We start from the raw sequence: 144,179 nt of genomic DNA, 5'->3' as shown, positions 1-144,179 counted from the left end.
AGGAGCAATAGCACAGCAGATAGGGCATTTGCCTTGCACGCAGCCGACCCAGGTTTGATTCCCCTGTCCCTCTCAGAGAGCCTGGCAAGCTACTGAAAATATCCCACCTCCATGGCAGAGCCTGCAGGCTACCCGTGGCATATTTGATATGCCAAAAGCAGTAACAAGTCTCACAATGACATTACTGGTACCCACTTGAGCAAATCGATGAACAACGGGACGATAGTGCTATAGTGCTACAGTATATAATATGTATTATACACATGCAAAGCTGGAGCCTTGAATTACATATATACAATGCAGGGCTCCATCTTTCAGTATCATCTGGTTGAATTTTTATCTCTACTAAACTGTGAGCAATTCAAGGGAAGGCTTATGCTTTTCTCTCCCCTTCAAGCCCTCTTTTCTTATTTCCCTTGTTCTCTTCTAGATATCTAATATTTAATACAGTTCTTATTAAGAAGTTCCCACTCATCAAATGAACAAAACTTAAAACAACCTTTGGGAAATTACAGTTCATGGACAAGGTGCTTCCCTGACTTTCTGTTGAAAATACTTTCCACTTCTGCTGATGCAGCAGGAGCTGAGGTGTGGGTGTGGAGTGTCAGGTCACTTTAAATCTCTGCCCTAGCCTATCAGAATAGATAATGTGATAGCAGATAGTAGGATCTCTCTCTCTCTCTGTCTCTGACTCTCTGTCTCTGTCTCTCTGTCTCTCTCTCTTCTCTCGCCTCTCCCAGGATCAGGTAGGGCATTGCATCCAGGCACAAAACAGTACAGGCAGACAACAAATCCATTTCTATGTATCCAGGGAAGAAAGAGTTTAGACATGGACACATTAAGAAAACAAGAGATGGAAAGTTCTAATATGAGGGAAGAAAATCAAGAGGGAATGCAGCAGATGCCAGCAACAAATTCTACCAACCTTAAAATGTTTCCCATAGGCAAATATTTGCTTACTTCAGCTATGGACAGACAAATAGAAACCAAGAGCAAGAGTACCACCCAGTGCTCTATCTGACTCCGGTTTCTCAGTGGAAATACAGCAGATGATTTTCTTTCTCTCCTTCCTCCCAAGTCTTACTCAGAACTTTTGAGGCCAGTCACTGCCAGGAACACAGTCTTAGGATCCCTAAGACAGTCTTTAGCTTAGGGTCTCCCTCCAACACCCTACCATGAGGCCTGTAATCCCGTCTGTAACCCCATTCCCACTTCTCTCCTTTCTGGTTACTTCATTCTGATCCTGACCCTCATTTTCTAGAATTCTGCAGTGCCATTCTCTGGGTCTGAGTTTATTCATTTGTATAAATTGTGCTGACCTCTCTGACTCTCTCTGATCTTCCTGAACCCAAGAATAAACTAAAGTGCTGCACTGTAGCACTGTAGCACTGTCATCCTGCTAATCATCAATTTACTTGAGTGGGTACCAGTAGCATCTCCATTTGTCCCAGCCCTGAGATTTTAGCATTGTAAACTTTGTGCTCTCTAAAGTGCTAAGGTTATTAAATACACAGACTCCTGCACTCTCCCCTGAAAGACTGATCCAACGGATTCTGGAGGAATATCACACTATGCTTTATTATTTATTTATATGTGAACTGGAGCAATAGCACAGCGGATAGGGCATTTGCCTGGCATGCTGCTGACCCGGGTTCAATTTCTTTTTCCCTCTTGGAGAGCCTGGCAAGCTACCGAGAGTATTCCACCCACATGACAGAGCCTGGCAAGCTCTCCGTGGCATATTCTATATGCCAAAAACAGTAATAGCAAGTCTCACAATGGAGATGTTACTGGTGCCCGCTAGAGCAAATCGATGAATGACTGGATGATAGTGCTACAGACAGTGCTACAGTGCATGTTCATTTATTCAAGTTATAAGGAATACATTTTACAGTTAAAATAAATTTAAGAAAACCTGGATTAGACTGTGGAGATAGCACAAAGTATTGGAGGACATCCCTTATACACAGAGGCCCTGAGTTCAGTTCCTGCTATGGCTTGAGCCCATTCCCCAGCACAGTCAGCTGTATGCTTAGTGGCTCTAAGCATTATCTTGGTGGCTCCTCCTCAGGAAAATGCTATACTCAATTACTGAATTCCTTTGTTGGGTTTCATTGAATAGCCTATTCTAATTGTTTTCATTTTTAATATATGCTTTAATGCATTAGCTTTGAAAGAGTCATATCATACATGCTAAGGACTTCATCTTGCAGGCAGTGTAAAGCCATTACAGAAAAGGTATAATGATTGTAGTTGAGATGTAAAACCTCTCCATCAATGTGACGAGTAGTCTCAAGTAGCAAGAACAACATGGTTTTCATAGCCCAAAATACCCTCACTCCCATTGATGACAATGGCCCATGCAACGTGACTTCAAAACCCACGGAACTGATTTGCTATCAATCACTTAACTTTAACTGAAGTTTATTAACATAGGTGTCAAAGTTTGCATACCTCTTGAAGTGAGGTGAAGGATCAGGACCAAAACAATAAACATTAAGGATGGAGAAAAGGGGAAGGACACAGGAATGAGTGATAGAGAAGATCAAAATTTAGTGGTAAAAGTATGAGCATAGACGCCATTTCTCTACTTTGAAAACTTTTAAAGCTATGGAGTACAAGTGACTTCTACATGTTCTTAGCAACCCCTTAGTGCACCTCAAATACCTTTTCTTTCCATCATTTTGTCTCATTCTCTGGCCTCAGGAATTTTTTCCTCACACCTGGGAATCCTTTGATTCATGCATAGACTTTTTGAACTTTTGTAGTTTTGCATATTTACAGTACAATGAAAATAACACAGAGATTTCACCAAGACTTTCTATCATCTAACTGATATATTATCATTATAGATCAGTATTGTAAGGTGTGTGTGTGTGTGTGTGTGTGTGAAAGAGAGAGGAGAGAGAGAGAAAGATTATATAATCTAGTTCTGGTGGGCATTCTGCTAAATATTTCTTAATTTATCTTGATTTATGCCCTAGGCATTCCTTCACAAATATATTTTTTGCTTTGTTTTACAAAATATGCTCCAATCTTTGTACCACACTAGACTTACTTATGGGCCTCAAGTGAGCTCAAATGTGATCATCCTTCTGAGTCTCCTATAGATCTACTCACTTTTTCTTGTCATCTTCATAGCTGCAGACCTATTAGAGCATACACACAACTATGCTTACTGTTAACCTGGACAGAGGTCTTTACTGGGAGATAATGGTTTACATCTTATATCCATATTTTTCTTAAGCTTAACTCTCTCCAGTTCCTAACTGAGCTGTAATTGTTTTTGTTACACTATGAAGCTATACTGTAATGATCTTATTTCACTTATGCCAAACTTGTTTAGCTCCAACTATGTCCACAGATTTTTTTTAAAAAAATTATTTTATTGAATCTTATTTTATTGACTTAAAAGCAAGCTCACAGAAGAGAGCAACGCAGAGAGTCTCTTGCCCGGATGCCTTGCTATCTTCCTCGGGGCCTCTCGGAGGGGATGGGCTCCAGTGTCCCTCCCTGCCCCAGCAGAGCTCCCGGCGGCTGAAGACCTCTGGAACCTAGCCACAGCCTTGCTCAAGACCTCTCTCCACACGTTCGGACAAGACTCACGCATGAAGGTACCGGCAGAGGAAACAGGTGTGTGTAACCCCATCAACAGCCAACATCCAGAGACTTAAAAGCAAGCTCCCAGAAGCGATATCTTATGACCTACTTCTTCCTCTGGGAGAAACTAGCAAGCTACTGAAAGTTTCCGGCTCACATGGGAGAGCCTCACAAGCTTCCCATGGTGTATTCATATGCCAAAGCCAGTAACAAACTGGATCTCATTCCCCTGAGCCTGAAAGAGCCTCCAATGCAGCATCGTTGGGAAGGTCAAGTAGAGAGAGGTTTCTAAAATCTCAGGGATAGGACAAATGGAGAGGTTACTGAGACTGCTCGAGAAATTCTACGATCAATGGGAATTTTGTGATTTTATTGAATCACCATGAAAAAAGTTACAAAGCTTTTAGGTTTGAGTCTCAGTCATTTAATGATCAAACCCCCATCCCTTCACCAGTGCACATGTTCCACCACCAAGAACCCCAATATAACCCCCTCCCTCACCCTCCACCCACCTGAGTGGCTAATGATCTTCACTTTATTCTCTCTATACTTTTAGTACTTTCAATATTTCAACAGAGAACTCACTGTTATTATTTGGAATTTTCCCTCAACAATCAAAACCTGCTGAAAAGGCATCATTTGATAATTTGTTTTCCATTGCTGAGAACGAAGATTATATGAGCTCGCGCAGCCGGGACAGTGGCTGCCCGATTTTGGATTTCTGATATTTTAGCTCAGTTCACAGTCTGGATGCATTGCTAGAAGAAGCCTCTGGGTGCCAAAATGGGTTAGTAGACCTCCCGGATCATAGTCCTTAAGGAGCAGAGGGGCCGTTTTGTGCGTGGCTGCTCAGGATCTCATCTCTATGCCCACAGCTTTTAAAACAGCATGAAAACATATATTAAAGGTTGGCTTTCCTTTCCTTTCCTTTCCTTTCCTTTCCTTTCCTTTCCTTTCCTTTCCTTTCCTTTCCTTTCCTTTCCTTTCCTTTCCTTTCCTTTCCTTTCCTTTCCTTTTATAATTAAACTTTCTTCTTTTTATTCTTTTTACTGATTTATTTTATTTTTATATGATTTACAATAGTTTTGATATTGATTTTTTAGGCATAGAATACTACTTATATCAGATCCACCACCAAAGTAAAGTCCCAATATGTCTCCAATATTGTTACTTAATTTCCTGTTACCTGAAAGTCCTACCCCAACGCAAATCACTCTCTTCAACTCAGAAGATAGGTTCTGTTGGAGAAATTTTAGTATTTGTTTTGATCGGCTATTGTCTATTCCCATAATTTGTGTTTTTTATACTCCACTTATGAAATCTAGTATTTGTCCTTCTTCCAACTCAGTTCCCTTAACATTACACCCTCTAGTTCCATGTAAGTTGGATATCATGCAAGATTACATCTTTTCTGGTAGCTGAGTAGTATTCCTTTGTACATATATACCATAATTTCTTTATTTACTTACCTGAAATTGGGAACTTGGATTGTTTCCAGATATTGGGTATTGTAGATAGCATTTTAATGAATATAGGTGTTTATATATTTTTTGAATTGATGTTTTATGTTCTTGAAATAAATGCCAAATAGTAGAATCACCGAATCGTATGGTAGTTCTACTTTTAATTTCTTGAGATATCACCATACTATTTACCATAGAGGCTAAACCAGATAACAATTTCCACCATCAGTGTACCACTCTGCATACCTACTTACTTTGTTATAAACTCTATGTCCAAACTCTCCATCTGATGGTTTACAAACTCTATTCCATTTGTATGATATTCTGCCTTTATTCCAAGACCATATAGTTTTAATTACTGTGCATTATTGTATATTTTAAGTCAAGGAATACAATGTCTTCCATCTTCTTTTTGTCACAATTTTTTGCTCTTCACAGAGTTTTGTGGTTCCAAAATTTCTAGCAGTTGGAACTGCAGAGGTGATACAGCAGGTAGGATGCTTGCTTTGCATACATTCCAGATCCAATCCCTAGAACCTTATAAGGTTCCCAATGCCTTGCCAGAAGTAATACATAAATAAAAAGGTAAAGTGAAAACCACTATACCTGGTGAATGTCGATACAAATAACTTCAACCTTCTTCCCCACCATCCAGGTGATATTAATCTCCCGACTGACTTCTTTATGCCAGAGTTAGATTCCCCTCCCTTCTGGCTAGGTTCAGCAAATTCCATACCTGACTTCAACCATATTAATGGGACCAGAACCACAACTCCTGAAGCAACAGTTCTACTCACTAAGTTTCACATTGCTCCTATTTATACTTCCTGTCACTGGGTAATGACAGGACAGAATGGAAAAGAACAGCCTATAGCCTAACCTTTCAATTTCCCAGGAGGGCTGTTTACAAAGATTCATCCTCAGCATATCAAGAACATTGCAAACTCAGTGGCAAAACACATAAAGGTCGCCAAGTTCGATCAGCAAAATCAATAGCATGGAAGGCTCAGCAAATCCCAACCCGTTTCGTAAATCTTAAATGAATGGGTTTAGTGACAGGAGGGTGAGAATGATTAATGAACTCAAAGAAATGCTTACAAAGTCAGCAAAGCACAAGACATGAGAAGAATACAATAAAAAATGAAATGTATGGGGGGCCGGAGTGATAGTATAGAGAGTAGAGCATTTTCCTTGCATAATGTTGTTCCAGGTTCAATCCCTGGCATTCCATATGGTCGCCCAAGCCAGCCAGGAGTGATCCCAATTGTAGATCCAGGAATAATCCCTGAGCACAGGCAGATGTGGCCCAAAAAGAAAAATAAAAAGAAAGTAGGGAAGGAAGGAAGGAAGGAAGGAAGGAAGGAAGGAAGGAAGGAAGGAAGGAAGGAAGGAAGGAAGGAAGGAAGGAAGGAAGGAAGGAAGGAAGGAAGGAAGAAGAAAAGAAAGGAAGGGGAAGGGAAGGGAAAGTATGATTGGTGACAAAATCAATAGAAGTTCTGACAACAGAAAACAGCAGCTGAGGAAGATATGTAGGAGTTCCACGATGAGATGGAGGAAAACTCTAGAAAATAACAGAATATGGGATCAGTTTTTAAAGAAATGAACAGTACACCAGAGAACCATGGGATGAGCTCAAAAAGAATATCCATTAGAGCCTACAATAAAACAGGAATGTAAATTTGATTAAGAACAAATAGTTAAATAAATAATCCATAAGAATTTTTGTATTTGAAGAATACAGGCAACCAAATGCAAGAGGCCCAAAAGATTCTATCGAAAATAGACTCAAATAGGAAAACCCCAAGACACAGTGTCAGAATGACAAAAAATAAAGACAGAGACAGAATGCTGAAAGCAGCAAGATCAAAAAAGAATTTACATACAATGGAAAACCCATGAGATTCACAGCAGATCTATGAGCCAGAAGAGAATGGAGAGATAGAGTACAAAAATTCAATGAAATGAACATGTCACCAAGAATATTCTTGCTTTGCTAGGTTATCATTCATAATTGAAGAGAGTATACAGAGCTTCACAGACAGTCAACAGCTAGGGAATTCATGACCTTGAAACCAGTTTTTTAAAAGTGCTAATGGAGTTTCTTTGAACAAACAGCGCAGTCTTCCCAGGGGCATGGCTTCTGAAGTAGTGGGCTTGGCCTCGGCTGGGGGCTGTGGCATTTCTTTTCCCCATTCCCGGCAATCTGGTGTCACATCTTAATATTCATCGCCTAATTCCATGAGAAACATCCTAGCTATCTCAAACACAATAGGCCAATAGTCCACTACTCTATTCTGATTTCTACAAAATACTGGAGAACACAAGAAGCTGTACAAGCCCAACATAAAAGATCACATCCTCTGAAAGCTTCACTAGATGCCTCACACAAGGCAGAGAGGAACACCTGAGAGGAAGGACATATTTTAGAAGGGGGAAAATGGCGACCACCATCAACCAAGCTCATCCAGAATCTTTTCTAGCAACAAGTGATAGTGAACGGGAAGGTCACAACTCCATACAACCACAACAATATGAAGAAACAGCGCAAATCCCCAACATGAGGAGAGGATGATGAAAAGAGTCCAGAAGCCTCAATAGGCGTTACCCACAAACATGAGCTCTCCAACAAAGAATTCAGAGATGAAATGCTGAAGATGTTCAATAAACTCAAAGAAATGATGGAACAGGCATTCACTAAATTTTAAAAAAAGAAATGATAACTATGAATAAGAACAACATGCTGAAAATTGGTAAGGCAATAAATATGATATCTCAATATCTATATTGCAAACTATTATGCCCAACTGCCGCCACACTCCAGGCCACTTTCTGGATGCTCAGGCTGAGCCTCACACATGAGTGAAGTCCCACAGAACCAGGTAATATGGAACTTTGTGACCTTGGACTCTAGGCTCAACGGGACCCAGGAACAGAGATCCTCTGCCTCCTTCCACCAATCTCCGATGACCCAGGGATCACACCGATAAGATTTACCCTGCCCATGCCAGATAAATTCCTCATTGGCTGACCTTGACTACTGAACTGCTTCCATGCTCCAAGATGCTTTCCAGGCACATCATAAACACGTTCTACCCATTTTCCATCATTACCGCACCATATTTGATGGGGTTCAAATATTGTGTGAACCATTGTAACACCTATAATGGTGATCAGAGGCCACCGTAAAAGCCTCCATTCCACTCAGAGAGCCTAGCAAGCTACGGAGAGTATCTCGCCCACATTGCAGAGCCTGGCAAGCTAACCGGGGTGTATTCAATATGCCAAAAAAAGAACAACAATGGGCCTCATTCCCCTGACCCTGGAAGACCCCCCAATATGGCAGCTGTTAAGAAGGACAAACAAGGAGAGGCTGATAAAATCTCAGGGCCGAGCTAGGCTGCCAAAACAAAGAAGGACTAAAATGACTGTTTGCACTTTTAACACACATATGCTGGCATCTGAAGCATCCATCGAGGACCTGATGGTGCAAGTGCGAAAGATCAAGTACGACGCCATTGGATTGACCAAGACGAGAAGGCATCAAACACATCACAGCATTTTCGACACTGGAGAAGAACTTTTCCTCAGAACATGCGACAGTAGAAGCATCGGTGATATCAGTGTCCTTGTCAACCCAAACTTGTCCATGAGCATTGATTTGTTCAAATGCCTAACAACCGGAATCAGACGCTTACATTTGAATCAATGTGGCTCACTGTCGGTAGTTTCTATCTTCATTGCCTACACACCAACATCCAACTACAACTAAGAAGAAATTGAGAAGTACTACATGGAGCTGGAGAAGTTCTATAAAGAAGACCACACCTTCTACAAGGTCCTTGTCAGTGATTTTAATGCTAAGATAGGACCAAGAAGGTCACTCGAAGATCTCCACATCAGAACCCACAGCCTAGAATGGAACAAACAGGGTGAGAGACTGTCTGAGTTCATCATGTTGAACAAGACCATCCATGATAACTCGCAGGTCCAGAAGGCTGAATCTAAATGCTGGACATCGGAGTCTCCCGGTGGATAGTTCCACTCCCGGTGGATAGTTCCACAATGAAACTGACCACATCATATGAAACCAATGGTTTTGCCTGACCAATGTTGCTGTTCTCCCAAAAATCCAAACGGGATCAGACGACCATCTCTTTCATGTGAAATTCTACTTCATGGAGTGGAAAGTGCTGCAAAGTTTAAGAAGAGAACTCGCAGAACAACCACCAACTGGGAACTCTTTGGCACTATTGCAGCAATATGGAAGATGCCATCATTGACAACATTGACAAGGAATACGATCAACTGGTTCAGCACCTCCATGACTGTGTGAGGAATGCAGAGAAAGAGAAAGCAACAAAAAGTCGTCTGTCTTCAGAAACTCTCAAGAAGCTCATTCACCAACATGGTCTGGCGTGAGCCTCAGGCAATCACAAGCTAACGTCTGAGCTCACAAAGCCATGCAGAGAGGTGATAAAGGAAGACTTCAAAGAAAGAAGAACAGCAGTGTTGGCCAATGCAGAAGAAGCCGGGAAAAGTATTCGCAACACCTGCCTGTCCTTCGCCAACTATAAGACCAAGATGACTGCCCTCCGATGTCCTGATGGCTCTATTACATCTTCCAGAAGGGCAATAGAAAAGGTTATCCACAGATTCTACTCAGATCTCTTTGATAGCCACATCCACCTGCCCACATACCAAATTCTGCAAGATGGATATGTCGTTCCCAGAGTTCTCCCTTCCAAAACCCTACATACCATTTCATCAGTAAAGAAGCGTACATCACCTGGTCCAGACCAGTACTCATCAATACACTGGCTCGGCTCTTCACAAGCTACCTGTCTGAATGCAAGGTTACGTCCCAATGGGAAACCAGCAGGACCATCCTGTTGTACAAGAAGGGAGACATCCACGACATCGGCAACTATCTGCTTGTTGTTCATCTTCTACAAGTTATTCACTCGAGTCATCCTGAATAGGATTGGCAGAACCCTAGAAGAAGGACAACGATGTGAGTAAGCCAGGTTCTTAAAAGGATTCAGCATGCTTGACCATATCCACATGGTGACCAAGCTCACTGAGGTTTTCCGAGAATTCAAGATGCCACTCTGTCTAAGGTGCATTGATTTAAAGAAGGCCTTCGATTCTGTTGAGACTGAAGCAGTCATCAAAACCCTAGCCAAACAGGGTGGTCAAACTCAGTACATCAAGATCCTCTATGAGCTGTATTTCGGATTCACCATTAGGATCTCACCGTTCTACAAAGAAGTGATCATCGACGTAAAGAGCGGGGTTCGGCAGGGTGACACCATTTCAGTGAAACTCTTCAGTGCCACCCTCAAAAACATCATGCAATGACTGGAATGGAAAGGAATGGGAGTGAAGATAGACAGCTGGCAACTATACCACCTCCACTTCACTGATTACGTCATTCTAATAACACCAAATATCAGCCGAGTGGCACAAATGCTGGCCAACTACTACCGTGAGTGTGGAAAGGTCAGACTGCAGTTGAATCTCATGAAGACAAGGTTCATGAAAAATGGACTGGCTCCTGATGTTCCATTTGCTCTCAATGGAACAAACATCTTCGAATGCAGCAGCTATATGTACCTAGATCAAGAACTCAACATGTAAAACGACCTGGCACCTGAACTGCACAGGAGGAAGAGAGCAGCATGGACCACGTTCAAGAGCGTTGAAGAAGTGATTAAGAGGACAAAGAACCTCTGGCTCCAGGCACATCTTTTCAACTCCACTGTCTTCCTACACTAACATATACCTCAGAGACCTGGACATACAAAAACAGCATGAGAACGCTATTTGGGTATCCCATAGAGAAATCAAAAGAGCTATGCTTGGAGAATCACATTACAGTCAAGTAAGAGAAGGAATCCGGAGTTCCGACCTCCATCAACAATCAAGAATCAGGGACGCTGTCTCGTTTGCCAAGGCATTGAAAATCAGATGGCCCAGTCACGTAATGCAATTTAGAGACCACTGGACTAGAGCTGTTACTGACTGGATTCCACGGGAAGTCAAAAGACTGCGTGGCTGCCCACCTACAAGATAGTCAAACTTCTTCATCAAAACTCTGAATGAATGGTTTGAGGCTCCTCATGTTCCTGGAGAAAGCAGACACCATTGGGCTACACTAGTACATGACAGGGATGGATGGAGATGTTACTGTTACCTGCTCAAACGAATCAATGTACAATGGGATGACAAGTGATATGGGTGATTATGCCCAAAAGGGAGAGTATGAGAGAGAGAGAAAGACAGAGAGAGAAAGAGAAGGAAAGTGCCTGCCATAGAGACAGGTTAGTGGAAGAGTGGTTGGGAGGAATGTTGGAACATTGGTGTTGGAAAATATAAACTGGTAGAGGGCTGGGTGTTGGAACATTGTATGACTGAAATCCTACCGTGAACAATTCTTGTAACTCTGTTTCTCACGGTGATTCAATAATTTTTTTAATGAAGTGGGGGCAGGGAGATGGTTTATAGAGATAGCACATATATTTTGCATGGTGAAAGCCTAGGTTCCATTCCCAGAACCACGTGGTACCTGAAAATAAATGGGCACAATTTAGAACATGATGCTGAGGTAGCCCCCTGAGCATCACAAAGACCCCAAAACCAAGCAGTAAACACCCCCCAAGTTTAATATTCAACAGAGTACTCAAAACACACTTCCTTAAATACTATTACTGTTGCACTGTTGACATAGGCACAAAGTCACCTGTTCAAGTCTTGCTTTAATGTGAAATATAACACATGTATTTAAAAAATTATTTTTTTATTAATTCACTTTGAGATACAGTAACACAAATTTCATGTTTGAACTTCAATCGTACAGTCATCCAACACCCTTCCCTTCACCAGTGTATATTTTCCACCACAAAAATCCCCAGTATCCAACCCTCACCCCATTTCATACCACCCCCTGCTTGTGTGGCAGACAATTTGCAAGGTAGTCATTCTCTACTTTAGTTACCTTTGATGTTTCTAGACTAGTCCTACCTCCCCTCATATCTGCAGAAAATACAATTGCTAAACAATGTGTTTTGTGTTGCTTGTTATGGACATAGTATAATGTCTCTCGGCCACAAAAGCAGCTACACACTTTAGGAATTCTAATATTTTAATAATTTGGGTCTGAAGAAATTGCTGCCACAGGTTGCTCGTGTCTGAGATTCCTGTGTGTTTCTGGATTATGGCCATGTGAGAGCTGGTGCTTTTTGCTGGCTTCTAGAAAATGGCAACCGCAGGAGCTCTTAGAGGGTAGGCGGTGGGACGGCACCTGCTCCCGTCTAGAGCAGCTCAGCAGAGAAGGCCTATTGCAAAGTCCCGAGCTATCTCTGCTACAAGTTGCTCGGGTTCGAGATTTCTGTGTGTGTCTCTGGATCATGGCCACATGGGAGCTTAAATGGACGGAGCGCGGATGTGGCATCATCTCTAAGTCCCATGGGGGAAGGGGAAGGCTGGAGCACCCCTCCCCTGTCCCACGAGACCTGGGATTTACCGTCACCACGGCTCATACCTGATGCTTCTTGCTGGCTTCTAGAAAATGGCAACTGCTGGAGCTCTTAGAAGGCAGGTAGTGGGACAGCACCTGCCCCCATCTGGAGCAACAGAGCAGAGAAGGCTTATTGCAAAATCCTGGGCCATCTCTGCCACAAATTGCTCGGGTCCGAGATTTCTAAGTGTGTTCCTAAAACATGCTTTAAAAGTTATTTTTCACTAGAGTGATAGCACAGGCAAGAGATTTGATTTGTAAAAGCTTACCTGCGTTTGATCTCCAGTACTACATATGCTAACCTGAGCACCAACAAGATGACCCTGAGCACAGAGCCAGGAGTAAGCCCTAAGCTCCGCCTCTGTGACCTAAAACCCACAGAGAAGAAAAAAATGACAAAAAGTTATTCTCTCATAGTATTACCACACAAAAGAGAACTTTATGAGTAAACTCTAGCCCTTACTCACCTCTTGAACTTGTGGAATTTTTATAATTGCAAATATAAATGTCTATTTCTTCATGGTCAGATAAAAAGGAATCCAGAATTTTTTTGTATTCTTTTATTTATTTATTTATTTATTTTTTATTGAATCACCATGTGGAAAGTTACAAAACTTTCAGGCTTAAGTCTCAGTTACACAATGCTCAAACACCCATCCCTACACCAGTGCACATATTCCACCACCAAGAACCACAGTAAACCTTCCCCACCACCCCCCGCTCCCTCAACCCCCCCACCCGCCTGTGTAGCTGATAACTTTCTATTTATTTTCTCTTTACTTTGATTACATTCAATATTTCAACAAAAAACACACTATTATTGTTTGGAATTTCCCCTACAAAGTCAGACCTGCTGGAAAGGAAGCATTTGATAATTTGTTTTCCATTGCTGAGAATAAAGGGACATGAGGTCATGTGGCTACAATAGCAGCCGCGAGGTTTTGGATTTCTGTATTTTAGTGTTTTAGTAACTAAATCCAGAGAAATTTCTGCCAGAAGTTGCATCATTGCTAGCTCCTACCTCTCTGCTACATATTCCACATATGAGTGCAATCTTTCTATGTCTGTCTCTTTCCTTCTGACTCATTTCACTCAACATGATACTTCCCATGTTGATCCACTTATATGCAAATTTCATGACTTCATTCCATTGTGTAGATGTAACAGAGTTTCATTGACCAGTCATCTGTTTTTGGGCACTCCGTTTTTTTTTAGATTGTGGCTATTGTAAACAATGCTGCGATGAACATAGAAATGCAAATGTCATTTCTACTATACCTTTTTGTCTTTCCCGGATATATTCCAAGGAGTGGTATTTCTGGGTCAAATTAAAGCTCAATTTCTAATTTTTTGAGAATCGTCCATACTGTTTTCCAAAAGGACTGAAGAAGTCGGCATTCCCACCAGCAGTGAAGAAGAGTCCCTTTCTCCCCACATCCATGCCAACACTGTTTGATTTCGTTTTTTTGGATGTGGGCCAGTCTCAGTGGTGTGAGATGATATCTCATTGCTGTTTTGATCTGCATCTCCCTGATGACTAGTGATGTTGAGCATTTTTCATATGCCTCTCAGCCATTCGGATTTCTTCTTTGGGAAAGTTTCTGTTCATTTCATCACCCCATTTTTTGATCGGGTTGACAGTTTTCTTCTTGTGGAGTTCAACCAGTGCCTTGTATATCCTTGTTATCAACCCTTTATCATATGGGTATAGGATAAATATCCTTTCCCATTCTGTAGGCTGCCTTTGTACTTTGGTCACTGTATCTTTTGAGGTGCAGAAGCTTCTTAGTTTAAGGTAGTCCCATTTATTTATCTCTGATTTCACTTGCTTGGCCAGTGGAGTGTCAGCTTTGAAGGTACCACTGGCTTTAATGTTGTAGAGGGTTTTGCCGACCTTGTCTTCAATGTACCTTGGGGATTCTGGTCTTATGTTGAGGTCTTTAATCCATTTTGATCTGACTTTTGTACATGGTGTTAGATGGAGGTCTAAGCACATTTTTTGCATGTAGCTATCCAGTTTTGTCAGCACAATTTGTTAAACATGCTTTTCTTGCTCAACTTCACATTTCTTGCTCCTTTATTAAAGATTAGATGATCAAATATTTGGGGTGGTGTGTAGGAATATTCAACCCTGTTCTGGTCTGCAGCTCTGCCTTTGTTCCAGTATCATACTGTTTTAATTATTACCACTTTGTAGTAGAGTTTGAAGTTGGGGAGGTTGATTCCTCCCATTTTCTTTTTCCCAAGAACTGATTTAGCTTTTGTGGGTGCTTATTGTTCCATATGAATTTCAGGAGTGTTTGCTCCATTTCTTTGAAGAATGTCAAGGGTATCTTTATAGGGATCACATTGAATTTGTATAGTGCTTTAGGGAGTATTGCCATTTTGACAATATTAATTCTTCCAATCCATGAGAAGGGGATATCTTTCCATTTACTCATGTCCTCTTTTATTTCCTGTAGTAGCGTTTTGTAGTTTTCATTATACAAATCCTTTACCTCCTTAGTTAAGTTGATTCTGAGGTATTTGATCATTTGAGGTACGATTGTGAATGGGATAGCTTTTATCATGTCGCTTTCTTCTCTCTCATTATTTGCATATAGGAAAGCCATGGACTTCTGGGTGTTGATTTTAAAGCCTGAAACTTTACTATACAAGTCTATAGTTTCTAAGAGTTTCTTGGTAGAGGTCTTAGGGTTCTCTAAATATAGTATCATATCGTCTGCAAATAGTGAGAGTTTGATTTCTTCCTTTCATATCTGAATGCCCTTAATACCTTTTTATTGACTAACCGCTATTGCAAGTACTACCAGTACTATATTGAACAGGAGTGGAGAAAGTGTGCATCCTTTTCTCCTCCCTGATCTCAGAGGAAAGGCACTTAGTTTTTCCCCATTCAGGATGATGGTGCCATAGGCTTGTGGTAGATGCCTCTAACTATATTGAGGAAAGCCCCTCCTATACACATTTTGGTGAGAGTTTTCATCATAAATGGGTGCTGAATCTTGTCAAAAGCTTTCTCTGCATCTATTGATATGATTATATGGTTTTTATCTTTTCTTTTGTTGATATGATGGATTATGTCGATTGATTTCCGAACGTTAAACCATCCTTGCATCCCCGGGATGAATCCCACTTGGTCGTGGTGTATGATCTTTTTGATGAGTTGTTGAATTCTATTTGCTAATATTTTGTTGAGAATCTTTGCATCCGTGTTCATCAGGGATCTTGGCCTCTAGTTATCTTTTTTTTGTGGTGTCTTTGTTTCCTTTTGGTATTAGGGATATATGAGCCTCGTAGAAACTGTTTGGGAGGGTTTCTATCTTTTCAATGTCCTGGAAATGCTTGAGAAGAACTGGCAACAGGTCCTCTATAAATGTTTGGAAGAATTTGCTAGTGAATCCATCTGGACCTGGGCTTTTGTTTTTGGGAAGACTTTTGATTACAGTTTCCATTTCCTTGATATTAATAGGACTGTTCAGATATTCCTGGTCTTCTTGGGTCAGCCTTGGGAGATTATAGGAATCCAGGAATTTATCCATTTCTTCTAGGTTCTCTTGTTTTGTGGCAAACAGCTTTTCAAAGTAGCCTCTGATAATCTTTTGAATTTCTTTGGTTTCTGTTGTGATGTTCCCCTTTTCATTTATGTTTCTATTTATAAGGGTTCTCTCTCTCACTTTCTTTGTGAGTCTTGGTAATGGTTTATCAATCTTGTTTACTTTCTCGAAGAACCAGCTCTTGGTTTCATTGATCTTTTGGATTGTCTTTCGGTTTTCCATGTCGTTGATTTCTGCCCTAAGTTTTATTATCTCTTTTCTTCTGCCTGGTTTTGTTGACCTCCTTTTGTTGGTCCTTTTCTAAAATCTTAAGCTGTGAAGTCAAGTTATTTATGTGGGCCCTTTCTTCCTTCCTGAGGGATGCTTGAAGAGCTATAAATTTTCCCCTTAACACGGCTTTAGCTGTGTCCCACAGGTTCTGGTAGCTCGTGTCTTCTTTCTCACATTCTTCCAGGTATCTTTTGATTTCTTCCTTGATTTCCTTACAATAATCACTCTTGTTCAACATCGAGTTGTTTAATTTCCAGGTGTTTGATTTGGTTTTCTGCGTCTGTGCGTGATTAACTTCTATTCAGTGCATCATGGTCTGAAAAGATAGCTGATACAATGTCTAGCTTCCTGATTCTGTTGAGGTATGTTGTGTGGCCCAGCATATGGTCTATTCTGGAAAATGTTCTATGTGCACTGGAAAAGAATGTTTATTTCCTTTTGGGGGGATATAAAGCCCTGTATAGATCTATCAGACTTATCTCTTCTATTTCTTCCTTCAAAGCCAGTATTTTCTTGGTGGGTTTTAATCATCTTGATCTGTCCACGGGTATAGGGCAGTGTTGAAGTCTCCAATTACTATTGTGTTGCTTGACATGTCCTTCTTAAAGTCTGTTAGCAGTTGTAGGAATTTGGCTGGTCCCTCATTGGGTGCGTACATGTTTAGTAGTGTGATTTCTTTCTGCTGTACATATCTCTTAATTAATAAAAAATGGCCTTCTCTATCCTTTCTAATCTTTTTCAACCTGAAATCTTTGTTGTCAAATACTAGTACGGCCAGCCCAGCTTTTTTGAGAGTGTTGTTTGCTTGCAGGATTGTTTTTCATCCCTTGACTTTGAGTCTGTGTTTGTTCTGGTTATTCAGATGTGTTTCTTGCAGGCAGCAAAATGTTGGGTTCATTCTCTGAATCCATTTTGCCACTCTGTGTCTCTTAATTGGTGCTTTTAGACCTTTGACATTAAGAGAGATTATTGTTATGGGATTTTGCGCCATCTTTTTGTAAGGGTTTGCTGTGCTTGTAGGGGTTCTTCTTGTCTTATAATAGCCCCTTTAGTCCTTCTTTTAGGTTTGGTTTAGAGTCTATGAAGGTCCTGAGCTGTTGTTTATCCCCAAAATAGTGTATGATTCTTTCTAGTTTGAATGAGAGTTTAGCCAGATAAAGTATTCTTGATGAAATGTTCATTTCATTGAGTCTTTTCACTATATCCCACCATTTCTTCGGGCTTGGAGGGTTTCCTCTGATAGGTCTGTTGTGAATTTAAGGGGTGCTCCTTCATATGCAATTTCTTTCTTTGACCTTGCTGCTTGCAGTATAGTGTCTCTATCTATGAAGTCCATCATTGTAACTAAATGTCTTGGGGTTTTTCTGTTAGGGTCTCTTTTAGCTGGCACCCTTTGGGCACCTTTAATCTGGATGTCTGCATTCTCCAGCTCTGGGAACTTTTCAGCAATGATTTGTTTGACTGTGGCTTTTTCATTGGTGTTGGTTCTCTGTCCTTCTGGTACTCCAATGATTCTAATGTTTGTCCTCTTGAAATCATCCCCTAGGACTCTTAGCCTCCCTAGAGTTATTTTGAGATCTCTTCCCATTGTTTGTTGTTGCCTGTAGACTTCTTGCAGCTCATCTTCAAGCTCACTGATTCTATCTTCCGCTGCAGTCATTCTATTGTTAAGGGCAGCCAGAGAGTTTTTTATTTCATCTACAGAGTCCTTCATTTCTTGTTGTAGGTTTTTTTTTATTTCTGCTCTTGTTTCTTTTTGTATTTTCTCGGCTGTCTGTTGTACTGCTTTTTTCATGTCCTCCTTTAAGTTGTCAATCTTTCCACTGAGTTCATTGAACATCTTGAGGATTTCAACTCTGAATTCTTTATCAGAGAGCTGAAGTTTGCAGGAAACGCCTATTGAGGTTTCTGTATTCCTTCCATCGTCCTCCCCTTGTGGTGGAGTTTTGTGCTGTTTCTTCATGTTGTTGTGGTGGTATGGAAGAGGGACCTTGAAGATCAGTATCCCTGTTCTCTGTTGTTGCGAAAAAGGATTGTGGATAGGCTCGGTCAATGGTGCTTGCCTTTTTATTTTCCCCTTCTAGAACATGGCCTCTCACTCAGATATTCCTTTAATCCTTATGTGAAGTCTTGTGTTTTATTGTCCTACTGTTGATGGATGGCTAGGATGCTACTCTTAGACATGACATAGGTAACGAAGGCTGAAATAAAACAATATATTGATGGGTTTTAGGAGAATAACTGCACCCGCGTTAGCATCCTCCAGCCTGAAAAGTGGTCACACCCACTTTTGCTTAGGCCATGCCCCGTTCCCCACAATAGAGCACATCTGTTCCGGAAGAGAGAATGGCTGCGGTGCTTGGGGGCAGCGTGCCAGTCCCTAGGGTGGCAGCCTGGTGTGGGGGAGAGACGGATGGGGTGCTTGGGTTCTGAGGAGCAGGTTCAGGAAACCAGAATTTTAAGAAATGAAAATAACTCTGGAAATTTATTTTAGCTTTTTAAATAATCTGGATTTTATTCTATGTTTAATTTTATTGAATCACCATGTGGAAAGTTAGATAGTTCTCAGGCTTATTTCTCAGTTATACAATATTAAACACCCATCCCTTCACCAGTGCCCATATTCCACCACCAAAATCCCCAGTATACCTCCCACCCTCGCCCCCTCACCCCCACCTGCATAACTGATGAATTTCACTTCATTTTTTCTTTACCTTGATTACATTCCATATTTCAACACAAAACTCACTATTGTTGTTGGAGTTTCCCCCCAAGAAAGACAGCCCTACTACCAAGGAAGCATTTAATAATTAGTTTTCCATTGCTTAGAATGAAGAGATATGAAGTCCCACTGTTCCAAGTACATAACTCTTTTTTTTCTTTTTTTTTCTTTTCCCCCTTCCTGAGCCTCATAGTATGGTGGATGCCACGCCACGCCGTGTTTTTCCCCGAAAATGGGAAACAACCGGGAAAGAGGGATATTTCCTCTTCTCGGCCGGCTTGGGGCTATGTCTTAGTTCACAGTCTAGAGAAATGGCTGCTACTTGATTACCATCAATATTTCACCAAAAAGTCACTGTTACTGTTTGGAGTTTCCCCCCAAAGTCAGACCTGCTAAAAAAGAACCGTTTCACATTGCTGACAATTAAGAGATATTAAGTTCTGAGGCTGCGCGGTTTTGGATTTCTGCATAAAGTCCAGGGAAAATTCTGTCAGAAATTGCATAGCCCAGCTCACAGTTCCAATGCATTGCTGTAAGAAGCCGCTCTGGGTGCCAAAATGAGTTAGCAGACCTCTGGAATCAAAGTCTTTAGGAGCAGAAGGGCTAAATTATCTAGATTTTAAATAAAACAAAATTCCTGGAATATCCAGTTCCCAAAATAATGCTTGACCATAATATCAAATACGTAAAACCACACAGTTTGGAATGATCCTAAATTATCTTATAGTAACTTAATGGCTATAACTTGTAATAATAATCTTCTCATTAAGTTTATATTCTTAACAATTTTAATAAAAATCATTTGAGATGATGATCTAGACCTGAAATATTTATATTGAAAATATCTTCAGATATATGTCACTGTCACTGTAACTGTCATCTCGTTGCTCATCGATTTGTTCGAGCAGGCACCAGTAACGTCTCTCATTGAGAGACCTATTGTTACTGTTTTTGGCATATCCAATACACGGGGGTAGCTTGCCAGGCTCTGGCACGCGGGCTCGATACTCTTGGTAGCTTGCATGGCTCTCCGATATGGGCGGAGGAATCGAACTCGGGTTGGCCGCATTAAAGGCGAACACCCAACAGCAGTGCTATTGCTCCAGCTCAGATATATGTGGATTTTAAAAATGTTGACACTCATATTTCTATAGAAAAACAGTTATATGCAGATAACATATCAAATGTTAACAGACCCATAAAGCTCAAGAGCATTATAGTACCCAGAGCTGCACTGTAGCACTGTCGTCCCATTGTTCATTGATTTGCTCGAGCAGGCACCAGTAACGTCTCCACTATGAGACTTGTTACTGTTTTTTGGCATATCAAATACGCCACGGGTAGCTTGCCAGAACTAGTGAAACTAAAAGTTCACGTTGTTTTAGTTGTATAACAGACTTTTAAATTTTTCATAGCAGAAATTTGAGTTCCTCCAACTTGGAAGCAGATGGTGTCCTAGCTCTGTCTCCATATTCATCAACCCCTAATGAATCTATTAATTGAATATGTAAGTTTGGCTAATTAGATGTAAGACATTTCTTCAAGTTTAAAAGGTAATAATAAAAAATTTAAATTACAACACCAAACCAAGCATTTAAGAGTTGATAAATGTGAACTGGAAAGTGCACAGTCCCAGTATAAATTATTAAATTGTCTCTGTTAATTTAGGGGAAATACATTATCAAAAAGGTCAATCCATTTGAGGCTTGATGTGTTTTTCAAATAGTAAATTAAAAATAGAAATCAAAGAGCACTTCTAAGTGAGAATTCTGAAATCCACTTTCCAATCCAGACAGTAGCGATTCAGTAGACTCAGATTTACTCCATAGAGTTAAACAGCAGTTCTCAAAGTAGACTGTGCCTTACACAAAAAATTATGTTAAAAATATTAGTGTTTCTGGGATTGGAAAGATATCTCAAAGCATATGTTTTTTATGTGGGATAACTGCATCTGATCATGGCACCTAATGATCCCCAGGACACGAAGTAAGAAGCACCCCCCAGCAATGCTGTGTGTGGGCCCCAAGCCAACATGTGTTTTAGTGACTAGGGGCATCTATGTAAAAACAAATTTAGACAACCAATCATATTTTTGAAAGCTCCTCCATGTGATTATAATTGAAATATGTGTAGAAAACCACTGATTTCTTCCATAATTGTCTGATCCTCCCTCTAAGCAGATGAAATTACAACATTCATTGATAGCAGAAATGTGAGTCAGAAACAAGAGTGCTATGGCTCCGTGCCCAAAGCCCTTTCCTTCCTAAGTAGGATGAGAAGCTATCATTCTTCTCCCATTCTCTTTTCCTTCGATAGCAAAGGATGAGAACATTTAACTTGGATTAGAGATGTGGGATAGGTTCCAAATATTTGCTTTAGGGAATTTCAATTTTTTATTGTATGTATTTTTATTTTGAATTAAAAAATAAGATCTTACATTATCATCCCATTAATTATCTCTGAATTAGAAGATGTCAAAGGATTTGTGTTGGAAAGTATTTCGTGGGAGTGTGCAGCTGGGGTCAATCCCAGGGCCTCACGTGTGTAATTTTTTTTTCTCAGAGGGGGGTACTCCCACACAGTGCTTAGGAGGCTTGGGGACTGTTCCTGATTGTTGACGACCTGGGTCAACCCTAGTCCAATCCCTGGTACCCCTGGGTTTTCCAAGCACTGTAACCTCACAGTAGATTGTCAGCCCAGTTGGCTAAGCATCACCAGGAAAGGCTTTCCACCCCCCCGGAGCACTTCTTGGGAGCACCCCCTGCCCATCCAAAGAAAAATTGTACCTTTGGTCTCCTTCTGACCACTCATTTTTACTCTTAGTCTACTTCTTATTCCTTCCTTTCTCAAATACTTCTTGGATGATTCCCTGACAGTTACTCTCATTCTACACACTTGCTTTCCTCCATAGAACAATCTCTGTCAGTGCTTGAGTCGGGATGCATAATCATCAAGTCTTTATTATTTTCCCCTCTTTAATTTCTTATTTTAAAATTTTTTGTTTAGGGGCTGGAACGATAGCACAGCGGGTAGGGCATTTGCCTTGCACGGAGTCGACCCAGATTCAATTCCCAGCATCCCATATGGTCCCCCGAGCACCACCAGGAGTAATTTCTGAGTGCATGAGCCAGGAGTGATCCCTGTGCATTGCTGAGTGTGACCCAAAAAGCAAAAAAAAAATATATTTCTTTAACCAAAGCTATTTGATAGGAGGATGAAAAAGTTCCGGTTTAGCAAAAGCAGTTTTTTTTAAAAAAAAAATCCAGATACTATGAAAGGAGAATAAGTTTGCCTGGAGAGACTCCCTCCTCTGCAGTAGGTTCTGGATAACCCAATTAGTCTGTGCTCTAGCTGGGCAAGTCTTCCATTTTTTCCTTTTCACAGAATGAACTGTATGTTAGAGAATATGGAGATGGCATTCCCTTCTGTTATCAAGACATCTAAAATGTTCTCCATTTTACCTCTTTATTAGTTCATTTTAGCATGTAAAAGAGGATAGCAATGATTGTTTCATTGAACTGAGTTTTTTAGTAAACATGAATATGAATAACTTTTCCAAGAACGTAGAACCCATGTGAGCTTATGTTCACAGATTCTTTGAGGAAGATTCTTTGGGGAAATTGCTCTAGAAGAGCAGGAGACTTAGGGGAAAAGCTGCTACTTAAGAATGAGAGACTCGTAGGGCCAGAGAGATAGTATAGAGGGGAGACCCTTGCATATGACCAACCCAGGTCAGATTCCCCAGCATTCCATATGGTCCCCAAGCACCTGCAATAGTAATTCCTGAGTGCAGAGCCTGGAGTAACCCCTGAGTATTGCCAGGTATGATCCAAAACCCAATAATAATGATAATGATAATAATAATAATAATAAAAGAATGAGAGGATCTTAAAATTAGCAGCTCTTAAGAGATATGTGTAGATGTGAATAATTTTTAAAGTACAAAGAAGAATACAAATCAATGAGTATAAAAACACAAAATTGATCTTAAGTACATAAGCAAAAAAGAGAGAGAGAAAGAGAGCGCTTTCCTATCAGTAATTCTTCCTCACTCCCCACATTTAAAATAGTAGCTTTTGATCTCTCTCCCCCACACCACACACGACATTATTGGTAATATTTCATGCTCAGAAGTGCTGTGTTGTATGAGTGAAATTTTATTGGTATAAGTACTTAATTTTCTATTTTTTTCTTTGTTTCTTTGGAAGTGAGGGTTCTCTTCCTCACTAAGAACTCTGAGGGTTCTCTCAGGGCTTACTCCTAACTCTGTACTGAGAAACCACTCATGGCAAGGCTCGGGGATGCATGTGGTGCAGGGACCAAACCAGGGTTAGGCACCTGGAAAGCAAGCGCTTTGCCCTCTGTGCTATCTGGCACCAGTACTTGATTGTCTCAGTAAACTTGTCTAATGAAAAGTATTCCTCTTTCAAAAGTCAAAGGTCTATTGTTGAAAGGTCTGTCTTCTAAGATATAGTACAGAATTTTTGTTTCTCCTGGGATATTTTTCCCTCCCAACAAATTCAGATAGTAACAGCTCTAAATATCTAGAGAAAACACATGGAATCCAAGCCAGTGCTTTTAAATTGGCGATATTTTCTTGCACTTACATACCATCAACTGCAGAGGGAGCCGATGTCTCTTTCTCAGTTGACCAGAAAAAGCTGCAGTGCTAGAATTTTAACTTATTCCAAGGCCCACGGAGTTTGAGTATTGATAAACTACTGAGTTCATCAGCATCTAGTTTTAAGGCTCTAAAACATATCTTAGTGGAACTGGGTTTTACAACAAAGATGGAACTAGCTTCCACCCTTAAAATAGACCTCTCTTGAGGTCACCCAAAATTGGAAAACATACTTTAAAAAGAAGCATTTATTTGTTGATTTTGTGTATCAACAGATAAATTTTGGAGGCTTAGCCAGCTAAGAATCTATTCTCTGCGACTATAAATATTCCCTTTCATAAAATATAGTAACCAGAGACTACTATCTGGTCATCAGGAGCTTACATGTTGAGAATTTTTATCATTAATAAATGCTACAATCTCAACCTCTTCTGGATGTTGGAAAGAAAAGGGATAATCAATGAACATTTATATTCCAGATAAAAAGTTAAAGTTCACCTTAAAAAATAAAAGGTAACTTATTTTACAGACATTTCTTAATGGATATATAAAAAATATGCTCTTTATTGGCTTTAGTTAATAAATAAAAGCTGTCTCTCTATAAATATACCTTACATGAAGCCTTTATGCTAGAGTTTTCAGAAAACATTTCAAACAAAGTAGCTAAGCACATCCCGGGTGAGATGAATGAGATCATTAGGAAACACATAACTGAAATAAACCCTGAGCTCATTTCTGCATACAACCCAAGAGCCCTGATTTTTAAAAATATTTCAAACAATGTGTCCCTTTCAAATCATTAAACTTAGGCATTTAGGGAACTAATTCAATTAACCCAGAAGAGGAAGACGCTATAATGTGTGATTTATTTTGCAGATAAATTAAAATGCCAGTGTATCTGTTCGAAAAGGTAGGCCTGTCATCATGGTTAGTAATGGAAATAGGAAGGCAATTAAGCAAGGCCACCTGAGGCTGAAGCAGCCCTGAACACAGCCGACACTTCAAGTTCCAGCTGGACGTGCCATTATTGTCAAAACCCGAAATGTTCCTTGGTTGGGGGAAAATCTTTGTGCACCAGTTTCCCTCACTGATTTCTGAAGTGCGTCTCTCAATTGAACTAAAACTGTGATCCCTCCACATTAAATACGAACAAACAAAAACTGAAGCCTAAATTGCTATGGTTTCATACCTCAAAGTCAAACTGCATAGAAAGCATTAGAATAACAGATTTGCATTTTGTTATTTAGGTGAGAAAATATGAGGCAAGAAATTATTTTTCTCCTCTCCAGCTCTAGAATATTGGCTCCATTAGGCCAAATAAATAGTTTTCACAAGGAAATAAATAGGCCGTGAAGTAGCTCAAATTCCCCTGTGCAAAGAACATTTAAATAAGATGTATCCTAAACAATAAATTATTACAGATGGGGGAGGATGTGCAAAGGAAATGTTATAATGGTGAGAAAAAATGTTTCTTAAACAAACAAAGGAAAAGACAAATTCAAAATACTAGAAATCTGGAGGGAGTTTTGGTGAAGATCGATGCCTTAAACACTGTGAAATCCATGAAGGAAATAAAAATATGCTAAAATATATGCATGAGAGTACAATTAACTGTTTTATAAATCCCAGTACCTTAATAAAATTTTTTGAAAGAAATTTGAAAAATATATGTACTGAAACAAAATGATCAAAGAAAGAGAAGGGGAAAGGATAACAATGCTTATAAAGATGGGTTTAAGGCAGTCTTACAAAAGGAATAGCAGAAAAAGTCCTGAGAACATAAATCAAGAAGATGAATTCACCTTTAAAATTTTTGTCAAATCTTGTTCCAATTTTGAATTAAAAACCTGATACCAAAAGTGAAATATCTGAATAATGAAAATAGTCTTGAATCTTTGTAAAAAATCTTTGTAAAAAGCATCATAAAAATGGAGTGACAGAGTTTACCAGTCAAAATAATTACTTATTTAAATAACCATGGTATAAAGGTTTGATCTACAAATCAAGCCTTACCACAGTAATATAGTCAATGACACTTTAAAGTTTTTGAAAAATAAAACTATTGGCTATAGTCATGAGTTGAAGAATTTTTATTTCAGAAATGAGTATATGAAGAAAAATTCTTAGAAATTAATGTCCGGCTAAGTTTACAGTCAAGGATGAGGGCAAATGAAAGAAAGCGTGAGACTAGGAAAGGAAACTAATCTTAATCAGAGAGTAGGACAGTTAGTTGCACTTAAAGTGGGGCTAGTCATCAGTGCCATGGGGAGTGTCTTGTCTTTTGCTAAATCAATGAAAATTCTCATTAAATAGTTACTATGTACTCTGAACAGTCCTAGGAATAGAGGAAGGCACATGAGAATTTGAAGGGACAGTCCCTGGGCTTATCAATTAACTGTGTAGTTGGAGAGTGAAATTTTAAGCCAAAGGAGCCACGAGGGAACCATTCAGACTGGTCTGCTATCTGTCATTGCACCAGACCTTTGGAGGTATATGAGAAGAAGACAGGAGGTCCTTGTCTACCTTGAGAAGAAAGAAAGCTCTTCACATGTTCTACCTCACCAGGTAACAAACTACCCAGAACTCCATCATTCATGAATCCTGTTTCATGAATTACCTGGAAAGGAGTTCTGAGCCGTGACAATGGAACTGGCATTTAGCAAGCAAGAGGTGAGTTAAGGATAAAAAGTCATGAATATGGCTCAGCAGAAGAGCATTTGCCCTGCAGGTGTGACCCTGGACTCAGGCAGGGTCTGGTGCTGTAGTAATAACAAGCCTAAGGAGAAGAAGGAAGAGGAGATTATTTCTGGGTTACGTCTTTTAAAAAAGAAAGAGGTTGTTTTTTTGACTGGAGCAATAATAGCACAGTGGGTAGGCAGTTGCCTTATACCCAGCCAACCCAGGATTTATCTCAGACAACTCATATGGTCCCCCAAGGCCACCAGGACTGGTCTCTGAACACAGAGCCAGGAGTAAGCTCTGAGCACAGCGCTGGGTATGACACAAAATTAAATAGTAAAATTTAATTTAAAAGAGGGTGAATAATTCTCACTGTTTGGAAATAGCCTAAATGTTGTCTAGTTTGTGGTGGTCTTTCCTAGGAATACTAATTTGTCAGATCAATTTCAGCAGATTTTGCTATTTTCTACCCCAGACTCTTGAGTGGCTTCTTGGTATCTTGGGAATCAGGAGACTGACAGCTTTGAGTCAACTACGACTTCGCCACCTCATCCACACCAAGGGCCCAGCACTGCTGTCTCTGCTTTGGGACTCCTCATCCCTCCCTGCCTCCCTGCTCAGGCCTGGCCTCTCCTGCAGGCCCAACTCAAATGTCAGCTCCTCCAAGAAGCTGAGTTCTGAGGATGCCCATTGGATGTGGGGAAGTTTTTCTTGTGATTTCCCTCCAGTGCCTCGGAGTCAGTAGTTCGGCTTCAGGCAGGAGAGAATTTCAAGCTTATTGAGGGTAAACGCCATTACCCCTTGAAAATTCAGTGTGCTTGGAGAGTTGCTTAACATGTTTCAAGACTTGAGGATCTTCACTGCTACTTTCTCTTCTCTCCTTAGCAACCTCCAAGAACTTAAATTTTCATTCTTCAGTTCCATCTCTAGCACCACCCCAAACCTTAAGGAACATTTTTCTCACAAACACCAGCTGTTTTATTTAAGGCAGAGTTCTTGACCATAGCGCTCACCCCACCCCGCTCCCCATGCCCTGAAACACTTAAACTAAGGTGCAAAGGTACTCAGTGAAAAAAATTCCTCCAGGAACCCCTAAGTAAACATTTGATGGCTAGAGGGATCACTTGGGGTGGGAGATGTGTGCTAAAAGTTGACTATGGACCAAACATGATGACCTCTTAGTACCTATATTGCAAACCATTACACCCAAAAGGAAAGAGTAAGAGGGAATGTGCCTGCCACAGAGGTGGGAGTGGGGGGTGAGGGGCAGGAGGCAAACTAGGAACATTGGTAGTGGAGAATGGGCACTGGTGTAGGGATGGGTGCTCGATCATTATATGACTGAAACTCAATCATGAAAGTCTGTAAGTCTGTAACTGTATCTCACGGTGATTCAATGAACAATTATTTCCTTCAGGTAAATGTGGAGAGAGCCTTTGGGGACTGCGAGATGGAAGTGACTTCCCTAGACCTCATTTTGAATAAAGTATTCTAGCTTATTTTGACTATTGCTTAAGCATCCAGGAATTGAGCAAGGTAGAAAGAAAGAAAGAAAGAAAGAAAGAAAGAAAGAAAGAAAGAAAGAAAGAAAGAAAGAAAGAAAGAAAGAAAGAAAGAAAAGAAAGAAAGAAAGAAAGAAAGAAAGAAAGAAAGAAAGAAAGAAAGAAAGAAAGAAAGAAAGAAAGAAAGAAAGAAAGAAAGAAAGAAAGAAAGAAAGAAAGAAAGAAGAAAGAAAGGAAGGGGGCATTAAGGACTTTGAAATCGCACTGGAGATGAGAATCGGCAGGTTGCTGCCACTCTCTCTAAGGTGAGGCGAAAACGGGTCGACAGGGGTCTTTATGTGAGTCCCCAGATTCAGCCTGCCCATTCCAAAGCCCAGTCTGGGACGGGTTTCCAGGTTGTGATGTGTTTGCTAACCCGGAGAATCCCCACTGGTAAAGTGGTGGAGTTGGCGCTACAGAAACGCTTCGCTTAGGAGGTTCGGATGGGAGCGGCGGGGGTGGAGGTGTCAGAGCGGAAGCAGTGAGTTAGGAGTCCAGGATAGCTGTGAGCACTGTAGCACAGAAAGGTGCAGCCAGCGTGTCTCCGTGCGCTTGGGGGGTGCGGGACAAAGGCATGGGGAGACAAAGAGGAGAAGGGGGCACAGGCGCGCCTCTCCAGAGGGGAGCGCGGGACCAGCGCAGGACGCACGACGCGCTCCGGGCCGGCAGGGGGCAGCAGTGAGCGGGAGAAGCCTGGTGAGGTCCCCGCGCGGTGACCGGCTCGCCCGGAGCCTCCCCTTCCAGCGTGGGGCGAGGTTCGCGCACGCCTCCCCGCGGGTCCCCAAGCCCTGGAGAACGCCGCGCACCGCCGGCTCCGCTCCGAGGAGTAGGGTGCGTGCAGGGGTGGGGTAGGGGCGACAGGGGGCGAGCCCGCGAATGAACAGAGGGCGCCCCGGAGAGCGAAGGGGCGCGGGCTCCGCGGGGACGGGGCGGCCGGGGGGTTCTCCGCGTGCGCTCCCGTGTCGTCGCGCCTCCCGTGCGCCCCTGCCCACACCCGCCGCGGCGTCACCGGGCACGGGGCGCACCCCCGACGTCCGCGCGGCAGGATGGCGGGGGGTGGGGGGAGGGACCCGGTGGACCCGCGCGCGCCGCCGCCTGGGTTCTGGCTCGCGCCGTCGAGTCCGGGGCGTGGGCCCGCGGCGGGCGCCCTTGACCACGGGCCGTATGCAAATGCCTGGGGAGGGGGCGCCCGGCGGCCCGGGAGGGGACTGCCCCGCGCCGCCGCCCGCACGTCCAATGAGAAGCGCCCCCGCTTGACACCTGCCTATATACAGGGGAGCGCCCCCGGCCGCGCACCGCGAGCTCCGCCCGCACCGCCCGCGGGCCCCCGCCACCCGCCACCATGACTTCCAGTAAGATCGAGATGCCCGGCGCGGTGAAGGCCGACCCCGCCGCGCTCATGGCGTCCCTGCACCTCCTGCCGTCGCCCACCCCCAACCTGGAAATCAAGTACACCAAGGTAAGCCCGGCCAACGCCCGGCGCCGGGGGCGCGCTCCGAGCGCAGTCGGCGAGGGGGCGGCGGGCCCGCGTCCGTCCTCGGGGGTCGCGTCCGCCGCCCGCTCGGCCCGGCCAACGGCCGCGTCTCCCGGCGCGCCCCGCCGCGCTCCGGAGCCCCGCGGCTGCTGCGCCGCCGTCCGGCGGGCGCTCGAGCGCGGCCCCGCGGCTCAGGGGCCACCGCCAGGGGCCCGGCCGCCCGGCCCGGGAGCGCGGCGGGGCGGCGGGGCGCGGGGCTGTGGGCGCGGCGGGCGAGCGGCTCTGCTCGGCGGGGCGCGGGCCGGTGGGCGGTGGGCGGCGGGCGGCGGGCGGCGGGCGGCGGGCGAGCGGCTCTGCTCGGCGGAGTCCGCCAGAATCCCGCGGACCTGGCGGCTCGCCGTGCGCTCGAGCCACACGCAGCCTTCGAACCCCGGAGGCCGCGGCGGTTTGCCTGGTCGCGTCTTTGTAAAGGCGTGCAAAAACGAAGCGTTCGCATTTGAAACGCGAGATTTTTCTCTTTTCCTTTTTGCAACGAACTCGGACGGTTCGGGTCAGGGGCGAGCAGTGACTTTTGGTCGTTGCATCGTATGAAGATGAAACAGGCGTTCGCTGCCCGGTAGAAACGGAATTTGCTCTCTACCAAGGCGACCAAAAAGAGCGGAGCAGCTACACAGGTGGTGGTGGGGGGGTGATCAGATTATAGAGCCTTCCGGAGGTGGGCTGAGAGACAGAGGGGCTGGAAATCACCTTGCTGAGAGTCTGCGGCTCAGTTCCCTGGTTAGATTTTCTATTTCTGTCAGATGATTTCTATTTCAAGTGTTCCCCCCCAACCCCCCATAGTGCAAAACCGCGGACCCGGGAGACGGTTCAACTTGTCTTCTTCCGTCGTGGTTTATTACAAGATAAGCTCAATTTTTCTCCAGATTGTTTAGTTCTGGCTAAATTAGAGGGTGGCTTAATTTTTTTTTTAATCTTCTGTTTGCTGGAGTTTTGTTGTTGTTATTTTCTTTTAAGAAAGGAAATAGCCATCGTCTGAATACCCGGTTTTACTTGCATTGAGTTTTAGGATACACATCAGGGGCGACTCCTGTTTTGAATGTGTTTGGATAAACTTGATGTACCTGTTCGCTTTTTTAGGTGGTGTGACCAATTTTTGAAAGCCGTTTAAATGAGAAGTCGTTAATACTTACTGCCTTTAAAAAAGCATTGTTTGCATAACAAAAGTGCCAATGTTTGGCACACCTCGTGGCTGGGGACCTGCAGGAAAAGCATGCAGGCACACGTTTTGTTTAAGCGGGTCCCTAACTTCTTTGGGAGTTCTTTAAGGGTCTTAAAAATGGGGCGCAGAGGGGATAGAACCCTCAGATTCGAAAGGGGTTGGCTTTAGTCTATTGAGTGGACTTTCTTACAGTCCTTGAAAAAGACATTTACGATATGCTGTGAGTATCCTGGGATTTAATTTGGAAGCTCTTGCAGTTTTTTCCCCCCTCTAGCTAACTCTGCGCTCTTTCTTTTCTCTTGTTCCCGCCCCCCCCCCCAAGTAGGAAAGACAACTGATTTATAGCTAATTGAAACCTTTAATGTGGAGTCTTTTAGTCCAGGAGAGACTTTTATCCAGTATCCACTTTCCCACTTATTACAAAGGAAAGCAGTCAGGAATGAAATAATGATTGTAACTTGATTCTTTAATTTGTGGGGAGGAGGCATCTTATTTGGGACTTGACAAACAACCCTCATAAACACTTGAGTAATACTAATCAAAAGGCAGCTCTTTTCACGGAATCTTGTAAAATCAGGTATCTGTGAACATTCCCTCCAGCTGGCCTCTTCCAGCTCCTTCGTGTGACTTCAGAAATTTCTGAGACAAGCTTCTGCGGCAAGTGTTTTTTTTCCTTTTTAGCACTGAGAGCAGAAGCTGCTCTTTTGGTAGCTGAGTGGAATGGGTAATGATATTTCGTTTAAAAGGAAAATACAGCAGAGAGATATCTTTTGAAACCATTTTGAAACCATTTCTCCGAAGCAAGGGAAGTGAGCAATGTTAAGCAGAAGGAAAAGTAGAATAAATCATTAGTCTTTTAGAACAGTGATACACATTTAATAGGGATTTATTGAAAGTCAGTGTCTAAAGAATTATGCTAAAGGAGGGCTTGCTGAAAAACTCAGGGGAAACCAGTGCAATTTTTATGCTAGAAAATGGTGTTAGACAGAGGACGATCCTTTATTAGGAGTTTTTTTGGTTTTCCTAAATGGTTGATGTTTTTAGCAATGTTATTACAGGTACAATTGTTTGATATGGTTTAGGGAGCAAGAGTAAAAACACCGCTTATGTGTAACTGATCAGAATATGATAATTTCCCGTAGAACCATGCACTGGTGAGCTTACAAGTTTTCTTAATTTCTCTCACTGCTACTATTTCTTCTCAAAGTGTTTTGCTTTTTTTAATAAAGGGAGTATAGGGAAAGATCATCAGAAATAAAATGGAATTGTCTTTGTTAATGCCCAAATTGGAGTTTAATCTCCAAAGATACCACAACAGTGAAAACTAGTGCTTTTTGTAATGGTTTGAGAGCAGTTATGTTTAGTTTTAAAAATAATCCTATCTTCTAGAAGTTCCAATGCCCATTTTAATCAAATGATCAATTGCAGTACTATCTTTGGAGTATGTCTTATTTGTATTTACCCAAATAAGCAAGATGGGCATCTACTTTAAAAAAATTATCTTTGTTACGGAATATGTGTTTCAAAAGGTTGCATTAGCCAAGAAAGATACCAACATGAAATCCCTTTGAGACTGAGAGAATGTCTACTCTCTTTGCTGGTACCCTAAGAAGAATGCTTTACACAGGGTTCAGGTGGCTTTTAGCTCTGACTTTTTGAATTAAATGATTTTATGACTTATGACTTTGTGACTCAGATTTTCGAGTTGTTTCTGTTTGGTCATTTTGATGTTTGGAAGTTTTGTATAGCTAAATATATTAGAAGCGGATGTCCATTGTTGAATCAAGGCAAGCTTTTAACTAAGTAGCCCTAACTGCAGGAGGTATTTTCCAGATTCCCAGAAGGTATTTGAAAACTTCTTCTGTCTCTCTTCTCTATTGCCCTACCTTCTCTATTGTCTTCTCATTCTCTATTGTCTTTTCTTCTCATTCCACTAGTTTCTTCTCCTTCCCCCAGCGCTCTCTATCTCTCTCTCTGTCTCTCTCTCAATCTCTCTCTCCCTTTCTCTTTCTTTCTCTCTCTCTCTCTCTCACACACACACAGATGTTTCTCTGTTGATCACTTTCCCCATGAGTTTATATGCCCATAATTTAACAGAAGCATAAAGGGTTGTGGTTTCTTCCAGCATCTTTTACTGTGGGGAGTTAAAATACAGAAGGGATGCTTAGTAGAGTACTGACCTACTAGAAACTAGAAGAGAAAAGACAAGAAGGATTCAGCTAAATTTTTGTGCTTATGTACATTAGATACCAACTGTTTATTCATTTATTTACTAGCCTTCATTGAACATGGACTGATTTTGGTTGATTTCATTTCTGTTTAGAGGATGTTTAAGTGATCCTATTCCTTAACAGTGCTTTGCATATTACAAGCTGGGATGTAGAAGCATCTGCTTTATGGGAGTTTAGAGTCTTAGAAGAAAGGTTGGTGCCAAAACTTGGTTGTCAGCATGGTGGTAATTTGATCAAGTTTATAACATAAACAGTCATACTTAGCTTACCATGCCACTTACACTTTCCTAAAAGGCTGACTAATGATTCATATAACATATTCATACCTTATCTCTCATTTGATCCTCGCAAATCCTTTTGAAGGAGAGAGGGTAGAAATAAGTAAGAATAATTGTAAAAGAAGATCCTGGCCTTGAGTTAAAAAAAATTATAGCTTTGTTCTCATCTTGTGCTTTGTTGTCCCAGACATACACTTCTTTGAGAAACAGAGAAATATACAGACATACAGAATTGAAATCTTCATTTTTAAATTTATTTTTATTTTTTAAAAAATCTTTTATTTTTTGTATTGCTTCTCTTGTGAGAATGGAGATAATACAAACCAGTCCATATCTTTCAAGAAGTATGGCTCTTGAATCTTTGACTTTATATCAGTGCTATGATGTTTCTGGGGATATTGTTTATTTGTTTAAAGAACTGGGTGAGATTTTTGCCTCTTAGTAATTGTTTCTTAGAAGATGGCATGGGTCGATAAGCTTCCACATTTTCATGTCTTGACTAAAAAGCATGTCTTGAGTACAAGTAGTTCATGAAATTGTTACTAAAGGACCACTGGTTTTTTAAAAATAAAGATTTACAATTATACTGAGTTTTGACATTCTTATTATCTTCATTTGACTCAGGGAAGCTAATCAACCTCATGGTAGGCTTGAATAAGTTCTTGATCCTGGGTTCCTGTCTGATTTCTTCTGGTTCCTGGCCATGTGGCCATACAGAATAACCTTTTGCCAAGAGATGCCTGTCCTGACATAGATGGACTGCACTCATTTGTGGAGATAAAATAACATCACATGAGGCTGACAACCAAGGACAGTAGGTACAAGGGCCAGGTGGATTACTCCATAGCTGGAAGACTGCTTCATGAGCAGAGGGGAGAAAGCAGATGGAATAGAGAAGGGATCACTAAGAAAATGATGGCTGGATGAACCAGTTGGGATGGGAGATGCATGCCAAAAGTAGATAATGGACCAAACATGATGACCTCTCAGTGTCTGTGTTGCAAGCTATAATGCCCCAAAGTAGAGAGAATGGGGAATATTGTCTGTCTTAGAGGCAGTTGGAGGGTGGGAAAGGGGGTGTATACCTGGGATATTGGTGGTGGGGAATGTGCACTGGTGGAGGGATGGGTGTTTGATCATTGTGAGATTGTAACCCAAACATGAAAGCTTGTAACTATCTCATGGTGATTAAATAAAAAAAATGCCTGTCCTTTCTGTCTATAAAATGGAGAGTGATAGCTTTTATTTTTGTAGATAGAAAACTCTGAAGGAGCCTCTTTTGTGGGGTCCAACTTCCTTATAAGCGGGTGACATCATTCTCTGTTGCATCAGAGAAGCACAATGATCAGGCCATGACTAAAACAAATCTGAAATACCAACAAGCAGACTTCTTTATTAATGCTAAGGCAGTAGTGAAATCGAAGTCCTGATTGACACTCTCTGCTACTTTTAGTTAATTCTGGTGACAATTTGCAGGGTCAGAAAACCATGGTCTGTCTGATTTTGTAATAAAGTTGTTAGGACACAGCTACACCCTTTCAGTGATCTATTGTCCCCGGCTGATGTTGGGATATGAGGGTGGAGGTGAGCCCTTGTAACAGACCATATATTCTGCATTTTAGAAAAAGTTTATGAGCCCTCGACTTAGAAAAAGAAAAGACTCCAAGTTAAGAACAGAACTTTTCCAAACACTTGTCAGAGCGATAGTTAGACTGCCAGCTACAATCGTGATTCTGGAGGAGAAGCAAGAGGAATATGAGGATGGGGCCACTTCCTCTCACGGGGCTACTTCGCCAGGTGTCAATTTCTGTATTAGCCGAAACTGAGATAATAGGTACATTATGAGATGGAGGCATTGTATGAAAGTGGAATATATTGTATGTAAGTGGAAAATGATGCTAATTAGTTTGTAGTGTGATGATTACACTTGTAATTTCAACTTAATGAAGGCCCATTTTCATAAAGATAATAATTGTATGATCAATGAAGTTTTGTGTAACAGGCCACTGTTTATAATTACACAGAATACTTTTCCCTGTCACTTTGAATTGTATTTGTGCAGAATTAGCCTTGGGATTCTTGGTGGAGAGGATTCTTATCAAGGTCTTGTCTTAACTAAAAAGCAACTAAATTAATTTCCCTGCTTATAATTTAATAATAGTCATACAAGCTATTTTCTACTTAAAATCAACATTAATATGTCTCATGCAGTTGAGTGGATCCCAGGTTCTTTTATTTGAAGTAGTTCAGACAATATTGCCATTTATAAGTCAGACAATATATGAAGATATTCTCACATGGTAGATACTTTTTGGATATATAAATATGTCTTAGTTTGTATAATTTCAAACTGAGAAGATTTTCACTGGTTCTCAATGCCCATTTTAATCTGAGAATTTCATCTCCCAAGGAGGAAAAAGCCTCATACAGTGACTGATTTTGGAAAGTCCTTCTATCAATTCTTTAATTTTTTTAGCCAATGAGATAGACCCTTTCACATAATCCAGACATTTTTGATTTTTGCTTTGTTTTGGGGCCACACCCAATTGTTCTCGGGACTTACTCCTGGCTCTGTACTCCTGGATCCTGGTGGGACTTGGGATAATATTGTGTGCTGAGGATCAAACCCAGATCAACTCAAGGCAAGCACCTTACCTACTGTGTTATTGCTCAGACCCAGCAAAGCCAGTCATTTTCCCTCAAATACCAAACATAATACCCATAGAAGTAAGTGACTGCCTTAATGTCATTTTGGTTATGATTTGTGATTTTGTTTTTGTTTGGGAGTCATACTCAGTGGTGCTCAAGTCACTCCCAATGGTGCAGGGGGCAGGGGCATGCAATGAGATTGAACAGAGGTCAGCCCCATGCAAAACAAGTGCTTTAACCTCTGCGCTATCTTCCTGGCCTTAGTCAGATTTTACTTGCCTTTCAAACCTACCTTTGAACTCTATTTCATGTTACCTTTCTGATATATGAGATTGTTCTGTTAATTTATTGGTATTTTGGTATAATACTTTGGTATTTCTTATTTGTCTGCTTTTTAAATGTACTTGTGTTTGAATTGTTTCCTGTAAAAATCTTAGCTCTTCTTAGTTTATATGTGGAAAGTCTTTGCTGTTTCACATGATTTGAAAATGCTTTCTAACTTTAAAATTTTCCAGTTGGAACCTTAGAATGCTTCCACCATCTACCTAGACTTTTCCTAGCCTCTTAGCAGAACTTCCTGGGGCCAAATGGACTTACCTCTGGAAATTTAGTTAAAAGATTAGAATGCCTGCGAGTGAATGCTAATTCTTGTTTTCCTTTTTCGGTGGTGGTGGGGGAGCACCAAGCAGTAGTCAGAGGTCTAGGGCCCGCTGATGGCAACTCTTGGCCCAAGTCAGCTTGGGCCAGGTGATGTGGTATTGCTCTGATCCAGTGAGATAAGGGGACAACCCCAAGGCCTGGATCAGCCTGGCCACACCTAGTGGCACTTCAGAGAGGTAAAGAGGGCATGGAACACTGGGTATTGGACTCAGGGCCTTGGCACACATGGGCATGTGCTACAGCCTTTTCTGCACATCCCCTGCCCCTTACTCTGATCATTATCATTGTAGGAAGCTTTCCTTTACTTCTAGTCAAGCTGTGACCTCCAAAAGTACTGTGGTATTTTCTTCCATCACACTGTGACCTTCAGAGAAAGAGTAGGAATTGCTTCATCCCTAGATCTCTAGAAAGATCGAAAACCTTTGGTACAATTGAAACTGGAAATACCAGTGTGTTATCTGAAAAGAATTTAGATCTTGGATACCAAAAGCTTTCCTAATCTGATTATACAATATAAAGAAAACTTAAAAATAAAGGATGATATTTTAGACAGTTTCTTATACATTATTTTTATTATTTTATCCCAAGTCTTCTGATTTTAAGCTCAGTGACGTGGAGGGCTTTGGCAGGTAATTTCTAGGGAGTTCTTAACACTTAAACTTTTAAGTAATAAAATGCTCAAAATTGATTCTTCTAATAGATTTGGAATCCAGATTTAGTAAACCTACAGACAAAACTAACCAGCCAAAATAACCTATTTCCTTCCTTCCCCAGTCCCTACCGCCAGCACATGCATCAGAACTGCATGCTGGGGCCTATGTAATGAGGGATGGAGGAAAGAGGGGTGTGGAGTAGAAACATAGAATGGGTATATAATCCAGGACTGGACTGGAAAGGTGGGAAATAGTCAATGAAGACTTTGGCTAGGAACACAAAGTTATGAAATGACTATACATCTATAGAGGGTAACTTAAACTCTTACTGTGTTTTATCAGAAAACTGGACTTCTTTCCCAAATCCTCTTGGGAGACAATCAGAAATCAGTGTGAGACAGTTTAGTTAGTTTTTTAGCAGGCCCCAGTCCAGCCAGCAGTAGGTCAGCAGTAAGCACATGCCATGCATTTCTTGAGATCTGGGTCTGATCCTTGGTACTTAAAAAAAAATGAACCCCCCCCCCAAAAAAACCCAAATGAACAAACATGAAAACAGGGCTGGAGAGGTAGTACTGGAGTTATGACACTTGCTTTTATGTGGCTGTAGTGGCCGTGACCCTGGTTCAAATCCCTGGCACTAAACATGATTCCCAGGGCACCACCAGGGGTCACTCCTGAGCACAGAGCCAAAGATAGTCCTGAGCCCTGCCAAGTGCTCATGGTCTCAAATCTTACTGTCTACTTCATCCCCTGCAGAAATCCAACAAAATCCCAAAATTTGTGAGTTCTATAAATTTTGTCTCATACTTATATTTAATACTTTGATCACCAGTATACTAATGTAATTTAATTTTCACAGGAAAAGTTTTCTGCATTAACTGGGGTTCTTTTAAAATGTTTAATGTCAGATATTTATCATTTTCTTGTCTATTATTTGAGGTATTTGAGGGTTTCTTGCATATAAAGCATAGTTACTCACAAAAAGAAGCACAGATGTGGGCCTGCCTTGGAGAGAAGAGGCTGGGAGGGATTCTCTTTTGGGAGTGGGGTGAGGTCAGGCCTCCAGTTGATTCTGGTGCATATGGAAGACAGACTCAGTAAGTGAGGTGATTATGTCACTTAAAGCAGCAGGAGAATCTGCCAAATTCAATGAACCAACAGCATGTCCTCTTTATTGGACTTGCATGTAGGAAATGACCTGTTTTGATCACAGAGAAGAATATGAACTTTTCTATAATAAACTTGTTAACTGTTGTGTTCTTAACATTTTACAGTAACACGAATCACGAAATCCCATTGTTCGTTGAATTTTCGAGCGGTCTCAGTAACCTCTCCATTCGTCCTATCCCTGAGATTTTAGAAGCCTCTCTGTACTTGGCCTTCCTAACGATGCCGCATTGGAGGCTCTTTCAGGGTCAAGGGAATGAGATCCAGCTTGTTACTGGCTTTGGCATATGGATACATCATGGGAAGCTTGCGAGGCTCTCTCATGTCGGCAGGAAACTTTCAGTAGCTTGCTAGTTTCTCCCAGAGGGAGAAGTAGGCTATAAGATAACATGCAGCCGCTTCACGGTCACGCACTTATGGGAGCTTGCTTTTAAGTCTCTGGATGTTGGCCGTTGATGGGATTACACACACCTGGGTTCCTCTGCTGGTACCTTCCTGCATGAGCCTTATCTGAACGTGTGGAGAGGGGCCTTGAGCATGGCTGTGGCTAGGTTCTGGTGGTCTTCGGCCGCCAGGAGCTCTGCTCGGGGCGGGGAGGGAAGCTGGAGCCCCGGGGAAGACAGCCAGGCGTGTGGGCAAGAGACTCTCTTTGTAAAAACATTTTACAAAGTTGCTTTTAATTATTTCATAAAATTATTGAAGTGCCCTTTTCCTGCTCTTCCATGGAATGGCTCCCATTTCTCTCCATCTTTCCCACAAGATTCTGTATCTGTATATCAATGAAGTCATAAACAACAACTCTACTGCATTGCATGCTGAGTCTTTTCACATAAATGAGCCATTGTATATTTGCAGATATACTTCCATATTTTCCCTCAAATTTTATTTCGGCGCTGTGGTTTGACATACTATTAATGACAATGTTTTGTGTATACAACATTCCAACACCACACTGTCCATTCTCATGTCCTGACTCTGTCCACTAGTATCCCAAGGCCTCTCACATCCATCCCCACCCTACCTTGCTCAGTTTGTTGGACCAGTTTTCAGGTTCTGTTGCGATTGGCCATTTGTTATTTCCTACTGTGCTTCTTTAACCCCACATATGAGCGCTCACTCTGTATTTGACCTTCTCCTCTCCCTACCTTAAGTCAGCATAATACACTCTAGTTCCATCTACATTGCAGCCAACTGAATGACTTAATATTTTTCCTATACCAGCATGGTATTCTATTGTTTGTGGGCACCATAGTTTCTTTATCCTGTCATCTGTTCTTGGACTTTTTTTTTCAGAATTTGGTTACTGTGAATAGTGCTGCAATGAACACAGGAGCACAAATGTCTTTTCTAAGTAATATTATTGGAGATCTTGGGCTAGATGCCAAGAAGTGGAATTGTTGGATCATATGGTCACCCAGTTAGGTTTTGTGAAATATCTTTCTCAAAAGAAGACTTCTGTGTCTTTCGCCAAAGTTGAACCACTCGACATTCCCACCATCAGTAGATTAGGGTCTCTTTCCCCCACATCTATGCAAACACTGGTTCTGTTAAAATATGTGCCAGTTCTTATTTGGGTTAGGTGACATCTCATTGCTTTGATTTGCATTTCCCTGATAAGTTATGCAGAACATTTTTTGTATACCTATTAACCAGATATCTTGAATGTCTTTTTTCAGGAAGTGTCTTTTCATCTCTTCCTCATTTTTTGATGGTTTATTTATTTGGATTTGTTGTTGTTTAGCTTTTTATTTATCATGTATGTTAACCCTTTGTTGAATGAGTGGTGGACAAAAAAATTTCCCTAGTCTGTGAAGTGTCTACTCTGGTCATCATGTTTTTCTTGGTACAGAGCAGCTTAATTTGTTGTGGTCCAATTTGTTTATTTTTTTATATAGCATTTTCAAGTTTCATCTATGTAGCTGGGTATAATTATTTTCAGTAATTGTATAGTATTCTATCCAATGCTTATAGGCTTATACTATTTACCTACTATAATAATGTTTCATTAACAATACTGAAACATCTCCTTAGAATTCCTAGGATTAGCGTATATTTAGTGTACATGCTTCATTGCGATATAAATGTATACATACATATGTATATATATATATATATGCCTTTTCTCTAAATAAATCATTTAATGCTATCAGTTTAGAGGTTTTAAAGTATTCCTTAGACCCAGGTTTAAACATAAAACTAGCATGCATTTTGTCAATATTTTAACTGTGTTTTAAACTCAAGTTGGTATTATAAATTAGCCTTTATGCTTGGATTTCATAAATTATTTAATTCATGCATTCGTGCCTATATTTATAAAACAAAATCTGAAGAAGACTAAAATTCTCTCATTTAAAGCTGTATTCAGAGGTTGGAGAATTGTGCAAGTCGGTACAGCATTTGGCTTGCAAATGACTGACCCTAGCTTGGTCCCAGGCACTGCACTTGGTCTCCTGAACATCTCTAGGAGTGACTTTTGAGCACAGAACTAGGAGTAATCCCTAAACAATGCCAGATATGGCCCCCCAAAACAAAACCAAATCAATAACAACAATAAAAAGAATTTAATGCAAAGGCCATAGAGATCCTCAACTGTCTGGTGATCTGCTTTGCATGCAGAAGGCCCTGAGTTTTTCTCCAGCATCCTGTGTTCCACCAAACCCTGCCAGGAACAGGCCCAGCACTCAGCATTGCCAGGGCTGCTCCTAAAACAGCAACATAATTGATTGCATCATACTCTCTCTGCATTATATTTTTGGAATACCTAGCAGAATTGACCATAAAATTTTTTTAAGTCACACCTGTTTTTTCTGAATACCCATATTACTTAATTGCACTAAACTTAAATGGGACATTTTTTTCCTTCTGTTATATTTTTCTGCATAACTTCTGTGGTAGTATTTCTAAAGTACCTAGCTTACTGTTTAATTATGTAACTGCTTGCAAAATGCTTGTTAAATGAATACTTGTTACAGTTGATTTTTGTAAATAGTTACAAATAGCTGCACCTTTTATCATAAATGCAACAGCTTTCAGATGACTACATCTTTCACATATGACTACATTTCATAAGTGGTCATACTGCGTTGTAAATATTATATTGATATTTGCATTTTACAAATGAGAATATCAAGCACAGTCAGCTTACTGATTCTACTGATTCTCCCAATAGTAAGTGGCAGTTCTGGGACTCAAATACATCCCTTCCATTTTTGCTCATAACAAGTCCAAGCATAATAATAACAGCATAGATAATAAAATGGAAACTGTTACCTAGAAGTCCACTGAGAGTTTCACAAAATAATTCCAATCCATGACTTAGTTCTTTGGGCATTGTCTACATTTACCTGAAGCCTGTGTCAGCTAGCAAAGATGAGAGTACACATTCCAACAGAAAAAAAAGTGGAGAAGGAATGATTAGTGTTTAGGTATAATCACCTTGGGAGCTTGTGATTCTTTAAGCTATGGTATGGAACTGTTTTTCTTTTTTTTCCTGCCGATTGGACATTAACCCCATGCCCTTTAATTGTTATGGGCATCCTTATTCATTCAAAAGTGAGGATTATAAACTTTTGAAAGTATTTCATATTTTTAATGCTTTCTTTAAGCCCCATAGGCCAGAGTTTTGTGTAACATAATCATAAACACTGTGGGAGAGAACATTGGCTGGGAAGAATTGATTGTTTGCATATCTCATATTTCTTTCTTTTACAGGCAATCATTTCTCACTAAAATTGAACAATTACCTGGTTTGTCTATTGCATGAAACTTCAGTGGGGGTTGTAAAACAAAAAAAAAGAATATTCCTCAGAAATTTATGCATCCTCCAAACAAATAGAATTTTGATGTTAGAATATGGTCGCTGGTATGCAGTGACGTTTTATCATAAATAATTGAAACATCCTATCTGTGGCCAGGGAGATTAATCAAAGGGCTGAAGGACATGTTTTGCATGTGGGAGCCCTGGGTTGGATTCCTGTTGCTGTATGGTCCCCGAACATGAAGCAGAGCCAAGAGTAGTCCCAGAGTACTGCTGGGTATGACTCGAATTTTCACAAAATCATGCCCCCATGCCTTTAAAACACAACGGACAGATTGTCACCTTAAATTTTGTTTAGTTGGTTTTTTTGGCCATACCCAACTGTGCTCAGGGCAAATTATAGTTCTGTGCTCAGGGGTCACTCTTGGCAGGGCTTGGGGAACTATATGTCATGAAGGAAATAGATCTCAGATTGGTTAATATGTACAAAACGAGTGCCCTACCCGCTGTATTGTCTGTCTTTGCCTTTAAACAGTACACATTTCTCTGTCCTTCACTCAGCGTTTCCCTCTTCTCCTTTCTTTGTCTCTTTTAAAATTATTTTTGCTTTTGCTGTTTAGTGCTTCTCTCTTAGATGTCAGATTCTTGGGTTCACTGCTACATGTATTGAATTTCCACTTGAGGCATTTCTGACTCTGATGATTCTGATGATGAGACTCTCGGGAATGACTGTTCCAATAAGTATCCTCGATGCCTGGGGCCACTCCACCTCTCGGCCACAGATCTAGTTCACTCTTGCCATAAATTGATCATTTTAAATCTCAACTGTCTCTTCACTTCTTTGCTTTCATGACTGTTTGTCTCAGGAGTGGCCCTTGATGGCCCTTTCCCCTGTTTTATACTGTTCCTAAAATGGTTCGCTGTGCCTGGTTAGTCCAGCTGTTTTGGCCAACTCTTCCATCTGTTAGCCGAAGAAATGATCCTATAATAACTACATTTGACTTCTGTGAGCCCTCCTGAGAATTAATAATTAGTTAATGGATTAAATTGGCAACATATACTATTCCAGATAACAGCCTGGGTTGCATTAAGTTAACCTCTACAAATGAGTATTTATTGGTGTACTCGGGAAGCACTACATGTATTGTCTTTAATTACTTCTCCGTGCTTCTGTGGGCTGATAGATATTTGTACTGAGTGAAAAAATTCTCAGATTGAGTCTGGGTGGTAGTTCTAGCCGTTTAGTGATGTGTGTCATTGTGCTCAGCACATTGAGCATAAATCCTGTCTTGTAAACAGCAGGGAGACTAATGAGGTTTGCCCACATTCTGGTATCATTACCAGGAATTCCAGCAGAGAAAAAGAGAGGCTTAGCAAAGAGTACACAAAACAGAGAGTTTGGAAATTCTTTTTGGTCTAATTACCAGAGGGGTTATTGCTTAACGTTAAGTATAGACATATATACACAAATATGGGTATATAAACTGCATTTATCTAAGGAAAATCTATTTTGTTTTTAATGAACATTGGCAAAGCCACCAACTTAGCTCTTCAGAGAGCTAAGTAAGGGCTCATACATGAGCCTCTAATTGTGTGTGGTATAAAGGGAATAGTTGTTGAAAAAATGCAGCTGTTAAAATTACAGCACATATTTTGCTTTCTCAGAAAACTCATCTCAGCCAACTGAAATTTTCATTCAGCCTTAGTCTTACAACTTTGGAGTGATTATTCTGTTATTTTTATAGTTACAAATGACTTCTAAACACACCAAATCATTTGAAAGAAACTTTACAAATACTGGTTTCTTAGATTTATATCAGATTTATACTTTTATTTTTACTGTTAAATAAAACATGTTATGTGACCATGTCACCCCAGGAAGTCCAAATATTGTCCTAAATGCCTAAACTAGTTTTCTTCCTGGACTTGAATTTTCATGAAAACTTACATCAGGGGTGCTTTTCTACCTTTGGGTTTGAATGAAAGAATAAATAAATTTATGTGGAAAATGATTTATTTCCATTTTCAGAGTTATCAGTAGGCACACAGTCGCTCCAGGGTAAAGTGTTCTGGAATTACCAGGCTTCTTCTTTGAAAGAAAGTGCCTGTTCTCCACTTCTCTCCTCCATCTCCCTTTCAGAATGGGAAAGTCCCCTCCTCCCGCCTCCACTCCCACTCACTCACCCCTTCCTTTGAAGGAGAACCCCGAAGGGTGCCTTGTGGGCAGTGTGCGAAGCCTCAACTAGGCCTCGGGAGACTCTCTGGTCCAGCTCTTTCACTTTCTGCTCACTTAGCGCTCCGGATACGTTACCAGCATGTATTCACTTCAGTATTCATTGAATTACTGAATGAACAAACCATCCTTGGGGAATATGGAAATGCTTTGTAATACTGGATCTGTTACTTAAATTACCTGGACATCAGTGTTACTATTTATACATTTACTGAAATAAAATGATGATTTACTAACCTACCTATTTATAAATTCACTCTCCAACTAGTTTAAGGGACTGGATTTGATTTATTATACCACCCTGACTCTTTGGAATTCTCCTTTAATTTCTAGGGCCCAGAATCAGGGATTTTGAAGATCACAGATGGAAAATATCAAACTTGTTTGTGTATCTTAATTCCAGTCTTTCATAGACTCCAAAATTGCACTTAAACAATGTTGTTTAAAAGTTTCAAAAGGATGTCCCTATAATTATTTACCTAATATTTATTTACCTAATATAGTCCTTATACCTTATACCTTATAGTTTCAAAAGCCTGTCTTTATAGTTAGCTACTCAAGTATCCCATAAGAATCTGGGATTCTAAAATATGAGCATTTATCATTGTTATAAAGATTCCCTGGAAGTGAGATGCTTTTGTGTTTGCCAAAGACTTGCAGTATTAAAAATTAGACCAATGACTTCCAAAAGAATTTACTCTGTTAAATCACAGGGAAATTGGTTATAGACCTTGGTCATTGTGGTAGAAAGAAAATGTTCCTTGGCATTTTCCCTTCAAACTATCTCAGCAGTTTGTCAGCCCAAGTGCGTGAAAGCATGGTGGCTCGGGTAAACTCTGTGGAGAGGGAACTTGTCAGAAGCTTAAGGCTTTTCACTCGAGTCTAATAGAGACTTAGCACTTTGCAGGTCAGTGCCACTGCTATTTGTCTCTGACCTACGAGATCTGGAGTTCTTCACATCAAAACCACATCTTGCTGAGCAGAGATCAAACGTAGGAAGGTGCGGGTTCTGCCAGTGATTTATCATGGCAGGGAGAGTGACCAGGCCATATGGGCCACTGCAAATGAAGTTGACATTCTGGCAGTTTCTCAGAGAGGGCTCTCATGTACTTAGAGTTAGTTTTTCTTGTAGAGGAATTCCGGGTCAAGTGGCAGCTTTCAGTGGCATTTCTTAGCAAGACCTACCTCCAACATGAGGTTTATATCAAAATGTAGTCCTTGGAAGATTTTTAAAGACTTTATTTAAACCACAACTGGTGACTTCTGAACCAAATGCTTACAGGTTAATTGGAGCTTTTCATATGATGCATCTTTCCTTCTTTTGTCAGAGACATGCTTATTTAACAGAGAGAGAGGGAAAGTACTATGAGATCTACAATTGCTCAAGCTTTCTAAATGTTAGATGTGATTTTAAGTGATGAAATTGACTCTATTAGCTTAGCCTGACTATGTTTACTAACTACATCACTTCATTTTATTAACTTAGGGGGTTCAGGAATGAAGTACTACACCACAATCACCACCACCAACAACGTTGAATCCGGTTCCTGGAGTAGGAGGGGGCATTGCATATACCTTGGTACATATTTTAAACAACTGATATTAGAGAGAGAATACAGTCATTTTAATTACAAAATACTTATGGTTTAAAAATATTCAATAAATTTGAAAGGCAAAAATACTTTAATTAAAAATGACTTTTAAAACATATCAACACATATATGAAAATGATCATGCAACATAAAGTTCAGTTTGTTTATTGCCTACTTGTCACAAAGAAATATTTAATCTCTGGAGATATCATTAATTTATTGGTTTAAAGATCTGCAATCCCTCTTTGTACCAGAATATTTGCTTTGTAACAAAAGATTATATTAGCAATTAAATGTTGTAGTTCATGACTTAACTTCTAATTCAGGTGCGGATAATTGTTTTTCCTTTAATGTTTCATTATTTCTTAATGAGAAAAATGACCAGAAATGAAATGGGTTTTAGTGGCTAGCCCATTTAATTTTGTAATCAAAATGCATTTGGTTTTCTGAAATTATTGGTTTATCTGATATCTAATCCTGGAATTATTGTTCTGACTAATGAAGTACTTAAATTCTGCAGGAACAAGTTTGAATACAGTAATAAAATGAAATGAAATTTCTCCTAGTTTTTACTGAGCAAACTTGGAACTTGTACAGCATCCATGAAAATCTGATATGTTGCCAGATAAAATAGAAAGCTGAAAAGTTATTTTTAGGTGAATAAATACATGTAAAGTATAAGTATGTCCCACAATTTGCCAGTTTTTTAGACTAAAATTACTTAGACTAAAATTTTATCCATTGCTTTCTGAAATTCATACTTAATAATAAATAAATAAAGTCATCCTGTATTTTTCTTTGCTAAGACGAGCTGTACTAAATCATAGTTCACATGCCTTGTAATTTTTATGTGATCACCAGATAAACACCATTTTAATGTAAAATTAGTGGGCAATAAAATTAAAGATCAAAGGAATCCTTTAAAACTGCTACCTTCATATAATGAAGAGGAGTATAGTAGACCTTAACAACAAAATAAACCCCTAGTAGTACTAATAAGTAAATAGGATAACTGGACCCATTGTAAAGACAGCTTAATCTCCTAAATGAATTGCTCCAACCTTTTAATTCAGAATCATACAAACAAAAACACTGAGATAAGCTGGGTGCTTTTTCAAATGGGGAACCCCATGGCTTTGAAAATAAACACTTCAGCGACTGCTCCCCCCCCCCCAACACCCAGACCCACACTCTCTAACGTTCTGATGTCCTCTATTTGCAAATGAACAGGCTGAATTCTGAGACAGAAGACTAATTAAATCTAGGGAAGATAGGCAAAGGAGCATTTGTTTCCAAGCAGAGGACAAAAGAAATCATGTTACATTCCACTTTCTCAAGAGGACAGGGAGGGCTTTAAAGTTCTTACCCTGAGTGTCCTTTTAAAGCACATTTCCCACCCCACCCCACAGCGCAGACCCTCTCAGGCATCTTAAGGATGTTTGAACCAAATCAGAAAAGGGTCGCAATCTGGAATTCTGGCAGACATGTTGGATGACCTTCACTGTATTTTCCTTCTTCCCCCTTCCTCTAAATCTCTGAGTCTATGACCATTTGGTAAAGGAGTCTTCGTTACTGGCAATAGAGAGAATTAATGAGCAAATTAACAGATTCAAGGAATTACTTTGTAAGAGCACTGATACAAGGTCCTCAGTTGTTGATGGTTAGCATCAAAATAAATAATAAATTTGAATGCACTCTGCTAGACTCACAGTCATCCTTTACAAATACTGGATGAATTGATTTTACTATCTTTACAGATGACAAAATTGCATCATGGAACGTTTCAGTAACAGAGTTAAAGTCACACTATCTAGTCATCTTTCACCACCAGTGCAAGAGTTTGGATCAAAACGCCCTAATCTGTTTTACAGGTCTCTGGGTTCCCCCCAAAGAAACCCTTAACCTGCATGACTCAAGCAGCCTCATTCTTTTGAGGCCAGTCTTTCCTAATCTCCCTGTTCCTCTCAGGATTTTTTCCCATCCAGCCTTGTCTGCAGAAGGCTGCCTGTACTCAGCTCCCCTCCGGGAAACATGCCTGATGACCCTTTGTCTTTCTTGTCTCCTCAGTGTCCTTTCACTTTCAGAAATAGACCTGGGAGTTTGAAGATCTGAGAGGTTGGGGATCTTTGCTACCTAATGCTAAAGTTCTACGATTGTCACTTACAACCTTAACAAAATTTGTGCAACATGAGTGTAAAGTGTTGGGTATGTGGCATTTACTTGGAAATGTTCTGTTAGAGTCATCTTAGATTAAAATTTTAAAACTTGTAAATAGACTGTTTGTCCTTGAGAATCTTCCTTCTATAGAAGGAAGCAAGTGATGGATCTTTGGATGCTTCCATGGTGAAACATTCAAAAAAAGTGCGGAGATTTCACAAAGAATCTAAAGCAACTTTCTTTCTCTCTCTCTCTCTTTATCTATATGCATGGATCCTGATAATATTTAACTGTCATGCTGATAAATCAAGCAGTACTGGGGCATCTTGGAAAGAATATATTAACATGTTACCTCTCTAAATAGAATCTATATTTTTTAAAAGTCATGCCCAATGATGAATTAGTAGACGAATGAAGTATCGCATATGCATAATGGGATACTACTCAAACTGTAAGATGAAATCTTGTACAATTTGGAGGGTGTATTATTAGGCAAAATAAGTCAGAGGGATAAGGATGATTCCTAATTTCTATCACTCATATATGTGTATAAAGAAACACAGCAAGGAACTGGGCAAAGTGAGATCAAACTGCTAAAACCCTGACAGCAGAGCTGGGGTAAGCAAGTAGGGAAGGGGTGAGGAGGGCCCTAGAGAAGGGATAGGTGGCCAGAACGGACCTAAAAGGTGAGAGTTTGGAATGTGTTGGGGGTGGTGGAGGTGGAGTACCTTTTTTATGTCAAAAGCATAAATGTCAACACTATTGAAAAGAATGCTATCACAGCAATAAAAAAAATAAACTTGTATAAACCAGCCCAGTCACCTTGAGTTGATTTTCAACTCAAAACACCCAAAATACCCACCTTTGTGATCTGTGTGGTAGTGACAACCAGATACTTCATATATAAGGCCATCTCTCTTGGACACTATGAGTTTTTATTCCTTTTAGTTTTAAAATGGAGTATTTCAGTCTGGTTTGTTGTGTTGCTTTTTACTCCTGGCTCATGCACTCAGGAATTACTCCTGGAGGTGCTCAGGGGACCATATGGGATGCTGGGAATCGAACCTGGGTCGGCCGCGTGCAAGGCAAACGCCCTACCCGCTGTGCTCCCCAGGAGAATTTCAGTTTGTCATTTACCATTCTACTCCAGTTGCACTACTGCAGTAGAATGTTCCTGTAATCATTCTTTTTGCAAGGAAGGATGGGTGTGTGTGTGGGGGGGGGGGTTGGGCCACACCCAGCAGTGCTCAGGGACTACTAGTGGCTCTGTGCTCTAGTGTGTGCTCAGGAGTGACTCTTGGAGGGGCTCAGGGGACCATCTGTGGCATTTGAACTAGTGTTGGTCACGTGTTATGCAACTCCTTAACCCCCTACTAAGTCTCTGATCCCCCATCCTGAGAAGCCTGAGAAGAATTCTTAAAGCATTGTATTGGATGAGAATAAAATTTCTGACATGGGGAAATACATAATTCCTGCCCAGGTACTCAGATTCTAGGATATTATGAAACATTGGTGGAAAGACAGGGCTTTTACTGTTTATTCTTTTAAATGACTATGTGGAGTTTCTCTAATAGAGTGATCTTATGCATTTTTGTTTTATTCTCTTAGCTGGGAAAAGTAACTGCCAAACAGCTGTGACCATTTTATAAAGTCTTTGGCATTTGATGCGCTCCCCCCACCTATTTTTTTTATTCACCCTGAATGCCTTAGAGTCTACAGGGAAGGGAACATTTGAGAAAAGGAATCACAGTGACTCAGTGAAGTTGTAACCAGCTCCTAAATCACTTGATATTGGCTTTTCCCATTTTCCTCTGCTCATCCCAAACCAGACCTTTGGAGGAAAATCATTAGGGATTGGTTTCAAACTTCTCTTCCTCAAATAGAGCCCATGGTTATAGAGCACCAAAATTGTACTTTACAAAATGTAGGAAAATTTCTTATACTCTGTTTTGTTCAAATATCCCACATATCACTCTATAGTTTCCTTTCTCTCTGTTTTTCTGGCAAAGTTTCTGCTTTTGCATTTGGAGAGACTGCTAGTGAAGTCCCAGGACCTCAGTTCTAAGCAGAATCACAGTAGGAATATAAATTACCACTGTTTCCCTGACAGTTTTCTTTCAAGCAAGGAAATGGAAAATCGTTTTGTTGTCGTCTTTGGTGATTGTGCTGAAGATAAAGGGGACTCGAACACACAGTTCCTTATGCTGAATAATTCGTACAAGACTAAATTAAGATTGGCAACGATTGTTCAGAGTCCCTGGTCAGTCATCAAATCTGCTTTTTAAAGACACATCAGCAAAATTTGAGAAAATTGATTATGAACACGGGCTAGGAGTCAGAATCTGTGGATTCTAGTCCCTGCTTGGTGAATAAATAGTGGAATCTGTGGAGTCATTGGACTTCTCTGGACGAGTTTAACTGTAGAATCCTTCTATTTGTCTGTGTTGTATTGAAGCCCCTTCTGGTCTATGACTCTATTTATTCCTAACAAAATGGACTCTAATTTATTTAGACCAAGAAATAGATAAGTATTCATTAGTGGGGTTTAAAAGAGGAGTGCTCTAATACGATGAGGTAAAGTATAAACTTGGAATACTACATAGTTCACCTAGTTAGAAACTAAGAAACTAAAACCAGTTGGTGTTTTGTTTGTTCATTTGATTTTTGTTTTTAGGGGAAATAAGAAGGTTTTCAGTTGCTGGTGACTTTGTATAGCTTCTAATATGTGGACAGTGGCACTGAAATTTGAAATGTACTATCATTTAAAAATGATAGTACAATGTGTAATACCACCTAGGTTTGGTCCCCAGCACCACATATGGCCTCCTGAGCCTTCCAGGAATCCCTGAGTGCAGAGTCAAGAGTAATCCCTGAACACCACTGGGTGTGGCCCCAACCCTGACACTCCCTCTCCCCCAGAAAACAATAAAAAATAAATTATTGTAAGACTGTCACTGCCACTGTCATCCCGTTGCTCATCGATTTGTTTGAGCGGGCAGCAGTAACGTCTCTCATTGAGAGACTTATTGTTACTACTTTTTTGCATATTCAATACGCATGGGTAGCTTGCCAGGCTCTGATGCGTGGGCTCAATACTCTCAGTAGCTTGCTGGGCTCTCTGAGAGGAATTGAACTCGGGTCGGCCGTGTGAAGGGCCCAAATTCCGCCTAAATCTCAGTTTTTCGAATGATATTTTTCTAGCACATTAGTTGGAATTGAAGTTCTAGAGCTAGATGGAAAAGTATATGGTCACATTTTGAATCTAGAGAATGGACTCTGCCGTGGACACAAATAAATATTATTTGAACAGTTATGAGAGGCTAACAGACACTTGGAGAAGCAGCAAGACAACCTATTGTTGCAGTATCTGATAAAATTTCCTACTGAGCGCCCACTAGTGGCCAAGTGTCACTTATACCCAGTACCTCAAATGTGGAGTATTGGCACTCATAAAGAATTGAAAAACAATATCCATACCAAAGTTGATTTGGATAATAGTAAATTTAATTTTCTATGACTTCTTCCATCAAATTGGTATTTAACTTTTCAGGTTCTCTGTTGAAAAGTATTAAAAATTTCAACTTGGGGAGGGGGCAGAGAGATAGTATAACAGTACCACAGGTACTTGCCTTGCTTGTGGTTGACCCGGGTTTGATCCCTGGCATCTTGTATGGTCTCCCGAGCCGACTAGGAGTGATTCCTGTGTGCAGAGCCAGGAATAACTCACGAGCATTGTACTGTGTGCACCTTCTCCTCTGACCAACCCAACCCAACCCAAACCAAAGTTCAACTGGAAAGTGTCATGGCCATTGATTGTGTCTGTCATGGGTTTGGCCAGATTTGTACCTCCGTGCTGTATTTGTATCTCAGCCCGCCTTTGGTCACACAGTTTGGTACTCTAGAGACAAAGAAACCAATGGAGGGCTGGGGGAGCTGGATGATGTGCCGATCTTTAGTGCAGAACCAAAATTAGACTCCAAGCACCTCATCACCTCCTCCTTTTTCTGCAGAAGAATGAACTACTGTTAAAGCTTAACGAATGGGCTGTAAAATAGCTACACTACACAGACCTTAGTGGTCAGTTGAGGAGACTGTTTCTTTCTTGCCATCTGGGTTGCGGGTCCCTTTGAACTTCTTTCATTCTAAAGGCTTTTATAGCAGTCCTTTAGATAAACAGATCATTCCATTGTCTTGGTGGTTACAATAGCTTTCCAGAAACTGAGTTCCAAAGGAATACTGGTTGTTTTAATCTCAGTTCAGATAGAAAATGTAGAAAGCTGATAATATCCGTGCGATGGCATTCAGTGTAAGTGGAGAGCTAGCTTCTCTGCCTTGATGAGAATGGTTCTAATATTCTAACATTTACACTTGAAATTCACAACATACATTGTTTCACTTTCTGTTGGAAGAAGGTACTTGCTTATTGTGTCATATGATTACTGGACATATATAATTTTTGTTTTATTAGATGTAACTAATAAAACATCTAATAGCCTAGTTCTCCCTCTTGGAGAACCTGACAAGCTACTGAGAGTCTGTTGCCCGCTTCGGAGAGCCTGGCAAGTTCCCCATGGAGTACTCATATCCCAAATACAGTAACAGGTATATACATACCTCTTGGAGAGCCTTACAAGCTACTGAGAGTATCCTGCCCGCACGGCAGAGCCTGGCAAGCTACCCGTGGCGTATTCAATATGCCCAAAACAGTAACGATAGGTCTCATTCTCCTGCCTCCAATCCTAGGGAAAGATGAGTAAGGAGAGGCTGCTAAAATCTTAGGACTGAGTGTAATAGAGACGTTACTGGTCCCCCATCGAGTAAATCAACGAACAACGGGATGACAGTGACACAGTGATACAGATACTATTCAACTGTCCTTCCTCCCAGATCCTGGAGATGGAAAATCAAAGATGAAATTAATGAGTTAGTATTTGTCTTTATGGAGTAAACAGTCAGTTGGGGAATAGAGTATAAGTATTGGGTGACACTTTGATATTTAGGCAGAAAATCTGCAGAGGACCAGAAGTTAGCTTTGTCTAATAAGATATGAGAAGACTTTGTCAAGAGGTTATACTTGAATGAGGTTTCAAGGATGACTAAAATTACAGAGAAGGGAGGAAAGGCCAGCATATTAAAATATTTTAATTCATAAAGGTTTGTAGCATATATAAAATTTGGTGTAACTTTAGTATAGCACCTAGGAAAACCTAGGGGGGAACTTAGGTCCACAATTTTTGGTAGTGCTCAGGACTTATTCCTAGCTTTGCACTCAAGGTTAACTCCTGGCAAGGCTCAGGAGACCATATGGGGTTCCAGAGATAGAATCCAGTCAGCTGCATGCAAGGGAAGCACCCTACCTGCTGCACTCTCTCTCTAGCTCCTAGATTTAAAAGTATTCTCCTTAGTTTATGAATACTGTAAGACACTGGTATATGTAAGACATCTCATTTTCTTCACAGACATCCACTCCAATTGGCATTTAGATTTGGGCATGCCATTTGGACATGGAAAAGATGGCGTTAATGTTTTTTGCCATACAGTTGTTTGCTAATCCACGCTGACTTAATAATTGATGAGGAATGGCTAGAAGGGAAACTAGAAAGATTGTTGGGACCACATTGTGAAGGGGCCTGCCTTCTGGAAAGAAACATATTTAATGAATTCATCTCTGAGCACTGTTAGTGGCATCCTGAAGAACCTGTGGCATAAAACAAGTCACACCTAGGGTGCGCATCTGCCTCTTCAAAACAGTCTGTAGCAGTGGAAATGGACTGGGCAGGCTTTAAGTTCCAATTCTATTACATTCCTCAACTTGAGCAAGTTCTGTTACACCTATGAGCTTCAACTTCTTCATCTGTAAAATGGGGATAAAAGAAGTACCTGTCTCATTTGAGAATCTTTAGGAATAAATGCATTAACATACATAGTACCTGGTGTGGTGCCTGGGATGTAAGCAAAGACTCAGATGTTAATTTATTATTTTCTTTTTGCTTGTTTGTTTGGGGGCCACATCCAGAGGTGCTCAGGAGTTATTCCTGACTCTGAATTCAATAGTTACTCCCAGTAGTGCTCTGGGGACTGTGTGGATGCTAGGGATTGAACCTGGTTTGGTGTATGCATGCAAATACCCTACCCACTCTATTTTGTCTCTGGCCCCGTTGTTTTCATGATTTTGTTTTCAGTTCTGACTTTGTAGGAAATGTCCCAATTCTTTGCTTCCTATGGCCTGATTGCACCTAAATCTTTAAGGTTATAGTTGAGGAGAGCAGAGAAGCAAAAACTAGTAACATTTAGAGAAATGGATAGTTGAAGTTCCAATTACCAAGATTTAGCATCTGAAGATCTAGGTTCAAATCCCCACTCCCTGCCTTGTAAGTTATTTGTAGCATAAACAGACTTGCAACATGAACTTTAGCTTATTTTTCTGGATGGAAAAAACCCTCCTTTATCTCTATTTGTTATATGGATTAAATGAAATAGTGAAGATATTCAGCCTGTGATGGACTTCTAATAATGATAATAATCTGAATTGTTGAAACATATGTCATCAGTGGTCTTTGAGTTAAAACCAACTCACCAGGGGCTCTCATAAGCATTCATGAGCTTGTTGCCTCTGCATAGAGACCAGTAGCTCTATTAGCACAACTTTTGGGAGAAGAGTTTGCTGATTTGGCGATCCTGGCTCTTCAGATGTGGGTTCAGAGAGCCAATACATTCTTTGACAAAAATCAGCCCTACCCACAGAAGGGTCTTCTCAGGCAGGTGTGGTTGGTTTTTTTGTGGATTTCTCTGAGGCGCATCGATGACCTCATTAGCAGTTTATAAGATTGAGATATAAAATACATTATACTTGGAATCTGTTCATTGCTGATCTTTAATAAAAACTTTCAAATGTTACCCACCACACCATGTCATTAGGGCTATTAGTGTGTAGAGCATTCCTCCCCAACAATGCCCATGGTGCTGAACACGTATTTCAAAGCATTTGTATTTGATTCATACTTACTTATCTATCTTACAGTGCCAAATATAGCACCTAATACCTAATAAGCACATAGTCAATGGTGGTGATTAGAAGAATTAATGACTTTAAGGGAGATAGAATAAGTGCCAACTTCTCTGTCCATTACGTATATTTGTGTATGTATGTATGTATATGTATATATATATGCTCACATATATGTTTATACACACATATATCTTTCTCCTTTTCTTCCCTTTCTTTTCAGTGATTACTTTTCCTTAAAAACTAGAAGAGTAATTTTTTCCCTAGCCTTTATTTGCCTTCTAAAAGAAGTGACATTTTTAAAATTTTCTTTCCACAAAAATGGGAGATGACATACATTCACTGTAAAGAAATGGCTTTAGAAACTTACGGAAAGACTCTAGTGGTTAATCAGTTACATTTGATTTAATACATATATGTTTAATGCTAAATTACATTGTAAAACTCAGGCTGATTTATGGTCTCAGTCCACCTTAATTAGCATCGATTCTGGGGATAGTAAATGGGAATGGCCCTCACAATTGAGGGTGAAGATGAGCTCTCTGGGTGTTGTCCAATTTGTAACATGATTTACATGGAAGTGCGCCCTCCTCTTCCTGGGGTTATCTCTTTTTCATCTGGTGTTTAGGACGGGTTATATATAATCCATAGATAGGAGCATTTGCTGTCAAATACTTTTGCTGATTTAGGGTGAGGCCACAAAATGGTCACTACTAGTAAAGAAGGAGAAAAAAACCTGATCTGAAGCTTTGGGGTGATTCCATGCTTTTGGTATGCGTCATCACTTGTCTAGTCTGTGGCATTTTTACGAAGTGGTCATAATGAAAGTCAGATTAAATGCACAGGATATATACATTTAATCAACAGCCTCCGAGGTCTGTGAATGCAAATTTATTGCAAAAGAATCCAAGGGGTGGGGGAACAAATGTCTGCTGAATGGTACTACCTGACACGAGGCACCAAAACCTTTCCAGAGTGAGTGATTTAAGTGTAAGGTTTGGCTTGTAAAGCTGCCAGCTGCTTGGTTTCAAAACTTGAAACATTTCCAAAACATTGGATGAAGCACTTTATATGTGCACTAGAGTAAATACTCTGGTTTTACTGCCAATTTAAATGTGCTCAGTTTACAGTAATGAGCTTGTATAGGCATTACCTTGTTTATAGAAAGTGGAACAGGAAGAAATGAACATTAACCATTACCAGTAGCGATTTCCATAGCCTTCGACCACAACACTAATGGCAAGTACAGTTTCTTCCAATCTGGGAATATGTCACAACTGACATTGGTGTGTATTTGGCTTTAATGCCACATTGCTTCGACAGAGTAACAAAGACTGTAATTCAAAGTGACGCTCTCAAGGCTGCTCAGACCACTTGGCTGTTTCTTATTATTTTTCTTAAAACAGATGTCAACAGCATTCTCAGATATGGGAATCATGGAACAGTAGTGATTACACAGAATTGAGTTTGTTTTAGCCAATTCTTTTTTCTACAAGCAACGCAGTCATAAGAATCATTTATTTTCTCTTGAAGAATGATTTGCATGTTTTCTGATGCTGTGCACAGAAGCGATGGCTTAGTCTTCCGAGCTGGGATGATTCACCCAGGAGCCCCTTGAGCCCTTTTGGCACTGCTGGGATCATGAACCAGAGACAGGCAGACGTACTTAGTTTGAAAGACATAATTTACCCAGACTTGAGAAGAAGGATAATATAGAAATATGAGGAGACATAGTGTTTAGAAGAGACAAGGTGCTTGTTTAAAACTGGTTCAAGGAGATAAGAAAGGATCGTGAGAGGGAAGTGAGGGTGTTAATTGGAAGGGACCATGGAAGAGAGTATTTTAAGAAGCATATACTAATGAACACAGCTGTGTTTAGGCTAGCTTTATTATTTTTTTAAACACAAAATAGCCTACTGATTTTAGGGACTCCTAGTCTTTAGTTCTGTGTTTTGTTTCCTTGAATGGCTTCTGAGAACACTTTTGGCCTAAGGACATGTAATTGAATATTAGGGTTATGCTGCTCAAAGAATGCTACACTTCCCCTGTAGTATAATTCCTTCTTCACTTTGTGGAATAGTAGGAAAAGACAGAAATGGACCCAATGAAAGCACAGCACATCTTTGTAAAGAAAAGTGTTCTGCATATGCATTTGGCTAATATAATAGTTATCATCAATTAATAGTTAATAAGTAAGACAGGCTTACCTGGGCTCTGTGCTAAGGGATCACTCCTGGCATTGCTCAGAGAACCATATGTGGTGCTCGAGGTTGGCTGCATGCAACAAAAGAGCCTTAACCTATGCACCATCTCTCCAGCACTTTAAGTTATTTTTATTCCCCTAGGCTACATATGTTTTCTTGCTAGACACATGTTAAGACTTTTAATAACAAGATATTTTCATGGTGAATAAAATATAGAAATATGGCTATTCAGCATAACTTGTTTAAAAGATTGCATACCTGAACTTTTTCAAGTGAGATGGATTCTACCTCTGTTCATTTGCTTTGTCACACCCACTCGGTCCCCTAAACCTCCTTCCGTCCTCGCTTACCTTCTCATGGTTTCTAAAGCATACAACCTGCAAAGCTTATTATTCTGTCTTGTCTTGCTTAACAAGAGGTGTGCCAATAACCAAAAGCATTAGCATTTGTGGTGCTGGAAGAGTTATGAGAGCCTGTGAATGCAAATTTATCACAATCACACATTTAAAAATTAGCATTTTCTTGTGCTTTTTTTTTTCTAGATCCACCCCATTTTTGTTTATTAGTAGTCATATGGAATCTCTATTGCTAATTATGCCATATCATAAATGATTTTACACAGAATTATAAAACTATAAATTAGCAAAACTGTGACAAATAAATCAATATTAAAAACAGATCACTCTTGGGGCTGGAGTGATAGTACAGCAGGTTAGGCTTTTGCCTTCCATGGGGCCGACCCTGTTTTGATCCCCAGCATCCCATATGATCCCCTGACCAACACCAGAAGTAATTTCTGAGTGCAGAGCCAAGATCAGCTTAACTAAAGAAGTAAAGGACCTCTACAAAGAAAACTATATAACTCTACTCCATGAAATAAAAGAGGACATGAGGAAATGGAAACATATCCCCTGCTCATGGATAGGGAGAATAAACATTGTCAAAATGGCAATACTCCCAAAAGCATTATACAGATTTTCTTGTGCTTTTTAATAATAATTTATATCTTTTAAAATCTCTTCCTTTCCTCTACAGTGTCTTTGCAGTCCTTTTAATCACTGCTTTCTCAATGTAATTAATTATAATATTTTTCTATGACTTTATTTATAGGGCCTCTTAAGTCGTGCTCAGGAGGCTCCAGGGATCCTACAGGCAATTCTTGGCCAACCAAACAGGTGGCTCAATTTAGGGGCTCAGAGAAGCAATGCTGGAGATGACCTGGGCCAATGCAGTGATGCTGGGAGCTTCTGGGTCTGTACCTAGTGAGGCTGTAGGGTCCCAGTGGTGCTTGGAGTCAGGCTGCCCCGCTGTCTCTCAGCCTCTGTAGCTAGCTTTATGAGATTTAGTCCTGTGGACCCTGGCTTTATGGATTTTTGTGACTGATTGGCGTGGCTTGTGGGGAAGTAAACTCTGAAGAGTCTGGTACTGAGAATCCAGAGGCTGCTTATCCACTGGAACTGCTGGCAAGGCTTGAGGACTTTGGGGATGGAAGGGGAGAAAATAAACTTAGATTTTCTCCTTTTCTGTTGCACATCTTGAATCAGGATACCAGATACTTTTCAGAGAGAAGCTAAATTTAAGAGAGAAAGCTTGCATCATTTTATTAGGGATAGAATTTCTTTCTTCTGCCTTATCTGTTCTCCACCCCAGGTCATACTCCCTCATTATTCCTTGTTTCCCTGAAGTGTGTTCTCCTAAGATGTCAGCCCACACGGATATCTCCCTTCTCTGAGATGAACTCCTTCAATGCTTATCACTTCCATTCATCTTAGTACTAAAGCACAGGGCATCTTCTGTTATTTGACTCCTGGAAGTAACCTTGTTTTCAGAATATGATAAAAAGTTCCAGGTCAGCAGTGTATGTCTTCTGGATTTTCACATGTTCCTACAAACAACTCTGCATTTAGAATAAAATGTTAATAAATATTTTGCATTCTTTCTGCAAAATACAATTTCTACTTACTGTCTTTCCCGTTAACTCCAAGTCTTATTACTGTCTTGCTTTGCAGATGAACAGAGAGTATTTGCCTCAGTTTTATAAAAGTGGCTGCATCACAACTAATGGCCATAACTCTTACTTGTATTACTTTTAAAAAGATTAATACTTAAAATTTTATATAATTAGTGGTTACTGCCTAAACTTGCTATTGAGAATTTTTACTTCTAGCTCTAAAGTAAAGTATGTATTCTAAAAACTCTTTCTGTTAAAGTGAAACTAAATCCTAGCTGAATTAATGTGTGCTTTTAAATGTATAAAGTTAAATTGAGTTTTTAAGTTTTTTTAGCTATATATGTATCTTGTATCCAAAAACTGTGCTAAATTTATACTGATAATGGAATTTGTAGATTAATTACGTAGTCCTGCACACACATATCATCTCAGAATAAAGACAATTATTACAACTTTATTTTCAACCTCTTCAAATGTTTTCCATTTCTTTTTCTTGCTTTATTGCATGGTCTGTCAAGTATTTTCAGAATATTATAGAAATTCTGAGAGAGAAGTCCTTACCCTGGTATTTAAAAATAGCTAAATGCATAAAAGACCAATGATCTGAAAATGAATCAGGTAAAGAAAAATGTAAAAGCTTGATTTTCTTTCTTCTTATTTTTTTTAATTAAACAGTTTTTATTTGGAAGTTTTGAAGGGAAGGAGGGAGAGAAAGTGAGAAAGAGTGGAGAAAAACATTCTCAAGAAAGACTCTGGGCTTCCACAAGAGCAGAGAGAGCCCCTACACATCTCCCAACATTAGACATGAACACATGAAAGTCCACATTTCAAGAGGGGAGATGCAGGAGACAGGTGCTCAGCCACAGGGGCACAAGCAGCTCATTGGTCAGGCAGCCTATGCGCCCAAAGCTTGGTTTTATTTTGAAGCAAATGCCAACACCAGTTCTAGGAATAGTAAAGTCATCCCTCCCAGAGAGGCAAAACACACATTCTTCTTATGGAATATTGACCAAGATAGATGATACATTCTGCACTAGCTAACGTACTCTTAGAAATTATAAGATAATACAAAAATATAATTTATATCACAACAGAATAAAAGAAAAGCTGAAAAATTCCAAGTATTTAGATATTTAAAAGAAAATTTCTAAATAACAAATGGGTAACAAATATACTAAAACTTTTATTTAACTTACAGATTTTTGGATTAAAAAATGAAATCTGTTGCATATCACTTAAAGATATACATAAAAATAAACTGTTGAAAGAAAAAAGGATAGGGGGAAATGTCATAAAAATAACTCTAGCTAGGTAGCTTCTACTAACATGAAAGCAAACTAAACTTTGACACACAAGTTTAATTAATAGCAAAGGGTCACTATTTTCATTTGGTCAGAAATATTAAGACTTACTATATTCACTATTAAAATAGCTTGGCAACTACAACCACAAACTGCTCCCGACACCATGTCATCCCATCAACTTACAAGATCCAGAGACTATAAAAAAGCTCCCGGAAGTGCGAGACCTCTTATAGCCTCGTTCTCCCTCTCAGAGAACCTGGCAAGGTCCCGAGAGCATCCTGCCCACACCACAGAGCCTGGCAAGCTCTCTGTAGCATATTTGATATGCCAAATACAGTAACAATGATGGGTCCCATTCCCCTTACCCTGAAAGAGCTTCCAATGTGGCACCGCTGGGAAGAACGAGTAAAGAGAGGCTGCTAAAATCTCAAGGCTAGGACAAATGGAGATGTTACTGGCACCCACTTGAGCAAATAGATGATCAATGGGATGACAGTGATACAGTGATTCAGATACATAAAAATGATGGATATATTGAGATATAATGTACATATTGAGATTATGTACCATCAAAGTGGGATATTTCAACACAGTTTTCTCCTTTGGTGCATAAGTAGATAAGAAGTAGCAAAGATCAATATGATCTGAAGTGTGTTTCACAAGATTAATATAAAAAATACTATGTAGCAACCAGTATCCTGTACCCAATAATTAGTCCATCTGGGGAGACGTGAAAGAGAAAGAGAGAGAGTGAATGAGAGAGATGAAGAGAGAGAAATCAGGAATAAATACATTTAAAATTCAAGTGGTTATTACCTTTGATAACAAAGTGGATCAAAGAGGAGGAGGGGATGAGGGGAAAGAGCAAGTACTTTCTGTGATAATAATAACCTGCTTGTGCTTGACTCGTGCTTAGGATGTGCATTTCTTTTCCATATATTCTTTTATATGCATTAAATATTATATAATAAAAGAACATTTTTATTGTTTGGATACTTTATTTTTGGGAGTTCAGAGCTCATTTTCCTATGGGAGGTGTTTTATTTCTCATATTATCAGGAAAGGTGTTAGACAGTGTCTCATGTTCTTTCCAAGCAGACATTCCATTCTAACTGACATGACCTAAAGGGCCTACCATCCCCAGTGTCTTTCAGTACCATCAACAGCACACCAAGTGCCAGTGGCCAGTTGCCCACAGCCACGGAGGGAAAGGCCTGTGAGCCACTTTATCTGGGGTCTGGAACCGTCAGGGACTGCCTTCCTTGTGCCACCTATTTGTTTTGCCTGTGATTAGTGCATTAGACTTACATAATGTTACAGTCATTATTTCTGTATTTTTCAAATAAAGAAACTGAATCAAGTAGCTTATCTAGGGTTGGATTCTTTTCTTCTTTTAAAATAATCTTGAGTAGAAAAGACCACATCTTTCCATTCACCATACTCTGAAAATGAGCAAAATGAAAAGTAAAATTTTCTGAGGTCTAATATCAAGTAATTTGGTTGAAATATTAAATTTAAAATTAAGCAGACACTATCAACCATAGCTTTAAGGCAGAGATTAAACTATTTTTCACAAAATCACATTTAAGGATGAAATTTTATGGCCAGGAAGATGTTGAGTCTTCATTCTTTCACCTAATAAATTTGCTTTGGGCAGTTACCGCAAAAAGGTAAGCACCAATGCATGATAATAATTTCTAAACATTCATTTTTTAATTTTGTAAACCCTGATATTCAAAAAGTGTGTTGCTAAAGTCAGATAAAAAATTTTCATTATGCACTTCAGCAAGATTTTCTGAGAATTTAAAGATATGACTCATATAATTTTTTTAAACTAGGAAACAATGTTGTTATTAAATGCCTTTACTCAGATTACAGCAGTAGTCCCAAAAACATTTTTTTTCTGGTCTGGGAGCCAATGGATGGTTAAAAGAAATATTTATTTTTATGTCTTATTAGTCCTTTGCTTTGGAAGTATTTTAGTATTTATCTTTCATGATTTTGGCAGTTGAAAGAAATACAAAATATATACTATTTATTTTGTAGGATGTGTTCTAATTTGGATTTGTTTGATACTTTCTCTTGACTAAATTCAGATTATAGCTTTTGAGTAAAAATAGTGCAGAAGTGATCTTGTCCTCTCCATGGACCGTATAAGGAACACATGACTTTAATTTTTTCCCTTTCTGCTGATGTTAACTTTACTCACTTGATTGAGATGCTGTATGCCAAGTTTCTTCAACATAAAGTCATTATTTTCCCTTTGTAATTAATAAATGCCTTGAGGGAAGATAATTTAAGACTGCACAAACATTTTATTTTTCTTTATACTTTTGCCCACTGGTTTTATCATCCATTGATAATTTTTGCCTAAAGCAATTTTATATAACTGGGGTTTGGGAAATGACATTATTTAATTATACCCTTACTTCACATCTGCTAATTGAAATTCCTTGAGGAAGAGCTTTTCCTTGTTCCTCATTTATTTATTCATTTAAAAAATGTACATTATTGTGGATATCTGGATCTTTTTTTTATTTCACCAATAATTATCCATTAATACATTGTGTTATTGTTGAAATGACCCCAGTATTGGTCCTTGGGAGCTCCTGTATGTTGGCTCCTGTTTCCTTTTGACATGTCCCCACAGTCTTGAGTTTATGCTTTCTTTCTGACACCCCAGTCTCCCAGGGTCATCTCTTACCTGCTAGACCTTGGAATGACTCATTTTTCCAAAGAATGCTGGTCAGAGAAGAATATTTTTGCTAGTTTCCCAAACTTGAAATTGCCTATATAAGTGAAAATACCTCTTGGGAGGTATTTTTACCCTGTGTACGCAGAAAAGTTTATGACATACATCTTTGAAATGTCTGAAGGTTGACATCAGAAAGACTGGCTGCAGTGCGAGTTATAAAGCAGATGGGACTTATGTTCTAACTATTAGATGCCAGTTGGTATAGCCTCTCTGGAAAATGGTGTAGAGATTCATGACCATTGAGAAATAGAAACACCATATACCCCAGAAGTACCACAGTTAAGCATTTCCCTGAAGAAAATGAAAGCACCAGTCCAGAAAGATGTGCATCCCTATGTGCTTCACAGCAGTTATCACGACATCCCGGGCGTGCTAACAGCCTATGTGCCCTTTGATGAATGGTGAGGCAGACACATACTTGGCTGTGGGGCTATGTTCCCAAAACTCATATCACACTATAAACCAGTGGTAAATCGATAGTTTTAAGATAAATACAAACAAAAGGCCTGTTGGTCATTAATTAATGTTTTAAGATATTTAATGACTGGCAAAGTCTAATAATTCCTGGTATAAAAGAACTCCATACTCTTCCTTAGCACCTCTGCCTGTGGCCTGCTCTGAGCACCACTAGGGGTGGCCCCTGTAAGAACAGCAAAATTCAGAAAAAACAAGAATTCAGTAAGAATATTAAGTATTTTAACATTGGATGTACCAGGAAAATAATTCATTATGTATACAATATTGCATACAATATTGTTTGAATAGACGATATTAAAAATATAGGTGTTTTGTGGACATTTTATAGAATTAATAAAAATGATAACAACAAAATTAAAATGTAGATGTAGCACACCATTTTTTTTTCCTGTTCTACTAATTTGGGTTCTCTGGGTACTTGTATTAGGCAGTGACCTTCATCACATATAATATCAGCAATCATGTAGGAAACTGGATTATATTCAAGTCATCAATGCTGAGTCTGGATTTTAAATACAACCCTAATAGTTATTGTTTATCATTTTTTCTGGTTCTTTGAGTGTTTGCATCAACACAATGAATACTTTTGAAAGTTTGAAGGCTCATACTTTTGTAGAAAGTAGTCAATGTCTTGTTTTATACTTAAATTTCCATTTTTTGTTTTGAGTGTAAACTAAATTGATCAATTTACTGACCCTTATTTCTACATATTTGTGCTTTCAGGCACATTTGTATATATATATATGTACCTTAAAATTTGTCTAGTTGGGGCCAGAGTGATAGTACAGCAGGTAGGGCATTTGCCTTGCACGTGGCCAACCTGGGTTCAATTCCTGCATCCCATATGGTCCCCGGAGCACTGCCAGGAGTAACCCCTAAGCATTGCTGAGCCTAACCCAAAAAAGAAAAAATAGACTTTGTCTAGTCATGAATCATAATAAATAAACTTTTACACACAAATATCACAAAAAACATACAAATAGTTTGTATGTACACTCAGTGCAGCATGATGGTCCAGGGTCTTGTCATGCAATCGTAAATGATTGTTTTATTTTTGTTTTGAATGACAGGGTTAAAATATAAATACTTATTGTTTTGTAAATATATTTGTTAGCTTTATAAATTGAGTTTGAGAAAATTGATTCATCTTAAACTTAGAGTCCGAGATTTTGCTTATAGTTTATTTTTCCATCAAATAGTATTTCTGCTCTTTGGCTTCATCTTTTGACTCATATGACAACTATAAAATGTCTTTACTTGTTGATTTTTTTCTTTTTGGCCACACTTGGCAGTGATTAGGGCTTACTCCTGGTTCCTTGCTCAGATATGACTCCAAGTGGGGCTCAGGCCATGTACAGTTCTGAGGTCAGCTGAGGTTGGCTGCTCTCAAGGCAGGTGCCCTATCCACTGTACTGTTGCTCTGCCCCCAAAACTTTGAATTCTTAAGTACCCAGTGAAAGCTAAAAGTAATATGACAAAGATTGTGTCTCCAGATTTTTTCTTAGGGCATTTAAGAGATGATGCATTATTTTGGACCACACATAATAAAATTGAAGGATGATGAAATAATGATGGTTGATAAAGACATACATATATAATCATGTATATCATGTGTGTGTGTTCATTTCTAGTCAGTTAAATATTTTCATTTTCTTATTGTACTTTGTAGAAAAAATACTAGAACTATTTGATGAATCACTGTATCACTGTAGTACTGTCATCCCATTGTTTACGGATTTGCTCAAGCGGGCACCCAGTAACTTCTCCATTGTGAGACTTGTTGTTACTGTTTTTGGTGCATCAAATACGCCATGGGTAGCTTGCCAGGCTCTGCCGTGCAGGTGAGATACTCTTGGTAGCTTGCCGGGCTCTCTGAGAGGGGCAGAGGAATCAAACCTGGGTCAGCTGCATGCTAGGCAGACACCCTACCCGCTGTGCTGTTGCTCCAGCGATATTTAATGAATAATGGAAATAATTAGTTGAGTGATAGTGAAATAATTTCTAGGATGATGAAATAGCAAAGCGTCTCAAGATGGAGGAAAAGGTATACTAAGATCTTAAAAGGTATCAGTGGACTGAGATGATAATAGTAAGATAATGAGCTTTGTCCTTGTTAAAAATAACTAAGTTCAGGGACCAGAGAAATTGTGCAACAAGTGATGTGCTTGCTTTGCATGAAACTGACCCGAGTTTAATCCATAGCACCATATATGGTCCACTGATCTATGCCAGGAATGATCCATGAGCATAGAGCCAGGAGTAAGCCAGGAGCATAATAAAAAGTGGCAAAGCTAATAATAAAGGCCATGGGATATTAATTCTTACAAGTAGAAATGCCCAACAAAGATATTTGTGAGTTCAAATTGATTTATGTTCTAACTGCAAAGGAGTTTATGTCAGGGCTAGAGAGATTGCTGAATAGGATGAGTGCATGCTTTGTATAAAATAGGCCTAGGTTTGATCCATGACACTATCTGAGAACCGCAACCACCTCTGAGAGTAATCCTCAATATCTCCACACCCACCACCCACCACCTACCCAAAGTTAGTCTAGTTCAGGCCCGGGAATATATCTCAGTGACAGAGCTTGCCTTGCATGTATGAGGCTCTGGGTTTTACCCCTGGAACTTCTTCCCCTTCAAGGAAAGTTTAAGTAGATAACAAATAAAAGGAAAAAGGAATTTGGTATGGTCTCCCTTTTTTTCGGGGTCTGGACACACAGCAATGCTCAGGGCTTATCTCCTGGCTCTGTGCTCAAGGCAAGGCCTTACCCCCTGTACTATCCCTGCAAACCCAAGATCCCTTTTATAATTAAACCTGATAATATTTTAGAAATGCATCCTTTTTTTAAAAAAAATGTATTCTTTTATTGAATCACCATGTGGAAAGTTACAAATCTTTCAGGTTTAAGTCCCAGTTATGCAATGCTCGAACACCCATCCCTTCACCAGTGCACATATTCCATCACCAAGAATCACAGTATAACTCCTCCCCACCCACCCACCTCCCCAGCCCCCCACCCCACCTTGTAACTGATAAATTTCACTTTACTTTCACTTTACTTTGATTACATTCAATATTTCAACAAAAAAAACCCTCACTATTATTATTTGGAGTTTCTCCCCACTAAAGTCAGACCTGCTGAAAAGGAAGCATTTGATAATTTGTTTTCCATTGCTGAGAATGAAGAGATATGAATTCAAACGGCCAACTAGCAGCCGCATGGTTTTGGATTTCTGTATTTTAGTATTTTACTAATTAAGTCCAGAGAAATATCTGCCAGAAATTGCATCATTGCAAGCTTGTACCTCTCAGCTACTTTATATTCCACATATGAGTGAAATCATTCTATGTCTTTCTCTTTCTTTCTGACTCATTTCACTTAACATGACACTCTCCATGTTGATTCACTTACATGCAAATTTCATGACTTCATGTTTTCTGACAGCTACATAGTATTCCATTGTGTAGATGTACCAGAGCTTCTTTAACCAGTCATCTGTTTTTGGGCACTCTGGATTTTTCCAGATTCTGGCTATTGTAAACAGTGCGGCAATGAACATAGAAATGCAGATGTCATTTCGACTAATACCTTTTTTCTCTCCGGGATATTTTCCCAGGAGTGGTATTGCTGGGTCAAATGGAAGCTCAATTTCTAATTTTTTGAGAATCATCCATATTATTTTCCAAAAGGGCTGAACCAGTTGGCATTCCCACCAGCAGTGAAGGAGAGTCCCTTTCTCCCCACATCCACACCAATAGTGGTTGCTTTTGTTTTTTGGGATGTGGGTCAATCTCTGTGGTGTGAGATGATATCTCATTGTTGTTTTGATCTGCATCTCCCTGATGATTAATATTATTGAACATTTTCTCATGTGCCTCTCAGCCATTTGAATATCTTCTTTGGAAAGTTTCTGTTCACTTCCCTCCCCATTTTTTGATAGGGTTGGCAGTTTTCTTTTTGTGGAGTTCAACCAGTGCTTTGTATATCCTTGTTATCAACCCTTTATCAGATGGGTACTGTGTAAATATCCTTTTCCATTCTGTAGATTGTCTTTGTATTTTGGTCACTGTTTCTTTTGAGGTGCAGAAGCTTCTTAGTTTGAGGTAGTCCCATTTATTTATCTATATTTTAACTTGCTTGGACAGTGGCATGTCCACTTTGAAGATACCTTTGGCTTCAATGTCGTGAAGGGTTTTGTCAACCTTGTCTTCAATGTACCTTAGGGATTCTGGTCTGATGTTGAGGTCTTTAATCCATATTGATCTGACTATTGTACATGGTGATAGGTAGAATTCTAAGCCTATTTTTTTGCATGTAGCTGTACAGTTTTGCCAGCGCAGTTTGTTAAACTTGCTTTACCACTTGCTTGTACCACTTCACATTTCTTGCTCCCTCATCAAAGATTAGATGATCATATATTTGGGGGTTTGTGTCAGAGTATTTTACCCTGTTCCATTGGTCTGCAGCTCTGCTTTTGTTCCAGTACCATGCTGTTTTAATTACTGCCACTTTGTAGTAGAGTTGGAAGTTGGAGAGGTTGATTCCTCCCATTTTCTTTTTCCCAAGAATTGCTTTAGCTATTCATGGGTGCTTATTGTTCCATATGAATTTCAAGAGTGTTTGCTCCATTTCTTTGAATAATATCAAGGGTATCCCTATAGGGATCGCATTGAATTTGTACAATGCTTTGGGGAGTATTGCCATTTGACAATATTAATACTTCCAATCCATGAGCAGGGAATATCTTTCCATTTCCTCGTGTCCTCTTTTATTTCCAGAAGTAACGTTTTGTAGTTTTCATTATACAAGCCCATTACCTCCTTAGTTAAACTGATTCCGAGGTACTTGATTTTTTGAGGCACAATTGTTAACGGGATTGCTTTTATCATGTCGCTTTCTTCTCTCTCATTATTTGCATATAGGAAAGCCATGGACTTTTGGGTATTGATTTTATAGCCTGCAACTTTACTATACAAGTCTATTGTTTATAGGAGTTTCTTGGCAGAGGTTTTAGGGTTCTCTAAGTATAGTATCATATCATCTGCGAATAGTGAGAGCTTGAGTTCTTCCTTTCCTACCTGAATGCCCTTAATATCTTTTTCTTGCCTAATCACTATTGCAAGTACTTCCAGTACTATATTGAACAGAAGTGGAGAGAGTGTACATCCTTGTCTCGTCCCTGTTCTCAGAGGGAAGGCTCTTAGTTTTTCCCCATTGAGGATGATGCTTGCCGTAGGCTTGTGGTAGATGGCTTTGACTATATTGAGGAAGGTCCCTTTTATATCCATTTTGGCGAGAGTTTTCATAATAAACGGGTGCTGGATCTTTTCAAATGCTTTCTCTCCATCTATTGATATGATTATATGATTTTTATCTTTTCTTTTGTTGATATGATGGATTATGTTGATTGATTTCCAGATGTTAAACCATCCTTGAATCTCTGGAATGAATCCCACTTGGTTGTGGTGTATGATCTTTTTGATGAGTTGTTGAATTCTATTTGCTAATATTTTGTTGAGAATCTTCACATCTGTGTTCATCAGGGATATTGGCCTGTAGTTTTTATTTTTTGTGGTGTCTTTGTTTGCTTTTGGTATTAGGGAGATATGAGCCTCATAGAAACTGTTTGGGAGGGTTTCTATTTTTTCAATTTCCTGGAAAAGCTTGCGAAGAACTGGCAACAGGTCCTCTTTAAATGTTGGGAAGGATTCGCTCGTGAATCCGTCTGGACCTGGGCTTTTGTTTTTGGGAAGACTTTTGATTACAGTTTCCATTTCCTTGATATTAATAGGACTGTTCAGATATTCCTGGTCTTCTTGGGTCAGCCTTGGGAGATTATAGGAATCCAGGAATTTATCCATTTCTTCTAGGTTCTCTTCTTTCGTGGCATATAGATTTTCAAAGTAGTCTCTGATGATCTTTTGAATTTCTTTGGTTTCTGTTGTGATGTCCCCCTTTTCATTTCTGATTCTGTTTATAAGTCTTCTCTCTCTCTTTTTTGTGAGTCATGCTAATGGTTTATCAATCTTGTTTACTTTCTCAAAGAACCAGCTCTTGGTTTCATGATCTTTCGGATTGTCTTTTGGTTTTCCATGTTGTTGATTTCTGCCCTAAGTTTTATTATCTCTTCTGCCTGGTTTGGACTCCTTTTGTTGGTCCTTTTTTAAAATCTTAAGCTGTGAAGTCAAGTTATTTATGTGGGCCCTTTCTTCCTTCCTGAGGAATGCTTGCAGAGCTATAAATTTTCCCCTTAACACGGCTTTAGCTGTGTCCCACAGTTTCTGGTAGCTCGTGTATTCATTCTCATTTTTTTCCAGGTACCTTTTGATTTCTTCCTTGATTTCCTTCCTGACCCATTCATTGTTCAACATCGAGCCTTTTAATTTCCAGGTGTTTGATTTGGTTTTCTGTGTCTGCGTGTGATTAACTTCTATCTTCAGTGCATCATGGTCTGAAAAGATAGCTGGTACAATGTCTATCTTCCTGATTCTGTTGAGGATTCTGATTATGTTGTGTTGCCCAGCACATGGTCTATTCTGGAAAATGTTCCATGTGCACTGGAAAAGAATGTGTATTCCTTTTTTTGGGATATAAAGCCTTGTATAGATCTATTAGCCCTCTCTCTTCTATTTCTTCCTTCAAAGCCAGTATTTCCTTGGTGAGTTTTAATCTTTTTGATCTGTCCAGAGGTGAAAGGGTAGTGTTGAAGTCTCCAATTACTATTGTGTTGCTCACAGTGTCCTTCTTAAAATCTGTTAGCAGCTGTTGTAGGTATTTAGCTGATCCCACACTGGGTGCGTGCACTTTTAGGAGTGTGATTTCTTTCTGCTGTACATATCCCTTGATTAATAAAACATGGCCTTAACTATCCCTTCTAATCCTTTTCAAGCTGAGTTCCATGTTTTCTGATACTAGTAAATCCACCCCAGCTTTTTTGAGGGAGTTGTTTGCTTGCAGGATTGTTTTCCATCCTTTGACTTTGAGTCTGTGTTTGTTATGGCTATTCAGATGTGTTTCTTGCAGGCAGCAGAATGTTGGTCTCAGTCTCTGAATCCATTTTGCCAGTCTGTGTCTCTTAATTGGTGAATTAAGACCATTGACATTGAAAGAGATTATTGTCATGGGGTTTTGTGCCATCTTTCTTTAAGGGTTTGTTGTGCTTGTAGGGGTTTTTCTTGTCTTACAGTAGCACCTTTAGTCCTTCTTTTAGGTTTGGCTTAGAGTCTATGAAGTTCCTGAGTTTTTGTTTATCCACAAAATAGTGTATCGTTCCTTCGAGTTTGAATGAGAGTTTGGCCGGATAAAGTATTCTTGGTGAAGCATTCATTTCATTGAGTTTTTTCACTACATCCCACCACTGCCTTCGGGCTTGAAGGGTTTCCTCTGATAGGTCTGCTGTGAATCTAAGGGGTGCTCCTCTGTCTGTGATTTCCTTCTTCGACCTTGCTGCTTGCATTATTGTGTCTCTATCCATTACATCCATCATCCTAACTATGATGTGTCTTGGAGTTTTTCTGTTAGGGTCTGTTTTAGCTGGCACTCTCTGGCACCTTGAATCTGGATGTCTACATACTCCAGCTCTGGAAAATTTTCAGCAATGATTTTTTTTGGCTGTGGCTTTTTCATTGCGGGTGGTTCCCTGTCCTTCTCGTATTCCGATGATTATAATGTTCCTCTTGAAATCATCCCCTAGGACTCTGTTTCTCCCTAGAGCTATTTTGAGGTCTCTCTCCATTGATTGTTGTTGCCTGTAAGCTGCCTGCAGCTTATCTTTAAGCTCACTGATTCTGTTTTCTGCTCTGGTCATTCTATTGTTGAGGGCACCCACTGAGTTTTTTAATTCATCTATCGAATCCTTTATTTGTGACATTTCCTTTTGTAGGTTTTTTATTTCTGCTCCCATTTCTTCCCATAATTTCTCGGCTGTTTGTTTTATCGTTTCTGTCAGGTCATCCGTTAATTTCTCAATCTTTCCATTGAGTTCATTGAACAGCTTCAGGATTTCACCTCTGAATTCTTTTTCGGAGAGCTCAAGTTTGTAGGTAACGTCTATTGAGGCATCTGGACTCCTTTCATCATCCTCTCCTTTTGGCGGGGATTTGCGCTGTTTATTCATATTGTTGTGGTGGTATGGAAGAGGGACCTTCTTGGAATTAGCTAGCAACCTATTTGCGAACTATTTTTGGGACAGCTAAGATGATACTCGGGGAAATAGGTGATGAACACAGAGATATACCAAATAATTGCTTGGTATTTTGAAAATATATGTGGCCATGTGAATGGCCACCGACTCAGGAGGAGGCCCCGCCCACTTTTGTTGAGGCCCAGCTCACTTGTTGAGGCCCCACCCACTACCGCAATGTGGCAGGGTGACCGCAGGAGGGAGCCAACCGGTGTGGGGCGCTGGGCGGTGGTGAGGGGCTAGATAGGTGGTGCTCAGGCAGGGTGGGAGTCAGGGTCCAAAAGGAGTTGGCTCAGGGGGGGAGGGGGGTGCAAGGGCAGAGGAGATGGGGCCTGTTTCAGTCCAATAACCTGCAAGAGGGAGCCTAGAATTGCATCCTTAATAAAAGTTTCTTTTACTGGCTTTTAAGTTTATATGTTTTCATTGTCAGGCCATCAATTTTATAAAGTATCCTCTTGTATTCTTGTTCTCCGAGTAAAATATCAATTCAAACTATCATTTTTAAAAGCTTTAAATGATGTCTGTATTTCATCCCCTCTTACCTCACTAATCTGAAAAACTGATGAGTCATTTCTTTCTTTCTTTCTTTCTTTCTTTCTTTCTTTCTTTCTTTCTTTCTTTCTTTCTTTCTTTCTTTCTTTCTTTCTTTCTTTCTTTCTTTTTTTTTGCATTTTGAGTCATACCTGGTGATGCACAGAGGTTACTCCTGGCTCATGCACTCAGGAATTACTCCTGACAGTGCTCAGAGGACCATATGGGATGCTGGGACTCGAACCTGGATCGGCTGCATGCAAGGCAAAAATGCCCTACCCACTATGCTAGTGCTCCAGCCCTGATGAGTCATTTCTTAAATTATTTCCTTAAACCTCTTTTTAGTTTGAATGGTCTTTATTTCCTATATAAGGAAAAAAAGGTTCTGGAGACCAATTTAAAAATTCTTAGTGAGACCATTTTAGAAATTCTCCCTTTGGCCTGTAGTCCAGAAGGGATGGAATCTGTATGTAGATTTATATGTACAAGTTGTTGGATTCCTATCTAGACAGCTTGGTCAGCATCATTGCTCAGTTCAGTTTCAGACCACTTGCTTGATTGGAGGTTTAATCCCACACCTTGAGCTTTCCACATGAAGTCACTATGACCCTGCCAGAGCAAGAAGGATCTAGGTTTGATTGATAACTGATTAAATGATATCTTGACCCATCATTTAATCTAATAAATATCTACTAGGGCTTGAACCATCAATAAATCTATTGCCAGCCCCAGTGTATGGAATATATGTCTGTGGTACTCACTCTCCTTCCGTCCTTCCAGGACTCTGATTGGCTGTCAGGTTCATTAAAGATATTGAGTTATATTTAATCTTTGGGTGGCATTGAGACGAAAGATACCATTGAGGAAATTCCTGAATGGGGTGAACCTACAATTTATACTTTTTTGTTTTGTTTTTTTCTGGGGCCTCACCCAGCAGTGCTCAAGACTTATTCCTGTCTCTACATTCAGGGATAACTCCTGGCAGGGTTCAGGGGACCTTATGGGGTCCCGGGGATCAAATCCAGGTCACTAGCATACAAAGCAAGTACCCTACTATTGTCTGTTCCCAAGAATTCATACTAGTTAAGTGTTTCATTCAGTTCTTCCAGTTCTATGTTTCCAATACCCAGGGGCAAAGAGAACAAACCTGTAGTAGCATCTCAGTCTTGGCCGTTTCCTATTACCAATAACATTCTGTTGTCTCCTACATTAGATTTTTATTAACAACGAGTGGCAAAACTCAGAGAGTGGGAGAGTATTCCCTGTCTATAATCCAGCCACTGGAGAAGAGGTGTGTGAAGTACAAGAAGCAGACAAGGTAAGTCAACAAGCTTCCCCAGGCAAAGAACAGCCCTCAGACATCCATGCTCTCCAGCCACCCCCACTGACATTCTCTCATGAAAGTCAATGTTTTCCCTTGCCTTGGAATGTTCTGGCTCTGCAGTTGCCCTCTTTGTCACTCACAGGCAGATATCGACAAAGCAGTTCAGGCAGCCCGCCTGGCTTTCTCCCTTGGCTCTGTATGGAGAAGGATGGATGCTTCAGAGAGAGGCTGTCTGCTGGATAAGCTCGCAGACTTGGTGGAGCGAGACAGGGCAGTTCTGGCAGTAAGTAGCCTGAGCAAAACTGTGGAGTCCTGACCTCCCACTCCCCACTCTCCAGAAATGGAGACTCCTTTAGTGTTTCTGGATGTGTCTGCACTAAACTAGAAGTGTGTGTGGGGGGTGTGGGTGTGAGAAAGAGAGAGGGGGGAGGGAGGGAGGGAGGGAGGGAGAGGGAGAGAGAGATGGAGAGGGAGTGGCAGTGGGAGAGGGAGAAAGAGAGTTGTATTATACATAAGAAACAAGAAATGTTTTAAGAATATGATGATCAAGCAGGGAAAGGTGAGCACAGGTCTCCTCTGACTGAATTCTGTAGAAAAGCCATAACTTCTCAGGCTTGGGATGGACCCTCTGTGAACAAAAATAGAACCCAAACAGCCACAAAGCAGGAGAAGTACAATGGCACAATTAGAAAGCTCATACCATTTTTAAATTTTTAAGCAATCAAGTAGGATGAGATGTTTTCATCTCCCCAGGGCTTGCTCTTCTTGAGAAGACATCAGGAGTACAGGCCATGACAAGGATATCTTTCAAGTATCTGCTGACTCCCCTGTCACTTCCTAGAGTCAGTAGAAAGGACTGGAGAGAAGATAATGGGCTTCCCCTCTACTAGTGATTTTGTTGCCGGGACTGCTATTTTTATTATTTTTTAAGAGTAGAGGGTTCCCAGAACGCCCTGAGGTCCCAAGACCAGTGATTCTTGGCCAACTGAGTCAGCAGCTCAAGGAAAAGGCCATATGTGTTGCTTTTTGGTCCTGTGGTACCAGGAATAGGGAGACCATCTTGGATATATATACATATATATATATCACTGTATCACTGTCATCTTGTTGTTTGTTGATTTACTTGAGCAGTTGCTATTGGTAACATGTTGCTAATAGTAACATCTCTATTACACTCAGCCCTGAGTATAATATATATATATATATACATATATATATATATATACACACACACACACACGTACTAGTTTTTTGAAAATTTTAATCATTAAGAATGTTTATACCCCAGGAATCTCCACCATGATGGCCCACAGTTGATGCGTTAATAGGTTAATAGGCGGGGCATTCTTGTTCCGTTAGGCATTCAAGTCCTGAACCTCCTGATCTCCGAAGCTGTCTGTGGAAAAACAGCTCACTGTTGCACTTGCTTTGGAAGATGGAAGTCTTTGTGCTTCTCCGCACTCTCACTTCAGTCACATCTCTGCTCCCACCAGCTTTCTCTGAGAACCATTCCTTGTGTGGAGACAGGCCCAATCATGTGTGGAGATGGTTTCATACCCTAACTACATACCAGTATATACTAGCTATTTGGCTTAAAAATATTTATTTTGTATGTGCGCACATATTTTCAATATTTTATTGTTTATTTTTAGTGAACAAACAATTTTTGTTGAAAGAAATTTAGTGTGTGTGTGAGAAAAAGAGAGAGAGACATGTTCAAGTGAACATTAGCTTCTGAGGGGTTAAAGATCAAAAAGTCTGTATTTCTCAAACTTATTTGAGCTTCAGCATTATGTTTAATCTATCAATTTTGTATGGAAAAATTCTGTAATACACTTTGGGGGATGCTGGTCTATCTTCTTCCTTCCTTTCTTTCTTTCTTTCTTTCTTTCTTTCTTTCTTTCTTTCTTTCTTCCTTTATTTAATTGATTTTTTTGTGGTCTATCTTCTTATCTCTTCCCTAGTTTATTATTTCTTTTGAGGGTAACAGTTTTATTTTACTCTTTTTTGTAGTTTAAACACAATACTTTGCATATAAATGGTCAGTGGAGCTACAGGTTGTCAATAAGTATCTGAATTAAATATATTGTATAAGATATGAATATATTTTTTAACATACATAAGCATATACACAGAATACATATTTTTCCAGCAATAGATTAGTTGTAAGTCTCTGCTGGATGACTAGTTCTTGTCTGCAGTTATATTTTTATTGCCGAATTCAAACAAAATTCAAATTTGGTGACATGCCTCACTTTCATCAAATTCCCTTTCTCATCAAATATTTATAGTGATATTTCTATCTTGAAACATCCTTGTAACTATCTCACGGTGATTCAATAAAATTTAAAAAATAAAAAAAATTTAAAAATTAAAAAAAAATCCTTAAGTTTGAGGCTACTGGATTTTTCCCCCTTTTTAAAATTTATTTTCTTTTTGATATACATATATTTTTTTAAATAAGAATTTTATTTTATTGAATCACCATGTGGAAAATTACAATGATGTCAGGCTTAAGTCTCAGTTATACAATGCTGAAACAACCATCCCTTCACCAGTGCCCATATCCCACCACCAAAAAAAAAAAAAAACCCACACAGTACACCTCCCATCCCGCCCCCCCCCCCGACCTTGTAACTGATAAGTTTCACTTTACTTTCTGTTTACTTTGGTTACATTCAATATTTCAACACAAACCTCACTATTATTGTTAGGAGCCACTAGAGTCAGACCTGTTGTGAAGAGAAATGAGGTTTTGGATTCCTGTACTTTAGCAACTAAGTCCAGGGAGAATTCTTCCAGATATTGGATCATTGCAAGCTTGTAAACCCCATCTGTGGGCGTCATAATATGTCAGTCACCATGCCCTTCATCCCCGGAAAGGAAGAGGCGAGAGAGAGAGAAAAATACCTTTCCCCTCCTGGGTGGACACAGGGCTGCGGCTTAGTTCTCAGGCTGGAGACATTCTGCGAGGAGCTGCCCATGCCGAAAGTAGTTTTGCTGGGTCTGGATTCACGCTCGTGCAGCTGCAGAGGCCGCACGTGTGTGCGGCCTCCGGGATCACATCTCGGCAGAGTTGTGATCCCGGAGGGGCCGGTGCCACCCACCGAGGCTACTGGATTTTAGGAAGAGATAGCCTTTGGGTTATAGGGAGAGCCTGACCAGAACTTGGGAGTTAATGAAGCACCTAGTAAACACAATTGAAAATTAACCTAGGGCTGGGAACTCTCTACTCTATGTGATTGGTGTCAGCAGAGGTATATTGAAGACCCAGATTCTGGTTTCTGACTTTTTCGCACAGTGCCCTGTAGATCTTATTGTCTGTTAACTGCCTGGGGAAGCTAATGATCCTGGAATAACATTTTAACAAGTGCTGGCAAATAATTTGACTCTCAGTGGATAAAATTGAGACAATATTAAGTAATGTCATATTTTAAAATAAGTTCCAAAGTAGTCACACTGTAAATCATTGTATTTTCATGTCCCCAAATAGACGATATTTCAATTTTACCTTTGTCAGCACTCAAGTAATTTTCACACAACTGTGTGTTGTAAAATGTTCTCACAGAGAAGGAGAGATTACAGACACATGTTTTTGTAATTTCATTTGTTACATTTATAACATTATACATTTAATGTTTCACAAGCCAACTTCTCATTTCAGTATGTTTGTAATTCTTTTTGTTACAGACTCAGGAACAAGATGTCAAAATTGTGTTTGTAATTAAAACTACATAATATCTCTATTTTTGTTAAATGGACCAAAATTTCTACTTTTAATAGATAATGGCTGTTAACATAAATATTTACTAAAAAAATAACGCAGCCTTCAAGTTGTTAAAGTATGAGCTTCCCTGGAGGAGTTCTTGTTTATGTGATGCACTAATAAATAAACTCTGTGCCCTGTAGATATTTCATTTCTCAGCAGTGGTCTTGGCAGCTGGAAGAAGTTATATTCTCACAGTTGCATGAAGCCCGTGGCCCCTGCTTCTCTTCACTGGTTGCTGGTTTTAGGCTCAAGAAAATCCCTAAACATCTCTGATCATTAATTAAACAGAAGCTCGTTTGACAAGCTAAATATTTCTTTTATCAGTTGGAGAGATGTTGTGTTTACATATTTGGATATTGGTTACTGGAAGCACAGAGGTTCAAAAGCATGAACATGGATATTCATTAGGGTTTTTATCCAGAAAATAAACAAGCAGTGCAACCCCCCCCCATTTTTATTGGGAAATCAGTTGACTATTCATTTTATGCTTTGTTGTGTTATAGCTTTTAATTTCTTCTGCAGAAACCATATAGTGTGTCATTAGAAAGCTTTTTTCTTGTTTTTTCCCCCCTACAGACCATGGAATCACTAAATGGTGGAAAACCATTTCTGCAAGCTTTTTATGTGGATTTACAGGGGGTCATCAAAACGCTGCGGTATTATGCAGGCTGGGCAGATAAAATCCACGGAATGACCATTCCTGTAGGTATGTGCTACTTGAGTCTGTTGGAACACACATTCACCACCACAAGCACCAGAGAAGCCAGCACCAGAGGGAAAATCCGGGCATACTCCAACAGGGTGTGGACAGTCCATTCTGTAAGTGCAGGTTAAGCCATTCACAGCAGCACCTCAGTTAGATGAGGGCAGGTGTGTGTGCGTGTGTCAGTGGTTAAGTGTGTCTGCTGTCTGAGCTGAGGTACGGGAAAGGTCTGTGAAGGAGGGTTGTCAGGGAAAACTGAGTAAATTAAGACTTGGTCCTTGGCCCTTGAGGCATATATTTTACTCCATCTAGAAGGATGAGTAAATTCTGTGGAAATACTCTGAAATGTTTGTGGAAATACACTGGAAAGTTTGTCTTCTCATGGTGAGATTATGAATGAATATTTCATCAATCTTATGTTTACTTTTTTAAAAAATTCTCTTTTTATTACATTTTCTGTATTGCTCAGGAATTAGTATGCCTGTGAAAAAAACAATCATTCTGACACTTCTTTGGCCCCCAAGGTCCAGGTTTGGGTACAAAACTAGCAACACGAAAGAAAGGCCTCCAAAGGGGAGTTCAAAGGAGGCATTCAGTGCGGTTCGTGTCCAAGCTTAATCCCCCAAAGAGGGGAGGCTCCAAGATAATTTAGTGGGTGGAGGCATCTGAAGGGAGCATGGTGACAGAGAGCGGGGCTCCCGAATTCTGTCTGCAGCAACCTCGGGGAAGCCACTGTGAATGACATTCTTGTTCACAGAGGAGGAAGCTGTGACGTAGAGAAGAGGAGTGATTTCCCTAGGTTCCACAGAGACTCTGCCAAGAGCTACCTGTGTGGAAAGTGAGAAAGAGGCTGTGCCAGCATGGCACAGACTGAAGACGAGATGAGCAGACCCAGGATGCTGAGCAGGGAGGTGACAGAGGCACAGAAAGAGCATGTTTATGAAGGTTCCTGGACGCTATCATTCTGGCTACTGTAAAGCAGTGTTTTTGCTTCCAGTCCCTTTCCAGCCGAGTTTCCTTTCTGTGCCACCGCCCTCCCCCCAGTCTTCCGTCTGTCAGCTGACACACCACATGTGTGTCCCCATTGGAGCAGTTTTCACCTCTGACCCTCTTTGGAATGTTCTGGGTACCCACTGGGAGCCATGTGGTCCTCACATGAGAAAAGCTGATCTAAAGGTCTTCCTAGTTGATGAGTCTGGAGTTGCTCTAAGAGGAGGGTGGCTTGACTCCTAATACACAAGAGTAAGGCAGTGCTTCTCCCCTACCACTGGCATCTTCATGCAGTTTCTGAGTATATGTAAGTTGGGCCTGAGATTCTGGTTTCCTAAACATCCATCATTAGATTCTCCTGGACCTGGACTGCTGCAGGGAATTTAGAAACCAGCATGAGGCAGAAGGGCATTGTGTTGCCTTGTGTCAGCAGGGGCCTCGGGACACTACAGCAGAATTGAGACTTCAGATGGGTATTTTTGAAGGCACATTCATGAGTGACGGTGACTGTGCAGTGTTGGTCTTTAGACCACTAGTTTTTTTAAAAAAAATTTATTAGAGAATCACTGTGATGTACAGTTAAACTTATGAACTTTCATGTTTGAATTTCACTCATACAGTGATCTTTTACCCATCCCTCCACCAGTGCCCATTCACCTCCACCAATGATCCCAGTATCCCCTTCACCACCCCCACCCCACCCCCCACCACCTCACCCTGCCTCTGGCAAGGCATTCCCTTTTGTTCTCTCCTTTTGGGTATTGTAGTTTGCAATAGAGGTATTGAGTGGTCTTCATATAGAACACTAGTTTTTAATTATCGTTGCATATCTCTATCATCCTGAGTTGTCCTTTGTAAAGCAGAGTTAGATGACAGACAAAATTGCCCGCAGGGATTGCCAGAGTCTTAGTTTAGTCCTGACTTTAAAGCGTGTCACAGGCCTGATGGCCTTCAGCACTTGCTACATCTGGGAATGGCCTAAGTGAGTCATTTTTGGCGAAAGCATTCCTGTTAGAGGACCTGAGAATGAAACCTTATGTTGAAACAGCACACATGTAAAGTTGTTTTTTGAGGGCTGGGTGCTGGGGGTGAGTTGGCATGTCCAAAGGGAAACAAACACGATAAAATGTCTGTTGTTGGTTTTTTTTCCTCCAATATTCTTTGTTTATTGAAGCAACAAGTAAGGGTGAGGAATGTGACTTAATGGTAGAACAGATGTCTGGTATTGTGTGAGACTTTAAATTTGATTGGGAAGGAAGGGAAGGGGAAGGGGGAAGGATGGAGAGATAGGGAGGAAATGGGAGGAGAAGGTGGAAGGGGAACAGGAAATGAAGGGAAGGGACTAGTGGGAGCTGAAAGAAGGAAGTAAGGAGAGGAAGGATGATTCAGACTTTAAGCTTCATCTTTTTTTCCATCTGATGCTCCTTGGAGATCCTGAGGATATTGACAGAAAAATTAGAAACATGGGAATTTCACAGTGATTTCTCCCACCTCTATTTATAAACTGGTATCAGTCTGTGAGAGAAAAGAAGTGAAGAATTCTCTTTAAGTGCTAGATCATTTTTTTGTTGTTATTTCCCAAATATGTCTGACTTAAAGTCATTTAGAAAAATGGCCGGGTGAGGGATTCTGTGGGATGAGGTCTAGACGTAGAACTTCTAGGGGCCAGTGAATTTGGGATAGAAGAGCTTTCACTATGGTGCTCGGGTCAGGAATGATGAATGACTGCAGAGGTGAGTTGGTAGCTCCCTCTCTGCTCCAGTTGTAAGCACATTTAGACTTACCTGTAGGATGCTTAGAAATCACCCTGACCTTGTTGACTTCTTAGTGAGTCTGTAGAAAAACAGGGGTGGGGAAGGGAGGACAGAGAAAGGATAGGAAAAGGAAGGGGGTCCGTTATTATTAATTTTGTTTTATTTTCTTTCAATCTAGTTTTATTTATTTTACTAATAACTTTACAGTTTCACATCAGCATATTTTTTGGCCTCTGCCCTTTTGCCAATGAAACCTGTAAGATACTGTTAGCCTATAATTATGAGACCTTTATTAAATTACATGCATATCCCTGGGAAACATTCTGATTTTTTATTTGAAATGATGCCATGAAGAAATAATATACCTTACACCTGTATAGCATTTGATAGTGTCAGATGTTCCTCCATGTACAGGATCTGTGTGATTCTGTGTGTGATCCTGTGATACAGGTTGGATTTAAAAGATATTGAACCCATTTTATAGGTAAGAAACTGAGTCAGGGGAGGCTTGATCAGATCACGTGGCCAGTAAGTGGCATTTTGTCTCCTTCTGCCTGACTCTTTGTTAGGCAGAGATGAAATTTATATGGGTTGGTGTAGGATAACATTGGGTTTGTCCTTTCAGCCTTGCCGCAGGGAACTTAGTTTACCTTAAAGCAATGTCTTTTCTGTATAGACACAGGAAGACAGTTAATATTATGCTTTGTAATTTGGGAATTGATTGACTCCAATAATATTTACTCCTGGGCATCTGCTTTCTTGACTCAAGTTGCCCTTAGTTCCTAGTACCCCAAAAGCAGGGTCCCGATGAGGGACGGAATGGACCCAGGGCAAGCTGTGAGCTACCCTGGCATCGAAATGGGCCAGGCCAAAGCACCACAATACTCAACTATAAGTTGAGAGCATAGTCATAGACAAATGCTGTCATGATCCAAAAGTAACGACGAGACTAGGACCCTGATGGGGTTAGGAAGACTAACCTGACCTGAGGACTGTGGTCTAGAAAATACAGTGAGATGTCCTCAGGAAGAACCAAACTTTAAGTTTGATATATCTCTTACTATACTCATACAGAATGACATTGCTAGAAATATTAGAAGTAAATTTACAATAACTATTTAAATGGATTACTAGCTGAGGAAAGAAGAAAGTGACACACCCTGGATGGGATCCCGCCCTTGAGCGGATCTTCTGGTAGTCTGGAGGAATCTCCTTAGATGAGATTTTGTTAATCTCCTGGAGGAGTGGCTTTACCCCTCTTTGTTGATTGGTTAATGTTCAACCCACCTTTGTGTCACCACCCTATGTGATTGCTATATAAACTAAGACTGTAGGAGAAGAAGAGAGAAGACACAAAAGCGAGAGAGAAGACACAAAAGCAAGAGAGAAGACATAGAAGCAGAGACAGAGAGAGGTCAGAAGAGACCAGAGGAGAGGCTACAGAGATAGAGAGAGATAGAAGAGAGCACAGTGGCATACACAGAAGCAGAGCACAAGGAGGAGCCATCCCGATCTGGTCCACAGCGGCTCCAGAGCACCAAACGTGAGCACAGAGAGAGAGACAGAGAGAGAGATAGACAGACAGACAGAGACAGAGACAGAGACAGAGACAGAGACAGAGACAGAGAGCGCTGCCCCAAGAGCCCACGAACAACACATCATCAAACATCACACCTTCCGCGCGTGTGCATTTGTAATTTTTTACAGGTTGGAAGAGGAAGAGGCCGCTCACCCTGGTAAGTTTTTTCTTTTAACCTTCTGCAGATTTATTTGATTACTATATTGAATTGGTTCCCATTATTCATACTAGTTGTATTTGTAAAGTGTGACTGCAAATGCAGAACTATTGCTCTTCAGTAGTACTTAGGTTCAGGTGAGTTTCCAGGCCCACAAATTCTGTCCACTGGTTAAAAATCTGACCTTGTCTTCTGCATTTCTTCTGAAGACCCCTTACTGTGGACACAATCAAGAATCACTGAAGGTGCTGAAAATCTTGCTTTTGGGCCGACAGGTACAACTTGGGAAATTATCAAACATTTTTAAGCAGTCTCAAAAAAAAATTGGGTCAATTCTCAAACACGGAAATTGAGAATGATTGAGTCGACTCTCCAGAGGCTGATCTTCCCAGGGGAGTGCTTCCATGTTTCTGAATTTCAAATGTAAACTTCATATTGTAGGTCTCACTACCTCTGCACATGAAGCAGATGGCTTTCAGAAGTATCAGGGACTTCTGTCTGATGAGCCATGAAATTAATCTGAATGTGTTTTTAAAAAAATTTAAATATAATGCTACTTTGCTACACTGAACCATATGTGGGTCATCCATCATACTTAGTATCTCTGACAGATAAAGACTAAAAGAACTGGGAAAGTCTCTTTCACTCTTTACTATTCAGGAAAACCAGACAATATCTCGTATTATGGGAAAGGCTTTTAATGTACCTCCACTGCTAGGTACCTACTTGAGTTTCTCAGTAATTTACTTGTTCCTTCTTCTGTCAGTTCATTTATAGGACATACTTGGTTGGGGGTATTAATTATATTCTAGCTCATGGGCTAAGCCCTGGAAAGCCAAGATAATAAAGTAAGATGTTCTCATAATAGTAAGGAAAGCAAAAACTAGATAATTACCTATAGCATGTATTAGTTAGATACAGAACCTTGCTTGCTGTAACTCCAAGGCAGATTATCTCACCCAGTGTTAAGATAAAGCGGCTTAGAGAAGGAGGTCAGAAGCACACAACTTTCCTGAGTAGAGTTAAATAAAGACGGGGCTAGAATTATCATAGGCAATGGCACTAGCACATTAATTTATGATGGGATGAAAGTGCAGTGCAGAAGTGCAGTGCATCTGAACATATAGCCACATATAAAAGGTAGTGAACTTTGGGCCAAAGTAAGCCAAAATACACATTTTATTTTATAGCATTGAAATACTTTTACTTTTAGTTAATGAATGCCTTGATCAAAATTGTAGTTGTAAAGAATAATTTGATTATATTATGGATAATTAGAACAAGTGTTTGCTTCTTGTTTGATTTTGGGGTGCCACCCTCAGTGGTGCTCAGGGCTTATTCTGCACTCAGGGATCACTCCTGGTTACAGCTTGGGGGACAATATGGGGTGTCAGGAATCAAACCCAGATTGGTCACACGCAAGACAAGCCCCCTACCCATGATACTATCAGTCTGGTCCTAAATATAGTTATTTCCTCTTCCTCTCTCTACTTGGTATTTGATAAGAGGGGGAAAAAGAAAAATATCATGATTTTTTTCAGAAAAGTCCTACCCATGTCATACATAGCTATTTTTACACTTAACCCCATTCCACTTTTACTTGATCATTGAAAGTATACGTTTAAAATTCACAGAGGCAACAACTTAGATTTAAAACACTTTGCCTTGAGTCAGTTTAATCCAGTATGCTGCTGTTATGAAGGGTAATGTCTGTTGTTCATCACCCTGAGTGTGAGGAACTCTTTGTTATGTCCACCTCAAAGGAACCTAGAGTAGTTAAAGAGACCTGAATTGGAAGTTACAGAGAGTGTATCATTTACTTCCTGGATAACTTTCAAGTTAAGACTGAAAAGACCTTAAAAAATTCCTAACACCAGTCGCTTTATTAGACCAGGAACTGAGGTTCAGAAAAATTAGCAGATACACAGTGGAGTGAGTTAGGTGATCAGCATGACAGACTCAGTCTATGTGATCTGGTTTCTGAACAGCTACCAGCAGATTCCTGGGAAGAATATAATTGGCACTGTATTCTAACACAGTCTTGGTGTTTGTATCAATGTAGGGTTTCTCATTTGTTCGACAAGGTCTGCTTGGTGTCAGAATACATGGGGATCTGCTGGGGACTGTAACGGAAATATTCATTCTAGTAAATATAACTTTTTAATACTGGAGTTATTAAAAGTGTTCTTTGATCTTCAAAAGGTGATTCTGATTATGTATGTACACAGATTAGAGATTGGAATATGACCTTCTACTCATTTTGTATGCTATTAGTCAACTTCTTTATTGTTGAGATACATAAGATTTGCTGTCATTATTGCAATACTAAGTATTATGTATTATGATTTTAAGCTACTACGGTTTAAATTTATAGATTTTTCTTCCATTTTGAGCACTTTTCATAATTTTCTTATGTTATTTTTTTTTGGTTTTTTTTTTTTTTGCTTTTTGGGTCACACCCAGCGATGCTCAGGGGTTACTCCTGGCTTTGCACTCAGGAATTACCCCCTGGAGGTGCTTGGGGGACCATATGGGATGCCGGGGATCGAACCCGGGTCGGCCGCGTGCAAGGCAAACGCCCTACCCGCTGTGCTATCGCTCCGGCCCCAATTTTCTTATGTTATTGACTACATTTATTTATTACTCACCTCTAGGGGTAATATTCTAGAAATTATTCAATACATGTATATATGTATTCAGGAATTTTTGATCCATAGTTTGAGAAAATACAGAGATTACAAGGTATTTAATTATAAAATTTTGATAATTCTCATGGGTTGTGCACACTCAAGATTAAAAACACAAGGATCAGAAAAAAGTAAAGCAGGGAAAGTGCTTGCCTTGCAGAAAACTAAGTGGGTTCAATCCCCAGCACCCCATAGCATTTCCTGAGCCTCACAGGAGTGATCCCTGAGTAGAGAGCCAGGGTGAAACCCTGAGAACTTTCAGGTATGACCCCAAAAGCAAAACATAAAATAAAATTATATATAAAATTTGGCTCTGGTTGTCTGAAGCTCGTTTTAAGAATGATGTTATTTTTAGTGTCTTTATTATTACTCTGGCCCTTAGTTCCAATGAGAGGTATCTGGAATAATTTTCTCTTCCCTGGATGGAAATAATGACTGAGCACAAGATAGCATGCTCCTTTTATGTTTCTGCCACTTGGTATTCTTTGGGGAAGAGTTCAAGAACCAAATACCCTTCATTCCTCTGTGTGCTACTTAGAAGGACTATAGGCATCAGCATGTGGCTCAGTGAAAACGCAAATGTTTTACAAGCACAGCACTTGGGTTTGATCTATACTAAGGGGAAAAAGAATCCTGTAGGGACAGAACATTTCAGATCCCTATATTTGCATTATCTTAACATCAAAGCTGTGAACAATTTCTCCAAGAATATTTTCATTTTCTGTAATACACTTTCTTTTGGGGTACCTGTTAAAAGTTCAATTCTTCAAGAGGGCAGCCTGTTAAGATATTTCACCTACATTTTTCTTCTTGCTGTTGTTTCTTCATTAACTTTCAAATTCTGTCAGTAATACAGCCAAATTCTGCAGCACTTCTTATGTAACAAGGGAAGATGCTTTGTGAATTGCCACATTGTGAATGTGAAGTGACTTGTGAGTTTTCTTCCAGCAGTTCCAGTTTCCCGCACATGTAACTGAAACAAACACCTGTGTTTCTCTCCAACTCATCTTCCCCACTTGTTTTCTCAGCCCATTTGCACCCCATGTTAATATTAGATTCTGATTAGCCTGTGATTCCATCACCTTAGTCAAGTTACAGAATTTATTTAGGGAGGATTTCCTTGAAAAAGGGACCCTCTGGTCTCTTTTTAAATTAAAAAATTAAATATTATTATTTTGGGGGGTTTTGAGGGCCACATCCAGGGATGTTCAGCGGCTCCTCCTGACAGTGATCAGGAGTGGTTCCCGGTGGTGCTTGGGAGACCATATAGGGTGTCAGGGATTCAAACAAGGGTTGTTGGGAAGCAAAGCCAGTGCCTTCACCCCTGTACTGTCTCTAATCCTTACTCTTAATCATTGTTATTACTGTTTGTGAAAAACCTGCACAGAAATCAAAGTATGACATTACATCCGTATCGTAGAGGGGAACAAATGTAATGTTGAAAGGTATTGGTATTTATACCAAAAGCCTACTCAAAGATTTTTAAGTTGAAGTAGAGTGGTAACATGCATGCCGAAAGTAGATAATGGACCAAACATGATGACCTCTCAGTGTCTGTGTTGCAAGCTATAATGCCCAAAAGTAGAGAGAGAGTATGGGGAATATTGTCTGCCATGGAGGTAGAGGGAGGGTGGGAAAGGGGGGGTATACCTGGGATATTGGTGGTGGGGAATGTGCACTGGTGGAGGCATGGTGTTTGATCATTGTGAGATTGTAACCCAAACATGAAAACTTGTAACTATCTCATGGTGATTCAATAAAATTTTAAAAAAAAGAAAGAAAAGATAAAATGAAAAAAAAGTAGAAAGAGAGTATGGGGAATATTGTCTGCCTTGGAGGCAGGGGGAGGGTGGGAAAGGGGGGGGCGTATACCGGGGATATTGGCGGTGGGGAATGTGCACTGGTAGAGGAATGGGTGTTTGATAATTGTGTGATTGTGACCCAAACATGAAAGCTTGTAACTATCTCATGGTGATTCAATAAAATTAAAAAAAATTTAAATAATGCACTGTTGTTTAAATTACCTATTAAGACTCTTTGAATTGTCTGTATACAAAGCTAAAATAATTTCATTTAATCTTTTTAATATTTGCATAATGACCAGAAGTTTGGAAAAGCTGGTAAATGATGTAAATCCAAAGTAAATAAAAAGAAAATGGCTGATAAACATAAAAATATTTGTTTCCAATACAGCATTAAACATACATCAAACAATTCCTTACCTGTAAAGTTGATTAAGTACAAAAACTTGAAAACTTGTAGTGAGAAAGGCTAGGAAAATTTGAAAACTTTAGTGATAAATGTTAGGAAAATACAATCATGTTGTTATTGGAATGATAAATTTTGTGACCTTTCTGAAGGATGATTTGGCAGTACTTTCCAAAACTTGAAATGTGTGTACTCTTTAACCGAGAAATTCCACAAGTATACCAAGGTAGAGCCTTTGTTACAAGACTCTTTGCAGCATTTTTGCAGCATTTTTTAGCAGACTAAACAGAAAGCAATCAGTGTCTTTTAGGAGTGTATGGTAATCTATTAAGCCATTAGAATAACATAAAATTATTTTAAGGGCCAGAGAGAAATAACGGTGGTTAGGGTGATTGCCGTGCTGACCCAGGTTTGATCCCTGGAGTCCCACGTGGTCCACAGACTCCTGTCAGGAGTGACCTCTGAGTGTAGAGTCAGGAGTAAGCCCTGAGAACAGCTGGGTGTGGCTCAACAACCCATCCCCATCACTTAAACTGTGTCACTTTATATGAAACTTTTTAAAATTGGGTAAAAAAATAATATATAAGAATATGGACAATATTAAATTTTTCTTTTCTTTTTTTTTAAAAAAAAGAGGAATGGAGGAATGAAAGATCTGCTTCTACGTACTTGTGCAAACAGCTTCTTAGATGCTTGTTGAAATAGATTCCTGCTCATTCTGGGAAGATGGACCAGAGCACAGAGATCCAGAGGGTATGGGGGTGGGGAAGAGAGAGAAGAGAAGAGAGAACATTTTTATACCTATACCTAAAAGTAATGTTCTTAATGGGCTTCAACAGAGAGTCTCCACTTTGTTTATGGGCTGACTTTAAAAACATAAATAATTAGTGAGGCCACCAAGTGGGTGGAAATAAAAACTTTACCCATTTTCAGAAATGAGAAGTCATGTGCTTGAACAGAGCTATCATTTAATCATTTCAATTGGCTATTTGAAACAATTCAAGCAAATTTAATGCCATTTTCCTAAAGAAGAATTTGCTTTGAACTCTGTGGATAATTATTCCAAGTACCTATCACTTCCATAGAGAGAACACAATGATCAAATCACTCCATCTATTATTTCTAGTTTGGGGCATCATCTTTGAACTGGACGTGCCTATGGTCCACTAGTAATCTGGAAGTGTATTTTGATACCTGGATTGAGTCCTGCAATAGCTATTTCCTCTGCTTCCCATTTTTGCCAGTTTCCTGGCCTTTAAATTTGACCAAATATGGGATGGAGTCCAGCGAGTGGGGCATTTGCCTTGCATGCGATCAACCTGGGTTTAATCCCTGGCATCCTCTGAGCACCACCAGGAGCAATTCCTGAGTGCAAAGCCAGGAGTAAGCCATAAGCATCACCGGAGGTGACCCAAAAAGCCAAAAATAAGTAAAATAAAATTGACCAAATAACATTTTACTTTGTTTCCTTTTAATAATTCAGAAAAATTGAGGTAACTTAATTTCTGTGTCAAATTAGAAATTAATTAAAAATAATTTAATTAATATGGGGTTCATAAAAGTATTGTTTCATATTTAATATCAACTTGAATACTATTAACCCTTGGCAATTTTTAGTGCTCTCGACTGAGGACTTCTTCAGCTCTCCTATCCTGGCCTCGGTCATCTCTCAGGATTTCTAGAATTTATCCCATACTAGAGATACCTACTCTGCTTTGTCACACTTTCCTACAGACTTACAGTGTGGTGGTGACTGAATCATGATTGTCAACTCTCTCTCTCTCTCTCTCTCTCTCTCTCTCTCTCTCTCACTCATACACACTTTCTCTTTTTAATGCCTCCAAAGTGCTCCCTCTGCATTATATTTTTTTTGTCCCAACTACTCTAAACTCTCTGGGAGTGACAATGCTCATTTCTTTCAGATGGAGACTATTTTACCTTCACAAGACACGAACCCATTGGAGTATGTGGACAGATCATCCCAGTGAGTGTCTCCCGCATGTCTCAGATTTATTTTCATTTGAACCAGTTCTCTTAAGGATACGTAAAACATGGACCTCCGTAATGTGTGTTTTCCATTACTGGGGAGAAAAAGAACCCAATCTTGTGTTGTTGACATATCTTCAACAGCCTCCCTGCAAATGCTTATTTGAACAGGTTAATAGGGTTTCAGCTCCGTTACTAGGAGTTGAGCTCTCAAGTCATGGAATTCTCATGATTAAAATAAGCAAAGACAAGCCCAGCGTATTAATAACCTGCCCTTGGTTATGGATGTCCATTCTACTTATGGAAAATGAATGCTTTGTTATATTTGCTTATTTATTTTTTAGAGCTATGATTTACCATCTTTCAGGATACATTGTTTTATATGGTCTTTTAATCTTATTCTTTACCACTGTTTCCTTTCACACAAATCTCGATAGAAGACTGCAGAAGACACAGCAGTACAATTAACGTCACAGTCATAATTGAAACCATGCCGTGCTGTTGTGTTTTGTAAAGAGAAATAGATGTAGTGCTCAGTGTTTGGATTGGAACATTAAACATTCCCTCTCTCTCTCCCCTCTCCCTCTTCTCCCTCCTATCTTCCTCTCTCTTTCCCTCCCCTAATAGTTCTAGCTAATCATTCTGGCAGGAATTTCAGGGGAGATTCTAATTAAACACTGTATAGACAAGAAGCATTTTCTTTTCAAAATAAGAGAGAATTAAATTCAAGATAATTTGACCTTGGAACCCAAAGATTTTTGAAAGGTGTTACTGGTGCCCGCTGAAGCAAATTGAACAATGGGATAACAGTGCTACAGTGCTACAGTTAATATTTAATGATTTACAAATTCTGAATCACTGTAAAATGCATTAAAGGAGGAAAGCATAACGCATGAAGTTTGACTTAAGTTCTTGTATTGCTAAACCACCCAGTGAAATCCCACTTGGATTTGAGCTGGGAGGCAGGTCTGGTACTTTAATTGCAGACTTCAAACCTGTTCTTCTTGGTCTTCTCCAGTTTGAAGCTGTGGCATTCACTGACAGGACAAGAGCCACTTGTCAGCCGACTCCAGCTGAATTACTGTGTTTCAAGATTTATATACTGTAGATGGAATTAAAACATCACTGTAGACTCCCAAGTTTATAAACAACTAAGGGGAAAAGAAATTGGGTGTTTGGTGAAGGCAAGACACTTGTATATTTTTGCAAGCTTGCCAGGGCCAGTGAGAATCTTTCAAGGATGGCAGCTGAGATGCTTCAGGCAGAAACAGTGTGGTCAGGGGCTACAGCCAGGGAACCAGGATTTCTGTTTTCTTTCTTAATGAAATTATTGATGACACCTGATAGGACCGTGACTCATGTCTTTGCTTATAGCAATACAAACAATATCTTTTCAAAATCTGCTTAAACCATTTCAGGCCTCAAATTTATATATTCATGTATATATTCCATTTCCTCTTGGTTTATTTTGGAGTGGAAAAAGAGAAACTAAAATTTGTATAGGCTGATCAATAAAGACACTTTGATTTTAGCGATCCTGTGCATTTTGTAACCATACATATGTATGTATGCAACTATATGTATGTGCATTACAAAATGAGTATATATTTGTAAAATAAAGGTGCGTCTATGAAATGTATTGGCTTACGTATAATTTGGCTGGAATTTTCTCTTCTAATTCTTCTACAATGAAGAGTTCCATACCAGTATAGAAATTCAGGTGTAAAATTGCCTAATGCCAGAAAAAGTTTTTATACTTACGAACTTACTGGAACAAAAGTCTAATTTTAAAAACATGTAACAACACTGAAATGCTAAACCAAAACAAGGAAAAAGCAGACTCCCTTTCACGAGATTTCTTTGTGAGGCTAGTTGGAATACAGTAATTTGCTAAACACAGAGAAAAGGGAAGGTTTCACAACCAGTCCCATTCTATTCTTAATGGAATGATTTAAAAAGTCTAAATATCTCTATTGTGTAACAGATTAGATTTATGTTGAGGACTAGTCTGCGAAATCTGAGAAGTCACAGCTTGAAAACAAAGTCATGTAGGAATATTTTTCCATCTATCAATCCTGTGAGTTTTTTTCCCTTTCAGTGGAACTTCCCCCTGCTGATGTTTGCCTGGAAAATTGCTCCAGCTCTGTGTTGTGGCAATACAGTAGTTATTAAACCAGCAGAACAAACACCTCTCAGTGCCCTCTACATGGGAGCCCTCATCAAGGAGGTAAGAGAAGGCTCTGGGCCTACTTGGAGCACATCTGATTCACTATCCTGCATCAACTTGCTTGATCCATGTCTTCTCAATTGTGTTTTTTTAGGCTGGATTTCCGCCAGGAGTCATCAATATTTTGCCAGGATATGGGCCAACGGCTGGGGCAGCAATTGCTTCTCACACTGGCATTGACAAGATTGCATTCACAGGGTCTACTGAGGTAAGTACCTAAGCACCAGTGGGGTTGAGGAGAAGTCGTGCAAATGAGTTTGGAAGAAAACTTCCTGAAAATGTTCCCACTGGGCTGGACCAAGAGAGCAGTGAGACCCCAGAGCCTCAAAGGGGCCAGTATTTGTATCTCAGCTGTAACATGGCGAATGCCAGAGGAAAGGTTGATTGTTGACCGTTGGACAAAAAAGGTCATTATAGTTATAAAATTATGAAATAAAAGGAACATCAGAGAGGAAACTCAGACATACAAACAAAAAGTTGCCTTAGAAGGACTGTGCCAGAAGCTGGGAGTCTCAGCATATTCTTGAATCAAGAGAGCACTATTGCCTTGGCAAGCTAAAAGGCTTGGGATCTAAACTCATCTCTGCTAGAGACTAAAATGAAAACCTAGGTTCCCTTCTCATTAGCTCCCTGGAGTCTCTAGTTAGATACCGCTGATAATCCAGCCCATGAGGCATAGGGGTGGTAGAAAGCAGGGTTCTACAAACTTTCTGTCAAAAGGAAGATAGGAAATATTATAAACTCCAAAGGCAGTTTTTTCTCTGCTACAGTATTTCTCACTCTTTTCCACCCCCATTCTGGCTTGTTACTTTCTTGTGATCCTTCAGTACTTCCAGTTCCTCCTAGTCCCATGCTGTGCTAATCTCTACCCACCATTTATGAAGTTTTACCTGTGTCCCTCTTGGAATATCTGGCAGGCACCCAGTGTGCCATATTCCCTTGTTGGAGAAACACTGATTTATTGCAACTCAGCTATACCTTTCCATCAGGAAGTAGCCATCTGTGACGTGTAAATGTGTAAACTGAGCATCACTGTGAATTCCTAAAACTTATCAGCTTCAAAATGAAGATTTCATGTATATTTTATCATAAAGTAATCATCTTTATATTTTTTAAATAATATTTTAAAAACAAGAGTTTTTGTTTGTTTTTTGTCTTGTTTTATTTGTTTTTTTCTCCATTTTTTTATATTGTTGTTGTTATGCCTAGTGGTGCTCAGGGCTGACTCCTAGCTCTGGACTCAGAGATCACTCCTGGTGGGTCTGGGGAACCATACGGAGTCCTGGGTATCGAACCCCGATCAGCTGTGTGCAAGGCACGAAAAAACAGGAGTTTTTAGCTCATAGGAAACAGAGCAGGTTTGACCCAAAGGTTAATGAACCCTTGACACGTCAGTTTGGGAAGATTTTTTTAATAAAATGTTCTCCTTAGTGTCTTTGATGCAGGTGACATGGACAATAAAAGATAGAGTTTGATTCTTTTTCAAATAGAACTTCTTAGGTGATACTCTATTGAATGAAGGATGCTTAAATTTAGAGTAATTCTACATAACAGAAATATTACGTGAATAGCATTTGTCATCTAAATTTTGCATCTAGCCACATTTTAAAATGTTTTTTTAAATGTTTCTTTAATCCAGTATTTTTAAAATACCATTTCAAGATATAATCAATATAAAAATAATTTTCATAACATGTTGTATTTCTTTTTTCAGATATCTTTAGCGTCTGACAGGGGTTTACATTTTCAGTGCATTTCAGTTAACATTCGCCACTTTCAAGTGCTCAGTAGCCCTGAGTGGCTAGAAACTATCATCTAGGACAGCAATGATCTGGAATTTGATTCTGTCTGTTGATACAGTTAGTGATACTTAATTAAACTAACTCATGTTAAAAAGTTTCTTAAGAAAGTAATTGATAAAACCTGTTGTTATCTTTTTTTGGCTCTTTTAGTTTCATGTTTGGGAAGAGTTTATTTTGTTAGCTTCAGGTTGTACTTGCTACAGTGATTTTTTTTCTATTTTAATGAACCAGACAAAAGAGAGTACGAAATGAAACTACTGTATCTACTTAAATTAAGTCCAAGGCTTTGAGTAGATCTGCTTAAGGACTAGATACTAAAACAAACTGCAATTAGGAATGGGCAAGACTAGTGACAAATGATGGGTAGAGGGTGCATTTGGATTTCTTTGAAAATTTGTTTACATCTTCATTTACTCTTAAAAAAATGAAATCAGAAACCTTAAACACTATTTTAGGAGTATAGATTATTCAGGAAGTCAAGTGAACTCATAATTAAAGGTTTTGGCTCTATATCCAAGACTGTATAATGAATATATACATAGAATAAATGTATATATTTTTCAAACTAAACCAAAATATTAAAAAGTACTCTTTACTCCTTTACCCTCTTTTTCAGATAACTAACAAAAGGTCCTAACTGAGTCAGCTAAGAGACTTCTACTGTATTACATTTAAAAATAAAAGCGAGATCACAATGTATAAAATGCGATATCACACTTCAATTTCAATGTGTATAGGTTGCCTTATTTTAATAGCTGAGTAGAACACTCTTGCATCAGTGTGTTACAGTTTAATTTATCCATCATTCATATGTACTTCAAAGTGATTTATACATTTCCTCCTATTATATGAGCTTCTGAAACAAAAGATATTGGACAAATAAAACATTTTTTCTACATATGGTAGCTGTTCGGTTTGGATAGGACTTAGAAATGGATTTTAAAAGGAAGAATATTTACATTTTTACTTTGCTATTGCCAAAAATGCTATAGAATGATTGTTTCATTTAGAGGACCTCTTTCTGTGGTAAGTAACTTAATCTCTTTTTCTTTAGTATTTTCAGATAGTATTAACTTGTTCTTTGCTTTTTAAAATGCTTTATTAAAGCAGTTGTTTGGCATACTGATTTTTTAAGTTTATATGTTTTGATATCTTTCTGTGTTTCTCCAAATGACTTCTGGATTTCTTGTCATCTTTAAAGAAACCCTTTAAGGATTATAAAAGTGGTTCTTAACATTTTCTTTCAGTACCTTTATTATCTTGTTTAAATCTTGAATCTGGTTGAAAATTATTTTTATATGTAATTGAAAAGTGAGACCTGAGTTTTCTTTACTTATTTTTCTAGATGAGTGTTCAGTTTCCTCAACATCATTCATTAAACAAACTGGCCCTTTGCTTGTCATGAGTACAGTATGACTTTGTATAAGGTATTTCCATCCATACACATTTTAGTGCTCAAAATTTTGTCTTTTCTTTAGCTAGTACTATATTGCTTTAATTCTAGATTTCCTATATTGCGGTTTGGTTGGCATAGTACCCTCTTACTTGATTTTTCAAAATCTTTTGGCTTATTCTTCTCATCCTATAGATAAAGTCTCAAATCAGTTGTTTAAGTACCTTGCCTTGCTCCCAAAATTTGGCTTGTAACAGCATAACATGGTCTATTCAGGTAAGGGTAAGTGTTTTCTCTGCAGAGAAGAGCGGGTCAGATGCCTGTTTCTGAGTTGTCCTGTACTCACCACCACCAGTGCCATTAGGTATGTCTCAGGCATTTCTTGGTGAATTAATTTCTAAGCAATTAACAGTTTCTTCCAAGATGGGTTCAGTCTGGGCTGTCATGCTAGTACAGCAGGAGGGCATGCTTGTCTTCCACACAGCCCACCCAGGCTCGATCCCCAGCACCACATATGATCCCGTGAGCACCTTCAGGAGTAACTCCCGAGCATTTCCACTTGTGGCTGAAAAAAAAGAAGGAAAAAAAAAGTTGTTCCAAGAATATATCAGTTTAAAATAAGAACTTTTCAAAATTACAGTGCCATATGTTGGAAAATTACTGTGAACGGATAACTTAGTGGACAGGAATTGGCGTGGTGAATGAGTGAGAGAATAAAATGTTTTTTTTCCAGGCTACTCGGATCCAAATCTCTATTTCCCAATTAAGGTATTATTGGCAACTTAGAAAAATTTTACTGCAGAATAAATTTCTTATATCCTATAACTTACAACTAATAAAATGTATCCATTTATGTATCAATTAGCGCACTCATGTGGCCATCACGCAACCCTAGAAGATTTCTCATGTCTAGTTATTGCTTAACCCTTCTTAGTCCCAGACAACGACTGATAACATTAAAAATTAATTTTTCCTGCTCTACACTTTTATGTAAACATAATACAATGTGTCTCTCCTATTGATTTTCATTGGTTGTTGATGTTCAGTTTTTAATTATTTATTGATATGGTTGGATTTATATCTCCCATCTTGATTTTTGTGTTCTACTTAATCTGACATGAGTCTTTTTGTTCTTTGTTGATCATTTTTTCTCTTTATGCCTTCTTTTAGATGAAAAGAGTACTTCATTTGTTATCTTATTTTTAGTATTAGCTCCACCTCATTAATTGCTTTAGTAATTGCAATATGCATCCTAATCACAATCTACCATGAAATAGTATTGTTACTTTATAATGCAGCAGCTATAATAGATGATAATTTTATTTCTCATTTCATCTTTCATGCAGTTATTTATTGCTACATATAGTACATACCCACAGTACATTGCTATTCTTTTTTTTTTAATTTTTTTTTGTGGGGAGAGGGTATTCCCAGGACCCTGGGAGAACTCCTGGGTAGGGTTGACCTGGAAATAATGCTGAGCCTTGACACTGATTTGCTTCTCAGGCCTGGCTCTACAGAGATTCCAGGACTATGGCCAGGTGATGTTCAAAGGGACCATGTGCATGAGGGATCAAACCCAGGGTTATATATGTATCAGCCCTTCAAGATGTCTCTTCACTCCCAGCTTCACACCCTGCTCCCTAACCCCACACACATTGCTAGTGCTTTTGTTTTTACTTTTTATTTTTAATTAGTGAATCACCGTGAGGGTACAGTTACAGATTTATACATTTTTGTGCTCATGTTTCCCCCATACAAAGTTCGAGAACCCATCCCTTCACCAGTGCCCATTGTCCACCACCAGTAAACCCAGCATCCCTCCCACCCTCCCCAGTTCCATCTCCCCCCACCCCACACTGCCACTATGGCAGGGTATTCCCTTTTGTTCCCCCTCTCTGATTAGGTGTTGTGGTTTGCAATAAAGGTGTTGAGTGGCCATTGTGTTCAGTCTCTAGTCTACATTCAGCATGCATCACCCTTCCCCCCACATGACCTCCGACCACATTTTACTTGGTGTTCCCTTCTCTGAGTTGCCCAGAATGAGAGACCAGCTTCCAAGCCATGGAGTCAACCTCCTGGTACTTATTTCTACTATTCTTGTGTGTTAGACTCCTAGTTTATTATTTTATATTCCACAGATGAGTGCAATCTTTCTATGTCTGTCTCTTACTCATTTCACTTAGCATGATACTTTCCATGCTGATCCACTTATATGCAAACGTCATGACCTCATTTTTTCTAACAGCTGCATAGTATTCCATTGTATAGATGTACCAAAGTTTCTTCAACCAGTTATCTATTCTAGGGCACTCGGGTTTTTTCCAGATTCTGGCTATTGTAAACAGTGCTGCGATGAACATACATGTGCAGATGTCATTTCGACTATACTTTTTTGCTCCTCTGGTATATATTCCCAGCAGTGGTATTGCTGGGTCAAATGGGAGAACAACCTCTAGTTTTTTGAGAGTCGTCCGTATTGTTTTCCAAAAGGGCTGAACTAGTCGGCATTCCCACCAGCAATGTAGAAGGGTTCCTTTCTCCCCACGTCCTCTCCAACAGTGGTTGCTTTTGTTCTTTTGGATGTGTGCTAGTCTCTGTGGTGTGAGGTGGTATCTCATGGTTGTTTTGATCTGCATCTCTCTGATGATTAGTGATGTAGAGCACTTTTTCATGTGCCTTTTGGCCATTCGTATCTCTTCCTTGGTAAAGTTTCTGTTCATTTCTTCGCCCCATTTTTTGATGGGGTTGGATGTTTTCTTCTTGTAGAGTTCAACCAGTGCTTTATATACCATTGATATCAACCCCTTATCTGATGGGTATTGTGTAAATATCCTTTCCCATTCTGTAGGTAGTCTTTGTATTTTGGTCACTATCTTTTGTGGTGCAGAAGCTATTTAGCTTAATGTAGTTCCATTTGTTGATCTCTGTTTCCACTTGGTTGGCCAGTTGCATGTCATCTTTGAAGATACCTTTATCTTCAGTATCGTGGAGGGTTTTGCCTACCTTGTCTTCAATGTACCTTATGGATTGTGTTCTGATGTTGAGGTCTTTAATCCATTTTGATCTGACTTTTGTGCATGGTGTCAGGTCTAGGTCTAAGCCCATTCTTTTACATGTGGTTGTCCAGTTGTGCCAGCACCATTTGTTAAAGAGACTTTCCTTGCTCCACTTCACATCTCTTGCTCCCTTATCAAAGATTAGATGATCGTACATTTGAGGTTGTGTGTAGGGATATTCCACCCTGTTCCATTGGTCATCAGCTCTGCCTTTGTTCCACTACCATGCTGTTTTAATTGTTACCGCTTTGTAGTAGAGTTTAAGGTTGGGGAGGGTGATGCCTCCCATCATCTTTTTCCCAAGAATTGTTTTAGCTATCCGTGGGCATTTATTGTTCCATATAAATTTCAGGATTGCTTGCTCCGTTTCTTTGAAGAATGCCATGGGTATCCTTATAGGGATTGCGTTAAATCTGTATAATGCTTTGGGGAGTATTGCCATTTTGACAATGTTTATTCTCCCTATCCATGAGCAGGGGATATACACCATGACCAAGTCGGATTCATCCCGGGGATGCAAGGATGGTTTAACATTCAGAAATCAATCAACATAATCCATCATATCAACAAAAGTAAAGATAAAAATCATATGATCATATCAATAGATGCAGAGAAAGCATTTGACAAGATCCAACACCCATTCATGATAAAAACTCTCACCAAAATGGGTTTTGGAGGAACTTTTCTCAAGATAGTCAAAGCCATCTACCACGAACCTATGGCAAGCATTATCATCAATGGAGAAAAACTAAGGGCCTTTCCTCTCTAAGATCGGGGACAAGACAAGGATGCCCACTCTCACCACTTCTCTTTAATATAGTACTGGAAGTATTAGCAATAGCCATCAGGCAAGAAAAAGATGTTAAGGGGATTCAGATAGAAACGGAAGAAATCAAGCTCTCACTATTCGCAGATGTTATGATACTATACCTAGAGAAGCCTAAAAGCTCTAGTAAGAAACTCTTAGAAACAATTGACCTGTACAGTAAAGTCGCAGGCTATAAAATCAATACCCAAAAATCCATGGCCTTCCTATATGCAAACAATGAGACAGAGGAAAGGGACATGAAAAAAGCAATCCTGTTCACAATTGTGCCCCAGAAAATCAAATACCTTGGAATCAGCTTAACTAAAGAAGTAAAGGACCTCTACAAAGAAAACTATAAAACGCTACTCCATGAAATAAAAGAGGACATTAGGTAGTGCTTTTGTTTTTAAAATGCACTTTTGCTTTTCTTTTTAGCGATAATTGGGATCAAACCCAGGCCCTTACAAATGCAAGGCAAGTGTTCAACCACAGAACCATATATACAGCCAGCCCTTTAACTGTGTTTTTGAAAATGTCTTTAAATGAGATAACAAAATTCTTCTAAATTTATTTTTATATTTGCCATTTCTGGCTTCTGAAGATGTAGACCACTCATGAAAGCCCTGAAGTAATGAAGCCTCTCAACTACTGTTTCTCTGAAAATTCTTTGTTTTGTCTTCATTTTTTTAAAAGTATTTTTCTTTCACAATATAGGATTTAGAATTGGATATAAAATTTTGATTCAACAATTTAATTTGCTCTTTTAAAAAAGATTTTAACTTTTTAAAGGTGCATTACTTTTTTTTCTGACTTGTACTATTCCTGATGAGAAATCAATTGTCTGTTACTGCACATAATGTTTTTCTTTGATTTTGAGATACTCTATTTTTACTGGGTTTCAGCAATTTTACTATGATAAACATCTATATAGTTTTCTTTTCTTCTAATTGGGGTTTATTAGAATTCATGGATCTTATTTTGCAGTTGGTTGTGTGATTTTATCAATTTCAATTTCATCAAATATGGAAAATATTAACTGTTTCTTAAAATATAGACTCTTTTCTTTTTTGCACATTTTTTAATTTTTGAAAGTACATTTTGTGAAAAGTACATTGTTGGACTCATGAGTTTTGTTGTCTTTCATTAAATAGTGCTGGCTGTTGTTTTTCTTAACAATTATTTAAACCACTTATATAACTTGGCCCTTTCAGTGCTTACTTTGAAGTTATGTCAGGACTAATTTATGTTTTAGTAAAATAGTAAACTTTACTAAGATTAATAAATTGAACTCATTCTAGAGCTTTCACTGAATTCTCCCATTATTCAACAGTTATTCTTTCTAATCTAAGAAGGATTTTTAAATGTCCCAAGTCCTTTATGAGTTCTGGGAATGTAACTATTCTTTCCACTATATCTAAGAAGCAGAGTCTCTTGCCTCCGCGCCTGGCTGTCTTCACCGAGGCCCCTTGGAGCAGGGTGGGTTGAGTTTCCCTCCCTGTCCAGAGCAGAGCCCCAGCAGCTGAAGACCTCCGGAACTCAGCCACAGCCATGCTCAAGGCCCCTCTCCACATGTTCAGACGAGCCTCACGCATGAAGGAACCCAGGTGTGTGGGACCCGGTGCTGAGATCTCCAAGCCTGCTCGGATCGGGTCTGGGCCTCTTCCACTTAGATCCCCCATTTTCCAGTAGCTTGGCAGTCACACCCACAAACTGCACCCCCCTCCTGCAATGTGTAATCCTATCGATGGCCAAGATCCAGAGACTATAAAACAAAGCTCCTGGAAGCACATAGCCGAATTTGCAACCGCACGACCTCTTATAGCCTAGTTCTCCCTCTAGGAGAACTGGCAAGGTACCGAGAGGATCCTGCCCACATGGCAGAACCTGGCAAGCTCTCTGTGGTGTATTCATATGCCAAATCCAGTAACAATGATGGATCTCATTCCCCTTACCCTGAAAGAGCCTCCAATGCGGCACCACTGTGAAGAACGAGTAAAGAGAGGCTGCTAAAATTTCAGGGTTAGGACAAATGGAGACATTACTGGCACCTGCTCAAGCAAATCAATGATCAATGGGATGACAGTGATACAGTGATGTCTAAGAAGAATTAAAATGTCCCTTATTCTTTATGAGTTCTGGGAATTATCCAGCAAACAGATTACCTGGTCCTTTATCCAATCTCATGGAATCTTCCCCCATGTACACATAGTTTAGGGGATTATTCAGTCAAGCTTCCAGAGGCTGCTCTGCAGATTTCCATATCTCATTTCCTTCTCCGCTACTGGTTCTGAGTTCTGACACGACAGCCATCTCAGCCTGTGTGTCTGATCTGTCTTGTCAACATGCTGTATTCTTGGTGATTTTCTGTTCCCATGATGAGGTCTGCAAAGACTTGAGGCAGAATAGTACTGCCAGGCTGCCTGCTAGCCAGTTTAAGGGAAAGAATTTCATATTCCTTTCTAGTTGCATGGAAGGGTAAGTCCAGTATCTCTTACTCTATAATCATCAAAAGTCCCTGTGATATCTTTCAGTTACTTTTGGCATTGTTCCTTGGTTCCTTTGTCTGGATTCATTTTGGGTTAAAAACCTGAGGCCAAATTGTGGAAGATATTCAATACAAAGACATGACATGAATATATATATATATATATATCACTTTGTAAGTATACATACAAAAACAGGCAAATCGAAAAAAGAAAACAAATTATGCAGACTGAAGAAAGGGAATTTATACATGGAATGCAAGGTGGACTTAATACCCGCCTCCAAGAAAATCCCTAGTTAATAAAGGAAAAATTTACACAGTCATCTTCATATGACACAGAAATAAACATTCAGCAAACCTTAGCACCACACAGAAGTGTGTACCAAAATGTTCATAGCAGCTATTTTTCATTGCCAAAAGGTGGAAAATAGTAAGTATTCATCATCAAATTATGAATTTATAAATGGCTGTTTCTATATCTGAATGTTCATCAGCCGTGAGAAGGAATGTACTGATGCATGCTGTAATCTTTATGAACCTTAAAGATATTGCTCTTACTCAAAGAAGCCGGTCACAAAAGGTGCATATTATGTGATCCCATTTATATGAAATATCCAGAGAAGGCAAATTTTTAGAGAGGAAGTAGATTGTTTTATCAGAGACTAGAAGAAATTGGAGTGACCACTCATGGACGTAGATTTTTTTCTCAAATGATGAAATTTTCTGGATTAATAGCACTTGTGATGTTGAATAAATCTCTGACAATACTTAAAACTATCAAAGGCAGGTTTTATGATATGCGATTATATCTCAATAAGACTGATCCTATGATTATTTCTTAAAGAGTGAGACTTTTAAGGTATGGCTTAGTTATTATAAGTTGAGACATACTACATCCCAGGTATCTATTAAGTTCTTTGTGTGTGTTATCTTGTTTGGTGAAATGTATTTGTATCAGGCTACTTCTGCTGAGTTTTTGTTTTGTTTTCAGCTTCTATTCAAGGCACCATGATTCATAATGTTGTTAATTATTTTTCTTCATGCATACAACATGCCAGCATCACACACTGTGCAGAGTATCTATGACCTCCTCACACTCTACCCTTCATCCTTCCATACCATGGAAAACTTAGTTCAGTAGACCAGTACTCTAGTTTTGTTACCCTTGGCCACTAAAAAATTCTTTTTAATTGAGCCATCATGAATTGGAGAGCTATCTATGGTTGAGTTTCAGTAGTACATTATTCCACCACTAATCCCTTCACTAGAGCCCTCTACTCTCCACAGTCTGCCTCTCTGTGGAGGCACTTTCCTTCTCCCCATTGTCCTGGTGTCCCTTTTCCTAACTCATCCCTGCCCCCCCCTTCCCCAGTGCAGAGCTTCCCACTGAAGACCAGTTCTCCTGCTCTTTGTTTCTATTGACTGGGAGTATTTGATATTCCCCTATGAAGTTTCTTTCTATCCCACACATGAGAGAGATCATTCAGATTCCATTCCTATCCCTCGGACTGATTTCATTCAACATCAGACTCTCCAGATCCATCCACCTTGTCACAAATTGTATGACTTTATCTTTTCTATGGCTGAGGAGTATTCTGTTGTGTATATGTATCATAGTTTCTCTGTCCAATCATCTGTTAGTGGACATTTGGGTAGTTTCCATATATGGGCTATTGTTTATAGTGCAACAATGAACATAGGTGTGCAGATGTCTTCTCTGCTTTGCTCTTTCGGGTCCTTAGAGCATATTCCAAGGAGGGAATTGCTCAGTCATATGGAAGTTCAGCTCTTAGGTTGTTAAAGAATGCTCTTGTTGTTTTCCAAAAAGCTGGACAGTTGGAATTCCTGCCATAAGTGAATGGAGGTTCCTTTTCTCCTATATCCTCCCCAACACTGGTTGTTGTTGTTCTTTTTGATGACTGCCAGTCTTTGTGGTGTGAGGTAATATCTCATCATTGTTTTGATTTGCAATTCCTTGATAGCTTGGACCATTTCTTACTCCCTTACTGTGTCTTTGTTGTGGAGCTTGGAAAACTGTATTCTGGACATAAGTTCCTTTTTGCTTCACAGATACTTTTTATACTTTTCTGTGGATTGCTTATCATTATCTTTTGGGGGGTAGGGGTTGGACCACACCCACTTGTGTTCAAGGGCTACTCTTTTTGTTGTTGCTGCTTTGGGGCCACACCCAGCAGTTCTCAGAGCTTTCTCTTGACTCGGTGGTCAGGAATCACTCCTGGCAGTTCACGTGACCACACAGGATTCTGGGGATCAAACCCGGGCCTGCATGAAAGGGAATACTACCCACTGACTATCTCTCCTGCCCAGGGACTACTCTGGGCTCTGAACTCCGGAGTCACTCTTGGCAGTGCTTGAGGAATGTGGTGCTAGGCATCAAATCAGCGGCGGCTGCATATAATTCCTGTCTCCAGTCCCTCTTAACATTCTCTTAAAAGCATCATTTGAAGAGCAGAAAATTTTTAATTTTGATGCTCTACCATGTATCATTTTTATTGTTTTATGGATCAGATTTGGGTGTAATAACTGCAATATCTAAGCTGCCTTTGCCCAACCTAACACCATGAAGATTTCCCTATGTTTCTTCCTAGAAGTTTATAGTTTTACGTTTAATATGTCTTAGTATTCTCTTTAAACAGGTTTGATCTGTTTTGAGCAATATTTTTGTGTTTGTTGTAAAGAGTGAAGCTCTTTTTTTTTTCAAAAAAAAAAAGAAAATGTATGTGACAAGAGTTCCGGCAACATGTTTTTTGTGGGGTGCATGGCGTATTGTTTTGTTTTTTCAAAAATTTATTGTAGTTAGGTAATGTGTCTACAGCAGTATTGACATTTATGATCTTGGTGTTACCCTCTCACCACTAAAATGTTCAAAACCCTCCCACCCCTAAGCACAGAGCCAGGAGTAAAACTGAGCACTGCTGGACATGGCATTCCTTTTCTTTTCTTTTTATAAAAATTTGTATTTTATTAAATCACTCTGAGATAAACAGTTACAAAGTTATCCATTATTAGGTTTCAGTCATGCAATGTTCCAATACCCATCCTTTCACCAGTGTACATTTTTTACCACCAAAGTCTCTGATTTCCCTCCGTTCACCATCCCCCCAGCCTGTCTCTATGGCAGACACTTTCTTCTCTCTCTCTCTCTCTCTCTTTCTCTCTCTTTCTATATATATATATATATATATATATATATCTGATTTTGGTCTTTATGGTTTGCAGTACAGGTACTATAAGGTTATCATGTACATCCCTTTACCCTTTTCTAGTGCTCAGTTCTTGTTTAGAGTGATTATTTCCACCTGTCATTGTTATAGTGGTCTATTCTCTATCCTAATTGCCCTCTCCCCCTTCTCTTTACTTATGACAAGCTTCCAACCATGGACCAGTCTTTATGGCCCTAATTTCTATTTTCCTTGAGTAACTGTCTCACACTGTGTTTTTATATCCCACAAATGAGTGCAAACATTCTATGTCTGTCCCTCTCCTGATGTTTTTCACTCAGCATGAAACTCTCGATGTCCATCCATTTGTTAAAAAATTTCATGATTTCGGGACTGGAGAGATAGCACAGCGGGTAGGGCGTTTGCCTTGCACGCGGCCGACCCGGGTTCAAATCCCAGCATCCCATATGGTCCCCTGAGCATGGCCAGGGGTGATTCCTGAGTGCAGATCCAGGAGTAACCCCTGTGCATCGCCAGGTGTGACCCAAAAAGCAAAAAAGAAAAAATTTCATGATTTCATCCTTCCTGTTGAATTATAACATTCCGTTGTGTAGATGTACCATAATCTCTTTATCCAGTCTTCTATTTTGGGGCACTCAAGTTGTTTCCAGATTCTGGCTATTGTTAATAGCTGGCACTCCATTTTGCCCCCCAGAAAGATACTGTCCCATCATTCCTGGAAAAACTTTTTCTATTGAATCACCTTCGTGCATTACTTAATTATCAGATCCCCTATTTGTATGAGTCTCTTTATGGATTCTGTTCTGTTCTCCAAGTTTTGTTCAGCACAGTTACAAATCTCTCTTTATTACTGTAGTTTTTTATTACATAGGAATTTTGTTAATATAGGAAAGCATTAGAAACAAAAATGCATGATCTTTATAAGGTGCAAATATTCAGTGTGTGCATGTGTGGCAGGGGTCAGGGTGGTAATTGGGAAGATGGGAAAAGAGATTAGGATAGCCTATAAAATGTTTGACTGTTAGGGAAATTGACTATAGTACAAAGCATGTTTGCAGAAAACAGGTTTCAGGTAAGTTTCTCTGACAGAGTCTAAGTTTGATATTTTTCACTCTAGAGAAATTCACTTGGAGAGGAACAGTCCCGGGCCTCAGAAACATGGCTTAGCGGCTTCTTTTGAACAATATAATTGGCAAATGAGGACCTAAGTGAGAAGTATTTGCATAAACTAAAATAAGAAAAGTATTTCAAATTATTATATTGAAGGTGACAAATGAGAATTTTTACAAGCAAATCAAATATCATGTAATTCTTTTTTTTTAATAAAATAAGTATATATTTTATTTTATTTTATTTATTTATTTTTAATTTATTTATTTTTAATTAGAGAATCACCGTGAGGGTACAGTTACAGATTTATACACTTTTGTGCTTATACTTCCCTCATACAAAGTTTGGGAACCCATCCCTTCACCAGTGCCCATTCTCCACCACCCGTAAACCCAGTGTCCCTCCCACCCTCCCCAATCCCATCTCCCCCCCACCCCACCCTGCCACTGTGGCAAGGCATTCCCTTCTGTTTTCTCTCTCTAATTAGCTGTTGTGGTTTGCAATAAAGGTGTTGAGTGGCCGCTGTGCTCAGTCTCTAGCCCTCATTCAGCCCGCAACTCCCTTCCCCCACATGGCCTTCGACTACAATGTAGTTGGTGATCGCTTCTCTGAGTTGACCTTTCCCCGGAACGTGAGGCCAGCCTCGAAGCCAATATCATGTAATTCTTGAACTTCTTTCCAGGTTGTATTTTTAAAACTTATTTATCCTTTTATCTTTTTGCTTAACTACTTAAGAAATTGTATAGGTTCTTCCAGAAGTGACATTTCTTGAAGTTGGATTTGTGTGACTTACTCAAGGGAAAGTATATCTACTAGTACATGTGCAATAATCAGCCATAAATAAGTATTATTTTAGCTTTACCCTTTCTCTTCACTTTATTAGACTTCTTTAAGGAGCAAAGTACCTTAGACTAACAGATAGGGCTAATTTCTTCTTATGCAGCTAGATATTTAAGCAGTGTGTATAAACATGTAATAGGTGGCTATGAAAGGGCTCTAATAAACAGAGTCAATAAACAACCTCACTAAAGTACAGGAAAGCAGCTTGCATTTTGCTTGACATAGTGTTTCCTTTAGTCAATTGGAGGCACAAACCATGACTTCATCATTAGTCAACACGATAGTGGAGACCATCAAAGCAAACTGCAGGAGAGTCCAGACTGATTCGTGCCAGACAAATGTTTGTTGCTCACAGCTGTATTATCACGGATTCTGACTGGTGCAGCTGGACTTCCTTCATTTCCTGGGGAGCTGGATTTTATGGTGCCTGAGACAGACGCCCTCTCTGCAGTCACGAGTCAGCTCATCTTCCTTGAGAGTGAGATCCTTGACAAGCCACAGCTGTGGCTATTTTGTAAAACAACCACAGGCCCTCTTTGAAAAGTATATGATGTATTTTTGCTACTTCATACCCTGTAGCCATCAACCCCTAGGTTTTGGTGAAAACTCTGTTGGTTATAGAAGGGAAATGATGGGTGGACGTAAGAGGAATGAGTAGGGGGCTACTGAGAGGGTAGGGTAGCAGAGTATATGAGTATAGAGGTCCGAAGCAAAGCCCCTGAAAAATGAAAAATTACAAAGGGGGAGACACCAAAAACAAATAAATTATTTTATGAGTCAAACAGTAAATCAAATAGCATTTGAATCAAAAAGATTTGTTTGGTGTGTTAAGGTGATTGAAGTGTTCAAGTTGTTCAAGGATTAGCCTTATTCCTCTTCTGCTGTTATTCTTTTGATTTGGTTTTGGTTTTGGGGGATACTCAGGGGTTACTCCTAGCTCTGTTCTAAGAAATCACTCCTGGCAGGCTTGGGAACCAGATGGGATGCCATGTGCTGTGTGCATGGCAAGCCACCCTACATGCTTTACCATCTCTCCTGCCCCTCTACTGTCATTCTTAAACCAAAACGTAAGTATGAAAGAGTAAGAGGAGTATGGTGTAGACCCTCATTCTGCTAGCTTACTTACTTTTCAGCAATTTGCTTTCTTTAGAAAGCAACAGAGTAGAATAGGTATGATACTGGTCCTGGTTCATCCAGTTGGTGGAATATGAGGTGCCTTTGGCCTGAGATCGGGCTGCTTCCTATCACAGCAGACCAGAAAATTCAAATTCTCAATTCTTTAAAAATATTCAAGTAGAAAAGGGGAGTCTTCCATAAGAAATGGATGGTGGGGCTGGAGCGATAGCACAGCGGGTAGGGCGTTTGCCTTGCACGCAGCCGACCCGGGTTCGATTCCCAGCATCCCATATGGTCCCCCAAGCACTGCCAGGAGTTATTCTTGAGTGCATGAGCCAGAAGTAACCCCTGTGCATCGCCAGGTATGACCCAAAAAAGCAAAGATAATAATAATAATAATAATAATAATAATAATAATAATAATAATAATGAGCAAAAAAATGGATGGCGAAGTGTATGGGACACTCAGTGTGATCTGTTAGCTGTGAATGGTGTGTTTACTGTTGGGATTCTACCGAAAGCAGATAGAGAACCTCTGAAGAATATTCTGATTTGGCAGAGAGAGCCCAGAGCTCTGTGTGGGCATGATGAATTGAGGCCACTCTGAGGCTTTCAGGCAGCACATCATTCTTTTGGCTGTGATTGGGTCTCAGTCACACAATGTTCCAATACCTGTCCCTTCACCAGTATGCATTTCCCACCACAAATGTCCCCAATTTCCCTCTTTGCACCCCCACCCCCAGTCTGTCTCTACGGAAGAAATACAGATGGCTCAAAGGCATAAGAAAAAAATGCTCCACATCGCTACTCATCAGGGAGATGCAAATCAAAACAATAATGAAATACCATCTCACACCACAGAGACTGGCACATATCAAAAAGAACAAGAATAACCAGTGCTGGCGTGGATGTAGGGAGAAAGGAACAGTCATTCATTGGCAGCACATCATTCTTAGTATCTCTGGATTGTGGGAGTTTTCACCCAAACTATGAAGTACAATAACAATTGTCTCACAAGATTTTCATGAAATTTGCAGTAGTATTTGTAAGCAGCACAGAACATAAACTAATAAACAAAAACTAAGCACTTGAAAATTGAACCAATGATAAAAGTTTAGAGACTAGTTTGACAGAAAAACCCTTAAATATTCTTTCATCTCGTGGTACTTAACCTTGGCAGTACACTAGAATGTTCTTGGGAACTTTGTAATACCCATACCTCCGTGCCCTACTACTAAGACTGTTCAGAGGTCAACCCCAAACACAGAATGTCTTTAAGCTTCAGGAACTCCAGGGTGCAGCTGGCGTCGGAACCAGGGAGGCTTCCTCCCTGTTAGAAAGCAGGCGGGCCACTAGAGAGCCTTCTGCTTGCTGGGACAAAGCTACGCCTTGGGATTCCTGTGTTTTCCTTTCTCACCTTGGTTTCCTTAAGGACCTCATATTTTCTGAATTCCAGAATCCTCTAGGAACAGTGATTTTTAGTCCTTTTATACCTGTGGAACAGTGGTTGTCAGTTAAGTGACAATAATAGTATTTTGCAAACTGGCAAAATATTTTTGTCCTATTCTGACCCATTAACTCAATAAATATTAGTGAAAGTCTTCCATGGTATATTCATCTATTGTTAAAAAACACAGTTTCCCTACTCACATATTTAGCATAGCGAGGAAGACAGTTTCAGGTCCAGGAGGGTTTATGACCACATGTGGCATGCTCGGGATCATTGCTGGTGGTACTCAGGGGTCCAGATGTGGTGCCTGGGATTTGAACCAGAACTGACTGCATGCAAAGAAACCGCTTTAACCAATGTACTGCCTCTCCAGCTCTGAAGATTTTTATTAAGTCACAACCATAAGATAGTTATGTGGGAGGAGCAAGAACACCAAGTCCTGTGAGGAGAGTGATCCGATTGACAGTATGTGGTGACTAAGAGGTAAGAAAGAAGTGATGGGTTAGCAGCTAAATTGATTTCTATATTTCATATCCTACCAAGTTTTTGAACTGTTGTTCCCACTTGCAGTACAGGAAGTTGTTAGGTATCTTGTTCCTGTTGCTTTCTTATAGATATCTATATAGATATCCAAACATTGGGCTGGAGGGATAGCACAGCGGGTAGGGTGTTTGTCTTGCACATGGCCAACCCGGGTTCATTCCTCTGTCCCTCTTGGGGTGCCCAGCAAGCTACAAGAGTATCCCGCCTGCAGACAGAGCCTGGCAAGCTACCTGTGGCATATTCGATATGCCAAAAATAGTAACAACAAGTCTCAAATGGAGACGTTACTGGTGCCTGCTCGAGCAAATCTATGAACAGTGTGCATCTAAACAGATTGAATTGACCTTTTATTTCTGGATCTTACAGAAAGACAAGGAATTACATATATTTTGGGCACTTCTATTTTCATCATAGCTGAAAGCTATAAGTCCAACAAAACAAATTAGTAAAAGGACTGAAGGGACTGGAGAGGCACTTGCCTTGTATGTAGCCAACCTGGGTTCTATCCCCATCACTCTAAAACTCTCTATGAATTATCCCTGAGCACATAACCAGAAGTAAGTCCTTACTACTGCTAACTTTGGCCAAAAAATAAAACAGAGAGAGAAGCATAGAGTAAGCCTGAGTGTAAGTTTAAAAATATATTGCAAAAAAAATATATTGCAAAAAAGAGGCATCTCTGCCCAGTTTCCTGAGATCACTAGAGGTGCCATGTCTCTGGGAAAATCAACCACCTTGGTGTGTGTAGTTATAAAGAAATATCTCTGAGAAGAAATCCATCTGAATATGGATCATTAAATAAGAAAAAGGAAAATTTTACCCTAGTTTAGATTCTGAGTTTAGTTATGAATAGCCTTGAATAAAAAGGGCATGAAAGAAGTCTTATGTGTTCTTTGTCATATATAAAAAATTATTTTCCTTGCCAAGCACCAAATTACATTTCCCTGCCCAGCTGCACTGCTGGGAACATGATTCTGATGGGCTGAGGCTCTTCCAGGGATACTCCAATATCAATCTTAAAGCCTTTTCAAAACAAGCATGGGAGTCGTAGCTGGTCTCTGCCAACATTCCTGCTGAGAATTAGCCCAGTTCTATTATGTGTGTGGGAACCCCCAGCTCCCCAGCCTTGTCTGTTGGGGTGTAGAGATACAGCTGGGAGACTGCACGGAGTGCAAAGCGAAGAATCCACAGATAGGATGAATATCACTTCCTCTTTAATCAAAAAACTGCAGAGAAATGGGGACATCATTTTTTTTCTTTTATCATTCAGTGTAGCAGTGGAACGTTTTGCAAAGCTGCTTTTGCTTGACAGAACTGCAGAATAAATAAGGAAGAAACTCAGAATGCACAGGATCTCAGGTGTCTTTTTGACCCCCTTCAACTGATTGGAGTACTCAAGGGCATTTTTGACTGCTTGGGTCATGCCTTCATTCTGATGTGAAGCAATTGAGACCCGATGAGATGAAGCAGCTTCCCCAGATTGAATAATTCTTAGAAGACAAACCAGAGTGTTTGCTTCCTGTGTCTCCGGTGCCTGTGTGCCAAGCTATAGTTCATAAGTCCAAATTGAGTTCCCATTAGCTAAGTTCCCTGTCTCAGGATAAGGGACATAACATGAGCTTATTGTTACATCTTTTCTGATTGGGTGAAAAACCCTCAAAATCTGTATCTTTATCCAATTTAACTTATATACAAAATTTACTTTTTTAGGCTGTTTGGTGGTTTATTTTATCTTTTAGTTGCCTATTTTATCAGAGTAGGACTTGGTTTCATGAGTTCTGTCACTATATTTTTAAATTTTATTTTCAGAAAGCTGATCACAATAATGGATTACATTCAATATTTTGACACCAGTCCCACCACTTTTACACCTTCCTATCACTGTTATTTTGAATTTTCCCACTACTACTAAACTTGCTGAACAGGCAGATACTAGATAATTTATTTTGTATTGCTTGTTATGAATAGCATAAACTCTACTGGCCATGTGCTACTAGAATTCTAAAATTTTAGATAATTAGGTCTGGAGGCATCTCTGCAGTGAGCTGCTTGGCTCCAAGATTCTTTTGTGTGTCTCTGGATCATTAAGGAACTTAAATTGCAGCCAGAGGCAGTTCCTGGGTGTGACCTCCAGGGTCCCATGTGGCAGGGAGATGGGAAGAGCTGGTCTATCTCCTATCCTTTGAGTTCTGGAGTTTGCTGTCACTGATCCCGCATACCTGGACTTTTCTTTGGGTTCTAAAAGTTGATGGCTGCCAGGATTCCTAGGGGGCAAGTTGAGGGACAACGCCTGTTCCCGTCTGAGGCACCTCAGTGAAATCGGTCTGGTGCAAGGTCCAGAGGCATCTCTGCAGCAAGCTGCTCAGTTCCAAGATTCTTATGTGTGTCTTGGGTTCTGTCACTACTGACATTTTAAATTTTAGCTACTTTGACTTAGTTTTAAAATGCTGTCAGTGGTAGGGTTTCACGCATACAACATTTCAACAATGACAAGCCACCATAGTTCCTGTTTCCCTCCAACTTGGTCTCAGGGTTTCATCCTCCCCCTACCACCATCCCCCCTCACATCATTCACCATCCCCGCCCCGCTTTCCAATCCTTCCCATCTTACTTCCCTAATAAGATTCACCTTGGAAATCAGTTCATAGATTGTTACTTTGGGCCATTTGTTGCCCCCTTATAACGGGTCCTTATATCTCACATGTGAGAGAGATTATTTGATATTTATCTCTCTCCTTGTCAGTAACTTCTCTCAGCATGATCCCCTCCAATTCCATCCATGTAGCAGCAAATTCACGATTTCATCTTTTTCTTACAGCAGTGTAGTATTCTATTGTATGTATGTACCATAGTTTCTTTAGCCAGTCATCTGTTTGGGGGTACTTGGCCATTTCTGGAGTTTGACTACTGTGAATAGTGCTTCAATGAACATAGGAGCTCAAATGTTTTGGTTTTGTTTTCTGAGTAGTTTGGGGGCCATTGGAAGATGCCAAGAGTGAAATTGTTGGGATATATGGAAATTCTTAGTTTCTTGAGAAATGTCCATATTGTTTCCACAAAAGGTTGAACCAGTCAGCATTCCCCCCAGCAGTGAAAGGAGGGTTCCTTCTTTCCCGAGTCCATGTCAACATTAGTTGTTTGTTTTTATCCTTGTGACATGTACTAGTCTCACTGGTGTGAGGTGACATGCCTCACACCAGTGATATCTCATTGTTTTGATTTGCATTTTCATGGTGATTAATATGCTTATTGACAATCTTTATGACTTTTTGTAGGAAATTTCTATTCATCTCTTCTCCCCATTTTTAATATGCTTGCTTAGTTTTATTTTCTTTGTAAGGTCTTCCTGTGATTTACATATCTTGGAGTTACTGACTTTATTTTTAACTACTCAGAAGACTGAGCACCTTTGCAGCCTCAGGTTTCTTCCCATGAACTTGCCTCTTCTGACCATGCTGTAAACACAGTTAAGAGATTTATGTGGCCACACATTTCCACTGAACCTGCTCATCCCTTCCTTTTTCTCTCAGAAGAGCCAGTTTATCCTAGATTCTATTGTTCATTCTTTCTTCCTCAGCATACCCCTTTTAATTTTAGACATTTGCCTGGGACTTACACAAGTAAAATTTTAGGTAGACTTGCACTAGGCCTACTATGTTTCATGAGTTCTCAGTTCAGTTCCCTTGTAAACTCTTTGTTTTGAACATATTATCCTTTGCTCTTAAGAATCCATGCTTTACAGTTGCATCTGGTCTACTCCTCAGCACCACTTTCCCCTCCATGGCAATGAAATGATGGGGACCTCATGTCTGGGAACACTTAACCGTATTCCATTCAGTGAATACAAAGGTGGTAATATGTTCTCCAAAGAGAATCTGAGCTGGAAACTGACCATGTCCTGGGAAGTCATTTGGTGCTTGATCCTATTATTAATGAAGGTTGATCCCATTATTAATGAAGGATTACTCACCCTGATTCCAGGGGTAAGGTCTGGGTGCTCTGACTACAGTCAAGCACTGCATAATCATCATCTCACCAGTTTAGATGCAAAATTGAATTAGATCCTGAATTTTCTCTCCACAAACTGCAAAGCCATACTTGCTGAGTACCTGCTAGGTATACAAGACAGGGTTTTTAGCTGTGAGTTTTCAGTAAGGGACTGTGCCCTGAAATGAACCTAGCCCACAGGAGGAGGACCAGAAAGATGTGTTAAATGAAGAGATTGTGAGAAACTTTTTTTTTAGTTGGAAGTGGTTCTAGTATAGTCTGACATGTCCATTTCTTTCTCAAAACAAGGCCACAACTTTACTTTCCAAGAATGAAGAGAAAAGGTATTACTAATCTGAAATTTTCCTTCAGTGTTTAGCACAAACTTAGTATCTAAGGAAAGACTGGCAAAGCACTGAAATGGGGAAAGTTATTCTTCGGGTATTCTCTTATTATCATAGACTTGAGCAAGATTGTTATTTAGTTACTGTAGCCATGAAATAATCACTGAACATTCCTAGTGGCAACACATAGAATGTTAGGTTTTATGTTAGGTAAATGTTATGAATTAGGACAAACAAATTTAATCAGCCAGACAAGCTCTATTTTTCATAATTCCAAACATTTATCACTTGTACATGTAAAACCCATGATTTTCCTGCTCTTTCTTGTGTTTTGAACACCTGACAGAAGTTAGTTACAGATTTTGTAACTTGTTTGTGATCCTCATTATGTCAATAGAAGGTGGTGTTCCCAGTTTTCTTTTTTAATTCCTCTGAAATTGAGGGAGATGGTATGGAAAGCTATGGCATATGCTAATTGCTCAGTAAACAGAGATAGGAAGGAGAAAGGGCGAGGTTGGAAGGGACAGGGGAGAGGAGCAGAATCGCCTACAGAGTCCCACAGGCTTTGCCAGGAGCCCCTAAGAACCCGCAGCTCCTGTGGCATCTAGCGCTCAAGCTGCTCATCTGTAGAGTGAGATATGCACTTCCTTAGAGCTGCACAGTATTTCACTGTGTATATGTACCACAATTTCTTGATTCACTCAACTGCAGTTGGGCATTTGGGTTGTTTGCATATCTTGGCACTACAATGAATATGGTATGCCTGTGTCCTTTTTAAAAATTTTTTTAATTTATTTTTTAATTAGTGAGTCACAGTGAGGGTACAGTTACAGATTCACACATTTTTGTTCTTCTTTTTCCCTCATGCAATGTTTAAGAGCCCATCCCTCCACCAGTGTCCATTCTCCACCACCAATGAACCCAGTATTCCTCCCACACCCCCAGCCCCATCCCTCCACCCCACCCCGCCTCTGTGGCGGGGCATTCCAATTTGATATCTCTCTTTCCTTTTGGGTGTTGTGGTTTGAAATAGGGGTATTGAGTGGTCATCCTGTTCAGTTTCTAGTCTACTTTCAGCATGCATCTCCCTTCCCGCACAGGATCTCCAATCATATATTACTTGGTGTTCCCCTCTCTATCTGGGATGACTTTCCCCCAGTGTGTGGCCAGCTTCTAAGCTATGGAGCCAACCTCCTGGTATTATATGCTATCATTCTTGGGTATTGTACTCTGTTTTTCTATATTCCACAGATGAGTGCAATCTTTCTATGTCTGTCCCTCTCTTTCTGGCTCATTTCAATTAGCATGATAATTTCCGTGTTGATCCACTTATATGCAAAGTTCATGACTTCATTTTTTTCTGACAGCTGCATAATATTCCATTGTATAGATGTACCAAAGTTTCTTTAACCAGTCATCTGTTCTCGGCACTCGGGTTTTTCCCAGATTCTGGCTATTGTAAACAGTGCTGCGATGAACATAAAAGTGCAGAAGATAGAGAGAGAAAACCCTAATAAACCGAATCAGAAATGAAAAGGGGGACATCACAACAGAAACCAATGAAATTCAAAAGATCATCAGAGACTACTTTGAAGATCTATATGCCACAAAACAAGAAAACCTAAAAGAAATGGACGAATTCCTTGATTCCTACAATCTCCCAAGACTGAACCAAGAAGATTTGAAATATCTGAATAGGCCCATAAATATCAAGGAAATCGAAACTGTAATCAAAAGTCTCCCCAAAAACAAAAGCCCAGGTCCAGACGGATTCACTGGCGAATTCTTCCAAACATTTAAAGAAGACTTGTTGCCAGTTCTCCTCAAGCTTTTTCAGGAAATTGAAAAGACAGGAACCCTCCCGAACAGTTTCTATGAGGCATGTATCTCCCTAATACCAAAAGCAAACAAAGACACCACTAACAAAGAAAACTATAGACCAATATCCCTGATGAACACCGGTGCGAAGATCCTCAACAAAATGCTTGTAAATGGAAGCCAACAACTCATCAAAAAGATCATACACCATGACCAAGTGGGATTCATCCCTGGGATGCAAGGATGGTTTAACATTCGGAAATCGATCAACATGATCCATCATATCAACAAAAGTAAAGATAAAAACCATATGATCATATCGATAGATGCAGAGAAAGCATTTGACAAGATCCAACATCCGTTCATGATAAAAACTCTCACCAAAATGAGTTTTGGAGGAACTTTCCTCAAGATAGTCAAAGCCATCTACCACGAACCTATGGCAAGCATTATCATCAATGGGGGAAAACTAAGGGCCTTTCCTCTAAGATCGGGGACAAGACAAGGATGCTCACTCTCACCACTTCTCTTGAATATAGTACTGGAAGTATTAGCAATAGCCATTAGGCAATAAAAAGATATTAAGGAGATTCAGATAGGAAAGGAAGAAATCAAGCTCTCACTATTCGCAGATGATATGATACTATAGCGAAGCCTAAACGCTCTAGTAAGAAACTCTTAGAAACAATTGACCTGTACAGTAAAGTAGCAGTCTATAAAGTCAGTACCCAAAAATCCATGGCCTTCCTATATGCAAACAATGAGACAGAGGAAAGGGACATGAAAAAAGCAATCCCATTCACAATCGTGCCCCCAAAAATCAAATACCTTGGAATCAGCTTAACTAAAGAAGTAAAGGACCTCTACAAAGAAAACTATAAAATGTTACTCCATGAAATAAAAGAGAACATGAGGAAATGGAAACATATACCCTGCTCATGGATAGGGAGAATCAATATTGTCAAAATGGCAATACTCCCCAAAGCATTATGCAGATTTAACGCAATCCCTATAAGGATACCCATGACATTCTTCAACGAAATGGATCAAGCAATCCTGAAATTTGTATGGAACAATAAACGCCCACGGATAGCTAACACAATTCTTGGGAAAAAGACGATGGGAGACATCACCCTCCCCAACCTTAAACTTTACTACAAAGCAGTAACAATTAAAACATCATGGTACTGGAACAAAGGCAGAACCGTAGAACAATGGAACAGAGCGGAATATCCCTACACACAGCCCCAAATGTATGTTCATCTAATCTTTGATAAGGGGGCAAGAAATGTGAAGTGGAGCAAGGAAAGTCTCTTCAACAAATGGTGCTGGCATAACTGGACAACCACATGCAAAAGAATAGACTTAGACCTTGATACCATGCACAAAAATCAGATCAAAGTGGATTAAAGACCTCAACATTAGACCACAATCCATAAGGTACCTCAAAGACAAGGTCGGCAAAACCCTTCATGATATTGAAGCTAAAGGTATCTTCAAAGATGATACGGAACTAAGCAATCAAGTAGAAACAGAGATAAACAAATGGGACTATATTAAACTAAAAAGCTTCTGCACCGCAAAAGACATAGTGACCAGAATTCAAAGGCAATCTGCAGAATGGGAAAGGATATTCATCCAATACCCATATGATATGGGGTTGATATCAAGGGTATATAAAGCACTGGTTGAACTCTACAAGAAGAAAACATCCAACCCAATTTGAAAATGGGCCGAAGAAATGAACAGAAACTTTTCCAAGAAAGAGATACGAATAGCCAAAAGGCACATGAAAAAATGCTCTGCATCACTAATCATCAGGGAGATGCAAATCAAAACAACCATGAGATACCACCTCACACCACAGAGAATGGCACACATCCAAAAGAACAAAAGCAACTGCTGTTGGAGAGGATATGGGGAGAAGGGGACCCTTCTACACTGCTGGTGGGAATGCCAAATGGTCAAGCCCCTTTGGAAAACAATATGGACTCTTCTCAAAAAATTAGAAATTGAGCTTCCATTTGATCCAGGAATACCACTTCTGGGAATATATCCTGGAGAAACAAAAGTATAGTTACCTGTGTACTTTTGAATTAATGTTTTTGTGTTTGGGGAGAGGGTTGATGCCAAGAATTGTTATAGCTAGGTTAAATGAGAGATTCTGTTTCTACATTTTTGAGAAATATTCATATTGCTTTCCATAGCAGTTGAACAACATTTTGACCAGCAGCAAGTGAGGGTTTCTTTCTCACCATAACCCCAACACTGGCTGTTTCCATACATTTTGCTATTGCTGTTCTCACTGATAGGAAATTCTATCTCACTCTGGCTTTTATTTCATCCCCCTAATCAGAAGTGATGATGAGCACTTTTCAAATGCCTACTGGCCATTCTTATTGCTTCTTTTGGGAAGTCTGTGCATCTCTTCTCCCCATTCTTTAATAGGATTATTGGATTTTGTTGTGTTATTGAGTGCTTTATAGATTCTAGATATTGACCCTTTATCTTAAGTGAAAATATTTTCTTTCATTCAGTAGGATGTCATTTTGTTTTTGTTCTAGTTTCTTCTGTTCTAAAGATCTTTGATTTATTGTAGCCCCATTTGTTTAGGTTTATTTTTGTCTTTTCCTCTGTGCTGATCTCATTAAAAATACCTCTGGATTCATTTCCTGGAAAGTTCTGCCTATGTTTTCTTTGATGTGATCAATGGATTCTGGTTTAATCTTGAGGTTTTTAATCCACTTCGAGTTTACCTTAGTGAATGATATGAGGTACAGTTTCGATTTCATGTCGTTACATATGGCTGTCCAATCTCCCAACCCATTTGTTCAAGATATTTTATTTGCTCCCCTTATGTACTTAGCTCCTTTGTTCTGTATTAACTTCCCATAAATATGGGGGTTTAACTCAGAACTCTCCATTCTGTTCCAGTGGTTTGTGAGTTGGTATTTATGCCATGCAGTTTTGATGTAGTATATATTTGTGGCACAAAACATTCAATTTCCCATGACATGGATGGAACTAGAGAGACAGATACATCTGTTATTCCCTGTTGTATTTCTTTATATTTCACATATGAGAAAGATCATTCTAGTGTTTCCCACTCCTTCTCACATACTTCATTCAGCAAAAACAACAAGCAGTACTAAAAACTGTGGAGAAAGTCAGGGAAATGTGAGGTGGTATATTCTTCCTTGAAGAAATGCTTCTCTGTTTCTTTTTTTGATTCTTTGAATTTTATTGGAAATGGAATTGCAACACAATGATACATGCTTTCTCCAAAATTTGCCTGTAATTTGTTAAGTTCCACATAAATAAGCATTGCACAAATAAAGATTTCCAACCATTCAACTTCCTTATAGATATCTGTGTATAGGCTAAACAGAGGAAGAATTACAGTCTAATGTCTTCTCAAATCATGTAATTAAAGTTATACCTGACATTTCTGGAGATACAGAATTTTTTTTTCACATTCATTGTGCTTTCAGGAGACACCAGTTGTTTTTTTCCCTGGAAATCAGACTCCAAAGCTAACAGCACTACACAAACATCACTGGTGCAGTTTTAGAGGCCTGAAGAATCCTGAAGTGGTCTGTCAATGGTGGAGCCTCGTGTCACATTTTGTTTGCCAGATGTCTTTACAGAAATTTTTCATAATTAATATCCCAGCTTTAACCCTATTTTTGTTGATCCCACAAGTATCACAGGACTAAAGCAGTCTTCCAGGTCAATGAACCATAGATGTTAAACTATACCTTGGCTTTTGTTATCCACACAAGCTGACCACAGGAGTCGTTCCTGTGGGCATTCAGTGGGTTGGTTTGCCTTGCAGGACCTTTGACTGACACAACTGACTGCTGCCAGGAGCAGATTCTGCCCACTTTTTCAGCCAACAACAAGGCCTGTGAAACCTCACCTCATCTCCTCTCTTTCAGGTTGGGAAACTTATCCAGGAAGCAGCTGGGAGAAGTAATTTGAAGCGAGTGACCCTGGAACTTGGAGGGAAAAGTCCCAATATTATTTTTGCTGATGCCGATTGTAAGTCAGCCCCACATAGCTTCATCCAGTGCCTCCTGCAACAGCCTTCATGTGTCTACTTTAATACCAAGGGACAGGGTGGAGTGGAGCGGGGAATTAAAGTAATAAAAGGAGAAACTCAAGAAGAAAAAATCTTCCAAAGGGAAAACATAAATCAATATTTTAATGAACACTTATCAATTGACAGTGGGAGCAAGTTTGTTTTCTAGACATGAATGAGCCACTTGACTGTTGTAGGCAAGGGCGAAAAAAGCCAGTTCAGTGCTGAATAGTGACAAAAGAACTGGCGTCAGCTTCTGAACACTTCGTGGGAGTCTCAGCCTGAAATCCCACTGTGCCTCAGTCTTTCTGCCTGATAGCTTTGTACATCATATGAAAAATCTTATTTTGCCAGCCCTCCCACCAATGCCCACACTCATACCCCTTCTCTGTTTAGCCATCAATGTCCCTTCTGCCTGTTCCATGTAAGGCTACCACACGTGGGTCACTTCTGAGTGAATAGAACAAATAAGAGAAGAGTGTGCCCTGCGACCTCCAGTGGGAACCTGCTATCTGCAGTCGCAGGCACGGCTGTGGGGATGCTGATCTGAGACACTGTCCAGGGAATGGAATTCCAAACCCTTCCCACATTTTCCTTTCCCAGTCTGCCCACTTAAAGAGGTCAGAGAGTAAATCACCTGAATTTCAGCATTCACTTGGAATTTGCAGAGTTCAGTTTTCTATACTGGCTATCAAAAGGACCCGATTTTCTTTATCTGAATTCCTGTTTAGGGGTAGGCACTGATTGACAAGATGACATTGATGATCTGACTGACTCATTTGTTGCACATGAGATTTATTAGAACTGTCTTGAATTGTAGGATGAATGAGGTGAAAAATGAGTATCCTATTTTGTTACCGAATTCCACATAAGTATAAAGGAAATTATTGTTTTCGAAGCTGATACTCTACTGTTACAGTTTGATAAATTTACCAAAATACTAATTAAACACAGAGTTACAAGGTCTATAAATGCAATGCATTCAGGTTCTAAGTGTTTGCAAATTGGTAGTTAACAAACCAAATGCAGTATGGAGATTACCTAAATACTCTAAATATTAGAGTGTTTCTAAAAAGTTAACTTTACATTTAAAATGATATTTTTCTTAAAATTGGCAGCCTAGCAGCCATTGACCTTATAGTCATATGTAAATTAACAGCCAAAATGCAGTGACTTTCTGGCACTGTTCTGCATTGTGATTGGAAAAGGGGAGGGAAGTGACCCTATGGTTAAGTCATGCTGTGGGTCAAGTGTTGTATGTGTGTCTGTTTGCTCTCCTAGTGGACTATGCAGTGGAGCAGGCCCACCAGGGTGTGTTCTTCAACCAAGGCCAGTGCTGCACTGCTGGCTCCCGCATCTTTGTTGAGGAATCCATCTATGAAGAGTTTGTGAGAAGGAGTGTGGAACGGGCCAAGAGACGCATAGTGGGGAGTCCCTTCGACCCCACCACTGAGCAGGGACCCCAGGTAGAGAAATTATAACCCTCCCATTCTTAACCCTTGATAAGCACAGAAGCTTGACTCTGAAAAACAGCATCTTCATGCTTTTCTGCTGCTTCCTTACTCCTCTGCCTTACTGTAAGAATGGCCAGTGTAGGAGGATTGGTCAATGGTTGGAAATTACCACAAGTGTTGTGGGGGGTATGAGGGGAGTTAAGATAGAGGAAGGTTCGGTATGAAAACAATAGTTGGAAATGATTATTCTGGACAAGAACTGAATTTTGAAAGTAGGTAAAGGGATATACATGATAATATTTCAGTAGCTGTATTGCAAACCATAATGCCAAAAATGAAAGAGAGAGAGAGAAAGAGAGAGAGTGGGAGGGAGAAAGAGAAGTACCTGCTGCCTGCCATATGACAGGCTGGGGTGGGGAGTGGTTTGGGAAGGGGGTGAGAAGAAACATTGGTGGTGGGTAATTACACTGGTGGAGGGATGAGTGTTGGAATATTGTATGACTGAAACCCAATCATGAAAGCTTTGTCATGCTCTATCTATGGTAATTCAATTTAAAAAAAAAAAAGAAAAGAAAAAGAAAGAATGGCCAGTGAAGTACTGTGATTTCTTAGGCTTCTCTTTCCCTTTCTAAATTTTTTACCTGAAAATCTAAAGAACTCGAGCTGCTCAAAGGCTACTTGAACTTTGGAAATAGGTTGGAGTATCTTAAGCTCCAAGGAAGACCTGGGAAGGTAAAAAATGACTTTTGGCTCTAGGACCCACTCTCAGCCGTAAGTGCTGAGTGGAGGAGGTCCCTAACAACACCGCAGTCCAGGAGAGTTGGGCTCTTTCTTCCCAGAGTCATTTATCCTTTTATCTGCTACCAAGAAATTTCTCCGTCAACTTGACCTTGCTTTGGGAAGATTCACTTGTGGCTTCCGAATGTGTCAGAAATGAAGATGGACTTTCCCTCTGCTCTCACTCTAAATGCTCACACACTGTGTTGGCTGGAAGGCTCAGCAAAGCTCACTCTTTAGGAGCCAGAACAATAGTGCAGTGGGTAGGGCACTTCTCTTACATGTGATCAGCCCGGGTTCAATCCTTCAACTCCCACTGGTCCCCAAGGCCATTAGGAGGGACCTCATAGGGCAGAGCCAGGGGTAAAGGAGGACAACCTGTGCTCAGCCAAGTGCCCATCCAGAAAAAAAAAAAAACACAACTCCGAATTCCCTTTTTAGCTCTGCAGGTTCTCTGTGACCATCAAGGGATATTTCCACATAGAACTCCTATGTTAACTGTAGATAAATTCTGTAAAATTCTGAAATTTTCAATGTTTTGTTAAGACACTGTGATTTTTAAAGTTATTCATAGTTGAGTTTCAGTCATACAATATTCCAGCAGCAATCCCACATCAATGTCAACTTCCCTCCACCAGTTTCCCCAGGTCCCTCCTGCCCTCCAGCCTGTTCCTTTGACAGGGACATTTTTGAGTTTGGGTCTCATGTTTTCAGTCCTGTTGACTCTAAAGCCGCCCCACCCCTCTGCATCACCAGTGTACTCACAGTTCTTGATCCCTGCCCCATGTCATCTCCCCCCAACTACTTCCTGCTTCTTCCCTCAGGTCCTGAGAAGGTTTTTTTGCTTGTTTGGGGGGCCATACATGGCTGTATTCAGGGCTCACTCCTGACTGTGCTCAGGGATCAATTCTGGTGGGATTCTGTTGGGAATCAAACCCAGGTTGGCCTCATGCAAGGCAAGCATCTTACCTGTTTACTACCACTCCAGCCTGATTCTAGTAATTTTTAAAGGAAGAGCTGAGCTCATCTCCTCCGGATCAGTAGATCTGTATTTTTCCCAATCAGAAACAGCATCTCTCAAGTTTGTGGGCCTTTTGAGAGAAGGTTAATATTCTAGCTGAGTAGTTCAAACTCAAGTAAATTTAGGTTTTATAGTTTTACATTATTTACCATAACAATAGAACAATAACTAACTTTGAGGGAGGCAAAACTGTCCTTTTATTTGCTTTTGGTCCTTTTGTCTTTGATTTGTCATTGATTTGTAATATTGCATTATTTCAGAGGCTTAATTTAATACCTCTGTTGTAGTGGTAAAATGCTCAGCACCTCTATTACCAAAATTACTGTGCCATACTACATACTCCCTAGCCATTCTCCCCACACCCTTCACACTCTCTACTAATGACTATGATTTTCACCAAAAGGCTCACCTTAGTTTATGGAGTAGGAAGCAAACCCTCATTCTTTAAATATGATCATTCCTGCTACGTGTAGTAGGAGTTTCATTAAAAGTAAGTCCCAGTAGATTTGATGTGTAGCACAATGTAGCTTATCTGTTGTCTTTATCATTTAGTTTTTATCCCTACCACTTGCTAAAACTATTCATTTGATTGTTAAGGTTAATTTTTCCTCTTATAATCAATAAGTAATCAACAAGTCAGTCTGTCATTATTTACAAAAATTACCGACATTTACAACTGATGATTCTGACTTGGTGGTATCCTCAAAGCTGTGCATTTATAGAATTTTTAATATTTAGGTTGAGATTATGCAAAATAAATATCTTTCATTGGTCAAAAGTGGGTTATGACTATATGTTAGTTGACTAGATGTAGTTATGAATTGAAAACAGTCACAAATAAAGTGCTTTTTTTCATTTTTCATGGAAGCCTTCACATGAATTCATTGGGTGATTTTTTTCTGTAGATTGATAAGAAACAATATAATAAGATCCTGGAACTCATCCAGAGTGGAGTGGCTGAAGGGGCCAAGCTGGAGTGTGGAGGCAAAGGGCTGGGGAGAAAGGGATTCTTCATTGAGCCCACAGTGTTCTCCAATGTCACCGATGACATGCGGATTGCCAAAGAGGAGGTATCAGCTTCATATTTCTAACTAAATCTATGCTGATCCTGGGATGGTCTGCTGGGCCTTTCAAGTAGAAATTAGAGCTTACAGCTCTTTGAATTATATTTGTTATGTAACAGCAGTAATGACTATAAAATTCTCACTCTAAAGACGAAAAGATTAAAAATGCAAGTGTGTGGATGGTGGCTAGGCGGCTACTATTAGCCAACTGAATCCATGTAATAGCCTACAACTGTAGGCTGCAGTGTGCCAGTGGCACACTGGCAACAGTTTGGTTTCCCCCACGGACAGGAAATTGTATCTGAGCATCTTCATGTTTCTGCAGTAGCAGATGAGCCAACATTCCAGAGCAATAGTCCTCAGTCTGGAGTGACATGAAAACATTGCTTTAGGAAGCTTGGTAGAATCAAAGGGATCCAGGAGGTAGGGGAATTGAGCAGTCAACACACTCGAAGGTAGTCTCTTATGCTATCTTATTGGTGGAAATATTTGGGGTATGTTTTCATGTTTCTGCTGAGAAAACGAAGTGTCTTTAAAAAGATAAAGCCAGAATAAACTTGATTTAAACTGTGGAGCTTTGGGGATGGAAACAGCAAAGCAACCATGTGGGGTCAAACTGTTTTGCTACAGATCTTTGGTCCTGTTCAGGAAATTCTGAGATTTAAGACTATGGATGAAGTTATTGAAAGAGCCAATAACTCAGAGTTTGGCCTCGTTGCGGCTGTCTTTACTAATGATATCAACAAGGCCCTCACAGTGTCCTCTGCAATGCAAGCTGGAACTGTTTGGTAAGATCGGAATCAGTGTATCCCCCTGGTATGTAGGATGTTGTAATTCTTCTGGGTCTGGATGATACAGAAATACATTCTCTGGAAGGAGAGAGAAGACAAAGGCAATTGGATTTCATCCTGTAAAAAGATACATTCCTTATTGGCTAGATCAGGAATCAAAGGAAATCTTAAATTACACATTTCATTTTATTTTATTTGGCATGGGGCAGGATGGGGGTGGGGCAATCCCAAGCAGTACTTGGATGGCCTACATGCCACTTCCAGAACTGCTCGGCCAACTGGGCCAGGTGGTCCAATGTGCAGTGATGCTTTTCAGACCCACTGGTACTCATGGCCCCCAGGGCCACAGCCTCAGTATTCAGTCCTCTATTACCTCCCCAGAAGCCTGCCAGGTAGGTGCTGTGAGGCATACACTCCAACTCACTGGGCTATCTGCCCAACTGAGGAACCTTTCAAAGAAATATCATGCTAGTGTTATTATTTCTCTACGAATAGAATTCCCACTAATGGTTCTGTGTTTTCTTCTTTCAGGATCAATTGTTACAATGCCTTAAATGCCCAGAGCCCCTTTGGGGGATTCAAGATGTCTGGAAATGGAAGAGAAATGTGAGTACCCAAAGTTTCTGGTGCTTGCAGATAGAGACTGAAAATATCTGCATAGATAAATACAAAATCATTTCATTCTCTTTCATCAGTTGTTGAACACATATAACAAAGTGCATGTAACAAAGATCAACAAAACTCACCTCCTTTAACCTGAAATGGGATGGAGAAAAATTAATGATCCAAAATGCTATATACAATGCATAGAAGTTTTTTCAATCAGGTTATACATACTGATAAAAAAAATGAGGGGCTGGAGTGATATCACAGCGGGTAGGGTGTTTGCCTTGCACGCAGCTGACCCAGGTTCGATTCCCAGCATCCCATATGTTCCCCTGAGCACCGCCAGGAGTAATTCCTGAGTGCAGAGTCAGGAGTAACCCTAAGCATCGCCAGGTATGACCCAAAAATAAATAAAAAAGAATTTTTTTTCTGGTGTGATTAGAGAAGACCTTATAAATGAACAAAACAGTTTGGAGTGTTTTAAACACAGGTCATCAGTTGCCAACCCATTGTCCGTGAAATGTTTGGTTTTGCCTCACAATATTTAAAAATATTAACTGATATATATGTTAACTGATATATATGTTATATATATGTTAACTGATATATGTTATATAAATGTGTGTATATATATATATACAGAACTAGGGGCTTTTACATGAAAGCTAGAGCTTTTTCATATTCTTATTTTCCAGTAGCAGAATTGCTGCCATGAGTTCTGCACTCAGCCATAATTCCCTTTACTCTGGCAGCTTCTGGGACTGACTTTCGGTTGTTAATTCATTTTATGTGTTCCCCATATTATTCCCTTCCATCGCATGATCTGACCCTCTAAACTCCTGAATTGGGAATGCAAAGTTAGGACACAGGATGAATGGAGGAAACTTGTACAATACAAGCAGAAATGTTGGTGGTTGAATCACAATCTAAGACTTGCAAAAGTCATTATATGGCAGCTGAAGAGATATGAGAGTTTAAAAAGCCAAGATTCTTGGCATATAGAAAATATCTTTACAGAGGCTAGAGGAAGAAGCCTAGTGAGAAGGATTTTACACTAGCCTTGGTAGCTCTCCCTCATTTGATGCCTGCTTTGTCTCATTTGTTTTTTACAGGTTTGGTGGGAAAGATACGCCTTTATGTAGATTAGAGACAGTTTATAAAGGAAACTGAGGGTTTAAAGAATTAAGTGACTTGTCCAAGTTGCCCAGGCAGCAAGTGGCAGATCTGGGAGATGCAAGGTGTTAGTGATTCCAGATGCTCTTAGTTCATGATGATGGGCCCAAGGACACTTCAAGCACATTATCAGAACTGAGTCAAGTCCTCCAGAGCTATTAAAGTCCTGAAAAGGGGACTGAAGCAAAGGGAAACTTGGCTGAAAGGGGATTTTATTTGAAGCCAACAGAAACAAATGAATATTTTTCAGTCATAATGATGATGATTGATGGCCAACATCTTCTTCAACTGACAACCCACCTACCCCCCTATTAAGAAAAAAAAATAACACTAATTTTGCTCATTTTGAAAGGAGTTGGATCCGTGTTTTCTTACTCCTATGGTTCATGAAGGAAGTAGGTCCCATGCCTGTTCCCTCCTTGTTTAGAGCAAACAGTTCACCATCAACCTCGAAACAAGGTTCACTGTACACAGGTAACGGTGCTCAGAGGAACTGCAGCACAGTAAGGCATTTTGAATATTGTTTGAGTCATAATAGTGACAAGATTGAAGTAAGCAGAAGGATTTAAGGAAACACAAATGGCTTAAGGGTTGAGAGGTGGGGAAGATCACTGCAAGACTGAAGAGGCCAGAAAACTATCAGTCTCTTCTCATGCCAAGATTGAATTGCCTTTAAAAGAAAGGAGAATTTGGGGGGCTGGAGTGATAGCACAGTGGGTAGGGCATTTGCCTTGCACGCAGCCAACACGGGTTCGATTCCCAGCATCCCATATGGTCCCCCAGCACTGCCAGGAGTAATTCCTGAGTGTAGAGCCAGGAGTAACCCCTGTGCATCACTGGGTTTGACCCGAAAGGCAAAAAAAAAAAAAAAAAGAGGGAGAGTTTGGGTAGATGGAGAGAGGATTTCAGGATTGGTGGACAAAACAAGGTATTGGTGGGGAAAGAGGCAGAATAAGCATGCTCTTGAGGAAGGCTCAGTGAATCCATAATTCCATAAGAACACAGATGATTTGCATGCCTCAGCTATTTTAGCTGAGAAGTTCTAGCCTTAACACCAAATCGTAAAATTGGTATTGTTTTGGGACTCGAGAAGAATTTCTAGAACTACATTGCTCAGATGTGTATTCTGTCTCTACCATTTAATACATATGCAGCTGTGGACAAACTCCTGCTGCTCACTGAGCCTCAGACTCAAGTGAAATGGGAATAATTAAAAAACCTCTATTCCTCAAGCTGTGCTTGTTAGATATTAGAATTAAGTTTGCCACACACCTGTCAAAGTGTCTGACAAACCCAGCTGCTCCCATCATCACTAATAAACCATGACTGTCATGTGGACAGTCCTTTTCATTTAATTAAAATGTTGCTTTGAACGCACGGTGAAACTGAACCTCTGATTCAGTTGGTGTCATCAGTGTCATCTCTGTCCAGGAGGACCTGCTTTAATCTGAAGCTTTGCTTCTGGCTTTCAGTGCTTCTCTCATGCTTGGCACACTGACCCCTGCCACAGGGTCCGGCACGTGTTTGCTTCCTGGCTGACTGTGCTCCTCCAGCTGGTCTGCGGGCATCATGTCTTCCAGCGATCTCTTCTTCACTTGCATGTGGCACTTTCTTCTTCTCAAGATGTGTTTGACTTCTTTCATCCCCTACCCCGTGTGTGCCTGTGATGCTGTGCCCATGTAGGGTTCTGGGAATTCTGCTCACATGGATCTGGTTACAGCTCATTAGCGAATTATCATGAGCATGATATAGACTTCTAATGGATAATTGCTGCATGGTGGCTTCTTTTTAAAAAAAATTTTAAATTTTATTGAATCACTATGAGATAGTTACAAGCTTTCATGTTTGGGTTACAATCTCACAAGCATGGTGGCTTCTAATCCCAGGGATAACCCATATCTTCATTCTAGGAAGGCCCCTGGTTGGGATTCAGAATGTGACATTGTTCACCACCAGTCTCTCCCATCATTGTGAATCCCCCACCTGCCCCACTCCTCCATTCCCCCGCAACACACACATGGATTCAAAATATGGCCCTGGAGATAGTTCTGTTGTGTCAGATCAGTGGTCTGAGGGACTGGAGAGCATCTTGATATTCGTCTTGTAGATACTTTTGTCATTTCCTCTTCCCAGTGTAACTAAAAAGTAATTAGGAGATGACACTCTTTGATGTGACTCACTTTGTCGTGTCTAAATTAGATGGTTCTCTGCTCTTACTTGCCCCCAGAAAGTTCCCCTTAATTGATTTTGTATGGTAGAAAATAGCTGTTTCAGCCAGAGCGATAATGCAGTGGCCATAGGCACCTGCCTTACATGCTTCCAACCCAGGTTCAAACCCTGGCACCCCGTATGGTCCCCTGAGCACTGCCAGGAGTGATCCCTGAACACAGAGCCAGGAGTAAGACCTGAGTACTCCTGGGTATGACCCAAAATATAATTAAAATAAAGAGAATGACTCAAACCCAGGATCTACCAGGTCCCTGTGCCCCATTGTCCTCATTTTAAGTCTCGGAGCTGAACAGAATGACATTCATGGCCCAGCCTCTATTCAGTCACTAGCTCCTCTGTGCCCCTCTCTAAGAGGAACAGAGAAGAGAAGTAAGACCTTTCTGGAAATAAGCTTCTCATTGGGAAGTGCTGGAGGCCCTGAGTGCTCCCACATCAAGCTGTGGACTGGGCTGCCCTCTGCAGGTTAGTGATGGCTGGTCACTGCCTCCCAAAGTCATAGACAGCCTCAGAGTGTCCTGGCTTCCCTGCAGCTCATTCTGTGGGCTGAGCTTCCCTCCTGCCCTGTCCTTGCTTCCTCAGAGAGGTTCCCCCTGAGACAAGGTGTCAATCTAGAGCCCAAACTATTAAAAAAGAAAAAGAACTGTGTCACAACTCCAGGAAAAGGAATGAAAGCCATGATCCTTGGCACATTTCCACAGGCTTTGGAGATGAGAAGCGTCATCATGATTGTCTTGTAGACAAAGGCATCTTCCACTTGTCATGAGCACACCCAATACATGCAGATCCCTGCGGCCAACCAGGTACTGGTTAAGCACTGCACAGGTTCTGTTTCCGTCATCAGTCCCAGGGCCTGAATTTTAATTTTTTTTTATAAGGTAGTTCACAATATTTGATTACATTTAATATTCAAACACCAATCCCACCACCATTACACCGTCTCACCACCATATTTGGGACGTTTCCATCCCAAGCCCCAATCCCTGTCCCAAAGCAGAACCAAAGTAATATATTTTGTATTGTTTGTTATAAAAAAATAAACACTTAAAATGCTACAAAAAAGTATCCATAGAGGAAAGAGTGTGAATATTGTTCTATTTTGGCAGGTCTATATTAAGGGCGGTCTATATTAAGACCTTCTATAAGATATCACTAACATGTTAAAGGTTGAGCCTGTTGAACATCCGTATATTGTATATATGTATACATATGTATGTATTTTCCTCTATGATGGGTTGCCTACTATTTGAACCCTATCAAATGTGGTGTGGTACTCTTGGAGTATAGGTAGAGTGTGTGGTAAGAAGTGTTGCACAGCAGTCCAGGAAAAGGTTCACCCAAGGCTGGGTCCCTTGGAGCAGGGGACCCCTCACCCACCCCTCTTGGGGCGCCTCGAGTGAAACAGCCTGGCATGGGGTCCAGTGGCATGGCTATGGTGAATATCATGTTGTGTTCCTTTCTGGGAGAGAAGGACATGCAATCTGGATGGTGGCCGATTATCTGGTGTCAGCCAGAGGTGGCTTATGGGCATGATTGCTGGGTCACTGGGGACAGGGGGAAATGGGCAGAGGACCTCTGCTCCCAGTCCCGTTGAACCCAGTTCCCAGTCATGGGGCCTGCATTTTTAATACACTGTTGGATTGATTTGGATGCAGGTGATCTGGGGACCTTCCTCTGAAAAATGCTGTAAGCCAAAGCAACTTGAGCCCCTAAGCCCAAGAAAAGGACAGAAAAAAATTTAGCCTGGGAGGAATCCTCCCAGCTTTCAGGTTGAATCTGAGAGGGTGCATGATGCAGCTCTCTGACCCAGAGACAGGAGGCTCTTCTATAATTCCTTGTAGGTAGGTGGTGCCAAGCTCATTCTCGCTTTGGAAGAAATGGTAGTGGCTGTGGAGCAGAACATGGGTCCCCAGAGTCTCCCCAGGGAACCTGTGTCCTCCTCCAAACTGCAGCCCACAGGCCCTCGGAATCTGCTGAGTGGAGTTGAGGGTCAGGCTCAGGATAGAAAGAGTCAAGAATCTTCACCTCTGGACTTCCAGAGGACTTAGAGCAGGGTTCTCCAGAACCCAGAGGACCCCACAGGGCACATTATCCTGTTGGGTCTTCACCAGACCTGACAAAGAAACAATCTTTGCCAGGGCTTGGAGGTCAGAAATCTCTTCAGGTTGGTTGAGCTTCCTGGGCACAGGAGAGCCGCTGGGTTCCTATTGAGTGGCAGGCCCTATGTCCACATGCCCTCTGTCCCTGCAGCTCAGACCTCCCTCTACCTCTATTGGTTGCAGAGTTCCAGGGGAGATACTAGCGCACAGATCTCTAGGCACCAGGCCTCTGCCTGGCTGGGAGCTGTGTGTTCCATCCATCCCACACCAGGCTCCACCAGTCCCACCTTTGCCAACACCCAAACCTGTGGTATTTCACCACCCTAGGCCTCCTGACATCTCCCACGGCCTCTTCCAGGAGCAGGGTGGGAGGAAAGTGGTTCCAAGTCTGCCCTCAAGTGCGTGCCCAGGCCAGGAAGTGAGGAGGGAGTGACCTGGCTCCAGGCAGGAGGCAGATGATATCCAGAATGAAGAGACACATTAGAAACTGCCCCAGGGCAGGAAAAAGCTGTGTGCATCAGCCTGCACTGAGCTTGGTCGTAAAGAGACTCAGAGCCTGGCTGGAGCTAACAAGGACACCACATCCCAGGAGGGACCATCCAGGCTCATCCCTCCTGTAATGCAGGAAAGAGACCACAGACCTCTCTGAGTTGGTCTGATGCTGGGAGCAAGGGCTCAGGAAGGAGAGATTGCCCCTTGTTTTGAAGAGCCAGTGCCCTGGGGCATAGCAGCCCAGCTCAGAGGTTGGGGGCCAGGGCCTGTCACAAGAGTCAGTATAGGCCCAGCCCAGGGTTAGCCTGATATGTTTCTCTGAGAGGTCGAGAACTGTCATCTCTCTGCACATGAGTGCGAAGACAAATGCCCCCTGCATCTTGGGAAAATCTGGGCTGCTTTTGGGAGGCTTCCTTTGGTCAGCCGGTCCCTCACTAGGAAGTACGCACATGCACCAGAGCTCTGCCATGGAGTTCTGGTGGTGCCCGTGCACCAGAACAGAAGCTGTTTCCCCCCACAACTCTGAACACAGCACCAGAATGGCCTCTGGAGGGGACGGGGTGGGGGTGTTGGGAGGGATACTGGGATCATCGGTGGTGGAGAATGGGCACTGGTGGAAGGATGTGTACTCGACCATTGTATGACTGAAACACAAGCACGAAAGTTTGTAAGTGTGTAACTGTACCTCACAGTGATTCACTAATAAAAAGTTAAAAAAAAAAAAAAAGAATGGCCTCTGGTGGCTCATTCTGTCCTTTCTGTTTTCCAGGGGTGAGTTCGGTTTGCGGGAGTACTCTGAAATCAAGACGGTGACAGTCAAGATCCCCCAGAAGAACTCCTAAGAAGACAGGTGGAGGCCAGCCTGCCCAGCTCTCCTCTGCTTCCCCTGGGGGCCAGCTCTCAGGAATCCAAAGCTGACGCTCACTCCTTGTTTAAAGATTTTGCTGATAGTGTGTAGGCCAGGCTGGTCACTGTAACTAACGCAGACCAGCCGGCCTGTTCTTGGCACTCTGTAAAGGGAACACCTTAGAGATGCCAAGTGTTGGGGGTTGCAGGGTGAAGGGAGGTGAACTGGTCTCAGTCATGTCCAGGGTCTCTTGTATCCATGGCCAAGTAGGGGAGCTGTGTGACTTGACATGTTCCCTTCTCTCGCTGGAGGAAAGGGAGCCTGGCCATTGTCTATAGTCCCCCACTCGCTGCTTTCAGTTCTGCTTACACTGTCGCCCTCCTGCTTCTCCGAGGAGATCTGAACTGAGCTCACTGGGGGCAGATGTTTGGGCCGGGAACAATTTTCCAAGGTTTTGCAGCCAAATTACCGTTTCATGTTATCCGTTTCTTCAAAGCAAAACACGCAATGGTTTTAGTTTGAGCCAGAGCAGACTGGGAAGGCCAGGGTCTGGTACACACTGCAGATGCACGGTGAGGAGACCGAGGCTCAGGAGCCTCCTGGCCTGGCCTGTCTTTCTTAACATCCATATGTAGCACCAGAAGAGAGGAGATAAAATTCCAAATCATCTTGTGGGGTTCACAGCTTCTAAACACACTGCCTGGGCCCATATGTGTGCACTCAGGTGCCCAGGGGTACATTGAATTCTTTCTCGGTGGTTCTGGAATTAGACAGAGATTGGGTTGTTGTGTTTTCATACACCAATAAGGTCTTTTCCAAAGCTTATCTTTAAAGTCAACCCCAAACATAACAAAAACCAACCTCAGTAATCTCCAGGATTTAGAAAAAATATAATTCTGGGTGCCTTGCAGAAATATTTCCACTTCTGATACTGCTGACCATTATTATTATGCAATTATTTCTGCAGATGAAATCTGTGGTGACTTTGGGTCCCAACCCTCACTGTTCTAGCACCTGCTGTTCAGTGTCCCCAGCATGGCCTTGGCCCATCATGTCCTAATGCCCCCTACACCCACTGGCAGCTGATTAAAGCCTGGCCAGTTCTGGAAGTTCCCCTTTCACAGAGTTCTCGCTTGGGACAGTTGCCATGTTCCCCCACAAGTTTCTCCATCAAACAGGGAGGCCCTGTCCCCACCCACTGTTGCCTCTCAGCCTGCCCAGGTGAGGCAGGAAGCAGCCCTCCTCCCAGCCCTCCCCTCTTCCGCTTCCCCAGGACTCCACTAACCTGGTGTGGGTAGTGCCAGCCTCCTCTCCTTCCTTCTCTCCACCTGCTACATCTAATCCAGTCTCACTATAACCTAGATGAAGATCACTTATTTAAAAGTACCAAATGTAACCTAGAGTATATGAAATGTGGACAACACATATGTAGCCTGGTGTATTTAACAGTTTTCTGCTTTCTATCCATATCAGTTTTCTATTTATAATCCTTACCTACTCATGATTAAAGAAATCTCTACTTGCTGTTACATGCAGAAGACTGTGTATTCAGTGGCCCCTGGCCTCGAGAGTCACCACAGTTCTGAGTTCTCCATGTAAATGTCATGCTCTCTTCCTGTAGTGTTTGTCCAAGTGAACATACCCATTAACCAGCTAGTTACCTTTGAACTGCAATATAGAATGTGAAAATGAAGATTTATTTCTTTCAATTTACTTAAAAAAAACTTCTGTGCTAGCAATAAAGCATTTATATTCTGTACTCTGTTGGCTGTGTTCTGAGTCTTTATGTCATACCATATGGGTCTTCTCAGTTCATATGGATGGTGACTGTCTCCTGCTCCTGAATAGAAGCCTGGCAGAATGTGGGAAGGCAAACATAACCCACATTTTCTGACATTATTAAAAATCACATGTGTGTACAGTTTTATGTGGAAAGCAGGTATGACTATGTAAAAAAACAAAGAATGATGTTTTTCATTCTAAATAATCTCTGCAAAAGCTAACACGATGGGGCCCGAGAGATAGTACAGCACATAGGGTGCTTGCTTTGCAAGAGACCAGCCTTGGTTAGGTTGATGGCATCCCATATAGTCCTCTGAGTCTCCCAGAGTGACCCCTGAGCACAGAGCTGGGAGTAACCCTTGAGCACCACCAGGTGTTTTCCTCAAACCAACAGAAGACTAAAACAGACATGCCTAGGGCTTTGTTCTCACAAAAACCACCTACATGACTAGTGCTCCTATGCTGATGAAACTTAGCAGTACTTTACTTTTTTTTAAATACAAAGTCAGCAGTATATTAAATTTTTTTATTAAATATAAATCAGTACTTTAATAACAAAATGAAATTATCTCCAAAGCTGACAGCCGGACACAGTGTTTTTGCAGCCGTCCACAGGATGCCATCAAAGGGAACTGTGTGACCACTTGAGCTTACTTACACTCAGAGGTGACCTTTTAGGGATAGTGTTCATTCTTTAAACTTCTTTAAACTTCAAATATCCACCCAAGTCCTGGTCAAGTGACCCAAAACAGAAACTGCTGGTGTGTCCATGGAGGAGACCAGACTCAGGGAGGAAGAGACATGTCTCTCTGGTCTTGGATTGTTGGCTTTCATGACTGAGGTCTTTTCCCTCTGAGATACAGACCGAACATGGCCAACTCTAAAACATAAAGGTACGGGTCCATGGGAATCTACCTTGGGTTTGGTTCCTTGAGCCATCAGGAAGAAAATGAGAATGAGAAGGCCATAGAGTAATCCTTTTAAAGTACTCTAGAAAGGTGCTGTTACGGAACTGACACATCACAGGACCAGAATCAGACAGACATGATTTGATAATTTTCAAAAGCATAACGTTTCTCAAACTTTATAATCTCAAGCTAAAGGCAAATGAAAATGGCATTATGAATGTCATCAATGAACCTAACATATTCATTGGCCATTAACATTACATCTCTATGAGATATTTCTTAATTTCAGTTAACTCCTGAAATCTTCATTGTACCATTCATGTTAAAAAAAAAAAGTACATCTGTATTGATGATCTAATTCTTCATGCTGTTCTAGGTAATAAGGGAAAGGATATAATGCCATGACTAAAGAATAGAAACAATATTTCTATTCTATTGTGTGTATGGTGTCAGGGGGTGTGGTGATGAGGTACTCAGATATGAAGTCACCAAGAGGTAGTTGGAGATAGGGGACTGGAGCTTGGCATTGGACAGGAGAATTGGAATTGGACAGGTTCAGGTGATGGGACAATGACTGGAACATACCAGGGACAGCTCTGTATTCGGAGTGTGAGACAGATGCAGAACCAGATTCAGAGAGAAGGAATGAGGCAAAAGTAATAGGAGTCACTGTATCAGAGAAAGAGGAAAAAGTCACGGAGCGGGTGATAGCACAGAAACCCCTAGCAGGTGAGGAGCTGGGTAGTGGTAGTGTGGTTCGAGGAGCACTGGCCCTGGGAACTTTGAACTGGCCTCTTCGGAGCTAGGTGGTGGCATTGATGGGTCAGTCAGCCCAGGCAGGAGGTGACCAGCCCACAGGAGCACTTTGTTCAGGGCCAGGCAACCTCCTGAGCTGCTGCTTCAAGAGCTACCTCTCCAGCCTCTTGGCTCACTGCCCATGACCTGCCGTCCTGACTCTAGCTCCTGTCATCCCCTAGCCCCATGGAAAGTGGACTTAGAAACTCATAATGACAGTCTTAGGCTATGTTAAATTAGAAGAAATTGGTGGATTTTCTGCCCAGGGTCAGGAGAAGCACCCGGGAAAACAGTGTAGGAATATGAAGATAAAGGAAAGGCGTCAAGGCTCAGAGGACTAGGGACAGAAGCCCTATGTGTGGAATTTGTTAGAGCCAATTGGCCACATTCTTGGCAGGGGCAGGCACAGGGATGCAGGTTCAACCAGAACACAAGTGTTGGTTGCCAGCATGTGTGTTTATGGAGTCTCTGATTCACTTCTCTAGTTGTTTTGGCTGACTAATGCCCTGGGAATATTAAAAGTCAGTCACAAGAATGAATAAAATATAATAGGAGCAATAAAAACAGTACAAGATGGCAGGAATTGAAAATGAGAACATAAATAAAGATGGGGAGAGGGGGGAATGAAGCTGTAATGAGGTTGGACAATATGCATCCCACAAGGCTCTGTCACACTTCTGATGACCCTGTTTCCTGAAGAGACAAGAGTGGGGGCTCAGAGACCAGTGGGCTCTAGGTGCAAGGCTCAGACACATTTGCTACCCTCAAGAAGCTCTTCAAAGGTGCTCAGACACCAAGAGTCAGTGGCTGTCTTGTTCCACTCTCTTAACTCCCTGCTGGACCCAACATCTTCTCATGGAAGGACAGTGAAGAGTCTTTGTGGATAAGCCTGAAAGATGGCTATCTTCCTTCAGTAGATGTGGTGAGGACCACACTCTCCCTATCCACCTTGCTGTTGGGCGAGGATCATGAGTGGGACATTTCTTACAGTGTTTTGAGACATGAGACCACATGCTGATCTCTCAAAGAGTTGAAACAAAAGACTCCTTCGCTCCTTAGGTCACAGAAAGTCATGATTCCTCACCTAGCTCTGAGGCCCCTACCATGCCACAGTACCATCTCTTCCACCTCCCAGTGTGACCTGTGTACTGGCACGTGCAGACAGTCTGGAGGGGGAGGGGGAGCCCACAGGCTGCAGGCAGGCGGGCTGTGCACTGCTGTGCGTGAACGTGATCAGGGAAGGGGAGCCTGGGAAAATCCACTCTTGAATGGCATGACGCCTTCTTCCCAAGCACACACATCATCTACCTCTTACTTGGTTGTTGGCCAGTTTAGAAGGAAGATCAGCTTGCAGTGTTGCCTTTGATGTGAAACTGTTTGGATAATGTTTCCTTTAGCCATTTATCTGTGTGGCAACAAGGACCCTGAAACCAGGGTGGCCCGGGCCCCATTCCTGCTGGAGCGGAAGTGCCTCTTTTGGTTACAAGGTCTTTGACCTTGCTGGTTTGGTTTGTTACTCCAGCGCAGGTCTTGTCCTCCTTTTCATCCTCCACTACCTCCTTTTCTTCCTCCTCCTCGTGAAATAGACATTATTTCTGAAATGCACTTGAGTTGCGTAATTTATTTTACAACATGTTTTTCCTTGGTCTGTCTACAGAGATTCACAGCTTGTTTCCTATTTTATACTCCTAGCAGGATAAAAAATTTTAAAAAGTACAATCCCCCAGGCACACCCGAGCTGCTAAGAATAGAGATCACCTGCCCTCGTCCCTTGCTGGGCTAAATGTAGGACCCTGGGGATCTATGCTTCCAGGACTATTTAAAGAAGGAGAGAGGAAACCCTATCTCACTCCTCTAGGTAGCCTAGAGTGAGAATTCTCAGGCTCCATTGGGGGTGTCCAAGTGGCACTTAGGAAGGACACATTGTGCTCTCAGGCTTGACACTTTGGCCAACCCAATGGCAGGATCTGTTATACAGCTAAGATCACAGTCTCCCTTCCTCAAGTTAAGTTTATTCATAAACAACACAGGATTTGTGTGAAATTGAATAAATTCCAGATGCTACTTGTTAATACAATTATCTCATGCTCCCTAGTGGCCCTGAGGGAGGTGTAATGTCCACAAACACTCAGAGCCTGCAGCAGTGGCCACTCCCAGCCCCTAATTGTGTGATTGTGTGTGCTACAAGAAATGCATGGCCTGCCAAGGGAAATTGGGGACATAAGCTTGTCAGGCATGGTCTGGGGTTCCAGTGTACATTGTGTTGCTTGTGTGTGTGTGTGTGTTTCTTGTATGTGTGTGTGTGTGTGTTTTAAGTTCAGATGTGATACACACTAATTCCAGTATGGGACGCCTTGTAACATTAAGAGTTTGTCCAATGGACAAAGGACCAGGATTCTGGAGGGTTCCTCTACTCACTAGCTGCATGTCCTTGAAAGTTGTTAGCAATTCAAATACTTAGTTTCCTCTCTTGGAAAAGGAGGCAATCTATTACTTATCCATCTTGCCTTGTCATGCTGAAGGTAGAAGAAGAAATGTAAAGGGTCATAAGAACTCCCATCTTAGAATTCAAAGAAGGCAGCAATTCATAAATCGTTCACAGGCACTGTTTTTCCAGGGCAGTTACCAATCCCACCTGGCCTCAGAACTGATCTAGCACATATGCAGTTTGGGAGTCCTAGAAGCCAGCTGGAGGACTCCTCGTGTTTAGTGGTCTCAAGACAGAACTTCGGGTGAATTCTGGGGCATCAGCTGCATAATAACCACTTAAAAACACACATCCTGGGGTCAGACTTATGACGCAAAGGGGCAGGGCACATGCTAGAGCACCCAAGTGTCAGGCGGCACCACTGGGCTGAGAATCCTCGGGAGTGGCACCCACAACAAAAAACACATAGGCGGGCCTGGGGAGGCAGCTCAGCACTCAGAGGGGCAGATTTACATGAACAGGGACTCACTCAAGTTCAATTTTCTGCAACATGTGGTTCCCCAAACACTGCTGAACCTGCTTTTTGCTTTCACTCACACCATCCAAATATCACCAGAAGGGGCCCCAGGTCCCCTCAACACAAGCTTGCAAGCCTCCAAATAAGCTAGTTTTTATAATAAAATCACATATCTGTACCCAGATTCGTCTGCCTAGCAAGACAGATGCTGCAGTCTGGTCTGCCCTTGGTTTAAAAGAACAGGAGACAGTATAGGTAAACTGGGGAGGAAGGCCCCATCTTAATTCAGAATAAAGGTCAGTTCTGTTAAGGTTATGCTGCTTCTGGTGACCTCAGCTTTTCCACCCAAGGAATCCTGCTCCCTGAGTCTATGTCATAATATTGATATGAAAGCTCCAGCAAATATTCTGAGCAGAGAAATGTTAGGCCTCTGGAAGAGCCCATTCTAAAAATGCCTCTCTTCTCCCCAGAGTGACCCTGTATGACTGTCCCCAGCTGTCCTTTTTTTGAAGAGGTCGGGAGTGTTTGGCCCACTGAACGTGGACACTGTCATCCAAGCCAGGCCTATGTAATCAGCCATTCCTGAAAGACTGCAGAGAGCAAAACTACCCCAGAACACATTCTCCTGCTGCCTGTTTGTTCTGCTTCATTCCCACCAGGGACTGTTATTCTTACAAATGAGTTACAAGGCTTGGCTCCTGAGAAGAACTGATAACCTTGACGAAGCCTGGAGCTGGTAGTCCACCCTGGAAACTCACTCAATCCTGAGGCTTTAGCTGAGGGCATGATGACCCATGATTCTGATTTGGTCTTTTTCCTCCCTTTTCTTTCTCAAAGATAACAAAAAAATTAACGCACAAAGCCACATACATATTGAAAACACTTGTCTTTTTAATTTTTTCCACTTACCCTCAGCAATATTTTGAGGCCTTTGTAATAAGTAAGCTTGTCAGGGATTCTTTTCAGGAAACTGAACCACAGTTTCAGTCTTGTCTAGTCAACACATTGTTCTGAAATGTTTTGGTAACCTTTGGAGCCCTACTCAAAAAGTGGGTTTCCCATACCCTCTAATGAAATACTTTCTTATTGGGAAGGTCAGGAAGACTTTGTGCTCATCCATGGGCTTGAATCATGCATTGGCTTCTCAGTTTGAGAGGCAGAAAGGTTCAGGTTTGTAAGAAAATATTGCAGAGGGCTACCAAACTGTGCTGGTCAAGAGGCTGTGTGCCAGCTGCCCACCAGGGAAGGCTCAGATCTGAAAAGCAGTGATGGGAAAGGATCTACTCCATGAGAAGGTGGTGGGAAATTCTGAGGTAGTGAGTATTCCTCAGTGCCCCACCCTACTTGTTCCATGGCAGGACCTTGTACCCGACATTCATAGCAGCATGATTCACAATAAATATGGTGGTGATCGTTATGTCCAATGATGGATATGTGGAAAATATGGTGGCTACATGCAACGGAATAGTGTTAACCCGGGAAAGATGAAGGATATTCTTTTTAGTTCAGGACTTCTCTTGGCTCTGCACTAGGGGGATCACTCCTAGCAAGTTTCAGGATCATGTGAGGTGCCAGGGGATTGAACCCAGGTTGGCTGAGTGCAAAGCAAAAGCCCTCCCAGCCGTATTATCACTCCAGCCCCTGAGGAAACAAATTCTGATGAAAGTTTTAAAAGATAAATGAAAATGAAGAGCTCCAAAGTTTTAGAAGCCAGACACAAGTATATGTATGATTATACTGGGATTGGACAGAGGCTTGTCCCATGCAAGAAAAACACCTGGATCCTGTACTATCTTTCTGACCCCTGTTCTTCAACTTTTGTTAAAGTCCCTTTAACAAATCTACTAGAATTCCTTTTAGTGACCCAAACTCTTTCTTTTCCTGTAAGTTTATCCTTTGCACCAATGCCCCCCTCCCTTTATCACTCACCTAGTCCAAAAATGGCTAAAATAGACAATTATTTCTTTGTGTTCATGTCATTGAAAATGATAATTTAAATAGAAAATATTTAGGGAGGGGTTATATAAAATAATTTTAGGAGTTTAGAGGGAACCTTTGAGATGGTTAGGTCTGCATCACTGTACTTATGTAGAAAAAAATGGCTTCCCACAGTTAGCCTTCAACACAGGACCTAGATCTTAAGTCCTGTATTTTTTCCCTTTTGCCTCCTGGGATACATTTGGGGGAATTTGTTATAGTGAATCTCCCATGTTCCTTAACAGAAGTAAAGCATAGTTGCTAATTTGGTATGTTTCTATAAGAGTGTCTTTTAATAAGCCCGTTAGTCCATCAGAAGCCCCTACATAAACACCCACTCCATCCACTTGATTCGCTTGAAGAAACAGAGGTTCAAGAGATTGGGGCAAGAAAGTCTTTATTGTGTAGAGAAGAGCTAAATGGGAAGAATGCTGGTGGATGCAGTGGGGTGAGAATTAGGGGTTTGGGGATTTTTGAGTTTTGAAAACTCAAATTGAACCTGCTGTTTGGTTTTCTGTAACTATGTGACTTGGCCCCAACCTTTCCCCCTCAGAGTTCAGTTTCCTTATTTGTCAAATTATGTGTGTGTGTGTGGGTGTGTGTGGGTGTGTGTGGTGGGGCAGCGGGGGTTGGGAGGTAGGAGGGTGGGAGGAGGGTGGGGGAAGGGGCAGTAGGTCATTCATGGGGAAGGAAGAATTTAGAGTCCAGAGTATTTTTACACTGGAAGATTTCTCTATAATGCCCCATCTTTGTCATCAGCCCTCCTTCCAGAAGCAAAATCAATATATTTCTTGAGAGCTTCCTAAGTATATCATGGACATTGTAAACACATTAGCCAAGGGGTTGTGGTGCCACTCAGCACAGTTATTTGGGTCCCTTCTCCAGCATCTCCATGTCCTGCAGATGAGAAGACTGAGACTTAGTGCTGATAGAATTCCATACCACACACAGAGCTTAGATGTGTTCCAAATGCTGTACTGAAGTGTGTTAAGTCTTGACCCTATGTCTTTGCTGCCCCTACCTGCTGAAGCCGTTGTTGACTGGGTCTAGAGGGCTCTGGGGCATCTACCACCTGGATCCTCTCTCCTCTCTTGCAGAAGGGAGAGCTGAATTCTGACCCTAGCATAGAATAAGACCAGAAAATATTTCTTCCATGATGGCCAGAGTTAGAAACCCCACAGGGCATCAGAGTTTCTGGATGGAGAGGCACCCCTAGTGCTTCAGAAGAAAGTTTGAATAAAATGCCCCCCTCCAAACCCTGCCATGTACTCTCCCTCCTTTCTCTGCCCATTGCAGCATCAACAATTTAAACCCAACAACCAAACCTTTTTATCTGCAAGCTTTTCAGAGAAGCTGAAAATTCTAGAGTAAAGAGACTTTGCTTCTGATAGTTGAGTCAGTTTCAGGCCTGAAACTCTTCCAGTAGGGTCCCCATCACCCTTCATTTTTCACATATCCCTGCCCCTAGCTAATAAATAGCACAATGAATCTCCACCAGGAGTCTGATTTAGGAGAAATTAGCTTTTCAACACTTGGATCAGTTTACTTCATAGCTTGGTTGTTTCCTGTTTCTCAGCATCCAATTGACTTGCCTCAGAGCTGCCAATGAGTATAGGCTTTGTGTGCAAGCATAGGAAGCATTCCTTTTCATTGCTTGAGATCCAACATGTTCCTGACGTGGAACTCCCAAGGGCATCTTATGTGGAGGGAGGAGTTCTGACTAGGAGTCCAGGCACCTGGGTTCTCGTCCCAGCTGTGAGCTGTTTTCACATCCTCGGGCATTTTTTCTCCTCCACGTGCTGGCTCCTCCCACTCAGTCCCTTTACACGGCATTGTTTCACTTAAATCTGCCTGAGGGAGAGGCTCAGCTAGTCCCACTCAAGAAAGGTTATGAGACTTGACAGAACTCAGAAGTGGCAGGAAAAGAACTAGAATCCAGGTTTCTTCCTAGTGAAAAAGACAAGCCTAACTAGAGGTAATAAGATGCCAGTCCCAGCCTCTGGCCAGCTACAGTCCTCCACCACCACCCCTCACTTTCCCATGCACCTCTTCCTCCAATCCCAATTCACCCATTGGCCACCCTTTCCATTCTACACTAGCTCCCTAGCTCTTATTTCCACTTCCAGAGCCCAACCCTACTCCTGCAACTTCCTCTTTCCTACAGTCATCCTTCAGAGTCAACAGGAGAATGGCCATCTACGCAGTGCCAGGCACTGTGCTAAGTAGAGGAATGCCTCGTGTCATCCCTAGGAACTCATTGTCTCAGTGCAGACAGAGCAATAAAGCCTTTGGGTACTCTCTATGACAAGTGCTGTGCTGGGATGGCAGTGAAACATTTTGATTGCAGAGGTATGGACTAAGGTGACTTTTGTAGAAAATTTTACTTGAGGTTTGATTTTTTTCAGATACCTCTGCATCTAAAAAATAATTTTAGAGAAGTAGAGATAGTATATCAGGTAGGGCATTTGCTTTACATGAAGCTGAGCCAGGTTTGATCTCCAGCATCTTATATGGCCCTCAACTCCTACAAGGAGTGACCCCTGAGCAGAGCCATGAGTAAGCCCTGGACACAGAGCCAGGAATAAGCTCATAGACATAGAGTCATGAGTATGGCCTGAGGACCACCAACTGCAGTCCAATAACCAAAAATAAAATAATATAATTATTAATTATAAATAAATAAAATAATATAATTATTTTTTGCTTTTTTGGGGGGTCACACCCAGCAATGCTCAGGGGTTACCCCTGGGTCTGCACTCAGGAATCACTCCTAGCGGTGCCTGGGGGAACATATGGGGTACTGGGGATCAAACCCGGGTCAGCCACGTGCAAGGCAAACGCCCTACCCGATGTGCTATCACTCCAGCCTCTAAAAAGTGTTTTTATTTTTTTTATGCTTTTTTTTGTCATACCCAGTGAGTTACTGGGTTACTCCTGGCTCTGCACTCAGGAATCACTCCTGGTGGTGCTTGGGGGACCATATGGGATGCTGGGAATCGAACCTGGGTCGGCCGCATGCAAGGCAAACGCCCTACCCGCTGTGCTATCACTCCAGCCCCTAAAAAAAGTGTTTTTAAAGGACAAATTTGGGCAAGAATTAGAGAGTAAGAACATTATGTAACCAACTATTGAACTAGCATTTTTTCAATTAAATATTTTTTTAAAATCCTTTTTCTTGAGATACTGGGATTTTCAATACTGTTAATAATGGTTTTCTATGTGTCGGATTTCAACTCTACACCTACCACCAGTGTACCCCCCTCCATCCCCCAAGATCCCTCCCTTCAACACCTCTCCTTCCACAACTCAGTTGTGTGGATCAATTCCCCTGTTTTTTTGCCTTTGG

General features: G+C 40.6%; 1 protein-coding gene across 1 annotated transcript; it reads left to right on the top strand.

The window, feature by feature from the left end:
• The first annotated feature begins 28,720 nt into the window (after positions 1-28,720).
• Positions 28,721-134,179, top strand: ALDH1A2 (aldehyde dehydrogenase 1 family member A2). Its single transcript, XM_004602617.3, has 14 exons — positions 28,721-28,800; positions 29,244-29,428; positions 73,667-73,771; positions 73,920-74,060; positions 78,123-78,252; positions 89,547-89,608; positions 91,709-91,837; positions 91,932-92,045; positions 119,734-119,836; positions 121,158-121,342; positions 124,034-124,198; positions 124,823-124,980; positions 125,515-125,589; positions 132,349-134,179. The coding sequence occupies exons 2-14, from the start codon at positions 29,312-29,314 to the stop codon at positions 132,419-132,421; spliced, it is 1,557 nt and encodes a 518-aa protein (XP_004602674.1). The 5' UTR covers positions 28,721-28,800; positions 29,244-29,311; the 3' UTR covers positions 132,422-134,179.
• The last annotated feature ends 10,000 nt before the right edge of the window (positions 134,180-144,179 follow it).

This window comes from Sorex araneus, chromosome 10 (assembly GCF_027595985.1).
Source record: "Sorex araneus isolate mSorAra2 chromosome 10, mSorAra2.pri, whole genome shotgun sequence".
Classification (NCBI taxonomy): domain Eukaryota; kingdom Metazoa; phylum Chordata; class Mammalia; order Eulipotyphla; family Soricidae; genus Sorex; species Sorex araneus.
This window is presented reverse-complemented; position numbering and strand designations above follow the sequence as displayed.

Excerpts from the sequence above, each read along its gene's own strand:
- ALDH1A2 (XM_004602617.3), top strand. The coding sequence starts at position 29,312 with ATGACTTCCAGTAAGATCGAGATGCCCGGCGCGGTGAAGGCCGACCCC. Across the intron at positions 29,429-73,666 it reads TGGAAATCAAGTACACCAAG|ATTTTTATTAACAACGAGTG; the intron begins GTAAGCCCGGCC and ends CTCCTACATTAG. Across the intron at positions 119,837-121,157 it reads TATTTTTGCTGATGCCGATT|TGGACTATGCAGTGGAGCAG; the intron begins GTAAGTCAGCCC and ends TTGCTCTCCTAG.